This window comes from Hypanus sabinus, chromosome 11 (assembly GCF_030144855.1).
Source record: "Hypanus sabinus isolate sHypSab1 chromosome 11, sHypSab1.hap1, whole genome shotgun sequence".
NCBI classification, from domain to species: Eukaryota; Metazoa; Chordata; class Chondrichthyes; order Myliobatiformes; family Dasyatidae; genus Hypanus; species Hypanus sabinus.
The window spans coordinates 56,140,440-56,262,335 of record NC_082716.1 but is presented as its reverse complement, the minus strand read 5'-3'; the positions used below and the strand labels follow the sequence as shown (position 1 = coordinate 56,262,335).

General features: G+C 39.7%; 1 protein-coding gene across 1 annotated transcript; it reads right to left on the bottom strand.

Moving 5' to 3' along the window:
- Positions 1-13,667: 13,667 nt before the first annotated feature.
- Positions 13,668-64,668, bottom strand: slc35d1a (solute carrier family 35 member D1a). The gene is made up of 12 exons (XM_059984371.1): positions 64,437-64,668; positions 63,662-63,695; positions 63,460-63,546; positions 60,703-60,770; positions 60,546-60,617; positions 51,614-51,682; positions 50,644-50,746; positions 37,793-37,885; positions 26,242-26,309; positions 23,889-23,967; positions 17,871-17,953; positions 13,668-17,070 (listed from the first exon to the last, which is right to left on the bottom strand). The coding sequence occupies exons 1-12, from the start codon at positions 64,640-64,642 to the stop codon at positions 16,962-16,964; spliced, it is 1,071 nt and encodes a 356-aa protein (XP_059840354.1). The 5' UTR covers positions 64,643-64,668; the 3' UTR covers positions 13,668-16,961.
- Between the last annotated feature and the right edge of the window lie 57,228 nt (positions 64,669-121,896).

The following is a 121,896-nucleotide window of genomic DNA, read 5'->3' as shown; positions in this document are numbered from 1 at the left end:
TGTCATTACCATTGTTTATGTGCTGTTTTCACTCCAGAATTTAGTGTGCATCCAGAACTTGAAGCATGATCATGCAGTATCCAGCTTTGCGATTACAGCACAAGAACTCGAACTTTGACTCTGACGTAAAGGCACAAAGTATGACGTGATGTACAGGAGGTGGCCAGCTCGGTTAAAATGATGGGTGAGCTCTGCTATCGAGGATGAAGTAATGAGGTGTCTCAGTTGCTCCTCTATGGGAGGTGAACAGCTCGACTTCCAGCCTGTTCTGATATGCAACCAGCATGCCATTGTCATCAACAATATGCCAATCCTGAAAGCTGCATTTGTGGCCAGAAATAACACTTCCAATTCCATTTTGTTTCTAAATAAAAATCTTGTTAAAGTCTAGTCGACATGTTACCCAAGACTATAGGATATCCATATCATTTATTCTGCATCACAGACCTAGAAAGTCATTTGGTTGAATATTTTACTGAAAGTGTGTACATTGCATTTGAGTGCTCTGTAATTTTAAAGGCTTAGATAAGATCATTGTGATTTTCCTTTTCAGGTAGATTGGTTTTTATTCTAGATTTCTAATGTTTGGAAAAAATTGTAAAATATTAACATTTAAAGATAAATTTATTATAGAGGTTATTACATGGGTACTTTCCAACTAAAGTTTAATTTTCCCAAGTGCTCTAGAAATGAACAATGGGCATTTCTGCAGCTAAAAATAACATGGTTTATGAAAATAGTAACAAATAATTATTTAATCACAAAGTACCCAGGATACAGTAATCTTTATTTTTGCAGTTACTCATCTTCTGATGCAAAAATACTGAAGTATTTTAATTTTTAAGGTGCCATTCCTGAATGTAGTTACACTCCCATCTTTCTGCATTCAAAATCAAGCAGATTGTGCATCATCAGATTGTGAGGGTGAAATCTGATATTTAAAAAGCACAAGAATGAGGATGAATATATACTTGAGAAAAGAATTTGTAAATGTATTATGTTTGAGGTGCAGCTGCTCACAAATGTAGGAACTCAGATTTGATCCTGGGATTTGTTGCTGCATATTCCCAGTTTCTGCTAAGTACTCCATCTTAAGTAACCAATGTCAATTGCTAAGTGCAGATAAGTGGCAGAAGTGTTAGCACATCTGATGACAATGTGAGGATAAAGCATAGGAGCACAGGAAATAAGTGGGGATGGCCTGATAGGTTGCTAATGTTTTAAAGGCTTCCATTGGTTATTTGGGTGCCAAAACAACAGCTATCCCATGAAAAAAAACATAAATGCATGGTCCTCTCCTTAATGAAAGAGTCAGAATAAGTAGTACTTCAGTTATCCTGAAGTTAGCTATAACAGGCAGAAAATAAGCTATTTAATACCCCCAACACCCATTGTATACAGAACATCTTTCTGATGCAGAATGCAAAAAGTTCAGAAGAGATGATTTGAAATGAATTGGAGCAGGATAGTTATTAGGCTACACTTCAATGTAATGTTTAGGATAACATGTAAAGATGACTAGTATAGAGTGGATGGGTTTATTTGAAGGACTGAGAGCAGGATGAAACTTGGAAAATAAACCAGACAATAATGGTAACAATAATTTAACATAAGGAATTCTAAAACTAGAAGCACTGGAGTATAAACACAAAAATAATTTATACTCCGGTGACGTGGAGTAACTGAATGACAAAAACAACACAGGAGACCAAGGCAAAGAATACAAAGAGTAAGTGTTTTAAGATTGAAAAGCAAAGAACCAAATTAACCAGAGAGAGAACAGTAAACATTCAACATACACAAAAACTAGCAATAGTAAAAAGGACCATGAAGGAATGATCAAGATAAAAATACAGGAAGAAATAATGATAAAAACCAAATAATTGTTAACCTGGGACAGTGGCAAAATGTGGTGTAGTTTATGCAGACTAAATTAAAATAGATAATTACTTGCACAATAATTCAAAAGAAGAAACATTCTCCAAATCCAGGATAAAAACCCTGGTCCAGACAGTTTGCATTTGCATATTAAAAATAAAAATGGGGAAAAAATGTTGCTTAAATTTATTAGAGCCAAAATGACGTAGATGAGGTAAAGCAATCAACTATAAACACTCAAATTACGAAGATTCAATGTAGGTACGGCAGGATTAAAACAAATTGGTAAAGGGATAGATTTTAAAAGTGCACAACTAAAGAAAACTTCTGACAATAAGTTGAATTTGAAATATTGTGTTCAAATCTGACCACATTATAAAAACTAATATAGACTCAATTAAAGTTTAAATACTGAGATAATATCAAAACCATTCAAGTATAGCTATCAAAATAATCAGATCAGATCTCTTTTCTTTTAGAATAGTTATGGCCAAGAGAGGGGCGACAATGAGATATTTAAAAATCTTTAAAGTTATGATATAAATAAATAATATAATACACATAGTTTCCTCATTAGAAAAATTTTGGTCCATCAATACAAGACAGTTATTAAATGTAGCACATTCACCTAGTTATGAGTGTGTACCACAAGTAACTGAAATCGACAGTTTAGAAACATTCAGAGGGAGAACAAAATGGATACAGCAACCAAGATTCAACTCCACCACTGTCTATAAGGTGCTTGTATGTACTCCCTGTGACTCCGGGTACTCTGGCCTCCTCCCACATTTCAAAGACATGGGTTAGTTGGGTTAATTGGTCACTGTAGTGTAACTGGGCTGTGCTGGCTTGTTGAGCTAGAGGACCTGTTACCATCCTGCATCCCCAAATAAAAAAGATAAATATATTAGATAAAGTAGCTTGAAAGAGGTTTGTGTGACTCATTCATGTAAGCAAGGACTGAATAATTATATTTTCTACATACTTCCAGATCCAAGTTCAGGTTATGAATGCCAATAGAGTAACGGTTTTCAAGACCAAATACCGTGTTGTCCCCTTTTGCTATTCAGTCACTTCAGCGCACTGTAGTGCTAAACCTCATTCACCATTCACCACAATTAGGAGAATAGCCAGTACATAATCCAGTAGTTCACTAAGACTTTCCAGGTCAGATTCTGAGAGCCGCTCACATGAAACAAGTATTATACTTGATTATTTTATTAATTAAGTCACAAATACATAGCACAATGTGAGTACTTAACAATCTACGTTCTGCCTGGATTGCTATTAAACAAGCTAACAATAGATTCCATAACTAAAATGCAGGAAATATGTGACCCGTGTTTTGCGTGCTCTGCAAGCATAATTTTATTTGAAATTATTTGAAAGCCTTCGCTAATCTTTCACAGAGTGAAAGGCATAAGCAGAGAATATTGGCCATCAACTTGTTAATGCTTTCAGTTTGGCTGGGTGTTTTGTCTGACAAATAAATAGTGTTCTGGATACAATATTTGGATATGATGTTAGCAGCAGCAGAGAAGCAAAGAAAGATGCACACAGATACAGAAACTCCATCAAATACTACTAGAAGTAGTGGAAGTGGTAGTCGACAGTGAAATTGCTTAAGTGTGATAAATCACAACGTAAAATAAAATTCTGGTACTTCTGCTTTGTAGTCAGGCAGCTTTAGAATCAAATACCAATCAAGGCTTGAGTACACACTATTACTGTAGCACAGATTGCAAGATGCGTTTGCTGAGGAATTAAAAAGAGGTCAGGTTGCTTCAGAGTCTGTGAGGAAGAGTGGGAATTACTGTGATTATCTCTGCAAACGTTTGTCTTCTGGAACGAGTAGAGAGAATTAATGCATTGCAGTCTGTTTTAAGTACGTGAAAGATTTGAGTTAGCATAGGTGGAGATAACCATCCACTCCACTTTGAAGGCCCAAGGATTGAGTTGGAAAGAAATAGGGACAGCATACCAACATAAATTAGCAACACAAATCGTATCCCAAGCAATCGCGAAAATATTTATATTTTCTGCAATTTTGGCAAAAATGCTATAAATCAAATAGGAATCCTTTCTTTGTTTTACATTCACATTTCTGAAAAATTATATAAATCTGCTGTTGAACAATTCTGCTTATCAAAATGACATTCTGAAATGTTTAGTCTCTGTACCTCCTTGAAATGCTGGAATTAAAATGATGCTCCAGCCCAAAACAAGTAAAAGTTCTTTGTATTGTGCCTTTGTGCTATCAACTTTGATAGTGTACTGCATATTCAAGGTAATTTTTAAAAGTGAGAACAGAATGATTCTACACAGTACCAGCCCTTTGCCCCACAATGTTGTAGGAGCCTTTATACCCACTCCATGATCAATCTAACCCTTCTCTCCATAGTCCATAATCCTCCAATTTTCTTTCATCCAATATTCCCGAATCTCTTAAACGCTTGTACTGTACCAGTCTCTACCACCATACCCAGTAGTGCATTCCAGACACTTGTCACTCTATATTAAAAAAAAGACCTCTAAAATCTCCCCTACACTTTTTTCTACTCTCCTTAAAAGGAAATCTTCTGGTAAAAGCCAAAGCTGTCCTGGGAAAAAGGCACTGGTTGTCAACTATCTATAACTCTTATAATATTGTACACCTCTACAAAGGGTTCTCTCATCCTTCTTCATTCCAAAGAGAAAAGCCCTGGTTCACTCAACCTATGTTTATTAATCCAGACAGCATCTTGTCTGCACTCTATCTGACCTTTCACATCCTTTCTATAATAAGATGACCAGAAATGAGCAGAAAGTACCGTGTGGTCTAATCAGAGATTTATAGTGCTACATTACCTTGGGGTTCTTGAATGGAACCCCCCACTTCACGAAAGCCAAAACTCCATGTGCCTTATTAACTGCCCTATCAACTAACGCAGCCACATTGGGAGATCTGTGGACGTGGACCCCAAAATCTTTCTTTTAGTTCACACTGCTAAGAATCCTTCCATTAAATTTGTACTCAGACTCTGAAATCACCTGGAAGAAGGTTCTATGGTCTAATGAAACCAAAGTTGAGCATTTGGCTATCAGACTAAACACTATGTTTGGCATAAACCAAATATTGCACATCATCAAAAACACATCACCCCTACCATGAAGCTGTGTCATGCTGTGGAGATGCTTCACTACAGCAGGTCCTGGAAGGCTTGTGAAACCTAGAAAATGTACAGCACAATACAGGCCCTTTGGCCCACGATTCTGTGCTGAACATGTACTTTAATATCTAGAGTTACCCATAGCCCTCTATTTTTCTAAGCTCCATGTACCTATCCAGGAGTCTCTTAAGAGACCCTATCATAACCATCTTGCATTTCATCTTTTCTCTCCTTACGGTTTTTTTAAGTTGCCTTCTATTGTTTTTTACAAGTTTCCCAATCCTCTAACTTCCCCTATTTTTTGCTATATTATATGCTTTTGCTTTTATGCTATCTTCAACTTCTCTTGTCAGTCACAGTTGCTTCATCATTCCTTTAGAATACTTTTTAGATCTTTGGGATGTATCTATCTCGTGCCTTCCCAATTGCTGCCAGAAATTCCAGTCATTACAGTTCTGCCTTCATCTCCGCTCACATCCCCTTCCAATCAACTTTGGCCACCTCCTCTCTCATGCCTCTATAATTCCTTTTATTCCATTCTAATACTGATACATCTAACTTCATCTCCTCCATCTCAAGTGTCAGTAAGAATTATATTCTGATCACTGTGTTGGGTAGAGGATAAAATTAAAAGTACAGGAAATCCTAGAGGAAAACCTGATGCAGTCTGCAAGAGAACTGGGAGAGGATTTGCTTTCCAGCAAGACAGATTTGCTTTCCAAACATAAAGCCAAAGCTATACAGGACTGGCTTAAACACAACAAAGTTAACGTGCTGGAGTAGCCAAGTTAGAGTCCAGGCCTCAATTCAATTGAGAATTTGAGCTGGACTTAAAAAGGGCCGTTCATGCACGGTCCCTATGCAATCTCACAGAGCTTGAGCAATTTTGTAAAGATGAATGGGGAAAAATTGTAGTGTCCAGATGTGCAAAGCTGATAGAGACCTATCCACAGATTCAAGGGTGTAATTGCTGCCAAAGGTGCATCTACTAAATACTGACATGAAGGGGTTGAATACTAATGAAATCAATTATTTTGTGTTTTATATTTGTAATTATTTTAGATCACTTTGTAGAGATCCGTTTTCACTTCAACACGAAAGTCTTTTTCTGCCAATCAGTTTCAAAAAAAGCCAAATTAAATCCACTATGATTTGGTGTGATAAAACAATACAACATGAAAACTTCTGGGGGAGGGGCAGGGTGGGAGAGGGATGAATGCTTTTTATAGGCACTATATATTGCATACCAAAAAGATAGGAGCAGAATTAAACCATTCAACCCATTGAGTCTGCTCTGCCATTCCATCTTGGCTGATCCTGTATCCCAATCAACCCCATGCACCTACCTTCTCACCATATCCTTTGATGTCCTGATCAATCAGGAAATGATCAACTGCCCCAAATATATGTCCGGGCTTGGCCTCCACCACGGTCAGTGGCAGAGCATTCCACAGATTGATTACTCTCTGGCTAAAATAATTCCACCTTACTTCTGTTCTAAAGGGTTGCCCCTCAGTTTTGAGGTTGTGTTCTCTAGTTCTGGATACCCGCACCACAGGAAACATCATCTCCACATCCACCCTATCTAATCCTTTCAACATTTGGTAGGCTGCAATAAGATTCCACCCCCACCCCCAGCATTCTTCTAGAATCCAGTGAGTAAAAGTCCGAAGCTACCAAACATTCCTATGTTAACCCCTTCATTCCTGGAATCATTGTGACCTCCTTGGACTCTCTCCAATCCCAAAACATCTTTTCTGAGATATGGGGCCCAAAACTGTTGACATTACTCTAAGTGCAGCCTGACTTGTGTCTTAAAAAGGCTCAGCATCGTCTTTTTGCTTTAATATTCTATTCCCCTTGAAATGAATGCCAACATTGCATCTGCCTTCTTTACCACAGACTGTGAATTAACCTTCTGAGTTTTGCACAAAGATTCACAAGTCCTTCTGCATCTCTGATATTTGAAACTCCCCTCCCCATTTAGATAATAGTCCCTACTATTGTTCTTTTTACCAAAATAGATTATCATACATTTCCCGCTGCCATATTCCATCAGCAACTTTTTGCCCATTCTTCCAATTTGTCTAATTCCTGCTGCAATTGCATTGCTTCCTCAGCACTAACTACCTCTCCACCTATCTTTGTATCATACACAAACTTTGCCTCAAAGCCATCAATTCCATTATCTAAACCATGGACAAACGACGCAAAAAGCAGCAATCCCAATACCGACCCCTGAGGAACACCACCAGACACCAGCAGCCAAACCAAAAAAGACTTCCTTTTTTCCCCACTCATTGCCTCCTGCTTGTCAGCCATTCCACTATCCATGCCTGTATCTATCCTGTAAAACCACAGGATTTAATCTTGTTAAACAGCCTCATGTGAGGCACCTTATCAAGTGCCTTCTGAAATCCAAGTAAATGACATCCACTGCCTTGACTTTGTCCACCCTGCTTGTTACTTCCTCAAAGAACCCTTAACTATCAGGCAAGATTTCCTTTACAGAATCCATGTTGACTTTGACTTAATTTATCACTAATCTGCAAGTACCTTGAAACCTCATCCTTAATAATAGACTCCAACACTTTCCCAACCACTGAGGTTAGACTAACTGGCCTATCATTACCTTCCTCCCGTCTAAAAGAGTGGACTGGCATTTTCAATCTTCCAGTTCTCTGGGACCATGCCAGAATCAAATGATTCTTGAAAGATCCTGACCAATGCACCCATTATCTCTTCAGCGACCTCTCTCAGGACTCTGGGATGTAGTCCATCTGGGCCAGGTGCCTTATCCACCTTAAGACCTTTGAGTTTGCCTAGCACTTTTTCCTTTGTAATAGTGATGGCATTTACTCCTGCTCCCTGACTCTCACAGACCTCTGGCACACAGTGTCTTCCACAGTGAAGACTGATGTAAAGTACCCATTAAGTTCATCCGCCATTTCTTTGGCTCCCATTGGTACCTCACCAGCATCATTTTCCAATGGTCCAATATCAACTCTCATCTCCCTTTTACTCTTTATACAACAGAAAATTTTTTGGTATCTTGCTTTATATTAGTGGCTGGTCTACCGTCATATTTCATCTTTTCCCTTTTTATAGCATTTTTATTTGCCTTTTGTTGGATTTCAAAAGCTTCCCGATCATCCAACTTCCTACTCACATTTGCTGCCTTTTATGCCCTTTCCTTGGCTTTTATGCAGTCCTTAACTTCACTTGTCTGCCATGTTGCCTAGCCCTGCCATTTGAGAGCAACTTCTTCTGTGGGACATATCTGTCCAGCACCTTGTGAACTCTTCTCAGAAACTTCAGCCATCTCTGCTCTGCCATCATCCCCACCAGTACCAACCTCCAATCCACCTGGGCAAGCTCCTCTCTCATGCCTCTGTAATTCCCTTTATTCCATTGTAATACTAATACATGCAACTTACACTTCTCCCTCTCTAACTGCACTACAAAGTCAGTCATATTATGATCACTGCCTCCCAAGTGTTCCTTTATATTAAATTCCCAAATAAGATTTGTGCTATTACATAACACCCAATCAAAGATACCCTTTCCCCGAGCAGGGTCAAGCACAAGCTGCTCTAAAAAGCCATATCATAGGGATTCAACAAATCCTTTCGGTTGCAATCTGACACCAACCTGATTTTCCCAACCCCCTTGTAAAATTGAAATCCCTCATTACAGTTGTGTCATTACCCTTATTACATGCCTATTTCAGCTCCCTTTGCAATCTCAACCCTACATTTTGGCTACTATTTGGAAGCCTATATGATTCCCATATGGCTTTTCTACCTTTGCAATTTCTTAACTCCACCCATAAAGATTCAACATTCTCTGACCCCTTGTCACCGATTTCTAAATATGTAATTCCTTCTTTTACCAACAGAACCATACCACCGCCTATGCCTTCCTGCCTGTCCTTTCAATATAAAGTATATCCTTTAATGTGAAGCTCCCAACTACGGCCTTCTTTCAGCCACATCTCAGTGATATCCACAATGTCATACTGACCAACCTCTATTTGCACTGAGTTAGTCCACTTTATTCTGAATACTACGCGATTAAATACAGTGCCTTTAGTCCTCCATTCTTTGCCCTTTTGAATTTTGCGTCTGTGGTACAATTTAACTCTTTGCTCATCACAGTCTCCATTTACAACTGTCAGTTGTTTTAGGGCAACATAAGACCGACCATAAGATATAGGAGCAGAAGTAGGCTATTCAATCATGGGCTGATTCATTTCTTCCAGTCATTTCCACTCACCTACCTTCTTCCCCATACCCTTTGATGCCCTGGCTAATCAAGAACCTATCCATCTCTGCCTTAAATGCAGCCAATGACTTGGCCTCCACAACCACTTGTGGCAAAAAATTCCAGATTTTCCACCCTCTGATGAAGTAATTTCTCCACATCTCTGTTCTAAATAGACATACTTCAATCCTGAGGTCATGCCCTCTTGTCCTAGAATCCCCTACCATGGGAAATAAGTTGGCCATATCTAATCTGTTCAGGCCTTTTAACGTTCAGAATGTTTCTATGAGATCCCCCCTCCCCCCCCCCCCCCCCACCACCATTCCTGAATTCCAGGGAATACAGCCCAAGAGTTGCCAGACGTTCCTCATACAGTAACCCGTTCATTCCAGGAATCATTCTTGTGAATCTTCCTTGAACCCTCTCTAATGTCAGTATATCCTTTCTAAAGTAAGGAGCTCAGAGCTGCACAAATACTCCAAGTGTGGTCTCATCACATCCCTGCTCTTATATTCTATACCTCTAGAAGGAATGCCAACATTGCATTTGCCTTCTTCACCACCAACTCAACCTGGAGGTTAACCTCTAGGGTGTCCTGCACAAGGATTCCCAAGTCCGTTTGCAGCTTTGCACTTTGAATTCTCTCCCTATCTAAATAATAGTCTGCCCATTTATTTCTTCCATCAAGGTGCATGACCATACACTTTCCAACCTTGTATTTCATTTGCCATATCTTTGCCCATTCCCCTAAACTATCTAAGTCTCTCTGCTTCAACTCTATCCGCTCCTTCACCTATCTTTATATCATCAGCAAATTTAGCCACAAATCCATTAATCCCATCGTCTAAATCATTGACATGCATCATAAAAAGCATCGATCCCAATGCCGATCCCCGTGGAATTCCACTGGTAACTGGCAGCCAGCCAGAATAGGTTCCCTTTAATTCCCACTCTGTTTTCTGCCAATCAGCCAATGCTCCACCTATGCTAGTAACTTCCTTGTAATCCATGGGCTCTTGCTATGCAGCCTCATGTGCAGCACCTTGTCAAAGGCCTTCTGAAAATCGAAGTATACCACATCTGCTGCATCTCCTTTGTCTACCCTGCTTGTATTTTCCTCAAAAAATTGCTGTAGGTTAGTCAGACAGGATTTTCCTTGTAGGAAATAATGCTGGCTTTCGCCTATCTTGTCATGTGCCTCCAGATATTCCATAATCTCATCCCCAGCAATCAATTTGAACAACTTACCAAGCACTGATGTCAGGCTAACAGGTCTACAGCTTCCTTTCTGCTGCTTCCCATGCTTCTTAAAATAGTGGAGTAACATTTGCAATTTTCCAGTCATCCAGTACAATGCTAGAATCCAGTGATTCTTATAAGATCATTGTTAATGCTTCTGCAATATCTCCAGCTACTTCCTTCAGAACCCAAGGTTGCATTCCATCAAGTCCAGGAGATTTATACACCCTTGGACCATTAAGCTTCCTGAGCACCTTCTCAGTCTTAATTTTCACTGCATACTTCACTTCCCTGACACTCTTGAATGTTGCAAAATTGTTTAAACCTGCACCATGGAAAATTAGAGCAATTCTTTCCCATCATCTGTTCTTAAAGTTGGAGTTAAAAATCAAGCACATCAATGTTTGATCTATCCAGAATCTCCAACAACCCAAAAATATCCTTTTTCCCTCAACTGCCATCTACTTTATAACACTGCCAATATCAATTATTTAAAATATACTTATTTTAGGGAAATTGAAAGAGTTTGAATGATACAAAGTACTTTATTCAGAATCACACACCTGCCTCTCACACTCAGGAATATTTGGCACTGACAGCAGTCAACTTGATGGTTGTTCTAAAAATAAGAAAGACATTTCACCAATGTAAATAATATGGTTACTGTTTTTAAACTGCAGTCTAAAAGTTAAAGGTTACAAAGGACAATGCACTTTCTTGGTAAATCATATGCTCAATTATCAGAAATTAACTGTAAACTTCAGAATTTGAGTAAAAATAACTTTTCGATGCTTTATAGGATGTTTTACCTCATTAGCAAAAGGTACAAACATAAAAGCGAAGAGATTATGCTAGAATTACACACATTACTTGCTGGGCCACAGCCAAAGTTCTGTGTCACTTCTGGTTATATTACAGAAAGTGATTGCATTAAAAAGGTTCTCTACTTTGGAAGATATGAGTCCAAGGAGAGACTTAACAGATGTATAAAATGCGATGAGAGGACTGAATTAAAAAGGAAGGACCTATTGCTCCAGCTGAGGGATCTAAAGCCAGGAGTTGTGGAATTAAAGTATTTAGAAGTTTTAGCAAGGAATTGAAGAAAATTTATTTTACTCAGTGGGTAGAAGAGTCTAAAGAGGCAGAAACTACTCACATCAAAAGCAGTACATGAACATACAGGACCAAATGTGGAAAATCCAGAATTATTTCTCAACCAGCATGGTTAAAAGGGACTAATTAGAAAGAAGGGTGCAGAAGATATATAATCCTTCTGGGTAGAGATAAACAACAAGAGTAGGAAAAAAAACCACACCCAGATGGGAGTTATATACAGGCTTCTGAACAGTAGTCAGGATGTGGAAAGCATGTAAGAAAGGCAATGTTATAATGGTCATGGGGGATTTCGATATGCAGGTAGATTGGGAAAATAAGGTTGGTGCTAGAACCAAGCAAAGAAATTTGTAGAATGCTTTGAGGTAACTTTTTAAGAGCAGCTTCTAGTTGAGCCCACTAGGAAAAATACAATTCTGGATTGGGTGTTACATAACGAAACAAATTTGATTAGGGAGCTTAAGGTAAAAGATCCCTTAGGAGGCAAAAAAACTAATATGATTGAATTCATGTTTCAATTTGAGGCGAAGTTAAAATCAGATGCATCAGTATTATTGTGAACTAAAGGGAATGACAGAAATAAGAGAGAGCTACCAAAGATGATTGGAAGGACACTAGCAGGTATGACAAGCAGAGCAGCAACAGCCGAAGTTTCTGGGAGAAATTCTGAAGGTACAGGATAGATTCCTTCTAAAAAAGTATTGTGAAGTGTGAATGGGATAACAAGGAAAATCCAAAACAGCATAAAAGCAAAAAAAAAGAGAGCATATAATATTGCAAAAATTAAAGAGAAGCTATAGGATTGGGAAGCTTCTAAAACCAATAAAAGGCCATTAAAAACCCATAAGGAAAGAAAAAGTGAAATATGAAGGTAAGCCAGCCAATAACAGCCAGACACAAAAAGCTTTTCCAGATGTATTAAAAGAAAGGCAAAAGTGGACATCAGACCACTGTAAAATGACACTGGAGAGATGAAAACATTAGGAGATGAAAAGATGGACGAACTTGAAAGGTATTTTGCACTGTGGAAGACATAAGGGCATGTCAGAATTTGGAGTGTCAGGAGGCAGAAGGGAGCGATTACTAGGGTGAAAGCGCTTGGGAAGCTGACAGGTCTGAAAGTAGATAACTGGATCAAATGGAATACACGGATCTGAAAGAGGTAGCTGGAAGGATTGTGGAGATATTAGTGATCTTTCAAGAATCACTAGATTCTGGAATAGTTCTGGAGTGTGAAAAATTGCAAATATCACTCCACTTTTTAATAAGGAGGCAAAAGACAGGAAATCATAAGCCAGTTAACCAGACTTCTGTGGTTAGGAAGATGTTGGATTCCTTAAATTGCCTGACAAATCTGTTGGAACTCTGAGGAAATAACAGCACGGATAGACAAAGGAGAGTCAGTGGACGTTGTTCAGTTGGATTTTCAGAAGGCCGTTGACAAGGTACCACACATGAGGCTACCTAACAAAGTAAGATGATATTACAGGAAAGATAGTACCATGAATAGAAGATTGGTGGACTAGCAGGAGGGAAGAGTGGGAATAAAGGAGGACTTTTCATGTTGGCTGCTGGTGACTAAAAGTGATCAACTGGGGTCAGTGTTGGGTCCACTTCTTTTCACATTACATGTCAATAATCTGGATGATGGTAGTGATGGCTTTGTGACAATATAAAGATAGGTGGAGGGACAACCAGTGTTGAGGAAGCAGGGAATCTGCAGAAGTACTTGGAGAGTTTAGAAGAGGCAAAGAGGCGGCAGATAGAATACAGTGTAGGAAAGTATACAGTCATGCATTTTGGTTGAGTGAATAAAGGTACAGACTATTTTCTAAATGCAGAGCATGAAATAAAACTCATCAGAAAATAAAATAAACATAAAAGAGCAACCTTTCCAAAATTACGGAAACTTATCAATGCAAGATCTATAAAATATTGCATTTGTGTTTCATCTGACCTCTACCTGTAAAATGTACCTTGGAGAGAATACAGAATTATAATAGACTTACAATGAAGTTAAAACAGTCAAAGCCAACAACGTTTGTATTTGTTACAAAATATATTTGTAAACCAAATTTCACTCAATGAAAATGGGTACAGTGGAATAATTGAAAATGAAGTAGAACACTTGGCATTATACATTATTGGGAATTGCAAAATCAATACCTAGAAGCTTCATTTTCTTCAATTTTGGTAGTACGTACATTTGTAAAATCTAGATTTTAATGCATCTACGTTACAATGGGTTAAATACACATATTTTCATTTAAAAATATTCATAAATTCACCTCTAATTCAGTATCTAGGCACTTCAGTGTTCACATACATTGAACAATTCTTATGTACTGACCACAAACACCAGCATACAAATTGTTTTCAGAATTAAAAGCATCTTGGAAACCAGCCACTAAACACCTGGACCAAAGCAAAATTATAAGGGAACACTTCACTGAAATGTTAGCCAATCAGACTTGGTGCTCAATAAAAGCAAAGTGCTGCCACAATTTAATAGGAAGGTCCATAGGATCAACTTGACCTGTAAATGTGCATGAATTTCAATTCATCTTGTATTCACAAAATCAAGATTGACAAATGTCACCTGATATTTTCCTAGAACATGCATCTTAGAAAATAAAAATATTAGGGAATTCTCATTAAGTATTGCACATTAGGAATTATACAGTTTACTGAAATCATGCAAACATTTTTCTCAAAAGCTTTATATTCCAAATGCTTGATATTCATGTTTTATGAAGCTGTCACAAATACACAGATCTTCAAGAAATTTGCCTGGAGTAGAGAATAATTAATCACTGAGGTATGTCTTGATTTGGAACAAGGAATTTTAAATTTGGAACATTGATTTAATTTCCTGATAAGTTAGAATTCAATGGGTCAAGAGAGAGAATGAGTTTCACCAGGTCTATCAGTATTTCTCATGTGAATCAACATTTTCTAAGCAAATTTTAAATTGTTTAGCAGATTCTGTTGAAAACACTAAAATATTTGAATGGCTTTATGTTAAACAGGTAACAATTTAAAGTACATTTAAAATTCAAGTTTAAAGTTTTAACACAACCAAATCAAACATATCCTTTGATTGATTTCTCCAATACCAATTAACTACATTGCAGAAAAAAAGGCAGTTCAGAAGTTCATTAAGCACATTTTGAAAAGAGATACAATTCTCCACTAAACCATCCAGGTGATGGCTTTATGATTGGTAGAACTGTATTAGTACGCAGTTCTTTACAAAGATATTTCCAGGCATTTCATGAGATTTGCACATGACATCTTAAAATGAGAGATTTGTCTTCACATTGTTGTTTCCCCAAAGTAATTGTCCATTATTTGAAACTTAGAAAACAATTGTTCCTTCTCAAAGTCATAAATTTATAACTAACCCATAGCGTTCTACAACAATCTTGTTTCTGTCACAATTAAAGTTTAGCTTAATTAAAAATACAGCTTCCATTTTATTCACACAGTCTGTTAATAGATCAAATTTGGAAGTTGCAATGTAGGAGGCAGCTGACTTGTACTAATGCTCCAAGAAGACATCCTCAGCTTCTCAATCCTTGAGTAAAAAATTTAAACAGATGTTGAAAACAATAGGCACTCAACTTCTTTTGCTTAGAAGTACAATCTAGGTATCTCTTCTCTGAAATGCTTGGGGCCGAAAGCGTTCCCAATTTCAGACATTTTGGGAGATTGGAATATAATTATATTTAAAACCTGGGATTACCATAATTTCTGACTGAATTTATGCACTAACGGTAAGCAGTCCTTGTCTTATACTTGTTCATTACACATCTGTATTTAACATTAAAAATTACTACAAACTATTAACATATGAAAATAAAATGAGTTAACAAATGCAGCACAGCAGCTTCAGAATAGCTGAATCAGCTGTTGAACAACAAATGACAGGCTTTCAGTCTTCACCTATGATGACGTGTTAGGATTAAAAGGTTACAGTACGCTATCTGTATTTTAACCTTTTTAAAGTTTTATGTAAGGTATAAAAACAATCAGCATTGTAGATTTGTTCTGGTGTTGGAATTTCATCAGTGATGATCTTCGCAACTTATCAATGAATTTCTCTGCTGCTTCATGATCAGGAGACACTATTTTAAAATCTAATGTCATTGCTCTTCTTAAATTTCTGCAACTAGCCAGCTGAATATTCACAATTACCTTCAACTTTCAGTTCGTCATGGTAGATCTTTGCTTGTTTCGTGATCAGCATACTGTTGAGTGACAAACATTCACCGACAAATCCATTCTTTCAATACATGATTGAGTTCTTCATTTTCACTTTATGGAGCATTTTTCTATTTTTCATTAACTTCTGTTCATTACATATGTGAAATCACTTCTCAGAACTGTCTGAAGCACAGAGATCTATGCATTGCCTGGGAACCTTCCTAGCTCCTTGTGAAATTTTCCGTCTGTGACATCATGTCAGCGCTCACAAAAATCTCAAATTTCGGAGTTTTTGGATTTTGGAATTTTGGATAAGGGGTACTCAACCAGTGTTACTAAACTTGGTAGTTATACAGTTTCATCATCATGTGCTGTGTTGAATGATGTGGGCGATTATAGTCTTTGCCCTTAATTAATCGTGGCAAATTTTTCTACAGAAATGATTTGCCATTGCCTTCTTCTGGGCAGCGTCTTTACAATTCCGGTGACCCCAGCCAGTATCAATAAGCTTCAGAGATTGTCTGCCTGGTGTCAGTGGTCACCAAACCAGAACTTGTGATATGCACAATCAACCTGCCCCCATGACTTCACATGACCTTGTCCAAGGGTGACCTACAGGCTAGCGGATGAAAGGAGCGCCTTACACCTCCTTTGGTAGAGACACATCTCCACCCCGCCACCAAATGTTTATAGTTTAGACTAGGGGTTCCCAACTTTTACTATGCCATGGACCAATACCATTAACTAAGGGGCTCATGGACTCCAAGTTGGAAACCCCTGGTTTAGACACAGAATTTATTTAAAGTGATTTTAGGCATAATATTTTCCATCTCCAAGACTACTAAACTATTGTACAAGTTAGGTACAATCAATAACTACTTTAAAACAAATGAATTAAGATCCTCAAATAGAGACATCTATTTGGAGCTTTGGAACTTGGGGAATTTGTAATGTCATAAGCTACTGTGGTAAAGCAAAAGTAGGCCATTTAATACTAGTTTTTCAATTGGTCCTTCAACATTGTAATAAAACTGAAAACTTATTGATAACTACAGATAAAAGTAATTATAAAATTAAAATGAATAAAAAAGTTCATCTGTTAAGATGCTCGTCTCATACAGCAATCTTTCCCTTGGATTCAGTGTTGCTGCTGTTTCCTGATGTCCTGGTTACCTGCTCCTCCGTGAATGTAATATAAGAATACACCAAACTCCCCGCAATGCTGTCAAAACAAAAGGCATTTGAAAGCCATGACGTCTCAATGTATTAATGATGCCAAGTTAAATAAGCAAATTTACAGAACTTGGCAGGCCAAAAAGATCACTCAAAGGCCCTCAAAGGAACTCTTATCCTATTAAACTGAATGTTATACAATGCATCTGTTACATCTTTTCTTAAACGGTGTCATAAGTCCTTCCAATAGTCTGCAAATTTCCTTCTAATGACCCAACATGAGGAGAGTCAAGCAAATATATACACATTACTCATCTATGAAAAAGATAAATCTGATAAATGCATTCTTATTTGCCCAGATTTCATTGCAACTAATGACTATTTAAACTTTGGAAACTAAAATGGTATCCAGTTACAACTGATTTGCACTAGACTAAACATCTTGTCATCTGACTCAAGACTAATTCAAATCCCAATACAAGACACAAGTATAAGACGATCTTCAAATCAATCCTATTGAAAATGATTTTAAATCAAAGGTTCTTGAGCATATTCCTTAATTACCATTGGTTAAAATATATTATTCAGTAATTTGTCTCATTCCCCTCATGCGCACCTCACAGGATGCAAATTGGCTAGCACATTTACCCATATAATTACTATGAGCATATGTTAAAAATATAGCAATTTGTCACCCAGTACTTGGTAATATTCAAAAAGATGAGATATAGCCCATTGAAGTATCAATAGATCTAGATTTTCCGAACTATGACAGCAGAAATACTTTATCAAATGCTATAATTCCCAAACTTTAGAGCAAAGTGATTAAAATACCAACTCATCACTAACCTGATATTTAATCCAATGAAGTTAGTCCACGTGAATATATAATCTCCACCAAGAAACATTCCAATGTAAGTCACCAAAATATTCTGATGGAAAATATTTTTAAAAAACTTTTTAGAATGCTAAAACGCACGCTGTGTATAAACTTGAGGAAAGTAGATCAAGCAAGCCACTGGACATGCTTGAAACAAGATGTGGCAATATGAAGAATTAAAGATCAAATTGCTTTTAAATTCAAACAGAGGAGGATTTCTAATGCAGCTTAAGCATGCATTCTGAAAGACAATTCACTTCATGTTCATGAAAGTGGAAGCTGGGTGCTGATTCCAATTTTTAGCAAGTTATTTTTGCAAACATTAAATGTTGCCAAAATGAAACTCTCATCTTTAACTTTATTTCTTCTCTATTCTCTGGCTGCTTTATGGAGGCAGCGGGAAGTACAGACAGAGTGTAGACAGTAGTCAGGAAGTTCCATCTAATATAACAAAGTTGGAGCTTCAAATTGTTGGCATATATTACAGTATATCATTTTTGTGCTATCCTTCCTATGGTTGGAAATTTCCTCAATCCTATACTGTTGCACTCATCTTTCAACTGGCTTCCAGATATTAACATAAGAACTACATTTGGCCCCTTAAGGCTGCTGCATCACTCAGCACAACCATGCCTGATCCCCTTCCTCATCAGCTTATGCCTGGTTGCTTTCCAAATATCCCTCGATGTCTTTGCAAAGGGATCATCTTATAGGGAAGATTGTACACAGAATGCAGAAGGCATAAACTTAAATAAGACAGGAAAGCAATCATATTAGGACATTTGCTAAACACTAAAAGGTATACATAAGTTAAATTAACAAATTAGTGCAAAATTCAGTAGCTCAATACATTTAAGAACTGATGGTGAATCAAATGACATCTGAGGGAAGATAGTTCTTTGACATTTTAATTCTTTGCGTCCACACACAGACAGGACTGTACCTTGATTGGTCTTTAACCAAAAACTGATATTGATTATACACACCTCAAAGTTCCCATTATTGTATAAAGATTTTTAACCAAAATATGAAGCGTTTGGGGCAGGGCAAGGAACAGCAAAAAACATTTTATAGATTTTTCAAAAGGGAGGAAGCTGCACATAGCAGTATACATCGTGCAAGGCTCAGAAAGATGAGGGTATGATTTTTATTTAAGGCTTTCAATATGGGGGAAAAAAACTTTCAGACTTGTCAGTTATTGAAAGATTAAATTCTGACTGCAGAGTAACGTTCATCATTGATCTGTTGTCAAGTATAGGGAGAGGACTGCCAGAAGGGAAAAGGGCACAATTTGCAGTTTTGCTGGCAAAATTAAAACGTTAAGTTTGTTATACTGGATAGAACAGTTTCTAACTGGCTATATTCACACCAGAAAAACTTCCATATCTGTCCCCTGTTGTGCATTTTTATTTAGCAGGAAACATTCAAAGTATTCAATGACTTTTGTAGCCTGCTTTTGGGCTTTAATGCATGGTAATTAGTTCAGCAGGATTAGGCAATTTCCTATAAAAGAACACATCTTGTGTGCACAAGTAATGCCATTTTGTTTCATAGTTCAGCAGCTTAGGGGCAAGCTCCTTAAGCCAAAGACCCAGAAATGGTACCAGAAGACTGAAGAGAGGCTAATGCTTTTGCTTTATTTACGAAGGGTTGGAAGAACAAGCAAGGGAACTGAAGACTGGTGAACCTAAAAGTCAGTGGTGGGAAAGTTACTGGAGGAGATTTTAAAAGACATGATCTATCAGTATTTGTAAAGATAAATACTAACAGGCATGGTTGTGTGGAACAGAAACCATGTCTCAAATTTGAACGAGTTTCTCTTTTGAAGAGGTGACAAATGGGAATTCATTATTGCACAATGGATTTTAACAAGTCCTTAATAAGGTCCACATGGCAGGCTAGACTGGAAATTTGGATCAAATAGATACAAAGGGACTGGTGTTGGATCCACTGTTGCTTAACAAAGCTATTGACAAGGCTAATAAGTTTGTGAGTGACACCAAATGGTGGTGTGGTGGACAGTGAAGGTTAACTAAGATTACAACAGGATTTTGATGAATTGGAGAAGTAGGCCAAATAACGGCAGATAACATTTAACTCAGCCAAGTGCAAGGTATTTCATTTTGGCAAGATAAACCAATGCAGGACATGCAGAGTAAATAATGGAGCACTGGAGAGAGAGTTGTAGAACAGAGAAAATTAGGAGACAGTATATTGTTCTCCGAAAAGGTGGAAGTCTGGCACAAAGTACACTGCACAAATCAACATGTACAAACAAGCTGGAGGAACTCAGCAGGTCGGGCAGCATCCATGGAAATGAACAGTCAATGTTTCGGACCGAGACCCTTCGTCAGGACCGAAGGAGGAGGGGGCAGGGGCCCTATAAAGAAGGTGGGGGGAGGGTGAGAAGGCTGGTAGGTGCCAGATGAAAAACCAATCAGAGGAAAGATCAAGGGGTGGGGGAGGGGAAGCAGGGAGGGGATAGGCAGGAAAGGTGAAGGAGGAATGTAAGGGGAAAGCACTATGAAGAAGACAGAATCATGAAAGAGGTGATAGGCAGCTAGAAGAGAAGGCAGAGTGAAAGTGGGATGGAGAAAAGGGAGAGGGAGGGAATTACCAGAAGTTGGAGAATTCAATGTTCATGCCAAGGGGCTGGAGACTACCCAGACGGTATATGGGGTGTTGCTCCTCCAACCTGAATTTGGCCTCATCATGGCAGTAGAGGAGGCCGTGTATGGACATATCCGAATGGGAATGTGAAGCAGAGTTGAAGTGGGTGGCAACCGGGAGATCCTGTCTGTTGTGGCAGACAGAGCGGAGGTGCTCGACAAAGCGGTCTCCCAATCTGCATCAGGTCTTGCCGATGTAGAGGAGGCTGCACCGGGAGCATAGGATGCAATAGATTACCCCAACAGACTCACAAGTGAAGTGTTGCCTCACCTGGAAGGACTGTTTGGGGCCCTGAACGGTGGTAAGAGAGGAGGTGTAGGGACAGGTGTAGCACATATGCTTGCAGGGATAAGTACCAGGTGGTATCAGAAGAGGTATCTTCCCACCCTGTCAAATGTACCTCTTCCCACCCTGCCAAATGTAAAAATGCTACTCCCTATTCCAATTCCTCTGTCTCCGCCGCATCAGCTCTCAGGATGAGGCTTTCCATTCCAGGACATCCCAAATGTCTTCTTTCTTTAAGGATCACGGTTTCCCTTCTGCCGTCATCAAAGATGCCCTCACCCACATCTCCTCCATTTCCTGCACTTCGGCCCTCACCCCATCCTCCTGTCACCCAACAGGGACTGTATTCCCCTTGTCCTCACCTACCACCCCACCAGCCTCCGGATCCAGCATATTATCCTCCGCAACTTCCGCCACCTTCAACAGGACCCCACCACTAAGCACATCTTTCCCTCTCTGCTTTCCGCAGGGATCGTTCCCTCCGCAACTGCCTGGTCCACACATCCCTCCCCACAGATCTCCTACCTGGTACTTATCCCTGCAAGCGCAAGTGCTACACCTGTCCCTACTCCTCCTCTCTTACCACCATTCAGGGCCCCAAACAGTCCTTCCAGGTGAGGCAACACTTCACTCGTGAGTCTGTTGGGGTCATCTATTGCATCTGGTGCTCCTGGTGTTGGCTTCCTCTACATCGGCAAGACCTGATGCAGACTGGGGGACCACTTCGTCGATCACATCCACTCCGTCCTCCACAACAGACAAGATCTCTCGGCTGCCACCCATTTCAACTCTGCTTCACATTCCCATTCAGATATGTCCATATGCGGCCTCCTCTACTGCCATATGAGGCCAAACTCAGGTTGGAGGAGCAACTCCTCATAGACCATCTGGGTAGTCTCCAGCCCCTTGGTACAAACATCAAATTCTCCAACTTCCGGTAATTCCCTCCCTCTCCCCTCCCCCATCCCACTTTCACTCTGCCTCCTCTTCTAGCTGCCTATCACCTCTCTCGTGATTCTGTCTTCTTCTACTACCCATAGTGCTTTCCCCTTACATTCCTTCTTCACCTTTCCTACCTATCCCCTCCCTCACCCCTTGATCTTTCCTCTGATTGGTTTTTCACCTGGCACCTACCAGCCTTTCTCTCACCCTCCCCCACCTTCTTTATAGGGCCACTGACCCCTCCTTCTTCAGTCCTGACAAAGGGTCTTGGCCCAAAATGCTGATTGCTCATTTCCATGGACGCTGCCTGACCTGCCAAATTCCTCCAGCTTGTTTGTACATGTTGAAAGTCTGGCAAACTTGGTTTCAGTCAGGACATTGAGAACAGGGATTGTGATGTCTTGTACAAATTATTGTCAAGATCACATGAAATATTGTGCATTTGTGGTTGCTCAGCTGAAAGAATGATATTAATCTGGAAAGGTTGCAGAAAACAGTCACGAGAATATTACTGGGACCAGAGGGCTTGAGCTACAAGGATAGACTTCTTTCACCTGGAGTGTAGGAGACTGAGAGTTAACCTTATAGGATACATATAAAATTATGAGGACATAAATAAGATGAATGGGCACAGCATTCTTACCAAGATAGGGGAGTCTAACACTAGAAGACATAGGTTTAAAGTGAGCGGAGAAAGATTTAACAAGGGACCCATGGGGTAACTTTTCCCAAACAGTTGATGGTGGGTATATGGAATGAGCTGCCAGAGGAACCCATAGAGCCAGGTACAATTACAATGCTTAAAAAAAATTTAGACAGTTAATGTTAAGGTTTAGATGGATACAAGGTCAAATGCTGATAGGTAGGCAACTTAGCCAACAGAGTGAAATTGGGGCCAAAGGGAAATGCTCCCATATTAAAATATGCATCGTTAGTTCTGGAATAGACTGTAGCACGTAGAAGGTCCCTGGATTATGGAAGACCTAACCTACAAAAGCTGATTTATTTTATTTAAAAAACACACATTCTTCCAGACTCTATTTGTAGGTAAGGTACTTGGAATGTTTCACCAGTAAACAATGCAGAGATAATCTATACAGAAAAAAGTGTTCCCTTCTAGTAAACATTATGAACTGCAAGTCACTTCTTGTTAACACACAACCCCTTTTGTTGAACTGCAATTAGTTCACTTGATGACTGGCAGATCACTCTGTCATTCTACCTGGGCTGCTTTCAGACAAACACAAGTCATAGTTGACTTGCTGGTAAGAACTGTAATCGTCCACATCGGATAATTACAAATCATCTTTGCAAATCAGTACACATGGCTATCAGGCTAAAGACTTCAGATAAACAATTTCCCCAAAATGGTAATTTCCAACCTATGGAAAATTCAAATTACTGACTCTCTTAGGAAATGGAACATTACATAACCCGTGGATCCCGTTAGTGGTAAACAGCAATACAATTGATCTAGGTGTAGTTATGCTAAAATATGAAAGAGAATTCACCAGAACATAAATGCCAAAAGGGAATCTTCAAAAATTATTCAGGGATTCTCAGCATAACAAGGATGGGATGCGATTCATCTGTAATTAACCTGAATCAGCCCTGACTTCAAATTATAGCTGGTATTTGAGGGCAGAACTAGGGTAGACTGCTTGCCATATACTGCAGTTTTATTTCTCCCATCCTAACCAAAGGAACTACTAAAAGAGAAGGCCTTCAGCACTACAAAGCATTCAAGCATGTTGAACAGAACTAGCTAAAAATAAAGAAAAATATGCCATTAATAAGCCTCCGTTTCAAGACTTGGATATTGCATTGGAGTATTGTGAAAGCATATGCCTGGCTTTCCATTAATGAATGCTCACACATGTCAGAAAGGATTAAATATGCCTCTGCACCTTTTAACAATACTATCGCCAAGCAAATGTAAATCAAGTATTACAGAATAACTGACAAGTTGATGTCACAGAAAAACAAAAGAAAACTGAAATCACTATGAATGCAAAATATAGCCTTTGAAAGACAAATGAAAGGGCATGCCAAATATTAAAGAAATCTTAACATATTTTGTCTCATCTTACCTTAACACAGCCAACAATTGTGGTGGTAAGAGCAGAATTATACTGTGTACACAGAACTGTAGAGTACATGAGGACAAACCTACAGAGTCAACAAAACACAATGATCCAAACTGCACACAAAATCAAAATGACAATTTAAATTTAATATTTTAAAATACTCAATATTTAAAATAAAGATTTGCTCCATACTTAAAAAAGTAGATTATAAATTCAAGGAGTCACATATCCTTGTAAGGTATTATGGAGTTTGAACGGAAAACGCACATCTTGTCCTAAAGGCATTATTTTGCTTTGTCCTATGCACTTGGTCAAGAATTTAACTGCAGTAATGTTACACTTGTTAAAACTAAGAGGTGCAAGTAGTCAGTTACTTTTGTTTTTTCCCAGGAAGATGGTCAACCTTTAATATTTGTGGCAAAATATTATTTGCCAACTTTTAGCAAGCCGTTCACCATTAAGGACTTCTCTTTTACTAGCACAGACAACATCTGAGAAATTGCAATTGGAATTAAATTCTTTACAAGCAACAATTTTCCAAATTTATCAGCCAGCAAGGTTTTGAAGAAGATTTAGAGGAATTCTTGCAGTGATATCTTCAGCTGAAAGGATTTCCTTCAATCAACACGTTGTACAAATTATTGGCTAGAGTATTATGTACAGTTCTGGTCACAACTTTTAGCAAAGATGCAGTAGCAATAGTGTGCAGAAGAAATTCATCAAAATGTTATTTGGAATGGAGAGCTATGGTTATCAAGACAAAATGGATAGACTGGGTTCATTCTCACTGGAATGTAGGAAGCTGAGGGGTGATCTTTTAGAGGTTTATAAAAATAAGCAGCACAGATCGTATTGATAGAATGATTTTCCTGGGGCAGGGGTTTTAGAACTGGATGGCACTATTTTAAGTTGAGAGGAGAATAATTTAAAGAAAATCTGAGGGGCAAGCTTTTCCACATAAAAGCTGGTGGTCATCTGGAACAAGCTTTCACAAGAGTGGTCGGAGCACGTACAATCATGTTCTGGGCAAGTACTTGGATAGGAAAGAGAAGGACAAGGTCTTAATGTGAGCAAATAGGAATAGTGTAGTTAGACATTTTGGTTAACAATGGATGAAGTGGGCCAAAGGAATATCTGTCTGTGCACTACATTTCTATGATTCTAACATCAACTATAACCATCTTTTATCACATCTGCTATGACTCCAGTGGATTCTCCCCAACTCTGTCCTCTATTTCACCGCAGATTGTACTTGATAAAAATGGCCCTTTCAGGTAAAGTGACTCACTTCTGGAGCTCGGCTGTGATGAGCCCTTGAAGTAGTAATTCTTGCAGACCCAAACCATTATATACAGTTCTTTCTCTTCATCTTACTTACAGGGTACAAGGGAGCCGCCAGTACAGATTTTAGAGAATACCCCTAATCATCTTGACAACTGGAGAAAAATCCCTTAGCACCCTGCTTTTAAACATGTAACCAGGCATTTAAGACTTTGAATGTTAATACTTTTAAAATATTACACTTACAAAATGCTATTTAAAGTAAAGAAAAATTAGCTCAAAGAAGCCAGTTAATTTTGAAGAGACGAGTGCAACATTTTAAGCACGAGGATAGGTTCAAATAAGTTAATGCAACATTGGCTTTTAACTCAAGTGATCTGGGATACAACACAGGAGGATGCATTTCAGCTATACACGTGCTTAATCAGACTCCTGTCTGAATTAGTGTTCAGTGTTGGGCACAATTTGAGAGTGACTGTAGCACAGATTCACCAGAATGACAGCAGGACTAATGTTTCAGTTATCACAACAGGCTGCTTCAAGGTGTAATGTTAGCCTGGAATGCAAGATGAGCCTATTTTCATTTTAGTTCACCAAATATGTCAAAAGGTGCCATATTAATATCTACGTTTTCCAAACACTAGTAACATCGTGCTGATCTCCATTTTTAAACTCAACTGTTCTCCAACAACTTGCCCAAACAGAAAGACTTGACATGTTAGGTTAAACAATATGCTTTGGTATTGAATCTGATTATAAATAGCATAAAAGTTTGTTTGCCCCCTCATCCAATGCTAGCATATGTAATTTTTTAATAATCAGGATACTGCATAATTTTCAGGAGTATTCCAATTCTTTATTTATTAGCCTCATACCTCTGATTAAATAAATGCTGTTATTGATACCCTATAGAGTATCACAGCGAGTGATGCAGAGGTTCACAAGCATTTATCCCTCTAACAGAATTAACTGGAAACCACTCAGTGGGAGAAGAAATGGAGTGAAATCTTGATTGTTATACAATTATAAACCTGCCAACTCCTTTAGCGGAGTTTATGTGCATGATTACACTTACCCCATTACACAGGACAGCAGATACTGTAACACAAACATTTCATTTGACCATCCTTCAAAACTGACTGCCTGGGAAATAAAACAATTTCTTACAGTGAAGCTTACAGATGAAATATGTCTCAATTACCGCTTAATGAACCACAATGTAATCCTACAAAATAATTTAACTGACAGACAGACTACAAAGTGCATCAGTGCATTGGTACACAGGAAGGAGGGATGATACCAAGAGCTATTCAAGAGCAACTCCAAAGCATCAAGTCAAACATGGGCAAGGAAACCTTATGCCTTATACCTGTCCTTTACTGATGAATCAGTGTTCCTCCATATTGGGCAACAGAAGCACTGAAGCCACAAAAGCATAGAAAGTACACACAAGGGGTGGGAGACTTCAATGGCAACCACCAAGGGTGGCTTAGTAGCACTAGCTCTGAGCTAGCCCTGAATGACCTAGCTATTATACAAGATAAGTGGTCAGTGCACTTAGCGTTCAGGATACATTCCTGGAAACAGAAATGCTACAGAATAAGGAGTCATTTTATATGGCATGGATTGGTTTTGCTGTCATTTTTCTATTATAAACAATTAATGCTAGGATATTACAATATAATTCATTAAACATACAATGAAATTTAACACTACATACAATATAAGCTGACAAAACTAACTTACGAACACAGCAACGGAGGAGGCCACAAAATGAAGAGACTATGGTCGAGTGGGTAAACCAGGTGATTACTCAACCTACTGGTGATAAAGAGCCAAATGTACAACCTCATTTTTGAAGACCAAATTAACTGTCTCTTCCTCTCATGTAGCAGACTTCTGTAAAAGGAAATGTTTTCTAAAGTTCTCTTTATATCACATGCTAACCTTTTTCTGGATACCACTGTCTTATATACTTGAACAGCCATCCTTTCAAAATAATACAAGCTGCAGCACATAAATCGTTAAAAACAATATATTACTATATTCTAATTGGCCGAGTTACAACTGCCAGGTCAATGCAAGAAGCTTGCTCCTTTGGGCATTTTGATCGATACTTTGTGGGTGAGTTAATGTAAATCCCTTAGATTCCAAATATACATTAGGGAACAAATGTTACCTCTTAAACCCGCTTCAAAATTTAATACAACTTCGCTAGTCATGCTACAAATAAAAGTACACAAAATCCTGATTCCTGATCCCTGGACACAAGAACTTTGGCTTCACTCCTCTTACTCCCCTTCTGTCCCCCAAATTCCCAACACTATTAACTGAGAATTTGTTACAGTACCTGCTAGGAACACACTCAAATAAACCACCCCTTGAGAGTGTTAAACAGAAGTTCTATTCTATACTAGTCTCCCCAGTACATTTTCCCTCTAAAAAAGGTACACAGTCATACCTTTCACAATCCAACTGGGCAGACATCATGTCTATATAATACATTCAACTACTCTATCGTGCCAAAATAGCCATAAGCTGGGGCCTCATACAATTGACCTAGTGTGCATCTGCCAAACATTAACTCATTTGTATTAAGACAGTTTTTGGGCAGAAATACAATTTAAAATATTATCCAAGCTAAATCATTTTATGAATCATCAACTTTACTTCCTTGAAACAAAAGACAAACTTAAAAAGCAAATTCCATTCCCTCCAATTCAGAGGAGTTACTTGAGTGAAAGTTTCTTTACTTTTCCTTCTCCTAGAACTCTTCATGATTCACAAAAAGTAAAATAAAATTCCTAAAAAGGTCCATACTGCCTCACAACACAGCAATTTTATTTGCAATATCCCAGGGTCAAAATCTAAAACATCCAATATCTAGAGACAACAGTGAAATAGACAGAAAGTTGAATAGTTAAATCAGTACCAAGAATGGCCATAAATTGGTCATCATCTGATTCTAAGACGTACTAAGCGATGCATCATATGGACTAAATCTGCAAATTCAACTTCTTAATTTATACAATGTGATACATTTATACATAATTTATACATAAATGTATGAGAGAATGCAACTGCAAATAGAACTTGGGTAGAAAGGTATATGGGGCATAAGGGCCAAATGAGTGGGCAATGATTCTTACTGCTGGTTGTACATTCTTCACAGGTGCTCTGGTTTCCTTCCACATTCCCAAGATGTACTGGTTTGTAGGTGAACTGGTCATGTGGGTGTAACTGGGCCAGAAAGGACTTACTGTACTGTATCTCTAAGTAAATAAAGATAAAATCTGGGAAAGAGTAAAATGCAGGAAAATATGGAAGTGTCTACTTTAGCATGAAACAAACTGTTATTCAAATGAAAGACTACAGAGTTGTGAGTTGTAAGTTGCAGAGAAATGCAGCTGTCCGAATTTGTGATTTGCAAAGTGCTAGTATCCCAGAACAGTCAGTAATTTAGAGAAAAATGATATTGTTTACTCTAAGCAGAAATGAATCGCAAAGGAGAGATTAACCTTCAGTTTTGCAGGGAATTGATGAGATCTCTCCTTTATTATCCTATCATCTGAAATGTGTGCAGCATCACTCTCTTCATTTAAGGGTCAATCTTGGTACATTTGTAATCATTTCTGAGAGGATTTACTTAATATGCGAGAGTATCCATTGGAATTTAGTAAACTGAGATAGTAATGGATATAAAAAGTCCTCACGGGATATTGACAGAAAAGTTTCCTGGTGGCAAAACCTGCAACAGCAGTGGGGGGGGGGGGGGGGAATTGTTTAACAAAGATTCAATTTAAAGGCAGATATGAGGAAATAGCTCCAAATATTCATGATCTTTTCAGTAAAGCACTCTTCCTCAAAGGGTGGATGAAGCATTCTGAAGTAAAAGGTAGCTAGTTACCTGTTAAGTGGGGCTGGATGGCAGTGGTGTCGGAAAATTATGTGGATAGGTGGGAATATGGGAATACAGAATTGACATAATAGTCAAAGCAGCTAACCGTTGTATTACTAGGTTTGATAGCTTAATTTAGGCCCAGCCATTTCTGATTTATTTTCTGTTAACATATTCTTAAAGGAGCAAGAATACGGTTAGATTCAGTTTACGTGCTCCTTCAATTGCAATTGCAAACAACAATTACCAAAGTCAACTTGCTCTTTCAAATAGTAATGTTAAAAGTTTATGTAAAAGTGTTTTAGTATAACACTAACATCAGGAACTTACTGCCATACTTTCACAAAACTGACACTAAATTAGTTATACTAGGAATAGCTTTAACATTTTAAAACCCAAAAATACAATTTAATCATGGATAATGTAGTAAACTCAAAATTTATTGCAATCACTTCGGGCTTTCTGTGGAGGGGTGTCCTTGAAATAAAAAACAACGTCACGGCCTATCTAACCATGGCAATGCCACAGCCTTCAAAATGTTTGTGTGGAGGACTTGTAGGAAAAAAAAGCAAACCCAGGGACTCCATTTTCCAACAATACCAATTAGACAAGTAGAGAATAATTCAGAAAAGAGTGACACAAATAACATACAAGTTCATGTAATTATAAAACAGCTTAAAAGTAACAACTTCCTAAAACAATCCAGAACATCAAAATTTTGACTCCATCCTACATGGTACAGATGGTTAAAAGTTTGGTCGAGTAAAAGTTTTAAGAAATGCAGCGAGGGGAGAAGAATTCTAGAAGTTTGGGGTTCAGACTTCTATTGATGGTGAATCAATACAATTCAGAGAAATTCACATCTTTAAAATTGGTGCTGTGTTAAATATTGTGGGACAGGAGACTATTTTGTTGGTAATGGGGATTGATAGCTGTAGAAGCATGGAAAAAATCTTTTTTAAAGCATTGGAGAAACTGGGAAAATAGATGAAGTCCTTGCAGGAGATAGGGTAGGAGGTCCAGCTAAGAAAGCTACAAGATTCAGTGCACTTGTAATTGGTTGCTAATCTGTCTCCTAACAGAGGTCAAGAAAAGGAAGGAGTCAGATATGGGCCACATGAAAATGACAGCAAATGGGCAGCAAAAGTACTCATCCAAACTTCATTAGATGTTGAAATCAAACCCACATTCACTACTTCTGCTGGCAGTTCATTCCACACACCCACCACCCTAAGTGATGTTGTTCCCCTTCATGATCCCCTTAAAAATGCCACCTTTCACCATTAACCCATGACCTCTAGTTCATGTCGCACCCAACCTCAGTGGAAAAAAGCCTGCTTGCATTTACCCTATCTATACCCTTCATAATTTTGTGTTTTTCTACCAAAACTCCCTTCATTCGCCTATGCTCCAGGGTTTAAAGTCCTAACCTTTCCCAATAACTGAGGTCCAAGTCCTGGTAACATCCTTGTAAATTTTCTCAGAAAATTTAATCATGTCCATCATATTGACATCTTTAATAGGGAGAAAGTAAATCTGATGTAGCAGTATTTCAGTGAAGTAAAGAAAATTACTGTAAAGTGGTATGAGCAAGGAGTTGGCCATAGTAAACTGGAAGGAGATGCTGGCAGGGATGACAGCAGCACAGCAATGGTGTGAGTTTCTGGGAAAAATGAGGAAGGTGCAGGATAGATGCATTCCAAAAGCAAACAAATACTCGAATGGCAAAACAGTACAACCATGGCTGACAAGGGAAGTCAAAGCTAATGTAGGAGCAAAAGAGAGAGCATACAAAGCAAAAATCAGTAGGAAGACATTGGATTGGGAAGCTTATAAAACCCTGCAAAGAACAAATAAAAGAATCATTAGGATGAAAAAGATGAATTATGAAAGCAAGCTAGCAAACAATATCAAAGTGGATAGTAAAAGCTTTTTCAAGTATGTAAAAAATTAGAGGAGACTGGATACAAGACCACTCAAAAATGAGGCAGGAGAAATAATAACAGAGGACAAGGAGATGGCAGGTGAACTAACTAAGTATGTTGTATCAGTCGGTTTCATTGTGGACGACATCAGCAGTGTGTCAGATGTTGAAGGGTGTGAGGGAAGAGAAATGAGTACAGTTACTATTACAAGGGAGAAGGTGCTCAAAAAGCTGAAAGACCCAAGGGTACACAAGTCACCTGGACCTGATGAACTGTAGTTTAGGGTTCTGAAAAAGGTAGCGATAGAGATTGTGAAGGCATTAGTAATGATCTTTCAAAATTACTGGACTCTGGCATGGTGCCAGAGGACTGGAAAATGTAAATGTCATTCCACTTTAAGAAAGGAGGAAAGCAGCAGGAAAGAAATTACAGACCAGTTAGCCTGACTTCAGTGGTTAGGCAGATGTTGAAGTCAATTGTTAAGGATGAGGTTATGGAGTACTTGGTGACACAGGATAGGACAGGACAAAGTCAGCACGATTTCCTTAAGGAAAAATTTTGACAAACCTGTTGGAATTCTTAGAAGAGATTACATAGGATAAAGGGAATGCAGTGGATTTTGTATATTTGGACTTTCAGAAGGTCTTTGACAAGATGCCACATGAGGCTGCTTACCAAGTTAAGAGCCCATGGTATTACAGGAAAGTTACTGACGTGGTTAGAGCATTGGCTGATTGGTTGGAGCAGGCGAGTGGGAATAAAAGGATCCTTTTCCGGTTGACCGCCAGTGACTAGTGGTGTTCTGCAGGGGTCGGTGTCAGGACCGTTCTTTTTAATCAATGATTTAGATGATCGTATAGATGGCTTTGTTGCCAAGTCTGCAGATAATACGAAGATTGGCGAAGGGGCAGGTAGTGTTGAGAAAACAGGTAGGCTGCAGAAGGACTTAGATTAGAGAATGAGCAAGAGAGTGGCAAATGAAATACAACATTGGAAAATGCATGGTCATGCATTTTGGTAGGAGAAATAAGTATGCAGACTATTTTGTTAACAAGGAGAAAAGTCCAAAAATCTGAGATGCAAAGGGACTTGGGAGTCCTTGTGCAGAACACCTTAAAGGTTAACTTGAAGGTGGAGTCAGTGGTGAGGAAGGCAAATGTAATGTTAGCATCCATTTCAAGAGGTCCAGAATCCAAGAGTAGGGATGTGGTGCTGAGGGTTTAACACACTAGTGAGGCCTCACTTCGTCTAATGTGAACAGTTTTGGGCTCCTCATCTAAGAAAAGGTGCACTGGCAATGGAGAGGGCTCAAAGGAGGTTCACAAGGATGATTCGGCAATGAAAGGGTATCATATGAGGAATCTTTGATAGTTCTGGGTCTGTACTTGCTGGAATTTAGAAGGATGATGGGGGGATCTCATTGAAACCTTTCGAATGTTGAAAGGCCTAGACAGAGTAGATGTGAAAAGGATGTTTGCCATGGTGGCGGGGTCTAGGACAAGAGGGCACAGCCTCAAGATAGAGTGGAATCCACTTAAATCAGAGATGCAGAGAAGTTTCTTTAGCCAGAGGGTGGTGAACTTGTGGAATTTATTACCACAAGAAATGGAGGATGCCAGGTAGTTGGATGTATTTAAGGCAGAGCTTGACAGGTTCTTGACTGGATTATGGCATTAAAAGTCACAGGGAGAAAGCCAGGGATTCGGTCTGAGGATGGGAAAACAATGATCAGCCATGATTGAATGGCAGAACAGACTCGATGGGCTAATTCTGCTCCAATGTGTATGGTCTTTCCTGTAGGTAGGTGACCAAAACTGCACACAATGCTCCAAATTAGGCTTGACCAACATGTATTTAACTTCAACACCCCAAGTTCAGCAAATATGCCTTAAATTCTCTCGCTACGCTATCTATCTGTAACACCACTTTCAAGCAATTATGGGTCTGTATTCCCAGATTTCTCTGTTCTACCACTTTTCTCAGTACCTTACCACTCACCATACAAGTCCTGCCTTGGTTTGTCCTCCCAGAATGCAACACCACACTCTTCTCTGCATTTCCATATGCCTGTTCTACTCAGTTTCCTGAATAGGACTTAAACGAAAACTGTCCTAAGTATCCGACAAAATGACAGGCATAACTCTGCAACACAAAATGCTGGAAGAAATGAGCAGGCCAGACAGCATCTATGGAAAAGACTACAGTTGACATTTCGTGCTGAGACCCTTCATCAGGACTGGAGAAAGAGATGTGGAGTCAGTAAGAAAGAAGGGGGGAGGGAAGGAAGAACCACAAGGTCAGAGGTGAAAATGGGAGGGGTGATGTAAAGAGCTGGGAAGTTGAATGGTGAAAGAGATACTAAAGAGATACAAGGTTGGAGAAGGTGGCTATCTGATAGTGGGAATGGTGAAGCTGGGTTGGGGGGGGGGGGGCATTACTAGAAGTTCAAGAAATTGATGTTCGTGCCATCAGGTTGGAGGCCACCCAGACGGAATACAAGGTGTTGCTCCATCAACCTGAGTGTGGTCTCATCATGACAGTAGAGGCGGTCATGGACTGAGATGTCAGAATGGGAATGGGAAATGGAATTAAAATGGGTGGCCACTGGGAGAACCTGCTTTTTGTGGTGAACAGAGCTTAGGTGCTAGGTGAAGCTGTCTCCCAATCTGTGTCTCATCTCACCGACATACAAGAGACCACACTGGGAGTACTAGATCAAGTAGATGACCCCAAAAGATTCACTGATGAAGTGTCACCTCACCTGGAAGGACAGTTTGGGGCCCTGAAAGATAATGAGGAAGGAGGTGTAGGGGAAGGTGTAGCACTTGTTCCGCTTGCAAGGATAATTACCAAGAAGGAGATCAGTGAGGAACGAACGACCAAGGGAGTCATGTAAGGTGCAATCCCTGTGGAAAGCAGAAAGCAGGGGTGTGACAAGATTTGCTTGGAGGTGAAATCTCACTGGAAATGTCAGAAGTTATGGAGAATTATGTGCTGCACGCAGAGATTGGTGGTGCAGTAGGTGAGGACAAGAGGAACCCTATCCCATCTGGGGTTGAGGGAGGATTGGGTGAGGGCAAATGTGCATGAAATGGAAGAGATGCAGTTGAGGGCAGCATTGATGGAGGAGGAAGGGAAGCCCCTTTCTTTGAAGGAAGATGACATCTCCTTAGTTCTAGAATGAAAACCCTCATCCAGAGAGTACATGCTGTGGACACGGAGGAATGGAGAGAAGGGGATGGCATTTTTGCAAGTCACAGGGTGGGAAGAAGTACACTGCAGTCCAGGTAGTTGAGAGTGTCAGTGGGTTTATAATAGACATCAGTAGATAAATTGTCTCCAGAGACAGAGACTGAGGAAGGGGAGGGAGGTATTAGAAATGGACCAGGTAAATTTGAGGGCAGGGTGGAAGTTGGAGATAAAGCTGATAAAGTCGACGAGCTCAGCATGGGCAGGAAGCAGCACCAATGCAGTTGTCGATACAGCACAAGGAAAGTGGGGAGTGATACTGGTGTATGACTACACCTTTTGTTTGGAAGAAGTGGAAGGAGTCAAAGGAGAAATTATTAAGAGCGAGGCCAAGTTCCACCAGACGGAAGAGAGTGGTAGTGGAGGGGAACTACTGGGTCTGGTGTCCATAAAGAAACAAAGAGCTTTGAGACTTCCTGGTGGGGGAAATGGAGATTTATAGGAACTGAACATCCTATTATCGAGGCTAGGGAACTTGAAGTCATTGAAAAGATCAAAAGTGTGTAAAATGTCATGGACATAGGTAGGAAGGGACTGAACCAGGGGGGGATAAAACTGAGTCAAGGTATGCAGGTACAAGATCAGTGGAGCAGGCACAAGTAGAAACAATTAGGTCTACCTGGACGGGCATACTTGTGGATCTTGGGTAGGAGATAGAAACAGGAGGTGCAGGATGAGGGAACTAGGCGGTTTGTGGCAGTGAATGAGAGATCCCCAGAGTTGACAACGTCAGTGAAAGTGTGGGAGACAGTGGCCTAGTGCTCCTTAGTGGGGTCCAGTTCAAGGTGCAAGTAAGAGATGTTGCCAGGCCTTAGCAAGGTAGACTATTACAGCATCCACATGGAAATCTGCAGATGCTGGAAATTCAAGCCACACACACAAAATGCTGGCAGAACATAGCAGGCCAGGCACCAATACATAGAATGCCGCACCAGGAGCACGGAACGCAGTATATCACATCAGCCAACTCACAGGTGAAGTGTCGCCTCACCTGGAAGGACTGAGTTTCCCACCACCAAGCACATCTTCCCCCCCCCCCCTACTTTCCGCAGGGATTGCTCCCTACATGACTCCCTTGTCTATTCATCCCCCCCATCCCTTCCCACTGATCTGCCTCCTGGCACTTATCTTTGTAAGTGGAACAAGTGTTACACCTGCCCTTACACTTCCACCCTCACCACCATTCAGGGCCCCAGACAGTCCTTCCAGGTGAGGTAACAATTCACCTGTGAGTCAGCTGGAGTGATATACTGCGTTTGGTGTGGCCTTCTATATATTGGTGAGACGCGATGCAGACTGGGAAACCATTTCGCTGAACATTTATGCTCTGTCCGCCAGAGAAAGCAGGATCTCCCAGTGGACGCACATTTTAATTCCACGTCCCATTCCCATTCTTATATGTCTATCCATGGCCTCCTCTACTGTCAAGATGAAGCCACACTCAGGTTGGAGGAACAACACCTTATATTCCATCTGGGTAGCCTTCAACCTGATGGCATCAACACTGATTTCTCTACCTTCCGTTAATGCCTCTCCTCCCCTTCTTACCCCATCCCTTATTTATTTAACCTTTCTCCCTAGGCCTCCCGTCCCATGATCCTTTCCCTTCTCCAGCTGTGTATCCCCTGTACCAATCAACTTTCAAGCTCCTGGCTTCATCCCTCCCCCTCCTGTCTTCTCCCTATCATTTCGGATTTCCCCCTCCCCCTCTCACATCTCTTACTATCTCTTCTTTCAGTTGGTCCTGACAAAGGGTCTCGGCCTGAAACGTCCACTGTACTTCTTACTACAGATGCTGCTTGCCTGCTGCGTTCTACTAGCATTTTGTGTGTGTTGCTATTACAGCATCCCCTCATCTGCGGGTTGATGGTGAGGTTAGGATTAGAGTGGAGAGTGGAGAGCTGTGTGTTTGGATTTCTGAAGATGCAGTGCAAACAGAAGACCAGAGTGGGTGTCCAGGAAGTGGGGCGGAACAAGGAGAGTACTAGGAAAACAAATTGAATAGACAGCTACTTAATGAGAACAGGGAGCACAAAAGCTACATTTCATAAAACAAGCTTGTAGAAGGGATCAGTGTGGGAGTATCTGGAGATGATTCAAGTTTGGGGATAGGGGTTGGTGGGAGAGTGAACATCCAAGTTTGATTTTGTACCATGGGAAAAGTAGCAAAGCTGCTGGCCATATGGTTTTAATCCTTAAAATTAAGATTTAAGATTAGCTTTGTGTCGAAACATATAGTGAAACAAAGAACACATGTGTTCTTTGTTTCAATGACCAACAGTCTGAATGTGTTCTGGGCTTAGTCCACGAGTGTCACCGTGCTTCCAGCACCAATGTAGCAAACCCACAATTTACTAACCCTAACCCGTACATCTTTGGAATGTGGGAGAAAACCGGAGCACTGGAATAAATCCATGTGGTCATGGGGAAAACATACAAACTCCTTATAAACTGCAGAACAAATGAACCTGGGCTGCTGGTACTGTAAGAGTTGTGCTAACCGTATGTCACCTAATGAAACTCTTGTGGCCAAAAACTTTAATTTTGTTACACTAGCTGGAGGAAAGGATTAAAAAAAGCGAGAAAAGAAGCATTTGTAATACAGGAAAGAAGCCAAGCATTATAGACTGATCCTGCAATATTGAACAACATTTGGTAAACAATGCTAATGTTCATTAATGCTTTTCAATGCCCTACAAGATCTGCAGGAGAATCCTGTTTTGAGTTTGGTTTCTCTGTAGCAGGAAGAAATCCACACCCATGTTGAGTTGCTTCAGTAGAAACATTTGAAAGCTAGACCCAACCATGTGACCATTTAAAAATATACCAACATTAGTAACATAGTATGCTAACTTAGATACAAGCTGTGACAGTACATGTAAGATGAGACAGAACTGTCCATCTTGCGTTAGGATGGGGTGATGATACAGGATTTGTATTGAGTGAGGTGATTCATGTCCAGAGATATTCTTGGTCACTTACAGCTCATTCCAATGGTTTATTTCCATCTTCCACTGCTTTCAGCTAACAATTTGTATATTTATGGACTGAGACGTCCCTTTTGGTCATTGGATAATTGATTAAGAGCACTTTTTCATTTTGGACAATTTATAACATTAAGCACTTTTCTGCTCACGTGGACATCCCAACCTGTAAACTACAATGGCTTGCTTCCAATAATGAACCACTGCACTCAGCACAAGCAATGTGTCTGTTGAGATCTTAAATTCTACCCAACAAATAGTACTCAGGAGCACACAATATAGCATTTGGGTGTCCTTGACGGGTACACTATTAATAGCAGTATCAGGTATTTTTGTGCAATGATGAGTTTTACAACAAGGTGCATAATTTTAAGTATTTGCTCTGGGAACTACAACACAGTGATGTGGCTAGCTAGTGTGGAAAGTGGGTTAAAGAGGAAGAATGCACAGGAGGTGGGGACAGACTAATGGGAAATAATGTCTATTTTGACATGTGCAGAAGGAACATTGATGAGAAATTAAACAGTAATGTTCTGAAAAATGGCATAAATAATGCAATAAAAGGCTTACCTTCTGCAGATCTCCTGTAACATATGCAATGACCACAGAAGGCAAAATCATAAAGAGGGCATTGTAATAAAGTAGTCCATACTTTCCCATTTCCTACAAAGGAATGATACGACAGTAAGAATAAACAGATCTGGGTGGTCTAGAAGGAATGCAGAACAGAAACAGATCCTTCAGCCCATAATATCCACACTGACCACAATGCCAATAACTAATCACATCTGCTTCTACCACCTTCCCTGTAAAACCATTATTTCACTGCTCCTTTATTCAAAGACAAGGATAAACCAGGAAATTCCAACCTTAATTAGTAGTAAGAAAACAGAAGACTCTTAGGGCCAGGATTTACTCAGATTCTGAAAAGCACAAACACATTACAGATAGTTGGCATGGCTTTACATTACAGACATCGAGTCTCACAAATCTGTTTGTTCTTTTTTTGAGGTGATGACGAAGATGATTATTGGGCGTACGGCAGTGGATATTGCCTATATGGACCACTAAAGCATTTGGCAAGGTGCTCATGGTAGTCTGGTCCAGAAAATTAAATCACATGGAATCTGCAATGAAATGGTAAATAGGAAATCCTGTATCTTGGTCATAATATGAGAGTTGTGGTAACTCAAGAGTGTTCAGGTGTGCAGTCAAACCCTGACAAGGGAGATCTTTGAAATAAGACTGCCAGAGCCACTCCCGCTCACTTCAGAAGAGAAAAGTGATCCAAGCACACACACCAACTAAGGGACAATTGCTTTTCAAACTTCAAAGTATCATTGGTCATCAGCTTATAGTTTCTATTGATTTTTAAACACCTCTGTTGTGAATGTCAACTGTTAGATTTAAGACAATCTGCACATGGCCGAACAATGTGTCATGCTGTTTTCCTGGTAACTGTTGTTGCAATAGGTTTTATTGTGACATTACTGTGATGCAACAGGATTCAAGCTCAGCCTGATGTGTGGGAGAAGTAAAAGTAGAGCAGGAAAATTCTACCAAAAGATGAAAAAGTAAAAGTTACGCAAGACAGCAACTCAACCCAATCTAGTCACATAGGGCAAGGTAGGAGAACTCTACATTTACAACATAGAATTGTACAGCACATTACAGGCCCTTCGGCCCACAATGTTGTGCCGACCCTCAAACCCTGCCTCCCATATAACCCTCCACCTTATATTCCTCCATATACGTGTCTAGTAGTCTCTTAAACTTCACTAGTGTATCTGCCTCCACCACTGACTCAGGCAGTCCATTCCACGCACCAACCACTCTGAGTGAAAAACCTTCCTCTAATATCCTCCTTGAACTTCCCTCCCCTTACCTTAAAGCCATGTCCTCTTGTACTGAGCAGTGGTGCCCTGGGGAAGAGGCACTGGCTGTCCACTCTGTCTATTCTTCTTAATATCTTATACACCTCTATCATGTCTCCTCTCATCATCCTCCTCTCCAAAGAGTAAAGCCCTAGCTCCCTTAATCTCTGATCATAATCCATACTCTCTAAACCAGGCAGCATCCTGGTAAATCTCCTCTGTACCCTTTTTGTTCTTGCGAGTAAGGAACTCAAACATACAGTTTGCCATTTGGTCAATATCTGTAACTGCTAGCCAATTCTGTACAAAAATTTAATGTCTCTAACAGAACTCAGAACAGTTTGGTGAAAGGGCCCATGCTGTTCTCCATGTGCAAAAGTAAAATAAAGTTTAAGTCCTAAGCGCACATGTTCTGATTCCAGTTACTTTTATTATTGGTGATGACAGATATTTAGAGGTTCCATTGAGATGGCTAAACCTTGGTTTTGTTATACGACAGAAAGGAATTCAGCCCTGGTAGCTGATCAGTCCCAAACCCAAGACCACTCATTTGTGAGAAAGGGACAGTTTGCTATTAGAATGCACATTTCCTCCTGTGAGTAGTCAGGGTACACCAAACACCTTAGTCGCCAACACAGGAAAGCTGCGGTCTTTAAAAGAAATAAAAATGGGGAGCCCTGATCGAAATTGCCCTGGACCAGGTTGGGTACTGCAGGAAGCATAGGAAAACATTATCCTGGTCTAGGTCACATTCCATGTTCTCCCCTAGCACATATTAATCCACCAAACTAGTTTTCTCCTGTATCTGTTCCCATTCCCTCCCTACCCTTGGTTCTATCAGTCCATCATCCCTTCCCTATCTGGTTTCCCCTATCACTTGCTACCCACCCACCCAACAGCAAGTTAATGGCAAAATCTTTGCTCTTCCCTTCAGTCTTGATGCAGGGTTAAACCCAAAACATTCCACATCCCTTGCCTCCGTTGATGCTGCTAAACCCATCAAAAATCTTCTAGCAATTTTTTGTTCCAGATTCCATCATCTGCATTCTCTTTTGCCTTTAAGCAGGATACTTTCAAACCAGAAAGCCATCTTTCTGTTTACTTGCAATTGCTAAACAATGGAAAGTTTCATTGACAGTAATATCAAGCAGCATTTATTCCTCAAGATCCTCAGCTCACCAATTATGGATTTGGCATTCTGCCAGGATCACTCCACTCTATTCCTTGGACCCTGATCCAAACGTCCAACAAAAAGCTGAATTCCAGCTCTGGCAAGAGTGCCACTTTTCCTTGTTCCCTCTAATTTACTTACTTTAAAACTGCAGTGTGGACCAACCATTGCACTGAGTAGTAATTTGATACATGGCCTGCATTCCCTTAAAATTTTTTTTGTAATAAGCATACTATGAATATTGAGAATTAAAATGAAAAATCACTTCTCATTTTATTTAATTGAACTGTATAATGAAATAGAACAATTTATTGTTACAATTTGTAACAGTGTTGCAACTTGAAATACTGACAATGTAAATACGTTGAAGCACAAATCTTTCCAAGATTGTATAACATTTATTATTTTAATAGTTTATGGATTCATTCATTAATGTTATTTCAGGGTATTTCACAATTATATGAATAGATTTCAAAATTATATCATACAAAAGAAAATTCCAGCTGTGCAGCAACAAAGGCTATGTCTGCGGGAGCCTTTCAGTTACTGCATGACACTCACTCATGTAGTTTACAGGGAACAGTGGCCTCCTCTCATGAAGGAAACACTTGACCAAGAGCGGCATTAAGCTCATATAAAACCGAAATTAAACGTCAAAGGAAAAATACACTCCAGATGTTTGGAATAAATTGCACCAAAGAAGATGTAATGGTGGATAGAGGTCAATTGTCCCAGCTTGAGGGCATTACTGAAGTAGTTTCTCACAGGAGTATCCTAAGCCTAACCATCTTCGGCTGCTTCATTAATCTTTCTTCCATCACAAGGTTAAAAATGGAAACGTTACTGATGACTGCACCATCTTAGTTCAACTTGCAGCACCTCAACAAATGAGCCACTCTATACTTGCATGCAGGAAAACAACATTCCAACACAGGCAGATAAATAATGATTCAGCCACATAACTGCCAGGCAATGTCCATGTCTAATTTAAATGGCCTGAACACCCACTCTGAACATCCACTCTGAACATTCAACTGTTCAGGAATCTCCAAGCCCTATTTATTAACATTGTGGGACTCCCCATTAACAAAAAACTCCAACTGGACCAGCCTCAGATTCTATAGCTACAGGCCAGACTACCACAAGTAACACGTCAGCCCAAAGCCTTTACACCATTTACAAGTCACAAATTAAGATAATAATGTTACACTTTCTAATAGGGAAATGAGTGAGCTGGATTCAAAATTAGTTTGTTGATACAAAGCAGAAGATGGTTGAAGGCAGATTTGCTAACTGGAGGCCTGTCACCAGTAGGGTGCCCCAGGGATCAGTGTTGAAACCTATATTAACCATTATATGTAAATGATTTTATATGAATGTAAATGGCATGAATAGCAAGTCTGATGATGACACTGAATTAGACATACCTTAATCATTTAGTGAAATGAAATGATAAACAGCAAATTAATTTCAACTTGGATAGTCTCGGGCATTTTTGACATTCTAATCAGGGTAGGACGTATGGTAGGGCACTGACACATGTTGAGAAACAGAGTATATGCAGAGTTCACGGAAAGCAGTTGTTCGAGAAGACAGGGTGGTGAAGGCGTTGTTCAGCATTCTGGCCTTTATCACTCAGAGCATCAAGTCTGAGTTGGGACATTATATTGCAGCTACACAAATCTTTGGTGAGGTGTCACTTGGAGTACTGTGCACAGTATTGGTCACCCGTTATTGGAAAGGCATCGTCTAACTGGAGATGATGTGGAAGAGATTTACAAGAATACTGCCTGGACCGTAGAGCCCAGTAAAAGGGAAAGGGAGATCATAATGCAGCACAGGAGCAAGGGGTGATCACATGAAGTTTACAAAACCATGCGAAATATGGATAAGGAAGATGGCCATAATTTTCCCCCAGCATTGTGGAGGCCAAAATTAGAAGACTCAGATACAAGATAAGTGGGGAGAACTTTAAAAAGGGACCGGAAGGGTAACTTCTTTACACAGCCAATAGTGAGGGCCTGGAAAGAGCTGCAAGAGTGTGTGATCAAGGTAGGTACAAATGCAACAAAAGAGGCATTTGATCAGGTACAAGGAGGGGAAGCATTTGGAAGGTTATGGCCCTGAATCAAGGCAACTGGGACTGGAAGGAAGGGTGTTGTAGTCAGCAAGGGCCACTTGGCTTGACGAGCCCGTTTCCATGCTTTGTTCTAGGATCCAGCTGAAGTAAGTAAAATAGTTAGCATAAATCTCCAGACAGAAAGTTACTGCAGCCTGGACAAGTTTGTCATAGGGCTTGCTTGAAATAAATCAATATATCAGTTAAAATATATATGAAGCAGAGAAATACAAGAATACTGGGAAAGTGCAGGACAATACTTATATGATTAATAAAAGGCACAATATACTTAAAAAGAAAATTTAACTCATTTAATTTTATGGATTCTTTCAGAAGATTACCTATTGCTCTACGTTCTCAACACACTTGTTCTTGTGACACTGGTACAACTTCTACCACATGCCTTGAAAGAAAATCAAAAACCTCCAAAAAACAAAACTCTTAGGTGGTGTCATCCATTAAAGCAACACTGTTTTTGTATTCATAATTACATTAACTAATCTACAAAATTACAGTGGGCTATGTCTGCCCTTCAAGTATCCTTCATAATAACCTAACGTTTGAAATAACTACCTTTTTTAACAGGTTAATTATACGGTGTGGGTTGATAAATAAGCATTTAAAATACAAGTTTGCCTTTTTTAAAATTCCCCACTTTGCTCAAGTTTTAATTGCATTTGGACAAGCCTTTCTGAATAACCTTTATTAGGTACTCAATTGGAAACCAAGGTATATGATTTAGTGGCCATTACAGAAACCTGGTTGCAAGGTGGAGATGACTGGGAATTAAATATCCAAGGGTATCAGGCAATACGGAAAGATAGGCAGGAAGGCAGAGGAGTTGGGGTGGCGTCCTTAATTAAGGATGAGATGAGGGCGATTGTGAGAGACGATACAAGATCTATGGAGCAGAATGCTGGGTCCATCTGGGTAGAGATTAAGAATAGTAAAGGGAAAATAAAAATCACTGGTGGAAGTTGTCTATAGGCCACCTAATAAAAATATTGCAGTGGCAGAGACAATTAATCAAGAAATAACTGACACTTGTAAGAACGGAACGGCAGTTGTCATGGGGGATTTTAACTTCCACACAGATTGGGTGAATCAGGTTGGTCAAGGAAGCCTTGAGGAGGACTTCATAGAATGCATCCGCAATGGCTTGCTTGAGCATCATGTTAGTGAACCTACAAGGGAAAATGCTATCATAGATCTAGTCCTGTGCAATGAGACAGGTAAGATTAACGATCTTGTAGTTAGGGATCCTCTTGAAAAGAGTGATCATAGTATGATTGAATTTCGCATACAGATTAAGGATGAAATAGTTAGATCTAAAACTAGTGTATTTTGCTTCAACAAAGGAGACTACAACAGGATGAGGGAGGAGTTGGCTAATGTGGATTGGGAGCACAGGTTATTTGGCAGGACTGTTGAGGAACAGTGGAATACTTCCAAAGAGAATTTTCACAGTGTTCAACAAAAGTATATTCCAGTCACAAGTAAGGACAGTAAGTGTGGGGAGAGCCAGCCTTGGATAACTATGGAAATGAAAGATAGTATCAAATTAAAAGCTCATGTGTACAAAGTCGCAAAGATTCGTGGGAGACTAGAGGATTGGAAAAACTTTAAAAAGCAACAAAGAACAACTAAACAAGAAATAAGGAAAGGGAAGATAGAGCATGAAAGGAAATGAGCACAAAATATAAAAACAGATAGCATAAGTTTTTATAAATATATAAAGCGGAAGAGGGTGGTTAAAGTCAACGTGGGTCCCTTGGAAGATGATAAGGGGAAATTTGAATTTGGGTGATAAGGAAATGGCTGAGGCATAGAACGACTATTTTGTGTCAGTCTTCACAGTGGAGGATATGTCTAATGTGCCAAAGAATAATGTTATGGACGAAATGGAAGGTGAGGACCTCAATAAAATCATTGTCACTAAAGAGATAGTGATGAGCAAACTAGAGGGCCTGAAGGTAGATAAGTCCCCTGGTCTTGATGGGCTGCATCCCAGGGTGCTGAGGGAACTGGCGGAGGTTATAGTAGATGTGATGATAATCATTTACTAAAATTCTCTAGACTCTGGGCAGGTCCCAGCAGATTGAAGACTGCAAATGTCATGCCACTTTTTAGAAAGGATGTAGGCAAAAGATAGGCAACTATAGGCCAGTTAGCTTAACATCTGTAGTCAGGAAAATGCTTGAAGCTGTCATTAAGGAAGAAATAGTGAAACATTTAAGAAGGAATGGTTCCATTAGACAGATGGAGCATGGATTCAGAAAGGGCAGGTCTTGTTTGACAAATTTACAGGAGTTCTTTGAGGACATAATGAGTGCAGTGGATAGAGGGGAACAGGTGGATGTCATAGACTGAGATTTCCAGAAGGTGTTCGATAAGGTGCTGCACAAGAGACTTACAAATAAGATACGGTTGCATGGAGTCAGAGGAAGTGTACTGGCATGGATAATGGATTGTTTAACCAATAGAAGGCAGAGAATCAGTATAAATGGGTGTTTCTCCAGTTGGCAGTCAGAGGTGAATAGGGTGCCACAGGAGTCAGTGCTGTAAATCTTGGCAAAATTTACTTATGACACTAAACTGAGTGGAAAAGCAAATTGTACAGAGGATATGGAGAGTCTGCCCAGGGATATAGATAGGTTAAGTGAGTGGGCCAAGATCTGGCAGATGGAATACGTTAGTAAATGCAATCATCCACTTTGGAAGGAATAATAGAAGAGCAGATTATTATTTAAATGGTGAAAGATTGCAGCATGCTGTTGTGCAGAGGGACTTGGGAGTGCTTGTGCATGAATCACAAAAAGCTGGCTTGGAGGTACAACAGGTTATTAAGAAGGCAAAGTGAATGTTGGCCTTCATTGCTAGGGGGATTGAATTCAAGAGCAGGGAGGTCATACTGCAACTATACAGGGTACTGGTGAGGCCACACCTAGAGTACTGTGTGCAGTTCTGGTCTCCATACTTGAGGAAGGATATACTAGCTTTGGAGGCAGTGCAGAGGATGTTCACCAGACACCAGGGATGAAGGGGTTAACTTATGAAGAGAGATTGAGTCGCCTGGGACTATACTCTCTGGAATTCAGTAGAATGAGAGGGGATCTTAAAGAAACATACAAACTTTTGAAAGAGATAGATAAGATAGAAGTACGAAAGTTGTTTCCATTAGTAGGTGAGACTAGAACTAGGGGACATTGCCTCAAGGTTCAGGGGAGAAGATTTAGGACAGAAATGAGGAGAAACTGTTTTTCCCCAGAGAGTGGTGAATCTGTAGAATTCTCCGCCCAGGGAAGCAGTTGAGGCTTCATCACTAAATATATTTAAGATACAGTTAGGTAGATTTTTACATAGTATGGAAATTAAGGGTTATGGGGAAAATGCAGGTAGATGGAGCTGATTTTACAGAAAGATCAGCCATGATCTTATTGAATGGTGGGACAGGCTCAATGGACCTACTCCTGCTCCTATTTCTTGTGTTCTTGTAAGTGTTACCACCATTTTTTGTTTATTTCAAAAAGAACGCAAAACGCTCATGACCAAAAAGGTTAATACTGTCCTGCATACATTACTTTGACTAACTACATTAAACGTCTATGCATAAAATACAATATTAACCTTAGAAAATATGGTGTAATGCATAGTATTTCAAGTCTGACTACAACTGGTAAATTCATAAACTTCAATGCAGCAAATGGAGCAGGCTAGGCATGAATTTTCTAATAAAAAACCCTTCTTTATTTTATACAAACCATTGGGTCAGAATAAGCATGGCTGAAAACTGCAGACAATAGTCAATATGACAGAGAAGCAAAACCACCATGAAGCAGCTCTTAAGAGGGAATAATACCAGTGAGAACAAGTGCAATGAGTTATTACAATGGGAATTGTGTTGTCATAGCTGTTCTTCCCTTGAAAGCTGGGGCCATTACTCAAATCAGGCTAAAATTCAAAATACAGTCAGCAAAATCATTACCAGCGGAAGAAGTCAGCTACTATGACTGAGAATATGGCCCATATTTGTGTAATCCATTACCCAAAATAAGGACAAGCACATCTCTAAACCAATGCTCAAATTTCCCATCCAATATATTCTACCTTACATGCTTCTCAATGGAACAGATGGCCAATGATAAAAGGGGAGCAATGTTTTAAAGGCAGTCGCAACATAAATGTGCAGCAAGGCGGACACCTAGTTATCATCACTGCTTCCTGTTAGCATCACTTCAAAAAAGGAGTAATGAGAGACAAGGAAGAGTTCCCATGGAGTGTTAGAATATCAGAAGAAAGCAAATAAGAGAGAAACACAGAGGTTGTCCACAACTGAGAACTCATCTACAACCCAATGAAGAAACTTAGTATCAATGTCTTTGTTTTCAACAGTATACTGGGGTTTTTATCAAAGCTACATTTCATTATCTGCATGGACTTAACTGCAGCTCCGCAGATCTTTTAAAAAGTAATTTTTTTACGTGACTGTGAACCTCAATTCACCTCAATGAGATTATTATTTTCTATATAGTCAAAGCAGTTATAACCATCAGGCTATTTAAAATATACTTTCTGAAACAATTTAAATGACGAAATCCAAGGTTAATTGCCAAGGTTATTGTGGGAGGAGAAACCGGCATGAGGGCAAGGGTTTTGTTTAAGTTTATACTTGAATATTTATATCTGAAAGGGTGGTGGCAAGTTGGTGCCTTGTTGTAGGCAGTTAAAACAAAACTTCCAAATATACTTTGTCTGAACTACTCTCAATCTGCAGTCTGTAATCTCCCTTCAACTTATTTTTTAATTGACTTAACTAGCAATTTCATGATTTTCTGAAGAACTCAGCAGACTTAACTCACAAGCATACAGGTACAGCATCTTAAAGAGAGGGAGGAAGGGCAGACTCCCAGTCAGATTAAAACAGTGAGGCGTGAAACTTCCTCTACTCAACATCTTGTTAGCAAATACACAGTCACTGGAGAAGATTAAAGATCCAAAGGCAAGATTGCTGTATCAAAGGGAAATGAGGGAGAGCTGCATTCTCTATTTCAGAGACATGGCTCACTCCGGACAAGATAGATTTGTTGGTAAGATTAAAGAGCTTCTTGATACACAGGATGGACTGGATTGTTCACTCGGAGAAGGTAAAATATGAGGGTCTGTGCTTCATGATAAACTCTTCATTGTTTTCTTGTTCCCCCAATCTGGAACACAACAATTAAGTTCCATCCGTTCTACTTCCCAAAAGGGGTCTCCTCCATGACCCTGACCACAGTTTACATACCGCCAAAAGCAGCTGTTGATCAGGCACTCGAAGTATTGATCAACAAACAATGCCTACCATGACACCTTTCAAATCATTGTAGAACTTCAATCAGGCTTTTTTGTAGAAACTTCTGCCTAATACTCCAACATATTATCTGCAGCACCAGGAAGTCCCAACACACTCAACCATTGTGATACTACAATTAGGAATGCCTACCATTCCTTGCCCAGACCACATTTCTGGAAATCTGATCATTTAGCTCCCCTCCTCCTGCCTCCATACAGGCAGAGGCTCCAGATGTAAGGACAACCGAGGTGATCAGAGGTGTGGCTATGGTATTTCTTCCAGTTGGTAGAGTGGGCCACGTTCAAGTACTCAGAGGATCTGAACAAAAACATCACAGTCATCACGGACCTTACAAAAACAGTCATAGACAGGTTTGTCGCCACAAATTCATTCAGTCTTCTCCAACGAGAAGCCTTGGATGAACACACGACCTGCAACCTGCAGACAGCCTGATCAGTGGCATTCAGGACTGGCAACCAAGTAAAATACAAGAGGTCCAGTAACAACCTCTGGAAAACCATCACTTGTGAAATGCCAATTCTGAACCAAACTTGAATCATTAAGGGATGTTCAACAGCTGTGGCAGAGTTTGAATGTGTTCACCTCCTAAAAAGTGAAACCAAGTGACAGAGACAAGGCTCAACTCCCAGATGAATTCAGTGCCTTTTTTGCTCACCTCAACCATCAAATCACGAGGCAACTTTACAAACTCCCACAGACCCTGATAACCGTGATTTCAGTCTCTGAGGCCGATGTGAGGGCATCCTAAAAGGAAGGTGAACCAATGGAAAGCATCCAGCCAGACGGGGTACCTGGCTGAGAACTAATGACTTACACTGATCAACTGGCTGGAATGTTCACTGATAGCCATAACTTCTTGTTTTGACAGTCTGAGGTATCCACCTGCTTCAAGCAGGCTTCAATCACACCTGTGCCTATGAAGTACATGATAGCCTGTCTAAACGATAATCATTCAGTAGCACCTACATCTGCGGTAACAAAGTGCTTTGACAGGTTGGTGATGAGACGTATCAACTCCTGCCCAATAAGAGACTTGCAGCTGTTCCATTTTGCCTACCCTCATAACAGGTTAACAGCAGACTATCTTATTAGTTCTTTACTCAACCCTGGAACATCTGGACAGCAAAGATGCATACATCAGGATTCTCTTTATTGACTATAGCTTGGCATTCAATACTATCATCCCCTCAAAATTGATCAATACGCTTCAAGAGCTAGGCCTCAATACATTCTTGTGCAACTGGATCCTCGATTTCTTCACTTACAGACCCCAGTAATTTCAGATTGGTAGCATCTCCTCCACAATCTCCATCAGCACAGGTGCACCACAAGGCTGTGTGCTTAGCCCCCTGCTCTACATGCTTTATACTTATGGCTGTGAGGCTATAGTACAGCTCCAATGCCATATTTCTGCTTGCTGATGATATCACTATTGTTGGCCACATCAATGGTGGTGATGAATCAGCATATAGAAGGGAGATTGAAAGTCTGGCTGCATGGGTGCCACAACAACAACCTTTCAATCAACATCAGCAACACCAAGGAGTTGATTATTGACTTTAGGAGGAGGAATCTGAATGTCCATAAGCCAGTTCTCATCAGGGGATCAGAGGTGGAAAGGAAAGAGACTTTGACTTTGTTAATCAACTAGACACCCCATAGCTTGAACATCCATTTCTAATTCAATTTAAAAGAATTCTCTAATAAACTTATGGAAAATGCGGGGCACTTGCTAAAAATATTTTTAAGGCAATGTGTCGGCAATTGTCACCATTGTCTCTGAACTGCAAAGAATTTCACCCTGGGAGGTACAAGGGAACAAGTGCAAATAAAAAGTGCATGGTTGGATGAACGCTGACTCACTGATTAGTGAGAGATTGCTAATATATCCAGCTGTGCCACTACTCCAAGCAATAATAATGCAGAAGCTTATTAGAAAAGCTGTGCAGCTAGTTCATGGAGGAAGCGAGCTTTACTTTTAACAAAGCCATTTAATTTATTGCAATTCCACAGCTAGACCTCAACAATGTGTATGGCCTGAACATCTGGTACCATCTGTTCAATGCTTTTCACCAATTTACTAGCTGTTGGTGACAGGAAGGGAACAGAAGCTCCATTTTCATATTCACTGTTACCTGACCTGCTGAAACTGGCATTTGTTGTACCAGCTTTACTGTGTAACATCCATTCTAGGTCGAGTTACAACGGAAGTTGATTGATTTCACAATACTCTCTCTCCTCCTCCCACCCCCCCCCCCCCCCCACCCACCACAGATCCCTCCTGACACACACTTCCAGGATTTGCAGTTGATGTTTTAGACCTTCAATACTCATAAGAAAGTGGCTTTCTTTTATGGTGCTTATATACCAAAACACATTGCCCAATGTCTCGCTCCCAAAAAGGCAGCTTACATCACATGAAATCAAAACTACCACCTATGATCCTTGCACAGAACCATTTCCCCCCTCACCTGATCTTAACTCTGATCTGCTTGGTCATATTATTTTGATATTGAAGAGGTGAATTAGAGGCATATTCTTTTAACTTTCCTGCTGAGAAACATACCTGCCACAACGTTAGTAGCACCAACTCCAGAAGAAATTGAAATGCATCCACTATGCAGCAGATCGCAGCACAGTGAGGGGCATGATTTATGCAATCACTATGTTTATACACACACAAAATTCTGAGATACAATCCTAAAAGACAATCTTACCATATCTGGTGAGTGGTGAGGGGGTGGGTAGACAAATCATCACAAGACCTTGAATGATTTTAACACTTTCCCATGTGAACAAGGGAGAACAAAGTCACCTGCAGCACCTCCCCATCTAAAGGTTTAACTTTTGTCTATCCAGGCTGACCCAAATGGAGTATCAGATGAGAGTTGTAACTATACTTACTTTTGACTCCAATTTCTGCTTTACATAAGCTCCATTGGCAGCTGTTAATACATCATTTGTAAGAATGTATCCATATCCAAAAGAATCAAATGCCATATCAGAACTGAAAGAAAATGCAGAGCAGTGTTTCTCTTTTCACTTTGCCCATTAAAACAAAAATATCGACCAACTATATTCCTGAAGTTCAACCATGCAAGTTCAAGAACATTGGCACATACTTCAGAATTCAAAGCTCACTTATTTCACACAATGAAATACAAAGTATCACAGGCTAAACCTATTTTTCCCCCAATATGATTAAAGTAGCTTTTAATATTCAATTCTCTCCACCATTTGGTTGTAATCAAGTATTCACCATTTTGCTACCCATGTAGTCAAGAGAAAGAGGGAAATTGGGCTTTGATTGAAAGACATGTACACACTCAAGTATGACTGACTTTAAATTGATGTAATAGCAATTTTGTCATCCTTTTCTCCTGATTTCTTCTGTTCACACCATTTGTGCACAATTCTGCAGTGATCCAGAATTTTGTGGGTCCAGATATTTGTCTGTTTTGAATATGATCAAGACACACATCACTGGGCCAGAAAGTTGAAGGTTGCCAGTCATACCATGGTTGAGGTCTACTGGCTATTGCTGCTTTTAGACAAGTTAAATATGATAGCCTTTGGCTAATTCCCAAAAAGATAGTGCAAGAGATCAAGACTAGAACTATCGTCTGTTCTTCTCATATCCACTAACCATAGAACCTAATTTTCCGTGAAGTGTTGTGGGAAAACAGCAAACATTTAAGACTTAAAATCAGCAGAGAGTTTAAAAATATTGCAGAGAAGTCAAAACTCTTTGTAATGGACTGGAACAGTGTAGTGGAAGCGGACAGGATTTGAAGAAAAATGGAAAAACCTTAAGGGCCAAATAGCCTGCTCTAATGGCATAACAAGCTACAATTTTATCAATTATAAATCTTACCTGGCAGCAATAAATGCACCAAGCAACATTGCAAATACTGTCATCTGAACAGAGCGGGAGAATTTCTTACTGTAAATAGATGGAAAATGGTTAAGTTTAGTCTTGCAAAAAATAAGGTAACGTACAAATGCCAGCTATTAAGATCACAAGGCACCACTCAACTGGCACTGGAAAAACAGAACTAGCGCAACAAAATCATAATTAAACAATGCACAATGAAAGCTGGAACCTTGAAATAAACAAAATGCTAGAAATAGATTGGCAGCAACTGTGAAGCAATTTAATCCACTGGACTACCCAGCAATAATAAATGATTTATGACAGCAACATTTCCACCTACCAAAAATTCTCCAATTATATAACAAAAATAAAAACAAGATTCTTTCAAGATTGTTTCATTGAACCCTAATCAAAGATGCAGGATTCAAGAGCATTTTGAAAGTATCATTTCAATTAACTGGTGAAGAAATGCGGTAACAGTTTTTCATGCAGTCTAAACAAGTGTTCAATGACATCATCCAAATAAATAGTTTCTTAACAACTATTGATTTTTCCATATTAATACAAGCACTTCCCCAAAGCAGTCATTCCCATTCCACTGAACTAGTTGAATCCATGTTCACTTGGCTTCATTTAATATTGCAACATCTTCTCAGAAATCAGACTGGCAAAAATATATACACTGTAACCATTGAAGACAGTTTTTTTTAAAAAGCACCCATGCAACTTGGAAATCTTTTTCAAATGGCAAGCAGCTAAAGACGGGGTTAGTGAAGTGATTTAGTCATCTAACTAAAGGAATTCTTTAAAAACTAAAAGGTTGAGTTAACATTAACTCAGGTGGCTTGATTATTATGGATTACATTACAGCTATGCAGAGCTTTGATTATACACCATTACACAGCAATTTCAGTCTTGGAGGGTGTAGCAGGTTTACCAGAATGATTTAGGAATCCCAAGTGTTAAATTACAAAGACCATATTAGATTGGCTAGGTTATAGGAGGGGCAATCTAATGACTTTATTATAGGATTTTATAACATAGAAAGTGATAAATCATTTCTTCTGGCACCACTGATCAGAATAAGGAAGCCCTCCTTACCTTAGTAAAAGAGCTAGAGTGACAAGCCTTGATTGAAAAAGTACTATTTAATACAAATGGGGAGGAGACATTTGGAACTCATTCCTTTGAATCGCTTGGGGCTAAGTGTGCAAGAAAAAAACTTTACAAAAACGATTTTTCTTCTTTTGTCTAAACACGGGGACAACAGAATAAATGCAGATGGGAAATGTTCAGGTACAAAATAGCCAGTACTTAACTGTGGCAGGATCCTGACTATAGAGCTGCTGCAATCTATACCTTTCTGCTAAAAAACAAAAACAAAACACCCTGAAAGCCCTGTGGTTCTAATGATGTAACAAGTTTGCTGATCACTATTCATTACAGCACAGAAACGAACAGGAACTTCCACAGAAGGCAGAATTAAATGTGGCACTCGGTAAATCAGGCAAAGCTCTCAGTAATTCTCTGCTCTTCTCATGGAAAACCTTTTTCTGCAAGCATGCCTGCAGGAATGTTCAGAAAGCAGTGATCAATATTTATGAGCTATTTTTGCTGTAAAATCCCAAAAACACAGATCTGCTGAATAAGCCACTGGGTTTTCAATAGAGCACCAAAACATTTTAAAAACCTGTAACAGGCCCAAACATACTGTACTGTTTATAATTCCGTGAAATCTAATACTCAAAATAAAAACAATGCCATTTCAGCATTACTATGCACTCATCCACATTCTGGTATTTCTAGTCTTTATTTCATGCTCTGTAAAACGTTCAAAATTTGCTTTTTTTTGCTTGCAGTTTGCTCTCCGAGAAATCCTCAATTCAATCTGCTTTGTGATCTCATCTTTGTTGCTGAATGCAAAGATCTACTAGAAACCAATGCTTAACTACGGCTGTGAAAAAAGGAAAGCACAAAAGGCATCAGGACACAGTGGCCAAAACTATCAAACCAGGACATCCAAGTCTACAGTGCATTTGCAAACTTAAGTGGAAGTGTATTAATATATTATGAAATTGTATCAGCAGCATCTGAGCAAAAAAAGCAGCCTATATCCATCTAAAACTTCCAAAGCTTCTAGTAGTCCACAGATAATGGAAAATAATGCTTAAACTAACATGACTACTTGGATCAAGCTAGTTCATCAAAGTTTTTGTAGGCTGTTTGCTAAACCCAAACTCCAAGAAAGTGTGTCATGACATGACCAGACATTTGACAACTTCATTGCAATTAAGATCATGTGGCAGAGATAAGAAGACTTAATAGTTTGAAAACCAGGAAGAGAACAGCAACCCAGAAATCACCACTTAATCAGCCTGCTGAGCCATCTGAAAACCTGGAAAGCTGAAACCTACTGCCTTCAATACCACCACCTTATCACCCTGATTGTTCAGAAGAATTCTAATCATCAGAACATATTCTCCAAGCTTAGACAAAAGATACTGCGAAACACCAATATCCATAGATGCAGAAAATAATTTAGAAAAGTGATCAAAAGCAAAACAATTAGTCTTGATGGACACCAGTTTTTAATTTTAGCTGAACATGTCACTTGGGAGGTGGGAGACCCAGCAAAGGTTGCACTTAGAACAAGTCTTTGGTGAGGTCGCATTTGGAGTACTTAGATTTGTTCACCCTGTTATAAGACAGACATTGTCAAGCTGGAAAGGGTGCTGAAGAGATTTAAGATGCTGCCTGAACTAGCAGCCCGAGTTGATAGGAAAAGGCTAGCCATGTTGGATCCTTATTTCCCAGAATTCAGGAGAATGAGGAGTGATCTGATGGAAGTTTATGAAGTAATGAAGGATATGAGCAAGGTGGACATTCAGTCTTTTACACAAAATTCGAGGACACAGATAAAAGATCATTCATCCGTTATGTGCTGTGTTGCATGACGCAAGCCATCATGGCACTTCCACGACTATGATCGTTTCTTCGCAATTTTTCAGTGGCTTGCCACTGCCTTCTTCTGGGTAGTGCCTTTACAAGACAGGTGACCCCAGCCATCATCAATACTTATCAGCGTATTGATGCATAACCAGGACTAGTGATACTCACCACCTGCTCCATTGGCTTCAAGTGACCCTGATCAGTGGGCTAAGTAGGCACTACACCTTGTACAGGTGACCTACAGGTTAACGGAATAAAGGAAAACCTTACACCTCCCTTGGTAGAGGTATCTCCACCCCACCACCCACAGATGCAAGATAAGGAGAGATTTAAAAGAGACTTGAATGGTATCTGAGGAAATGAGCAGGTCAAGCACAATTACAACATAAAAGGTATTTGAATAGCTACATGGAGACGAGGGGGTGTGAGGGCTTATAGGCCAAACACAGGCAAATGGAACTAGGAGGGAGGATGCAGGTGGTTTTAAGGGTCCTTTTCTGTGCTGTATTACTCTAGGACTTCATCTGCAGAGATCACAATTTTTGCCAAGTTTTCTTCTCATTGATAAGCATGACTCCGGGGCTTACTGTTCAACTAATTCTGCTGGAAAACCAGGACAAAGAACAGGAACTTGGTCAGTTTTCTAGTCTTAATAGCACAAATATCCTCAAAACCTTACCAGTGGCAACTCAAAATGTACAGAGGCACCCAAATATTATTGGAAAAATGGACATAGCGACAGCTAAACTTCAGTGGGTTGACAAAAGCAAAATTAAGATCAGCAGAAATTCCAGAGCACAATTTTCCAAGCATAACAATATCACCATCAGGTCACAAGTCAGCATTAACACCATCACCAGTTTATAAACCATGGTGGCTCAACTGCAAGGCAAATTTGGGGCAAAGTGAAACATAAGGTTAGAGTTGAGAGTTGTGAGCATGTTATGTTGGTGCTGGAAGTGTAGCAACACTTGTGGAATGGCCTGCATGGCCTTCACAGATTTTCACTGTATGTTTCGATGTACATGCAACAAATAAAGTGTCGGCACGTGGCCAAGTGGTTAAGGTGTTTGCCTAGTGATCTGAAGGTTGCTAGTTCGAGCCTTGGCTGAGGCTTCGTGTGTGTCCTTGAGCAAGGCACTTAACCACACATTGCTCTGCGACGACACTGGTGCCAAGCTGTAAGGGTCCTAATGCCCTTCCCTTGGACAACATCGTTGGCGTGGAGAGGGGAGACTTGCAGCATGGGCAGCTGCCAGAGTTCCATTAAAAAAAACCTTGCCCAGGCTTGCGCCAAATCCATGGTCTATTGAGACTAACAGAGGCCTACACACACTACACAACAAATAAAGCTAACCTTTCTTTTACAAGGTCCCAGTCACATTTAAAAAGCCTTTACTATTCTGGTATATGACTATCTGACCTGGTCTTACAGCATCAAACTTTGAGCCTGTGAAACTTTGAAAAGAATAATAAAAAAATTGCAGAATGCCTCACATACTGTATAATCCACCACATACTTGTATTTATAAGAAGAAAAAGATTTCTGAACTCTGAAAATAACAAATCTGTCATTAATGTTTTCATTAAACAGCCAGCATAATCAAAGACCCCATCCACGCCAGACATCCTCTCTTCCAAACAGCAGATGCAAAAGCCTGAAAGCACGGAGCACCAGGCTAAAGAACAGCTTCGATGCCATTATAAAATGATTAAATGTTTCCCTAATATGATAAAATGGAGTCTCAACCTCACAATCTAACTCATTATAATCTTGCTCCTAATTGTTTACCTGCACTGCACTATTCTGCATAGTTATCGTTTTACCTTGTTTTGCCTCGATACACTATGTAATGATCTGACCTGTGTCAACAATATGCAAGACAATCTTTTCACTATCTTGGTACATTTATGTGACAATAGTAAACCAATTCCAATGATTGCTGCAAGAGGAAAGGATGCAACATAATGCACGTGCATTGTTTGCAGATTGACAGCAAAAATATTCAAAACATTATCCAAGTAGTCAACAATCAATCAAAAATTGCAACTATACAACAGATGAAAACCAAGTTGTGTTTTTGGTGTTGCAAAAGCATCCCAAGGAGTTTCACCAGAATATTTTGAATAAAATATTAGAATGTTATTTTTGAAATAAGGAGGGCATGAATGGTGACTAATGGAGACTCCTTTGCTTGCAGCTCCAGAAGCAGCTCCGTTTCTAACTTTAATATCTCTATTTTTTCCCTTTCAGGGTTCTTTCAAAGACCCTGAACTGGAGTTACACACTAACTTCGGTTCTTTGCGGGAATGGGACCGTTCTCAGGGTCTCACGACTGGCCGTTATTCGATATACCAAGGACGTTGTTGGAATTTCTTGATTTTGTGTCTCTGGAAACTGATGGATTCCAGGTCAGTGCCACTGCAGGATATTGGTGCGTCGTGAGAGAAGGAAGATCATTGGCTGTGTGCTTGGAACCCCAAGCTCTTTGGGCACAGAGCTCAGAAAAAGCAATGCAACGGACTTCTGGTGTTGTAAATCAGTGAGTTGTTTATTATGTCTCTCCTCTCGCTGTGAAAAAGAGATACCTCTTTTTCCCTTGTTAGGGAGGGAGAGCGCCTGTGGTATGTCGAATTACCTGGTGAATAAGTAGTCTGGGGTAGTGCAAATCTGAATCTTTATTGATGCTTTGCTGCACGCTTGAGTGCTTGGTGGGGGGCACGGATGCTTTTTTTATTGGTGGGGAGGGGCGCTCATTGCTTTGCTGCTGTTTACTGTGGCAGGAGCAGCTGGGGGGGGCTTTGGGGTTGTAACATTTAACTGTCATTCATTCTTTGGGGCATTCCTCTATTTTCATGGATGGTTGTGCACAAAAAGAATTTTAATTTGCACATTGTATATATTTCTGACATTAAATGCACCTTTGAAACCTTTGAAGTTCAAAGATAATTCTAGACCATTCAGCCCTGGTACGTGAAAATAGTGACTGATGTTACAACAAGTACATTTAATGTGGCCAGAACTGAAGTAGTTCAATGTCAACGAGATAGGGAGTGGCAAAACAAGGATTTAAAAATAGGGATCCAGCTTTTGAAAGCCAAGGTATTACTTCAACAAAAGTTGATGTACATCAGATAGAAAAGGCAAATTGATTTGGTGCAGGTTGGGATATGGGCTGGTCAAGTTTTAGTGTATAGAGTGTGGCGTGTGAGCAAAAAGCAGTTGTAACAGTAAGACCTAAAAAATAAAAATGGCATAAAAGGTTTTAGAAGACAAGCCAGCCCAAAGCTAGAGTAACAATACTATGTAGGTGCAAATAGATAGTACTTGCAATTGCAAAGATATGCAGAAAGATTAATCTGAAACACTAACATTTCTTTCTCCACAGATGCTGCCTGGCTTGACTATGTTGAGTATTTCATATTTCTGTTGTAACCAGTCTAGTTTAGCTTCAATTGCCATGTATAGATAGTTGAGAAAATTTCTGTTCATGAGGCACATGGTGTCAGAGAAGCTGAGGTGATTCGCCAGCATATGGTAATGTATAGGAGGGTAGATCTAACTCTAAGTGTTAGGATTAAAAGCTAAAAAGCCAGTATTTGTGGGACCAGAGCATCCAGAACTACATAACAAAAGCTCAGAGATGAAAAACCATGGCACAGACTTCCCTGCCTTGAAATGAAGAATTCTGATACAATTTTAAAATTGTGCTATTGAGTTATAGAGAAACAATATTTAACCTTGAATGCAATCTCATTCCTGAATATTTACTCAACATACACCAGGTGACAAGATCTATAAACAAGCAAAATTGAACATTATACATGCATTCAATTTGAAAAGTTACAGTACCAATACATTTAAAAAATATTATCAACATGAATAAAGTCTTCTTAAGTTTCCAACCAGCCAGCCAGGTACAGATTTTAAACTGATGTTTCAATGACAAGTTCTGCCAACTTCATCAGCAATGATGACTAGGCACGTCTAGTCCAGTAGTACAGTCCACCTCTCCTGTTGAATGAGGACTAACCAAACAGGTTACTGCTGTCCCGCTTGCTAACAATCAATTCCAGTTCTTCACGCGAGACCATTGACTTTATTAAAATCATTTTCCTCTAGTTTTATTTCAATGGCTTCCTTCGCCAGGCCATCCCAAAAACCTACTGGCATGGCACAGTAGTTTTGTGCCGAAATCAATCCTATGGCAATTATGAATGCAAAACTATGTGCCACGCCAATGGGTTTTGGGACCACCTGGTGAAGGAAGTCAATGAAATTAAACTGGAGGGCAAGAATTTTAACAAAGATGAAGGTCTCACTCCAAGACCTGGAATTTGATTGTAAACAAGGTGAAACAGTAGAAACCTGATTGGATGTGGACTAACCAATCAGGAGGGAAAAATTATGGGGTATATATACACACCATCAGGCTAGACAAGCCCAGACATCATTCCTGATGAATACGACAGAGTTTGCTATCAAAGTGTTAGTAAAAATCAATACCTGTACCTGGCTGGAAGCCAGAGAAGAGTTTATTTGTTGTATATAGTGGGAGAATACAAGATCGTTTTTCATATTGCCAACATTTCAGTTTCTACTCATGTTTAAAAATTAGTTCTAAGATTGACCAACAATGTTTTTGGCGAGAAACAGAATATTGCACCATTACATAAAACTCAGAACAGCACTAACATTCTCTTCCTGTGTATCATCTATATCTCTCCATTCCATTCAATTTCACCTATCTAAAAGCCTCACTTCAAACTGCCTCATTCTGCATCTACCCCGATAATCCATTCCAGACAGCTACCACTCTACATAAATATAAAAATCAGCCCCTTGCATCACCTTCAAACTTCCAACTAACTTAAAATCACGTCATCTAGAGTTTGACATTTCTATCCTGGGTCTGCCAACCAGTGTCTACGCACAATGGAGGCCTGCTCTGGGGTTGAAGGACTATGTGCGTGGGTAGTAGGAAGAAGCTTGTCTTTACTGTTGCTGTTTGCTGCTTGTTGTGTTCTGCCAATCATTGTGGGCATGTTATGTCAGGGCTGGAAGGTGTGGAGACACTTGCAGGTGGCCCCTAGCATAATGTGTGGGTGTGTCAGATTTTAAACAGAAATAGACAATAGACAATAGGTGCAGAAGTAGACCATTTGGCCCCTCGAGTCTGCACTGCCATTCTGAGATCATGGCTGATCATTCACTATCAATACCCAGTCCCTGCCTTGTCCCCATATCCCTTGATTCCCCTATCCATCAGATATCTATCTAACTCCTTCTTGAAATGTTGCATTTCACTTTATGTTGCGATGTACTTACTACAACTTATCTTGAATTTGGCTGCACTACCTGCCTCTCAAGTTTTAAAACCTTTTTCAGGATCCCCCCCACCCCCCCCAGCCTACAACACTAACAACAAATCAAATTTGCCCAACTTTTCCTTAAAGCTCACACCCTCTAATCCAGGCAGCATTCTGGTAAACCTCTTCTGTACCCTCACCAAGTCCTTCCTATAATGGGGTGACCAGAACCAAATGCAAAACTCCAAGTTCAGCCTGATTAAAGTTTTATATAGCTGCAGCACAGCTTCCTCATTCATATATTTAATGCACCTATAAAGACAAGCCTGCCACATGCCAAATTTTATCATTTAAACCACTTTCATAGCCATTTCCAGTGAATAACTGGACCCTTGTGGTTTACACAACATAAAATCATGTAGAAGATTGTGGTAGAAGAACTATGGTTAAACTAACTGTTTGCTCTCATCAATTAGCTAATCTTACCTACAAAGCAAGACTATTTTTAAACACAGAACTGAATAAACTCAAATTTTGAGAAATAAAACCTTTCAAGGATGTAATAATGCATAGCTAATTTGCCAATTATGTATTTATTTTATAGAAGTTGTAAAGTATGAAACATTTGATTTTAACATTATTAAATAAGCAATTAAATGTTGATGTTACTTACTTGAGCAGTAAACCTTCCGCTATCATTGTAAACAGAATAGAAAACCTCCTTAGGACTGTAAACATCGGCAGACTGGGAAAATGAAATTAAATTTAGAAAAAGCTATATTTTTTAAATATAAAACAAATTTTTTTCAAAAGAATGGATTCAAACATACTTCAGTTTCTTAGTACCAAGAAGTCCTGTCAGTTGGTTTCCCAAATACAAGAGAGGTAGTGGAAATATCTAAGAGAAAGTAGTTTTAAATTTATCATTAAATAAATGCATTATATTAATAATTTTTAAAAAGATGCAAAAGAAATTACAATATAAGGTATCGTCCACTTTAACATAGATTATGCATATATTCTGGCAATATTATTTTCTCACCACTTTGGAAAATTTAAGATACTGATGTTTTGCCTGCTAAACTGTTACATTCCCATTCATTCACACGTGGTCTCTAATAGCAACAATGTTTTTCTTCCATTCTTTTCCCCCTTTGTTAGATTTGAACATGATTTGCAAGCTTTGTACAGCAACTCAGGACAGTTCACAATTGTCAAATGATACAGCGGATGTGTAGTTATTGTGGTCTCACTGTAATTTGCCATGCTTCAAAAGTTTACCACTTCTGCACAAATGCTGAGCTTGCTAAGAAAACAACTCCATCAAGTTTCTTGCTGCTCTTTGACGTTGGAATCTGGGTGGAGATGAACGGCCTAGCACAAACTTGTTAAATTCCACAGTATGTCTGGCAGCAGATTCTCTCAAGGCATTTAGAATCATGAACTCACTCAACTGAATGGAGGTTGTAGTCAAAAGGAAGAAAAGTGTTTTTGCAAAGGTTTACATGCTACAGTTGTTTAAGAATTTCTGGATATTAAAGTTTTAAATTATTTTATTTATTTTTAATAGGTAAGTATCAGACACATTTGAAAACTTTATACCTTTGGGATGTTGCAAATTCACAACCGTGAAATATAGATCTGGCTCATTCAGATGACCAGACCACACATTGCCCTGACATCACTCAGGTCACTGACAGCCTTATGCCCAGCTATCCAAATAACCTGGCCTTTTCGATAGGGAATGAAATATAGGGAGAGAGGTACTTTCAGCTAGTTTCAGGAAACATTTGCTAGTGAGCTAGCAATCTAACACCAACAAGACCAAGTTCTTATTTCAAGATCTAAGAATAACAATAATTTCAAAGTTACAAATTCCTTTTTCTTCACAATTAATAAAAAGAGTTGATAAGAAATTCATGCTGTTCAGATATATGCAGGTACAGGAATGAATGCTGATGACAAGTTCTTCAAAAATACAATCCTTACATGGCCAGGCCCACCAAAATGATTACGTAGACAATTCATTTATTTATCACTTGTACATTGAAACACAGTGAAACAACCAACTCAACCCAAGACGTGGTGAGAGCAGCCCACAAGCGTTGCCATCCATTTCAGAGCCAGTAGCATGCTCACCACATTGGCCGAATGTATGAGCAACAACAGAACAATTAGGGATGGAAAACCAAGAATGGATTTGAAAGCAATCACATCGGTGAATAAGTTCCAGGTGCAGAAAAATATAAGTTTATATTGATATTTTTCTTGTGCAGAGATCAGAAAGCTAAAATGATTCCTTCCACTATTTCTATCACGTGGACCGGGTCATTTGTTACCTCACTGTCCCCTTGCCTTATGATCACAAATCTAAGATATTTTCAATTCAGTGGTTTACTAATAAACTGGAAGCCATTTTAACTCAGAATGTGTTCACAGGAACACTAGTATAACCAGTCTAGGAAGTCACTATTGCAAGCATTACTTACAGTACTACCAATCCCTGCCCTTCCCAAGCTGGTAGAAAGCTTAGCCCTCCACTAGCGCACCTACAACAATGAAACAGCTCAAGCAAGCACATCATTCCATGGCTCAGTGAGGAGTGAGTCACCAAGGCAATGTGCAATGACTGCCCGAGGCAGACTGGTGTTATTGAGTTGAGTTTGTTATCACAAATCTCCAAGTGGTGATATCATCATCCATTACTTTCAACAGTAGGCAATGACAGAGTCCAGCATCTGGACACTGTCAACACAAAATAGATGCTGCCAGTGCCCAAAGGCCTGAGCACACCTCATCAACCAGAACACTCTCTTAAACCCGGATCTCAGGACTGTTGTGAGAGCACTGCTCAACACCAGTGGTTCACTTCACACTGAGCTACACAGCAATGTGATCTGTTTCAATTATCTAGTTATCAAGCTCTTACTGCAGTAGCATGTGGCTCATGCACCAGCACAATAGCAAAACAGCAAATTACACCAAGTGGACACCAGCACATTCTGACAAACTCAGTCAGATCTATGGAGCTTTTCTATTGCACATTTACATTAAAAGGTAAGATTTCTCAAAATTGAAGATAATCACATTTTACAAAATTGTGATGAAGGTTAAATTTATCGAGTGGTATAATTAGACACTCCGCATTTGATCCAATGACGAATGCAGTGTGGTCACAAAATTCCTTTCAACCAGCTCAACTGTACTGAATTTGTTAACAAGTTGCTTGGATTTACTTTTTCTAAAAATTCAACAGCAAAAGTCTTTATTCCAATTTCTAAGTAAAAGCTCTGCCAAACAATTAAAATTTGTTACAAAAATAGGAAATTACAAAGTACTATTGATCAGCTTTGTTGTAAACTGAGTCATTTACAAAGCTTATAATTCACATTAAAGCATCCTCTAATAATCAATATGTGGAAAACTTTCCAACTTGTCATAATGCTGAACAATGATTAGTGTAGTAACTTGTTTGATAAGCCTATTCTGCAATATTTTTCATACAAAATGTGAACTATTCAAAAGTGATATCCAAACCATATTAATTACATTTCTACATAATTAAATCAAAATTTTTTCAGACTTGCCTTTCGAGGCATACTATAATCGAAGTCAGGAAACTTTACCACTTTGCATGCCTTACCCACCCACAGTAGGGTCACTGTTGCCAACATCTGCAAATGAAAGAAAGTTTTCAGAAAGTAGGCCACATGCTGCTGTTCACGCATTTATGCAAACTGAGGCTTACAATAAAGCATTGACAAGAGAAAGTGTGAAAAAGCAACATACCTGACCAAGACCCACAAATATTATTGAAGGGAATCTATAGATGAAATTAAAAAGATGAGAATGGTTAAACTTCAGTCTTCGATACGTTTGCAAGGATAACAAATCATGAGTGGAAAGTGAGAAAGAGAGAGAAAAAGTGCGTTAACTCTCTTATTTCCTCTTTCCCGAAATTAACAAAGCGACTTGGATTGGCCTTTTACATTTTTTGCTTGTCAAATTAACAAGCAGAAATGTAAAAACAAATCCAACCACTTTAATTCAGCCCGCTAAGTTAATCGTGAAAGAGAAAATAAACACTTTCAACAGTGGTTAAATACAAAATTCTCAAATTGAAAAGTGAGTAACGCAAAGTAAACCCAAGTTTCTAACATCAATTTTAAAAGTTAATGCAAATATGAGAAATAACTTTGGCATTGGATAGATCAGCATTTCCATATATTAAGAATCTGAAACCAAATATTGCTTCCAAGGAAATAGGAGCTGCTCGTTTCCCTATAGATTTATACATTTAACAATTAAAAGGTGCCATTTGCAAAATTTCATTTCATAAATAACGCTGCAGTAAAAAAAATGCAAAGTAAGTATTTAAAATACACAGACGCAACGTATTAACATTCAAGTCATGCTGGAGTCAATATCTTTAATAGGTATTAATGCAGAGGACATAACAATTAAATCATATGCGATTTTTGTTTCAAACACTGCCAACCAAGCCGCTACCAAGACTAACGGCGCGAGTCCCCGGGGTTCACGCCCGATGCAACTGACTTTTCACCTGTGGCTGGTAAGGATGCTCTTGTTTACGACCACAATAAAAAACGAGCTTATTCCGTAAAAAGCGGCTGCGCACAGCTTCAGGAAGACGGTCATCGGCTCGGCCGACATCTCCCCGCCGCCGGCGCGGTCAGCATCTCCAGCCGCCTCGCTTCTTTCCTGGCCCGACTTAACCACAACATCATGACGTTGACGAACTTCTAACATGTCTTCACCCCCGGCTCCGCCGCCGCGCCGCGCCCCTCCCCCTCCTCGGCGTGCTTACGTCACGCCCCGCCGAGCCGCACGTCGTACGCACAGCTCACAAAGGCGAGTCGGGTTTGTGTCTTAACGATTGGGAGATGTTACGTAAATTACCTTTATACTGTCGATTAATCTCCGTTAAATCGCACTGAATTTTGAACCCGGAGATGAGAAAATAAGTTTTAACTATGTGAGCCCAGTGATAGATGTGGCGATTTCCAGACAGTGAGGCTGCCGTAACCACTGTGTCCCGTTGTATCGGGGCTTCTTCCAGCCTGCTGGAGGGGGAGACGCTTCTCGCTGGCGTTTGGGGCGAGCGGATAGAGAGGGAGAGTATGGGGGATTAAAAAGTAAGATAGAGGAAAGGAGAGGGGTTTGAAAGTTGGGATGTCGAAGCAGTACAAGAGAGTGAGGAAAAGGCGATGGACAAGATTAGTTGCTCACGTACGTGCGGTTCGAAGTGCGCAGGCTGGTTTCCTGTCGATTTGAACCTCTGCCATTGGACCAAGCAATGTTGTCAAAACTGTGGTACCTAGTGTACCACCATCACCCAAGGTTCATAAAGTGAAATAAAGATACTTCTCAAGACTGGAAAGAAAAACAAGTCATAGAGCTACGTAAAACACGGAAATAGGCCCATTCGCCCACTGTACCCATGCCGACCTTCACGCACCCTTTTAACAGCATTTGGTGTGTGGCTTTCCTTGCCTTGATCCTGAGGGAACTACCTAGTATGAATATTAGAATCATAAACGCAAGAGATTTTGGAAATCCAGCGTAATGCACACAAAATGCTGGAGGAAATCGGCAGGTCGATCCTTCACTAGGACCTGAAAGGAATGGTGAAGAAGCCAGAATAAAAAGTGGGGGAGGGCAAGAAGTACCAGCTACTAGGAGATAGTTGAAGCCACGTGAGGGGGAAGTTAGGTTGATGGGGGAAGGGTGGTGATAGGTGGAAAAGTTAAAGGGCTGAAGAAGAAGGAATCTTAGGAGAAACTGTTGGACATAGAAGTAGAATTAGGCCACTCAGTGGGTCTGCTCGGTCATTCCATCATGGCTGATTTATTATTCCTCTCAACCCTGTTCTCCTGCCTTTAACCCATAACCTTTGATGCTGTGACTAATTAATAACATAAGCAACTCTTTAACCATACTCAATGACCTAGCCTCTAAAGCCGTCTGTGGCAATGAATTCCATACATTCGCCACCCTCTGGCTAAAGAAATAACTCATCATCTCTGTTCTATATGGAGGTCCCTCTATTCTAAGCCTGTGCCCTCTGGTCCTAGACTCACCCATTCTCGGAAGCATCCACACTATCTAGGCCTTTCAATAAGATCTCCCCCACCCCCACCCCACACTCATTCTTCTAAGCCCCAGTGAGTACAGGCCCAGAGCCATCAAATGTTCCTTATATGTTAACCCTTTCATTCACAAAATCATTCTTGTAAATGACCTCTGTACCCCCTCTGTGCAGTCTGACCTCATTATCACATCCTTATATATACTAGTCCCCTTGAAGCGAGAGCTAAGGTTACATTTTCTTTCCTTACTACTGACTCAACCTGCCCCCATGCCTGAGGCTGCTTAACAGGATAAGAGGTCATGGTATTACAGGAAAGATAGAAGCATGAATAGAAGTTGGCAGGAGGACAACAGTGGAAATAAAAGGGGCCTATTCTGGTTGGTTGCTGGTGACTAGTAGTTTTCTGCAAGGATTGGTAAAGGTGTAGAAAATAGTCTGCACCTTTATTCCTTCTACCAGAGTGCATGACCATACAGTTCAGTACACTATATTCCACTTGCCACTTCTATGTCCATTCCCCTAGTCTGTCTAGGTCCTTCTACTTCCTCAACACTATCTCCAAACTTGGCCACAAAGCCATCAATTCTGTCATCCAGTTCGTTGACATACTGTATAATGTGAAAGGAAGCTGTCCCAATACTGACCCCTCCAGAACACCACTAGTCACCAGCAGCCAACCAGAATAGGCTCCTTTATTCCCACTGTTGTCCTCCTGCCAATCTTCTATCCATGCTTCTGTATTTCCTGTAATACCATGGCCCCTTGTTAAGCAACCTCAGGTATGCTACCTTGCCAAAGGCCTTCTGAGTATCCGAGTAAACAAAATCCATTGACTCTCCTTTGTCTATCCTGCCTGTTATTTCCTCAAAGAATTCTAACAGATTTATTAGGCAAGATTTCCTCTAAAGGAAACCATACTGACTTTGTCCTTCTTTATCACAAGTATCCCAAAACATCTTTCCAACCACTGAAGTCAGGTTAACGAACCTATAATTTCCTTCTAGTCATTCTTGAAAGATAATTATCAATGCCTCCACAATCTCTTCAGCTTGCTGACGACACAAAGGTTGGATAGTGTGGAGAACTGTCAGAAGTTACAGCAGGACATTGATAGGATGCAAAACTGGGCTGAGAAGTAGCAGATGGAGTTCAACCCAGATAGATGTGAAGTGGTTCATTTTGGTAGGTCAAATATGATGGCAGAATATAGTATTATAGTAAGACTCTTGACAGGGTGGAGGATCAGAGGGATCTTGGGGTCCGAGACCAAAGGACACTCAAAGCAGCTATACAGGTTGACTCTGTGGTTAAGAAGGCGTACGGTGTATTGGCCTTCAATCGTGGGATTGAATTTAGAGCTGAGAGGTAATGTTGCAGCTATATAGGACCCTGGTCAAACCCCACTTGGAGTACTGTGCTCAGTTCTGGTCGCCTCACTACAGGAAGGATATGGAAGCCGTAGAAAGGGTGCAGAGGAGATTTATAAGGATGTTGCCTGGATTGGGGAGCATGTCTTATGAGAATAGATTGAGTGAATCGGCCTTTTCTCCTTGGTGTGACAGAGAATGAGAGGTGACCTGATAAAGGTGTAGAAGTTGATGAGAGGCATTGATCATGTGGCTGAAATGGTTGCCACAGGAGGACACAGGTTTAAGGTGCTGGGGAGTAGGTACAGAGGAGATGTTAGGGGTAAGCTTTTTACTCAGAGAGTGGTAAGTGCGTGGAATGGGCTGCCGGCAATGGTGGTGAAGGCAGATACGATAGGGTCTTTTAAGAGACTTAGATAGGTACATGGAGCTTAGTAAAATAGAGGGCTATAGGTAAGCCTAGTAATTTCTAAGGTAGGAACATGTTCGGCACAACTTTGTGGGCCAAAGGGCCTGTATTGTGCTGTAGGTTTTCTATGTTTCTACCTCTTTCTGAACCCTGGGATGTAGTCCAATTGGCCCTCTTCTCATTGTTAATGTCAGGAAGGAGGTACAGAAGCCTCCAGGTGCACACTCAGTGATTCAGGAACAGCTTCTTCCCTTTTGCCATCCGATTTCGAAATGGACATTGAACCCATGAATGCTACCTCACTACTTCTTTATTTCCGTTTTATGCACTAATTTTAGCTTAACTATTTAATAGACGTATATATATACATATAAACAATATATAAACGTGTATATACAAACGTTTGTATATATAAAGTAATTCAGATTTTAAAGAATATTTATTTATAACATATTTCATTATACTACTGTAAAGATAACAAATTTCACAGTTTATAATGGTGATATTAAACCTGATTCTGATAAGCACTTCATCTCTGTAGATATGAGTGCAACTAGGTAATAGTCATTGAGGCGGTTCACCTTGTTCTTCTTGGGCATTGGTATGATTGTGGCCCTGTTAAGGCAGGTAGGAACCTCTGACTCTAGCAGTGAGAGATTGAAGATGACTTTGAACACTCCCATCAACTGGTTGGCAGACCATTACATCAGCCTGACTGACATAGGCCTGAAGTGGAGGTACACGCTACTAGGATGATGGCAGAAAACCTCCTCGGCAAATAAAATGGACAAAACTTGATCACTAGATGTTCCAGGATGGGTGAGTCAGAACTGCCAGGTCTGTATACCACAGAGTTAATCATGAAGCACATTCCACTTCCTCTACCTTTAAAAGATTCAGTTGTCCTGTCTTTTCGACAGAAGCCCTTAGGGTATAGTGCTGTGTCTGAAATGGCAGGGATGAGCCATGTTTCCGTGAAGCAAAATATACAGCAGTCCCTGATGTCCCCTTGGTACTGTAGTCTTTCTCTGAGGTCTCCAACTTTTTTTTCAGAGACTGTACATTCACCAGCAGGACTGTCTGGAGTGGAGTGTGAGGAATCTAAAGTCACTGATTTTGGATCGTACCTGTAGACCAGTCTGTTTTCCTCACTTCTTATTTCTTACAGGGGAATTACACTTGTGATATGAGTCTGCCATCTGGCATCTGCCATCTGCCAATTTTAAGGATCAAAAGATTTTTTTTAAAACATCTTAACACGATGTTTACTGAAGTATCCATGTCTATGACTGTAGATTTCTGACGTATTAGTCCCTACAGGCATTATTTGATGATTCTCATCAGAGCTGCATGCAAAGAATTGCCAATTATTGGCACCAGCTGAAAATGAGCAATAGCAAACGAATATTTAAAATACAAAATACTGGACTGATTTACTTCGCATTAAAGTCAATGACATTTCCTTAGGTTTGGAAAGATGAAAAAAAACACGTTTTAATTTACAGAGAAGGAGCAAGAGAAAAAGAGGATGCCTGTGACTGGATAGAAACAAGTAAACAGGTGACAAATCCTGTTGGTGTAACCACACAGAGGTTTTGAAAGTTTGTTAATCTTATCTGATCTTTCTCAAGGAAATGTAAATAAATGGAGATGAATGTGGGAAAAATGCTGCAACAATGAGATACAGAATGCATTAATTGTTAGAAATCAAAAAAAAATAGAATGCTGGAAGTAGTCAGGAAATCAGCTAGTATTCCTGGAGAGTGGAGAAACTAATTATCCAGTTAGATAACCTTGCATCTATACCATCTAATTCTCATAAAATAGGGCAGACTGCTTATCTAAAGAGTGACAGGTAACTAAACTCTGTCACCATTGTAGACTGAAAAGATATTCTGCAAACCAACTACCCAAACTGCATTTTTTATATATTGTGGAAGAAACCACGTTGCAGCATGGAAAGCAAGGCACTAAATTGAAAAACATGTATGTGAATTTCTACTTCACTCTGAAGGAATTACTCTATCTGAGTAGTGTGAAAGACGCAGGTGAAAATGCAAGCATTGCTTCTGCAGTTGCATGGGAAGGGAGAACCAGGAGGTTGTGGATGCTAAATAGAAGGGAAAGGAGGTTGCACCTCATTGGAGCTGATGATAATTACAGTGAGTGATTAGTGTGGAGGCTGGTGAGGAAAAGGGGACCCCACTCCTTACTCTGGGAGGTGAGGACAGAAGTATGAGAAGTGGTGAGTGTATACCCAGAATAAGCATAAGTTCTTGAGGCTGTACATTTGAGCTGGAAGAAATGGATAGAATTAAAGGAATAGTTGTTCATTGTAAATTCAGCCAGATGAAGGTGGAAGGGAACTGTTCTGACTTCTGTTGAAGAATATGAACGGTCCTCAGTTTATTCTAGTATGGACAGAGGCTTATAGAAAGCATTGCCATGCACAGCAAAACTAAGCCTGTTGGGGCTTAGAAACTAGAAACTATCAAAAATGGCAATGGGTATGAGGGTATTTTGGCATAACTGGGAAAGGCTTGGACGTGAGGAAAGAAGAGTGGTGTCAGATAGGAGAAAGTAAATTCTGTCAGACAGAAGAAGGAACAATGGGTCTGCCGGGGAAGTCCTGCTGGTTGATCTTAGGGAGGAGTTTGAAATAGGTGGTGGAGATTTGGCAATAAAGATTCAGAGGGAAGCCATCTCAAAAAAGTGAGGTCCATGACTTTCCAGAAGAGAATTGCTTGATACTCAAAGGCAGGTCATTGTCTAGAGGGAGGGTGAGGAGGTATTTGAGAGATGATGTTTGGCCTCTGCAAGACATAGGTCAGATTTCCAGACCTCAACAGCACCATCTTTGTTAGTAGGTTTGAAGGCACTGTTGGGATTGGCAGGGCACAGGTCCACCCCCACCCCCCCATTTCACTTCCAGGAATGACCAGCTTGGAAAACATTGTGTTCTGATGAAAAATTATTGCCCAGAAAATTAATTTTGTCACTCTTGTCACAGATGCAGCACGAGTTGTTGACTATCTGTAACATTTGCTTTTCTGTTTCAGATTTCCAACAACTGTGATTGTAGTTTTACCCTTCAATCGCAAATTATCAGTTTGTTTGATTCTAGTCAAATTAAAGGCTTTTGTCCATTTTGCACTCCCATCTGAAACTGCTTCTATCTCTTATCTCAGTTGTCTGATCAGGGAGCAGTATCAACCACCATGTGTGGTGATACAGTATTTCTGTCAGTCTTTACTGGCCATTCACCTCCAACATGCTTCATGCTGGGGTGATATTAATCTGGAGGATTGTTGGGAAACTGTTCAACTGCTTCTGCCTCCATTCTAGAACCAAGACCATTTCAACTTCAGGCAGGCAGCTGCAGCACTCAAAAACACTCCCATTCAATGTATCAGTATTTAATTGCTTAAGGAAAAATTATATATTTATCACTTCCTTTCTCTTTAAAATGTTCAAAGCAATTTGTACTTGGTTATTAACTAAAATACATGAATTAAAAGAGATTTACAAGATGTTGCCTGGATTGGAGAAGGTGCCTTACAAGAATAGGTTCAGTGAATTTGGTCTTTTTTCTTTGGAGTGACGGAGGATGAGAGGTGTCCTGATAGAGGTGTATAAGATAATGAGAGGTATTGATTGTGTGGATAGCTAGAAGCTTTTTCCCAGGGCTGAAATGGCTAACACGAGGGGCATAGTTTTAAGGTGCTTGGAAGTAGGTACAGAGGGGATGTCAGGGGTAAGTTTTTCACACAGAGAGTGCTGGGTGTGTGGAATGCACTGCCAGCAAAAGTGGTAGAGGCAGATATAATAGGGCCTTTTAAGAGACGTTTAGATGGGTAGATGGCGCTTAGAAAAATAAAAGGCTATGTTCGTAGAGTAATTCTAGGTAGTTTCTAGATGAGGTTACATAATCAGCACAACATTCCAGGCCGAAGGGCCTGTAATATGCTGTAGATTTATATATTCTAAACAAATTTAATAACTACAACAGCTTAATTTGTTGCATTCTCCCATAAGCAAAATAGGGAACTTTCCAATAGCAGGCCTTGACAAAACAAACATTCATACTAGTTTAATATTTTGAAGGTGCTTTTTCCAGTTCTAATTAGGGATATTTTCAGTATATAATTTGAGACTAACCACAGCAGTAGATTATTTTTGCAGTGTCCTTTTTGTGGTATACAATTTTCTTTGGTAACAGCATTAGAGAGTTTACTTTAGAATCATTACCAAAAATAATGACTGTTACAGTTGGAAAGGTGAAAGGTATCTAAAAATTTTTGAGACATTGTAATGGCTTCTTTAGTTTTTATTATTGGCTTCTGAATGAATCTGCACCAGTAACTTTTAAAGCATCTCAGTATGAGATTAATCAGGTGATTTAGAAACCCTCTTTTACCCTGTATTTCAAGGCAATCAGCAACCTAATCACATTCACTTTGTGACTGCCTTCCAAAGCTTTTGTGGGATGTTGTGAAGGCAGTGATGCAGTTTAGCACTCATGAGGGATTCAAAACTTGTGTGATTACGTTTATTTGGTTAATTTTGCAAAGAACAGCATTTCTGAATGCTGCCAAACCATTTTGTTTCTGAATTCTCTGTGGCAATTGGGTACCAAAGAGAAATTCATGGCATATTGCTCGATTTTTCTGAATATGGATCTCAGTGATTTTGAATTCAGAAAGCTTTGAAATTTCCTGTTAAAGGTTTCAAAAAGGTACAATTTGGCTTGCCCATACTCCATAGATGATTTTGTGGTTATATCCTGCCACTCACTCTACATCAGCTAATTTCTTCAGCATTTCTGACTTTGCATTAAAGCTTACAAGAAAAGCTATTGCTTTACTAATTTTAAGATTTCCATACAATGGGTCTGTTATTTGCCAAAGTTAAGGTGCCTCCTTAACTACAATTATGAATAATTGTACTTTTCAGGAATAAAAATAGAGATTGCTAGAAAATAAGTCCGAAATTCATGCAGCATCAGTGGAAATAGAAATTGTTAAAAGGTTCAAATGTGGAATTACGCCAGGCCTGTGAAAAAGAAAAAGAAATCAGTGAGGATAGCAGAAAACAAGGGACTTTGACATTAACTATTTCTCTTTGCACAAATATTGCTAGACCTACAGAGTTTTTCTATTATTTTATGCTTTGTATCATATTGGCTCTTTTTTTTTATCCTACTCATATAAATCTGGCCACTGGGTAGTTCCCACGATCTTACCCATCATAAAGACCAGAAGTTTGACTTGGCAGTAGCTGCTCCCATTAAGCCAATTTGACTCACCCTATCACAACCATTTTCTTTTTTATGTACATAGCTATCCTACCTTCTCTCCTATGAAAACTAACTTGTATCTCTCTCATTCCCAGTTACAACAAAGGACTGAAGACCAGAAATTTGACTTTTTATCTATCTACAGACACTGCCTGGCTGCTAAGCTTTTCTATGATATTCCATTTTTATTTCAGATCTCCAGCATCTACAGTTACCTTGATTTTCATTTTTTACAGTGTTTTGTATCTCATTTAGAGATTTTTCTAAGAGGATTAACAACACAGCTGAAATTACTTCACAGCAAAACTGTTTTATTTGCAGGATACTTTTCTGAAGGGTTTTTTATATGTTGATGAAATAACAGTTTCAATGTTCAATTTAAAGTCATGTTTAATACCTACAGTTTCATCGTGTCATTTTGTTATTTTCAAATTCATTTGTGATACTTTGTGTTTTGGTGTTATTTTTAGCAGATATAATTAGAAGGAAAGCATTCTGGAGGATAGAAGAGTTCTGCAAAATATTGGAGATGATGAAGAAACACATATTCAGGTACATTTTCAAACAACAAGGGAAAAGCAGGAAATTTTAGGTCTTAATTTGAATAGTTAAGCAGTTAAATCATCAAGAAGCATGCAAGAAAAGGTTTTAGAAATTTGATCCACAAATAACCATGGCAATATTTATTTAATGTATAAGGATTCCAATTTGTCTACCAGTATGTCCTTCTGCATTTCATAATTTGGTAAACTTTCAGCAGCTTTGGATATTTTGTAATGTAGACCACAAATCAACTATTTCAGCGAATTTCACAATTCCTAATAGGATTTGAACTCACAATTGCCAGTTAACTACTATTAAAACAATTACAACCACCCCTTCAAAGGTTGAAACTTGCCATGTAGAAAAACCTGTAGAGCGTAGTCAGAAGATATCTAAGTTAATAATGATTAGGAGGAAGCTCTCAGAATATTGATCAATGGACATATTGATATTCAGTCTTGATACAGTCTTTTCAGGGATGTAACTGGTTCTGAGTTCAAACTGTAGAGCAGTATCTCTGAGCCTGTGAACAGTGTCTCCACCTCTGAAAGGTGCATCTTTTAAGATCCCTTCAGTGTTGACACATAGTGAAGCCCCCAAAATGGGCTGGCAAAACTTAAAATAAATCAAAAGGTAAACATCAGTGACAATTGCTTTGTGCTGATCAATCCTCCAGTTTTCTATATAATTTAGCCTTAATGTTCCACACACAAGATAATGTATTTAAGTTTCTTAACAATTGTTTATAATGAACACTTACATTATGCCTAGATAGATTTTATAGTTAAACATGTCCATTCCCACAGACTTTTGAAGACTAAGTTGTCTACAGCTTCTAGTCCTCAGGATCACAGAATAATGAAGTAGAATCATAAAAATATTACTGCACATAAAAAGGCCAGTTGGCCCATTATGTCTATGGTCAAGAAACTGTTACTCAATATAATTCCATCATCCATCACCTGATCTGTAGTCATGTAGGTCACAGTTCTTCAAGAATGGGATGAGAATTTATACAACCCTCACCTACCTTCTGATGCTCTGTACCCTCCCCAGGCAACTCACATCTTTCCTACAATTTGATTAGCAAAATTGTTAGAACAAAGTCATAGTCAGCAGTTTTGTATATGTGCAGGAAGTGTGTCCAAATGCAGCTTCTGGCAGACCGCATTGAGCGTCTGGAGCTGCGATTGGATTCATACTGGAGCGTCCGCGATGCTGAGAAAGTTGTGAATAGCACGTTCAATGAGTTGACCACACCGCAGGTAAAGGCCACACAAGCAGAAAGGGAAGTGGTGGCCACTAGACAGCGTAGCAGTAGGCAGGTAGTGCAGGTCATCTCCCTCCTAAACAGATATACTGTTTTGGATACTGTTGGGGGGGATGTCTCATCAGGGGAAGACAGCAGCAGCCGAGTTCATTGCAACATGGGTGGCTCTGTGGCACAGGAGGGAAGGAAAAGGAGTGGCAGAGCATTAGTGATAGGGGATTCATTTGTGAGGGGAATAGATAGGTGTTTCTGCGGCCACGAACGAGACTCCAGGATGGTATGTTGCCTCCCTAGTGCAAGGGTAAAGGATATCTCTGGGCGGCTGCAGGACATTCTGGAATGGGAGGGTGAAAAGCCAGTGGTCGTGGTGCACATAGGTACCATCGATATAGGTAAAAAAATGGGACAAGGTCCTACAAGGTGAATTCAGGGAGTTAGGAGATAAACTAAAAAGTAGGACCACAAAGGTAATAATCTCTGGATTACTACCAGTGCCACATGCTAGTCAGAGTAGAAATAGGAGGATATTTCAGATGAATACGTGGCTTGAAAAATGGTGTAAGGGGGAGGGATTCAAATTTCTGGGGCATTGGAACCAGTTCTGGGGGAGGTGGGACCGGTATAAACAGGATGGTCTGCACCTAGGCTGGACTGGAACCAATGTCCTAGGGGGAGCGTTTGCTACTGCTGTTCAGGAGGCTTTAAACTAATGTGGCAGGGGGATGGGAACAAGTGCAGAAAGACAGAGGGGTGGAAAATGAGGGTGGAACCAAAAAGTAGTAAGGTGAAAAGTAAAAGTGGCAGGCAGGCAGGCAAATCCAGGGCAAAAAACAAAAAGAGCCACTTTTCAACATAATTGTATAAGGGCTAAGAGTGTTGTAAAAACAAGCCGAAGGCTTTGTGTGTCAATGGGAGGAGCATTCGTAACAAGGTGGATGAATTGAATGTGCAGATAGTTATTAATGAATATAATATAGTTGGGATCACAGAGACATGGCTCCAGGGTGATGAAGGATGGGAGCTCAACATCCAGGGATATTCAATATTCAGCAGGGATAGACAGGAAAGAAAAGGAGGTGGGGTAGCATTGCTGGTTAGAGAGGAGATTAACACAATAGAAAGGAAGGACATTAACCTGGAGATATGTGGAATCGATATGGGTAGAGCTGCATAACACTAAGGGACAGAAAACTCTGGTGGGAGTTGTGTACAGGCCACCTAACAGTAGTAGTGAAGTTGGGGATGGCATTAAACAGGATGGTCTGCATCCCAGAGTGCTTAAGGAAGTAGCCCAAGAAATAGTGGATGCACTAGTGATAATTTTTCAAAACTCCTTAGATTCTGGGTTAGTTCCTGAGGATTGGAGGGTGGCTAATGTAACCCCACTTTTTAAAAAAGGAGGGAGAGAGAAACCGGGGAATTATAGACCGGTGACTCTGACATCGGTGGTGGGGAAAATGCTAGAGTCGGAAAGAGGTGAAATCATCGGACAAAGTCAGCATGGATTTGTGAAAGGAAAATCATGTCTGACGAATTTTATAGAATTTTTTGAAAATGTAACTAGTAGTGTGCATAGGGGATAGCCAGTGGATGTGGTATATTTAGATTTTCAAAATGCTTTTGACAAGGTCTCACACAGGAGATTAGTGTGCAAACTTAAAGCACACATTATTGGGGGTATGGTATTGATGTGGATAGAGAATTGGTTGGCAGACAGGAAGCAAAGAATAGGAATAAATGGGACCTTTTCAGAATGGCAGACAGTGACTAGTGGGGTACCGCAAGGCTCAGTGCTGGGACCCTAGTTGTTTACAATATATATTAATGATTTAGACGAGGGAATTAAATGCAGCATCTCCAAGTTTGCGGATGACACGAAGCTGGGCAGCGGTATTAGCTGTGAGGAGGATGCTAAGAGGATTCAGAATGACTTGGATAGGCTAGGTGAGTGGGCAAATTCATGGCAGATGCAATTTAATGTGGAAAAATGTGAGATTATCCACATTTGGTGGCAAGAACAAGGAAACAGATTATTATCTGAACAGTGGAAAAATTAGGAAAAGGGGAGGTGCAACGAGACCTGGGTGTCATTGTACACCAGTCATTGAAGGTAGGCATGCAGGTACAGCAGGCGGTGAAAAAGGCAAATGGTATGTTGGCATTCATAGCAAAAGGATTTGAGTACAGCAGCAGGGAGGTTCTACTGCAGTTGTACAAGGCCTTGGTGAGACCGCACCTAGAATATAGTGTGCAGTTTTGGTCCCCTAATCTGAGGAAAGACATTCTTGCCATAGAGGGAGTACAGAGAAGGTTCACCAGATTGATTCCTGGGATGGCAAGACTTTCATATGAAGAAAGACTGGGTCGACTAGGCTTATACTCACTGGAATTTAGAAGATTGAGGGGGGATCTTATTGAAACGTATAAAATTCTAAAGGGATTGGACAGTCTAGATGAAGGAAGATTGTTTCTGATGTTGGGGAAATCCAGAACGAGGGGTCACAGTTTAAGGATAAAGGGGAAGCCTTTTAGGACCGAGATGAGGAAAAACTTCTTCACACAGAGAGTGGTGAATCTGTGGAATTCTCTGCCACAGGAAACAGTTGAGGCCGGTTCATTGGCTATATTTAAGAGGAAGTTAGATATGGCCCTTGTGGGCTAAAGGGATCAGGGGCTATGGAGAGAAAGCAGCTACAGGGTTCTGAGTTGGATGATCAGCCATGATCATACTGAATGGTGGTGCAGGCTTGAAGGATTAGACCACTTTGTCAACTACCTAGTCACTAGCCCAGGCAGCAGAACTAACAACTATGCCATCTATTTACTTTTCCCATGGATCTAACGATTGCCAAAGGCCAATATTTCAGCCAATAGCTTGCTTTTTTTTAAATAAGGGCGCCTCTTTTCTCCTTGCTTTCTGTCTAGGTTCTAGAATGCATCACAGTGCCCTCATGATTTGATCTGGACAAAGCTGACCCTAAAGGTTATTATAGAACGAGAGGTTCTGCAGATGCTAGAAATCCAAATTAGCACATACAAAATGCTGGAGGAATTCAACAGATCAGGCAGCATCTGTGGAAACGAATAAAGAGTTGACATTTTGAGCCAAGAACCTTCATCAGGACTGTGAAGGAAGGGGGAAAAATTGGAATAAGAAGTTGGGGGGGAGGGGATGGAGTGCAAGCTGGGAGGTGATGGCGGGAAAGGTAAAGGCTTGAATATGAAATAATTAGATAGGAGAGGAGAGTGTACCATGGGGGTAAGGGAAAGAGGAGGAGCAACAGAGGGAGTTGATAGGTAGCTGAGAAGAAGAGAAGGGTTAAGGGAGAGCCAGAATGAGAAATTTTGAGAAAGAGAAAATGGGGAGGGGGGAGAAATTACCCGATGTTAGGGAAATTAATGTACATGCTGTCAGGTTGGAAGCTACCCAGACCAAATACGAGGCATTGCTCCTCCAACATGAAAGTGACCTCACTGTAGATCTAGAGCTTATTTGCTTGCTTGCCATTTTGTAAAATAGAGGGGAAAAATGTTGATGTTCCAACCCAAATAAAGTCGAAATAGATAGATGAGTGAAAGTTGAATCAGGAATATCAATAAATGGAGAAAAGTCTTCCTCTGTAACTATGAAATCTGTATCATGGTATCTACCTGTGGATTTTGGGTTGTGCACTGTTAGACTTGCCATACCTCTAACTGTGAAACACTATTATTACAGAGTTCAAGTGGCATATACTTCAGAAGTCTGAAATACAAAGAATCCTCCTGCAATATTTACATGATATATACTGTGTGATTTTGCTGTGGTCTAGTAAATATATACACAGCAAAATATCAGATCTAGTACGAACAAAAAGGCAAAAAGAATGCTGCATTTGTTCTCCACTTCCTTAGACAATGCCAGCATACAGGGGAAATTTTTACCTCAAATTGAACAGTAATTTACTTTCAGGAAGGAAATGTATTAATAAAGTGTAAGAAATACATTAAATATAAAATGAAACTTGGTAAATTAAATTGATTTTATTCATTGGCATGCCCTTTAGGTCAAAATATTTTATAAATCATATACCTGATAAGAATTTGTCCATTTACTGTACACTAGACATGAATTTTCTATTAATTTTTACCAAGAAATTTAGAGAAATAGGTTATAGGAGAAAAGGCTGTTGTCGAACTAATGGAAAATATTGAGATGGGGGTAAATAGCATTCTCAATTGTGACTGGACACTCCAAACCCCACGTTGCCCCACCACCCCATGATTGACTCTCAAAGGTAACAGTACTTTAACGTTGGAGTTCGGAGTTCAATTCCGTTGTTGTCTGTAAGGAGTTTGCAAGTTTTCCCATGACTGTGTGAGTTTCTTCCGGGTGCTTTTGATTCCACCCACGGTCCAACGATGCACCATTAGTGGGTTAATTGATCATTATAAATTACTTTGTGATTAGGCTAAAGTTAAATAGGGAGGTTGCTGGGTAGCATGGCTCTTTGGGCCAGAAGGCCCTATTCCACACTGTATCTCTAAATGAGTAATCGTTAAATAAAAGGCTAAACCAGCCATCAAAAGCGTAGAAGTTTTTAAATGTCTCTAACTTTACAAACATTAGAATATATCAAATACTCAACATATTTTTAATTATTGTCGTAAATTATTGCTTTGATTTACTTTTTCCTTTTTATTCATCTGCTATTTACATCTCACAGATCAGCCTCATTTACTGTCATAAGCTTTTATCACAGCCTCTCAGCTGGCACCATCACTATTTAGATAGTTTAGTGTCTCTACTTCTGACCCCTTCCCTTTCTCTGCATGTTGTAACTTTATTTTCATTTCTGAGGAACTGTTAGCTACCTGAACTGTTGACTGCTTTTCCTTCAAAACTTGCTGCAGACCTTTAGAGTGTTATCAGTATTTCTGTTTCAGTTTAGTTTTTTTTTCTGTAAATTCTCTGAAATTTACAATGGATAGTGTTACTTCATTAATAATCTAGCAGAATATTGTTGAAGGAGTGGGTGTGTGTAATACAATTAATCTTCAAAATGCAGGCTTGTTCAATTGATGTTCCAGTCTATGATTCTAGGGCTTTAGTACTATATTTAAAATAAGCAATTTGGAGTGTTCGCATACACAGAAGAAGACAGTATAGAAAGATATTAAGATTATTCCAAGAATTCTGTGCCTGCCACCTTAAATACTGTAATCAATCTCATTGCTATTGCTATTCTTCCCTCTTTTTAATAACTGTTTCCCTTCTGCGTTCCTTGGGTTTACTGGTGAGAATATATGCGTGTTTCTAATCTTCTTTATAGGTTAATGTTATTTCCATCATTACTGTTTTTAGCCATACAATGAATAACTGTGAAAATAATGGAAGCTTGCAAATAAAATCCGACTCTTTGATCTAAGAAGGCTTAAATTCGGATTGGATTTTGTGCTTGCAGAAGAATGAATCATAAATTTAATCTTTTTTTGGTATAGGCATTGAATAAGGATGGGCTTTTCCTTTCCTTTATTCGTTCCCTTTACACTTCCCTGTTTATCTGTCTTTGCTGTGCAGCCTGCAGTCAGGTTTCCACATTTAATTTCTCCAATTCAAGACAGACAGAATGGCTGTGCTTGGTTAATCCTAAAAGCCAAACAAACACAGCGTGACATAATGTGACACTTATTGTTTAATCATCGGAGTACATTATTACCAAGCTAATTTAAGAGCAAAACACTAGATTTTCTGTTAATATATGTTATTAGTCATAATAGCTTGAATGTCATTTTTAATGATACTAACATTCCTGGAAAGCCAATCATTTCTGAAATACCACTAATGTAAGTACAGTTAAAAAACATCTTGGAGCTTGAGCACCCAACTATTTATTTATATTAAATACAAGTCCTCTGCCTTCCTATATTTTTATCTCGGAAATCTGTTTATTTCGGTGGAGAATATCCTGATCCATCCACTTTAATGTTGATGAATAATCCAAGAAAACTTCAGAGGATATGGTAAATCACATAGAAATTCAATTCTGTTAATTATTTCTCGATACAGTGGTTCTGGTCCACTGGACCAAGGACAGCCACTTATTTGGGACAGCTCTTAAGGAGCAAAAACAAATTGAGAAAATGGCTGGGACACCCTTAGTTTATTTGGGACACTGTCACATACTGAGGCAGAAGACTTGCTGAACTGTCTCTAATTAGTGTCAGTCATGATCATTTGTGTAGAGTGAAGAGTTTTTAAATAGTGTCAGTTGTGTTGAAAAAGCAGTAATTTTTGTCCCTGATAATTAGCAAGAAATAAGCTGAAAGACAATTCAGTCTGTATTGCTCACTACAATTTCAAGCATTCAGATTTGAAGATGCCAGAAATGGCCAGGAGTTTAAATATGAAACAATTTCACTCCTTCAGCAAATTAGGAACTATGAAGAATTTGCACGCAATGACAATCACCTTGAATGTTACAATGAAAATGAATATTTGAAGGATGCAATTGTTGATGCATTGCATGAAGCCAGTCCATTATCTGCACTAAGTGTGTCTGTGCTGATTTTGTTCGTTTACAGTCAATCAAAAGAACACGACAACATACTGTCGTTAACTATTAGCAACTAATTCACAGCACTGTAGTGGTATTAGTGGTGTTCTAATTTTCTCTGTATTTTATTTAAATATATAACTTGTTACTAATTTAAATGCTAGCTTGTCTTTTATTGTAACTTTTTAACCATTTCCATGAAACTTTTGGCTAATTGGGGCCAAAATGCACTGGTCCCGAAGTGTCCCAATTAATCAGAATCCATTGTAATTATTTACTTTTGCATACCTCCTTGATACAAAGTTACCAAAAAAAAAACTATTTCTCTATCCCAGAAATTACAAGAGGACAATGAGAAACTCTTTAGAATTTCAGGGTCTCCATTTTAACTGAAATTTGTTGTCAATCATTGATCAGCCTTGACCAGTAAATATGAATTTATGATTGCTATGCAATTCTTTTGAGAGTATCGTGATTGTGATTTAACACAGTGAGATTAACAAATTTACTATGGGAATAATCATTATCAAGGAATCTACACACATGCAGTAAAAGACAGGAATTAGATATCTTGCCAGCAAAAATATATCATATGGTATACATACTCAAATATCTAATACTGAAAAATGAAAACGGTGCAGTTTTTATTGCTATATAAAAGTAAATCACAATAAGCATCCTGCCCATGTGAACAATGGATAATAGACCAAGAACTGAAGTGTTTGAAGAGTATGCTGACCAGGTCATTTTCTAATGAGAAGCGAGAACAAGTAGAGTACCTGTAAGAAAGTTCAGTAGTGGCAGGTTAAACACTTTAGCAAAAGCCCTTTTACTTATATAGGTTAAAAAGCCTTGGTGTACTCTTTTGTGATCTATGTTCTATATCAGTTAATAGTTTACAATTTTTTTTAGGGTACATTTACCAAATCCTTCAAACCCATTCCGAGTTTAGACATTCATCACTGATTGTTAGCAGGCTGGCATTATAACTCCCTGTAGCATGCTGTTAGGAGGTACTCAGTAAAGAACAGTAATTATTAGCCTTTCAATTTCCTCTTTGCCTCTCATACAGGATTTAAGGTTGAATAAACTTAAGAGCAGGAAATAGGCCATAAGACCCTTCATGACTGCTCTGCCATTCAATATTGTTTCAAGCTGCTTTTCCAGTCAAAATTATTTCTTCCTATATAGACTGCATATTTTTCCACAGTCCGATCCCACTTGAATTTGATGTCCTCTGCACTGACAGTTTTCACTTTCCTACTCAGCTATACCATGGATGTAGAATACCTCTATACTTCCATTATACAACAGGAGGATATGAGAACTCTCAGCTTCTTCCTTGAGCAAAGTCCCAACCAATTTCCTGTCCACTAACACACTAGTTTTCTTAGCTGAGCTCCTTTTAGCTTTGAACTGGTTGTTTATCATGACTCATGTTCTCCCAAATGAAGTGTTTCTATGGGTACTTACAGGGCCCCAAGCTATGCCTGAATTTTTCTTGTGGGATAAGTCAAACAGTCCTTGTTTTGTACTATGTAAACCTGCCTCAATTCGTCTTGGACTCCTCCCTTCCTTTTCTGGAGTTCTCTGCTTCCATCTCAGGGGATAGGTTAATGTCAAATGTTCATCACAAGCATACAGATTCTGACACTAGCTCTCAGTCATAGTCGTAGACTTGAATAGAATAGAAATGGGTCTTTTGGCCCACATATCCACGCTGACCGTTTTGCGCACATACACTAATTTCATCTGCCCATATTTGGTCTGTCTCCTATGACTTGCCTATATAACAATATATTTTAAACGTACTAATTATATCTGATTCTACCACCTCTTCTGGAAATGACTTCCAATATCAACCACTCCCTTAAAAAGATCTCCCCCATCAAACCCCTATAAAACTCCAAAACACAAAGTACACTGCAGATGCTGTGGTCAAAGCAACACGTACAACAGGCTGGAGGGACTCAGCAGGTCGGGCAGCATCCGTGGAAACGAGCAGTCAACATTTCAGGCCAAGACCCTTCGTCAGGGCTGAAGAAGGAGGGGGCAGGGTGGGAAAGAGAAGGGTGGTAGGTGCCAGGTGAAAAACCAATAAGAGGAAAGATCAAGGGATGGGGGAGGGGAAGCAAGGAGGGGATAGACAGGAAAAGTGAAGAAGGAATGTAAGGGGAAACCACTATGTGTAGTAGAAGAAGACAGAATCAGTCTGAAACTGGGATGGGTGAAGGGAGAGTGAGGGAATAACCAGAAGTTGGAGAATTCAGTGTTCATGCCAAGGGGCTGGAGACTACCCAGATGGTATATGAGGTGTTGTTCCTCCAACCTGAGGTTGGCATCATCATGGCACCTCCGCTCCATCTGCCACAACTGACAGGATTCCCGGTTGCCACCCACTTCAACTCTGCTTCACGTTCCCATTTGGATATGTCCATACATGGCCTCCTCTACTGCCATGATGTGTTTTATTAACCTCTTTATGATCATCCTTCTCTCCTCATAACCAAAGTCCTCCAATTCAGGCAACATCCTAGTGAATCTCTTTTGTATTATTTCCAATGCAACCACATCTTTCCTATTGTTTTGTGCCCAGAGCTTTTCCCCTAAAATTGCAATGAAGTACTCTGGTTTTTATTCTGTGCTGCAACCTTAGAAGTCAATCATGTCATGCTTTTTTCACCATCCTATCTACCATTGTTGCCTATTTCAGGGAACAGTTAATAAGATCCTCTGTTCACCACCATAATTTACTCTCTACTATCTATGATATATATCCTTTATGAGTTTCAAAATGCATCACCGCACACTTGTCAAGATTAAATTTATCTACCAGAACTCTACCCAACTTCCCATCTGATTGATATCATGGTGTAATCTTGGACAACTTACCTCATTGACTATAATGCTGACAATTGTTGTGTCAATTGTAAAATTGACTATTTTTCCTCCTGTATTTGCATGTTTCAACAATGCTTACTCCTGCCCTATCTCCTGTAAAGATTCCAATCCATTCTCGTTACCTTATTTCTAATGTATTTGCTCAGATGACGAGTCTTACACCACAGAAGCCTCTGAGTTGTCTTCCTATCTCCTTAATAGTTGTACTTCTGTCTACCACAGTTGTAATAGCCATTGACCATGCCCCATCTATTCCCCATATGTTTGCTCTCATAACCTCTTCTCCCAAATAGAGCAAAAAGCGAGTTCCCTTGGTCAATTTCTACACCATCTTCAACAGATCATCCTTCACAGTTTCTGCCACTTTCAACAAGATTCCACCACCCAACATTGTTTCCACTCCCATTTCAGGGTTCCAATGACTGTTATTTCACTCTCATATCTCTACCAACTACACCACCTCCCTTAATACTTCCTTATGCATTCTGGGGGGATACAACTCTTTTTTCCCTTTTCAACATTCAGAGAGACAGTTCGTTCAGCAATTCATTTGTGCTTCTTCAAACCAAGTGAGCATCATTGGGTGCTCATGATGTGGGCTCTTCTGTGCGCGAAGAATATAGTGCAGAATGGGTAACTGCAATGCTAGGGCAACCTTGAACTTCCCATTGCCTCTTGTTTTAATCCCACTCCCACTCTGAATTCTTGCACAGTACTAATGGAGTTCAATGTAAACTTAGAAACGGCATCTCATATTTCCCTCTGGGGTTTTTGCAGCCTTGTGGATTTAATACTTAATTTCATAGTTACAGGAAACTCACTTTCTTAATCTGTATCAAAGCCTGTCAGTTTTGCTGAAGATTATTCACATGTATAATTGTCTCTTTCCCTACCAATATTGCCTGTTTCCTCAGCATTTCCCACAACTTTGACCTGCATTTCACTGTTTCTAAATATTATTTTGTTTTCTTACTGTCACTACTCTCATTAATTTACCAATCAGGTTTTGTTGACACCTGAGCCCCTTGGTTACCTTGGCCTTACACAGTCAGACATATCCTTTCCAATTTTCCCATTTCTAAAACAGGGACTTTGAAACGATTGGTTAATTATATGCTGTCTTACCAGCTGAATGTTTGCTGCATTTTCTGTTTTTTTTTTCAGATTTCCAGCATCTGCTGGTGTTTAATTTTCATTTATTCTATCCTAGTTAGTTCATCAACATGGAATGTTTATGGAGTGATCTTCTTTCAATCCATCCTCCACGATCTTACTGCTCATTTTGATTTTCCAATCTGTATGTAGATAAAGCTCTCCATGATGATTACATTGCTTTTGTAACACATTTCTCATTTCCTGTTTTATGCAATGCCCTATGTTACTAAGACCACTGGGAGGACCTACATTCAAATCTCAACAATGTTTTCTGTCCCTTGCTGTTTCTTAGCTCTACCTAAATTGGCTCTTCTCACTTCAGGAACTATTGAAAGTGGGGGCATACTAATAAGAAACCTTCTCCATGTTAATGCATATAGTATGAGCAACATTTCAAAGTCATCTCTGAGAACATTAGGAAAGAGTCTTAAGTAAATCTTCTGAATGACTAAAACTGTTCGGGACTCTGATGAGAACAAGGATGTAATGATTTGTGATTTTTCATGCCCATCTATCCAGTTTCCTCCAGATGGGTTGAACTTAGATAGGGGAAACACTGAAGAATTAAGATTCTGCCAGTAGTTTTCCAAAGCACACCAGATCTTAAAGCATTAAAGGAAGTTGGAGATATAGGCATAATATCAGCAGGTTGTCAAAGGGAGAAGACAACTAATCTTGATCTTAACATTATAGTATCAGCCTGCAATGGTTTTAGGCAAGCGTCTTAGGATGCTGTATTTGATTTTTATTTGTCCCACGCCTCTGGAGAATTGAAGTGTTCTTCCTAACCACAGAGAAAGGAGTGCAGCCAATTCTGTCCAGAATATGTGACCTTTCTGAATGAAGCACCTTCTGTTAAAGAAAACATTTGAAATATTTAAGGTGTCAGCCATAATCAGTGGTTAGCTCTTTTGCCTTGGAGTTTGAAGGTTTTTGGTTTATTTTCCAGCCTAGAGGATGCCACATAAAGTCTATGCTGAAATGCCAAAGCCATGTCGTTGGAAATGGCTGTTTTCAGGAGTGATATTGAACTAAGAGCTGAGAAAATTTTAACTCTACATGGCAGCAAGAAATGATTTTGAGAGTATCAGCTGCTGGTGACATGTTTGTACTGTGGAACTGAGAGGAATGTATTGTAGAACTAGTGGCTGATATCCTTACAAGTTTTGCGTGCTGTCAATGCAGGTCAACCTCATGCCCTACCCCATTCACTTATATCTGCTAACCTCAGCATGTCATCAGGTCTTTCATGGAGATTTAAGAGTCCCATGACACTATGTTAAAGCAAAACAGAGGGATTATCCCCATTGTTTTGGGTGATAATTATTCCTCATAATAATTTCAAAGTCTATCAATTAAAATATTTCTACATAAATCTCAATTGTTTTACACCTTCTTTATTCTTAGCTAAACAATACATTTCAGAAATCATTGTTACCTGCAACAGCCTTTGGTACTTTGGAAGGACCAGGTTCAGTTTGTTTTAAGAGAGACTTCTTCATAAGGCAGTATTTCTTCATCTAACTTTGGATTTACTTCTCTAGGGATGCTTATGTTATCAGTCTGTGTTGGAAATACATTGTTAACAGGAGATTGAGTGATACCAGCTGAAGTGATTGGACGTTGAAACTCCACTGCTTCCTTCATCTCCTTTTCTTCCATTGATTGTTTATTCTCTGATTTTTCCTCTAAATTCCTGATGATGAGTGAAGCTGGAGGTGACTTTAAGTCTGAAGAGACTGAAAAGTTTTCACGTTTCGGTGTAGGCATAGTTCCTGATGATTGTGTAACTGTAGGCTTTTGGGCACCTGGATCTGTGGCTATAGATTTTAGTATGTTGCCATTTGGCTTTTCCTTTGAATTTATGATTGGTGTAAGTTTATATTCTGGTTTCAATTCATGATTCTCGTGGGCTATGGAACTTAAAGCTCCCGTCTTAGAATAAGACAATGATAATGCCAATTCTGGAGCTGGAATTGAAGATTCATAATGCAATCCAAATGCAGGACCTTTCTCATTTACATTTTTTTCCTCTGAACGCTGCAATGCCTTGGCAGTGAAATGGAACAAAGGTTTTTTAGTTATTGTATTCTTGGATGGACTAGTGACACTAATATCTTCCTGCTTTAGTTTTTGCTCTCCTGCCAAGCCCTTGAAGTTTAAGGCTTCTTTCACAGTTCTGTGGCAGGGTGAAATCATGCAGGCAGTAGTAAGAGGCCTTTGTGGACATACTACATCTGCTCTAGTGATAAATTTGCTCACTCCTGGCAAAGGTCTGCTAGATGTAATGCCATTTTGCATTTTGCTGAGTTGGTCACTAATCAGTGTAATTACGTCCTTTATTGTTTGACTTTTTATGTGCTGTTTTGTCTTCAGAGGTTTGGTTGTCCCATCATCTGCCAATAAATATATTTGTTGATTGTGTGATTTTGTGACTCTTTTCACAGTTGTTACGGGCAGTCTTGGGGATTTGTCAAAGGACTTTATTGTTTCATGTGATTTTGAGCTATTTATAGAACTAAATGAATAAAGGTACCCTGAATCTGTGGTTGCTTTCACTTGTCGATTCCATGAATGGAGATTAAAAGGGCATGGTTCGCTTTCAACCTGTGTAAATAAAGGATGAACATAGGTTTCCAGCAATCATTGGAAAAAAAATTAAATCAAAAAAATTACTTTTGGATTGCAAACATTTATTTCCCTCAACCAATATTTTATTTATGTCAGCTATGCAGAATTAAGACACAGTGGCCTAGAAATGTGATGCTTTTGTGTCTTTGTTAGGCAGTAGAAAACCATCTGAACTTGTAAAGCAGGAAGGAAACATAGTAATTACATGTACTCCAACCCCACCACACTGATAAAGGCAAAAAGTATTTTCAAATCCCAAAACCAAAATATATATAGTCAAAGCAATAGGTGCCTGACTGTGGCATCATACGTTTGGGAAGGTTTTTTACACCTGGTAAGCAGAATTTTTAATTCTTCTTAGGAGCCTGTGGCCCTGGTTGTCAGAAAATGAACATTTAGGCCATATTTGCTGCTGACCTATGTGCTGAGACTATGAGCATGCTCACTGAATCTGTCCTGATGCTATGTGATGAGGCCTTCAGTGATGGCTGGTCTTGTATGTATAGGGCAAGACTACCAACACCACCCCCATGCAATATTTTGATTGCTGATTAAACTATGTCAAACTTATCTAAGGAAGCTGCATTCTAATACTAGGGTACCCAAACTGGGGTCCATGGACCCCTCAATTAATGGTATGGATCCATGGCATAAAAAGGGTTGGGAACCCCTGTTAATACAAATTGAACTTCCCATACTGAAGATATATTTTACATGCAATCCCATTTTCACAGACAAGTGTGACTGAAAATTGGGATTCAGTGTCCAACTGCAGTATCTCGTCTATTCACATTCAGCACTCAGGTGTCACATTGAAAGAGACAATATTCAGAACTTTCCAGGTCTCAGCTTGTGCAAAACAGAACATAGAATATAGAACAGTAAGTTCAGAACAGGCCCTTTGGCCCACAATGTTGTACTAGCCTTTCAACCTACTGCAAGATTAATCTAACCCATCCCTCCCACAGAGTCCTCCATTTTTGGAACATAGAACATCACGACATGGTTTAGTTAGCTATCAACACAATGTTGTGCCTTCTTTTTAATGTACTGATAAGATCAATCTAACTCTTGCCTTCTACGTAGCCCTCCATTTTTTTCTGTCATCCAAGTGCCTATCTAAGAGTTACTTAAATGCCCCTATTACATCTTCCACTACTACCATACTACAACTCACTGTGTAAGGAACTTACCTGACATTTCCTCTATACTTTCCTACAATCACTTTGAAATTATGCCAACTTTTATTTGCTATTTTTGCCCCAGGGAAAGTCTTTGGCTATTTACTTAATCTATGCCTGTTATCATCTTGTACACCTTTATCAAGCCACTTGTCAACCTCTTTCGCTCCAAAGAGAAAAGCCCTAACTCACTCAACCTATCCTCTATAAGGCATGCTCTCTAATCTGTCCTAGTAACTCTCCTGTGCATCCTCTCTGAAGTTTTCACATCCTTCCTATAATGAGGCAACCAGAATAGAACACAATACTCCAAGTGTGGTCTAACCAGGCTTTTATAAATCTGGAACATAACGTTGTGGCTGTTGAACTCAATCACTCAACTAATGAAGGCCACCACACCATATGCCTTTTTAAACCCCTTACCAACTTGCGTGGCAACTTTGAAGAATCTATGAATACGGAACCCAAGGTCCTTCTGTTCTTCGACACTGTTAAGAATTTTGCCATTCATCCTGTATTCTGCCTTCAAGTTGAATCTTCCAAAGTGAATTATTTTAACCTTTTTTTCTGGATTGAACTCCATCTGCCAATTCTCAGCCTATTTCTACATACTAACAATGTTCCTTTGTAATGTACGGCAACCTTCTGCACTATCCACAAGACCACTGACCTTTGCATTACCTAACCCATACTTTCACTTCCTCATCCAAGTCATTTATAGAAAATAACAAAGAGCAAGATGATTTGAAATCCACATGGCTAACTAAGTTTCTCTGGATCCCATTCCTCCTGACTTTTTAAATGAGTCTGCCAAGGGGAACCTTGTCAAACACCTTACTAAAATCCATATACACCATATCAACTGCTCTGCCTTCATCAATTTGTTTTGTCACTTAAAGAATTCAGTTAGGTTTGTGAGGTATGACTTGCCCCTCACAAAGCCATGCTGACTATGTTAAAGTGAACTATGCTAAAGTGAACTTCACCAAGTGCTCATAAATCACACTTCTATGAATTCTCTCCAATAGTTAGCCAACCACAGATGTAAAACTCACCAGTCTATAATCCCCAGGGTTACACCTATTATCTTTCTTGAAGAAAAGAGGGATATTTGCCAACCTCTAATTTTCCTTTGGCCAATGAGGAAGCAAAAATCATTGCAAAAGGTACAGCAGTCTCTTCCCTCACTACCTGATCTGAGATGTATCACATCCAGCCCAGGGAACTTATCTATCCTAATGTTTTTCAAACATTATAGCACATCCTCTTTCTTAACATTGACATGTTCCAGAATATCATCCTGTTCTATGTTGACCTCATGTTTGTCAAGGTCCCTTGCACTAGTAAGTACTGAAGCAAATTATTCATTAAGGACCTACATACCTCCCTCTACTCTGGGCACACGTTTCTTCTTTTATTCCTGATTGATCTTAACTTAACATTTTCTATGTTACTCTAGCCATCTTCCTGTTCTTAAAGTATGTGTACTTGCCAAGGCTCTGTCATGTCCTCTTCTAGCTCTCCTAAGTCCATTCTTAAGCTGATTCCTGGCTACCTTGTAACTCTCTGGTGCCTTCACTGAACCTTGCTTCCTATACCTTAAGCCTGCTTCTTTCATCCTCTTGACTAGATGTTCCACATCTCCTGTCAACTATGGTTCCTTTACCCTACCATCCTTTCTCTGCTTCAATGAAACAAACCTACCCAGGACCCTGTGCAATTAGTTGCTAAACAACCCCCAAATTTTTGTCACACATTTCCATGAGTACACCCCTTTCCAAGTTCATGCCTAGTAACATAATTTGCCCTCCCCTAATTAAATACTTTCCTATACCATCTGCTTTTACTCTGTCTATGGTAAAGGTCAGGGAGTTGTGGTCACTGCCATCAAAATGCTCACCAACCAAGAACCCAACCAGGTTCATTGCCTAGTGCAAATACAGTATGGCCTCTCCTCTAGTTGGCTTGTCTACATATTGTCATCATCTACACATCAAAAATCCTTCCTGGACACACTAAACAACTTCCGCCCCATCTAAACCCTTTGCCAATCAATATTAGGAAAGCTGAAGTCATCCATGACAGCAACCTTGCTCTTTTTGCACCTTTCCCAAATCTGCCTCCTGATCTGCAACTCAGTGTCTCTGTTGCTATTGGGGATTCCATAGAATACTCCCAACAGAGTGTTTAATCCATTCCTATATCTGAATTCTACCCACTCTGATTCAGTAAACAATCCCTCCATGATATCCTTTTTGGTAGATGTGATACTATCCCTGATTAGCAATGCCACTCTTCCCACCTCTTTTACCTCCCTCCCTGTCCCTTTTGAAACAATTAAACCTTGAAACATCTAGCAGCCATTCCTGCCCCCATGACAGTCAAATCTATGTAAGGACCATAACATCATAGTTCATGTATTGACCCATGATCTAAATTCATTGCCTAGTACAGGGGTGGGCAAACTTTTTGACTTGTGGGCCACAAAGGGTTCTAAAATTTGACAGGGGGGCCGGACCAGGAGCAGATGGATGGAGTGTTTTGGTAATAGACCTCATAAGAGAAAATAAAATATCATGGGATATGTAGAAAACATGTGCTTTAATTTCAATTGAAAATGAACAAATGCATTACAACAAAATATCTGTCTTTGAAGTCCCATGGTATTTAGCTATTTATTGAAATGACGTTTAAAACACTGAAAATTAAATGAATAAAATACAGCTTTTTAAAATAGTAACAGTTATTATTTTAAAGCACTGAAAATTCTGTTATCCTTCAAGATATTATCATCATCACTCTCCTCCTGCCTGTCTTTATTTCAAAAACGGTAGGAGATGCAGGTCTACTTGTCCTGCTCCTTCTTATTCAATTGTCCCCTGTGCCAAAACTCAACAACGACCAGCACAAAGACAGAACAGTGACAGCGCGCCAGTCTGCGGAGCGCGTTATTTGATCTGGAGCGCATTTTTTATTTTGAGAACGTACGTACTATTCATGTCCATCACTTAACAGAAATGACAAGTAACATGTAAGGCTTATTGAAAAAAATATTTTCAAATGCATTTTTTACATAACACAACAAAGAAACTTATTTTTAATTTCAGTGGGAACAGTGTTGTTGGTCTCCCTTTTTAGCCAGCGCATCAAAGTCTGGATTTAGTTTTGTTGTGGCGATTCTCAGGATGGATCTGAGGTGTTGGTCAGTTAACTTGGATCTGTGGCTGGCTTTGTTGATGTTCATGACGCTGAACGCCTGTTCACACAAATAGGTCGAGCCGAACAAAGAATAAAACGCAAATGTGGAGTAATACGCTGCACCTCAACAAAGGTCAATGTGTAGCGGTGTGCTACATGCAGCGCTAAAATTACGACACGGAGTCGGTAACTGCAGTCGAAGAAAAAAAACTTTATTCGAAATCTCCAGCCTCACTTTTAAGCCTCCCTTAACCTGCCCCCCCACCCCTCCCTTGGCGCAGAGGCTCCAAAGCTCTGTGCTCACAAATCCCCGCAGGCTATCTCCCTTAGCCGGAATGCTGGCTAATTGTGAGCCGGTTCGGATGTGCCTGGAAATGGGTCGCCACAAATGTATATAGAGTGTGTCATCTATTGGGAAAATGCCTGAATTGTGGGGAAAAAACGTTAACAAGGTTTATTAATATAATTTCATCAAGTTCTGCGGGCCGGATTAAAAAGCTTAATGGGCCGCATATGGCCCGCGGGCCATAGTTTGCCCATGCCTGGCCTAGTATCATCATCATTCACCCTCTTCCAAAAACCCTTTCCTGACCATGATTCCCATGCTGCCTTTCCACTCTCAGTCCACAATAGAAACCTGTATCAGAATCAGGTATATCATCACTCACATATGTCATGAAATTTGAGTTTTTTTGGAGGTAACACATAGTGCAATACATAAGATACTAAAGAATTGTGCAAAGGTTTTGGACATCCTAAGCTATAGTTGTAATGCCCTGGTTAAGATTTTTACTGCTTTTTATTTCATTTTAGCAGTTCTGAAAGAGCAGTCTATTCTGCTTTTAGCCTGTGTGGGTTTGTTGTTCAACTTAGGAATGTGTTGTCAGCTAATCAGGATGGTGGAAATGGGAGATGGTTCTGGAGAATGCTGTGCATAAAGGTTTTGTGAGGGACACTGGTGTGGGTTGAGGTCTTTTTTGGTGGGAGCAGGGAGAAGACAGGAGGGAAGATGGCTGAGGATGCCGTCTCTGTTGCTCAGGGTGGTTGGTGCAGGTGAATGGCTTTAAGGAGGAAGGACCAACACTCCCATGGGAGACCTGTCTGTTCAAGATGGATTTCAAGTGACATTCGGAAGGTGATGTGTGCTTTCACGCAGACTGAGTGTCCAGTTCCTGAGTTACAGATAAGTTTAAGTTGAACTCCAACTTAAGTGTACATTTGACAGTTTAAAAATAATGCATCTCAGGATTCTCGTTCTTGTACTAACTGTTTTGCTGGAACATATCCAATCGAGTGGTCAGTTTTACTGAATTGCATATGCTATGGCAGGGAGAATTGACTCCTACTATGACTCCTTAATCAACAACCTTAGGCTTAACATTTTATTTGTCCTCACCTACTGTTTTGTTCTTGTTGATGCAAATTATCATTGAATGCTGTGATGAGATACTGTAGCTATTACTCCATAATTATTTTGTGAACTCCTCTTCAATGCTTATATCATAAATCTTAGCATGGATTTAATATTGTTAACAATCTGTAAAAAAGTGCCCAAATATCTTATAATCTCCAATACCCTTAGTAGGAAGTGTTAAGCACCAAACTTAGGTATTACAGCACTCACCTGTGGTGGGAGTTCTTGTTGTGGAGATAGGCTGATGATCTTTATGTTAGATTGTTTCATTTGCTCCTCAATGCTGAGAGGTATGAGTGTTGATTCCAAGTCTATTTTTTCATTTTCCAATTTTTTAATGAATTCTTCACACATTTTGGACGGTTTTCTGCTGTCAATCAGTCTCTCCCTGTAAAGTAATAAACAGGTTAACAGTTTTACCAAATTTCTCAAATGGTGTTACTTTGTTGAATATGTTTGGTCCTGATCCACTAGGCTTTATGCTAAAAAGGCAAAGGCTTATTCAGTTCACATGGACCTGGAAAACATACTGGAGTAAGGAAATATGGAGAAATCAAACAAATACTTAATGTGACTTCACGTAAAAAGGGCAAAAAACCCTCCGGAAATCATGGGGATGATAGATTAAAGTGAATGAGGAGCTCAAGGAGATTAGTGTTCATAAAAAGTATTGGAAAAATTAATGGGATTGAAAAGTTTCCCAGGATCTGGTGATTTTGTAGGAATTAACTATGGAGAGAGTGAAAGCAGTGACTGTCATTTTGGTAAATTCCATGCACTCCAAAATGGTTCCCAGAGAATAGAAGGTAGCAAATATGACAACACCATTCCAGAAAGGAGGGAGAAAGGAAATAAACCACACACTAGTTAAGTTGATTGGGCACTTAGAAAATGCTGCCACGATTGGACAATACAAACATGGATTTCTGAATTCATATTTGACAAAAGACAATGTGTTGGAGAAGGTTTACATAGCTTGGCAGGGAGATGAGAACTTGAAAAGAATCAGTAGGGAGAAGAGCTAAAATGGAAATTAGAAAGGCAAGGGAAAGGCAATCATGCAGGAAATGACAGGGATAACACTAACATGAGTACATTGGGAAAGAACGAAGTGCACACATACAGTATAAGTACATATAATAGAGTACAAATTGAGGATGAGTTCATTGCATACTTCCAGGATGGTTTCCCAGATCAAGGCACTAAAGAGACAACCAGTGAGCAGGCTATTTTGTAATGAAACTCTGTTAATTGATGATCTTTTAGTAAAGGATCCCCTTGAGAAAGGTGACCATAGCATGGTAGAATTTCAAAATCAATTTGAGGGTGAGAAATTTCAGTTTAAAATGGTTGCCTGGAGCTTGAATAAAGGCAGTTACAGTGATTTAAGTACGGAAATATCCAAAGAGGACAAAAATAGAATGAAGAGTAAGATTCAAGGTTCAGGATTGTTTAATGTCATTTCCTGTATACAGGAGTAAAGGAGAACAAATTAATTGTTGCTCCAGATCCAATGCAACACAAGGAAAAAAAACACAAAAGGTAAAGAATCAGAATGTTTAATCACAACGGGGTATGTCATGAAATGTGTTAACTTTGCAGCAGCAGTATTTCATAATTCACACTACATGATAATAAAGAAAAAAACTGAATCGTAATATGTATATTAAATAGTTAAGTTTAATAAGTAGTGCAAAAACAGAAATAAAAAAGTAGTGAGGCAGTGTTCATGGGTTCAATATCCATTCAGAAATGAGATGGCAGAGGGGAAGAAGCCGTTTCTAAATTGCTGAGTCTGTGCCTTCAGGCTTCTGTACCTCCTTCTTGATGGTATCAATTAAAAGAGGGCACGTCCTGGGAGGTGGGGGTCCTTAATGATAGACACCACTTTTTTGAAGCACAATTCCTTGAAGATGTCTTGGATACTATAGAGGTCAGTGCCTAAGATGGAGCTGACCAATTTTACAACTCACTGCAGCTTCCTTTGATTCTGTGCAGTAGCCATCCCCCCCCCCCCCCCCCCCCCGCCACCATGGTATATCTGTAGAAATTTCTAAAGTCCACAATTAGCTCTTTGATCTTACTGATGTTGTGAATGCAAAGTTGTTGCTCTGACACCACTCAGCTAGCTGGTATATCTCATTCCTGTAAACCCTCTCGTCACCATCTAATATTCTGCCAACTGTGGGTGTATCATCAGCAAATTTATAGATGGCATTTGAGCTATGCCTAGCAAAGCATTCACAAGTTTAGAGAGAGTAGAGCAGAAGGCTAAGCACACATCCCTGAGGCGCACCAATGTTAATTGCCAGAGAGGTGTAGATGATATTACCAATCCGCTCAGGTTGTGGTCTTCCGGCTAGGAAGATAGGGATCCAGTTACAGACAGAGCTACAAAGGCCCAGGTTCTGTAGCTTTTCAATCAGAACTGTAGGAATGTTGGTTTTAAATGCTGAGCTATAGTCAATAAACAGTATCCTGACATAGGTATTGTATTGTCCAGGTAATCAAAGACCATGTGGAGAGCCATTGAGATCGTGTGCACCATAGACCTATTGTGGCGATAGGCAAGTAGTAGTGGATCCAGATCCTTGCTGAGGTAAAAATTGATTCTAGCCATGACCAACCTCTCAAAGCACTTCATCACCATAGATGTGAATGCTACTGGACAATGGTTGTTAAGGCAGCTCACACTACTCTTCTTGGGCACAGGTATAATTATTGACCTTTTGAAGCAGGTGGGAACTTCAGTCTCTCTTCAATGTCTTCAATCTCTCAATACAATAATAGGAACACAATAATAATAATTATAAGCACAATAAATATAAATATGTAATATAGTTATGTGTGTGTATATATATATATATATATAGATTGAGAGTATGTCCATAAAGGGACTGGATATTTTTGAATCTGTTGCTCCTGACGTGGATGCTACATAGCCTCCTATCTGATGGGAGTGGGACAAACAGTCCATAAGCGGGGTGGGCGGGATCCTTCATGACATTACTGGCCCTTTCCCTTCACTTTTCTGTCCTTGATGGTGCGTAGGCTGGTGCCAGTGATGCATTGGGCAGTTTTAGCTCCCATTGTAGAACCCTCCTGTCTGCTGCAGTGCAGCCTTGTATCAAGCAGTAACATGTGTGGATGCTCTCTACTGAGCATCTGGAGTGTGCTGTGAGTATGGATGTTATAGTCCAGCTCGCTTCAGCCTCCTCAGAAAGCAGAGGAATTGATGAGCGCGCCTGACTGATCAGCTGTGACAGGCATTTCATAAATTCCAGCAAAGGTATATTCTGGTGAGAATAGCTAATTGAGAAGGATGAACTATCAGATGATATCAAACTGAAAGAGAAAAACTAAAATTAATGGAAACAGAGAGGGTAGATAAAGCAAACATTGGTCCTTTAAAGACTGCGACTGAGGAATTAATAATGAGAAATGGCAGTGATTCTAAAATATTACTTTCAATATCACAAAACATCCCAACAACAATAGACATGAAGGGATTAGAGGGAAGGAGGGATTTAAAGCAATCCTTTTCATCAAACTGCAGTGAGCAAAGTAATAGAGCTAAAGGCTGAGAATTCCCTGCATTTGATGGCCTATGACTTATAGTTTTAAAAGAAATGGCTGTAGGGACGGTGGTGATATTGGTGCCAAGTTAAATTCTAGAGAGGTCTAGATAATTAGAATGGCCCATGTATACCATTATTCAGAAGGGGAGATGGAAAACAGGAAGTTATAATGAATCTTTGGAATTCTCCACCTAAGAGAAAGAAGAGAATTCTGGGTGCTTAGTCACTGAATTTATTCAAAACAGAGATCAATCAATAGTTTTTTTAAGTTATTAGGCAACCCTGCGTTTAATTCAGCAAGGTGACATCAAAATAAAAAAAAAATTACGCAGTCATGAGTGACTGGCTAGCCTACTCCTCTCTCTATTTCTTATTTCTCCATCTGTTAATTAATCATTATACTTGTGTATAGGCATGTTTACATCCCATATCCACACCTTCCTTCACAACATCCTTCTTTTCTAGATTGCGGTTAGCTACATACTCATGGCAGGCGGCCAAGGAGTGAAGAAAGGTTTTATCATATTAAACAACATGATATTAAAATGACAAGACACAGGAGGCAAATCTGAGGATGCAATAACTGGGCTTAGAATCACCTAATGTAATGACTCCTCTAGAAACTCTGCAGTAGAATGTAGAGGGAAAAATAGGAACAGTTTGACAGGAAGAATGTTAGGTGAAGCAAAACATTTGGGAGAGCACATTGTAAGTAAATGTAAACAGAAATCTGCCCTACCTCCAGCATTGCTTACGTGGTGTTCAGCAGTAGAAGTTCAAAATCATTACTTGGACAGTTAATATAAGAGAACTACTTCATATGTATCCATGCTAAGCATTGTCTGTTCCAACAAAATAGGTGATATAGAGCAAAAGTGGAAGCAGCAGGTAGTTGACTTTTAAGACCATAAGACATAGGAGCAGAATTAGGCCATTCAGCCCATTGTGTCTGCTTCACCATTCCATCATGGATGACTTATTATTGCTTTCAACCCCATTATCTGCCTTCTCCTTGTAACATTTCACACCTTTACTAATCAAGAACCTATCAACCTCCGTTTTAAACATACCTAGTGACGTGGCCCCCAGAACCATTTGTGGCAATGAATTCCACAGATTCACCACACTCATTATCCTAACATTCTGTATAATCCTGGAAGGCAGTTCATGTTGAAACGTCATCTGACTATTCAACCATAAAGTAAAATACCAAGAACTATTGATCACATTAATTAATGTTAATCTTAACCTACCCTCCGTACTCCAGCTGAGTGGTTTCTGTTGACTGATGACCATTTATCCCAACCCTGATTTTATTTGGATTTTGAAGCTGCTGTGCAACTAGTTTTCCAACTTCACCATGAATGCAGTACTTACTGTCCTGGGTATCACCTTAGAAAAAGAATAAAGCAACACATTCACCTTCTACACAGGATATCTTTTGTCTTTGGTCAATCAAAAGTAATGCTCTTTGCTTCATAGAATGAAAAGGGAGTTCACAATGACAGTGCTCATTTCCTTAGTGGTCTTACAACAAGGGAATGTTCGATATTACAATTACTGTGGATTTTGCCAGTGCCCTTATCCCATGTTTCAATGGGCTGGTTGTGGCATTTAAGTTTTTGTAGTCTTGTGTATTTTCCTTTGGGACTGAGGTTCAAGGGTTAAATTGTAAGTCAAAAGTCAAAGTGAAAAAATACTACCATTCCTCTGACATTAGAGTTACTGTATACTAGATCTGTCTTGAGGCAATTTATATGGAACTTATTGTGTTCCATCTGTGATCCAATAGACTTCATTAAAAAGCCTGGGCAGCTCTCCACAGCAGAAAATTTGATCTTTACTGACATAAAGTCAAATTGTAATCCAGTAGAAGGAATGGGGCAGACGTCACCAATCCAGGAATCATATAGACATATTCACTTGCCAGCAAGTCTACTTCCTACCTAGAAATAGCAATAGATTAAAATGGTAGAATGTATTCAGCCTTGGGGTTATTTGCATTATTCTGTCCTGAACCTTGTCTTCCAGTTTCATCTATTGTGTAATTGCTTCCTGCATGGACATGCAGTTTTTGAGCACAGCACAAATGTTGGCATTTTGCACTCATTAACCCACCCTGATAGTTTTCCCTCATCATGCCCATCAGCTGCACTACTTACCTCCTACAGAAGATGGCAGCAAAACCACACGTTTGTCTGTATCAGTGAAATGTTAAATTGTCTTACGCCTACATGCAATAGAGATTAAAAACTGATCTGCTGGCAGTCTTCTTTCTACTTACCAATGAAGGCACTTATAGGTGTTTGTTCTTTGCAGGAATTGATCCCTGTGATAGAGTACCAATGTGACTTGTTCTCATATATTTGAGAAGCATGAGCGATAGCTTTGTTGTCATGTAGGAGCATTTGCAGATGAGGAACTGTCTCAACCTTTGAGCAAAATAGATATTACACTATTCACTATTTCTGAAACTATCAGAATATTAAAGACAGGAGACAATTTATGCCTGAAAATATATATGAAAGATTTTTAATTGTCCAATGACAACTCAGTGTAAGCTATCAAGGCTGAGTTTTTATTATTCCTCAAATCGTATACATACAGCCATAATATAACAGAAATCATATAAATCATTACAGAAAAAAATGGAGACACCAGAAACTGCAGATACTGGAATCTGGAGCAACACATAATTTGCAGGAGGAACTCAACAGGTTGACCAAAACCGGTGGGAGAAAGAAATTATTGATGGTTCGGGTTGAATGTTTCAGGACTGAGAGTGGAGGGACAAGATGGCCAGCATGAAGAGGAGAAAGAGGACTGCAAGAAAGGATTATAAAGTGATTGTTGTACTGAGTAGGGGTTTAAGATGGTAGGTAGTGAGGAGAGGTATGCAAGGTGGCAGGTGAATGGTGGAGACAAACAGAGGGAGAGTTTTAAAATACAACAGATGGAACAAAATTGGTGGAGCTGAGTCTGAAGATGGGAGACAGCTGCTAGAGGGAGATAAAATGGAACACAAAACGCTATCAGAGTTGGGTTTGGATAAGTAAAGGAGGTGACTGTTCAAAATGAAGAGAGAAGTTTGAACAAGGTGGGGGGTGGGAGGACATGTGTGTGAAGTGAGTGGATGAAGCCAGGATGGGGAAGGGGGATAAACATAACAGGACCAAAGGATCGGAAGGAGGAAGGAAGGAGAAAAGGGTTGGGGGGGGGGGTGAGAAGGGTTAAAAAAAGGAAGGAGGTAGCTAAATTTGGAAAACACAGCATTCATAATGTTGGGTAGTAGATTACCCAGGTGGAATATGAGATGGGCTACATCCTGGCACTAGAGAAGGCCAAGGATGGGAAGGTCAGTGTGGGAATAGAGTGGGATGCTGAAATGGTCTGCAACTGGGATCTCAGGATGACCATTGCAAACTAAGTGCAGGTGTTCTGTGAAATGGTTGCTGAGTCTGCACTTGGTCTCACCATTGTAGAGGAGGTCACATTGGGAGCTCTAAGTGCAGTAGACACGGCAGGAGAAGATGCATATGAACCTTTTTCTCACCTGTAGGAACTATTAAGGTCCCTGGATAGTGGTGAGGGGGGAGTTGTAAAAACAAGCATTCCATCTACTGTCAAGTTGGGGAAAATGTCAGGGGTAAGGGAGGGATGGGTTGTGGAGCGATGAGTGGAACAGGAGTCATGGATAAAGGGGTGGGGAGGAGGAGTCATGGTGGATTGAGTTGCAGCTGGCGGAGTTGCAAGCTGGATGTGGAAGCTCATCGAGTGAAACTGGTATACCAGGGGTATATCTCTGTTCGCTCTGGGACGAGGTGTGTTGACTGTTGTATGAAAAACAAAGGAGATGCTCCTCCAAACACAGTAGAAGGCTGTGCTTCCTGAGAAAGGAGAACATTTCAGATGTCCTGGAAGAGAAAGCCTCATCTTGAGAAGAGATGAAGCGGAGATGGAGAATCTGGGAAAATTACATCCTTGCAGGAACAGGATGGAAGATGTGTAATCTAAGTGGCTGAGGGAGTCAGTGGGTTTATGATGAACCTAGATGGATAGTTTATCTCCTCAGATGGAGATAGTGAAATCTGGAAAAAAGAGAGAATTGTCAGAAATTGTTCACGTGAAATTGAGAGCAGAGTGGAAGTTGGCGAAGGTGATTAAATTGATGAGTTCTTCATGGATGCAAGAGGCAGCGCCAATGCAGTCATCAGTTTAATGAAGAAAGAGTTGGGGAGTGGTATGGAGAAGGTTTGAAACAAGAAATTTTCCACACAAAAAAAAAAATACAGGGAAAGATAGGGTCCATGTCTAATCCTTTAATTTGTAAAAAGAGATTGGAATCAAAAGAGAAGTTCTTTATGGTAAGAATATGTTCAGCCAGGTGGATGAGAATATTAATGGGGTGAACTGGTTTTATCCTTTTTTGTAGCAAGAAGTTTCTAGACCTTCCTGATTTGGAGTGGGGGAGAGCGTAGGGAGAAGTGTATAAAGACTGGACCTCCATAGTGAAGATGACGCATTGGGAGCCAGGAATCTGGGAGTTGTCCAAGTGGTGGAGGGCATGCGAGGTGGGTCCTTGATGTAGCTGGAAAGGGACTGCACAAAGGGAGACAGAATGGAGTTCAGGTATGAAGAGCAGATAGAAAAAATAAATTTGTGGATCTTGGGTAACAGATAGAAGCAGGAAGTGTGATATTGAGGCACTATCAGATTACAGGGTGCAGAGGGGATTTCTCCCGATTTAATAAGATCCATAACAGTGTGGAGATGATGACGTGGCGTTTATTGGTAAAGTCATCATTCATGGATTGGTAAGAGGAGGTATCAAGAGTTGTTACTCGGCTTCTCCAAAGTAAACATCAGTCTGCCTGATGACAGTGCTGCCACCCCTTGTCAGCAGGTTTTTTTAACTAGGGTGCGCAATAAGGACTGTGAATAGGTCAGTATTGGAATAGGAAGAGAGTTGAAATGGTCTGCAACTGGGAACTAAGGTTTGCCATTGCGGACCACAAGTAGGTGTTCTGTGAAATCGTCTTGCCGATGCAGGGAAGTTTACATCAGGAGCATAGAAGGAAGGATTGGAGGTGAGTGTTTGCCTCACCTGGAAGGACTATTTAGGTCCCTGGATGATGGTGAGGGAGGCGGTGTAAGGACAAGTGTTAGATCTGTCCTTAATTCAGTCAGTAGCACCTCACTCTCCTCATGCTCAGTCAGATCTCTCTTCCTTTCCTCATCTCTGTCTCACCACAGCACCTCATCTTCTGACCTCATATCTCACCTTTAGTACCACACTAAACTTAATACTTCCCCCTCTCTTCATTCAGTGATCTTTCCTCCTCTCACCTCAGCTCCTCCTGTTATCTCACTTTCCCCTCCCATTACCCTCATCCTCCTCATCTTTGCTCAACTCCAACCGCTAGTGGTTTTTCACTATGCCCCTGATCTCTTCCTCTCTGATACCACGCATTCTGGCACCAATATAGCATACCCACGGAGTTCAACAAAACAAAACAAGCATCAGCAACAACAACAAAACAATCTCCTTTCCTACCCTACTCCCACACACAGACAGATCCCCAACCCCATGACAGGCCACCTGCGAGCCTGCAGTCCTTGGCTTCAGACTCTGAAACTCACAACCATTTAGCCTCTGACCTCTGGACAAGCTGACCAGGGCTTTGAACCAGGCCTCCACCTCCATACTTGTTGACTTCTGCCTTTGACCTTCTACTTCTGGACTCCCCGTGCTCTGGACTTTGACCCTTGGCTTTGCCCTCCAGACTTGGCTGACCTCTGGGTACTGACTTGCTGATCATGGGTTTGACTTTCAGGCTTCAATGCCAGGACTTGTCAATCATAGGCCTGGACTTCCATGCTCACATAAACCTCTAACGCTAGTGACCTGGGAAGCCACCAACCTCGTGACGCCATATGGACCTCTGACCTGGGGGTCATTGACATACTATTGTGGAGTTTTCCTACTTGGATTCCGAACACAGGCTCCTGATCCTGACTCCTCATTTACTGCCCATGACCCCTAACTCACTCTTCTGTCCCCTAAATCATCACTACATACCTACAAAACAGCTTAGTTTGAGCCATGACATCGGTACATGGCCAATATGATTTTTTAGAACACGTTGTTAAAGATGCCTCTATCCTTCCACCCTTCCATCATCGCTGCTGAGCTCCCTCTACTGTTTCTCTCCTCCACCCCACCTGCGTCATCTCTAACTCAATAGTCATTGGAACTGTATCAATATTTTAGGATGTTAGATCTACAACTGTCAGATATAAATCTTACACTGGCATACAAACATCTCTGAGTAACAGATTCTACAACATTTGGCATCCTCAGATTCTTGCCATCTACTTGGACAAGTTAAAAATACAAAGCATAATGAATGAAAGTAATATGCTAATTCACCTCTTTGATCCAATTAGTTCGTTTACATATTGCTTGAGGTTGTACTCTTGTTTTATCTCTGTGGTTAAAGCCAGCAGCCATAGTTTGGACCCGCCCTGTAGCAAAATTTAAATAACATAAGCCTTCCAGAACATAATAGACATATGTAGCTATAAACAGAAAATCTGCCTTTTGGGTAAATTGTTATATCAAGCTGTCCCAAGTGAATAAATAAAGATCCCATGGCGCTCTGTGAATAAGAACATAATAATTCTTCATGCCTTCCATTACAGCTAATGGAGGATTTCTGAATGCAAATCAGCTTATGTCTTCTCCATTACACCAGTGTCTATACTTGACTACTACTTCAATGATTGTACAACATTAAGTAATTTGTGTCTTTCAGTATAAAAACAAGTTGTTTTCATTTGAAAAGTAAGCAAATGATCTTTTGCAGTAGCATTTTGGGCTAATGAAGCCTGGCCCCAAGTAACAGAATACATTTTTTTTCCCAGACAGCTCCAGTCAATATCAAGTATTCTCAGTCATCAAGAGTACACTACTTAAAAAATCACACAAAATGCCGGAGGAACTCAGCAGTCCTGATGAAGGGTCTCAGCCCAAAACGTCAACTGTACTCTTTTCCATGGGTGCTGCCTGGCCTGCAGAGTTCCTCCCATACTTTGTGTGTGTTGTTTATATTTCCAGCATCTGCAGACTTCCCCTTGTTTCTAATTAAAAACTGCCTTGACCCATATGTAAATTATAATCCAACATGGTTTTGTTTGGTAGACAAGTCAGTTCAGACAAACCAGATTTATTTTAAATTAGCAACACAGTTGTGAATGGTGGAATTTAGATTCAAGATTGCTAAATGTAATTTCCTGTACACAAGCGTAAGAAGAATGATAAATATTAGGAATGTGGTGGGGATAATTTTAACTTAAGTCAAACTGTAAGAATTTGAGAAGACTCATGATTAATGCACTGGTCAAAAATTTGGTCTATTCTCCCTAGTTCTTCACCCCATTTAATTTCAGCTTTCCTTCCTACAGATTCCCATTTGTCCCATCCTTAAAATTACATTTCTCTTCAAACACTTCACCAACACTCTTACCTCGTGCTCTTTGAGATTGTTTTCTCCATTAAATGTATCTCCTGCTCTCTATTACCACTAATTATCTGAGCATCCAAATTCACTGGATATTGTAAATAGTATTCTTATCACATATAGTAAGTATACCATTTTCTTTTCATTCACCGCTGCAACACATTCTTTACCTTTGACAGACGTTTCCTAATGAACAAATGCACCATTTCCTATGTTTTGCATCTGAACTGGAGAGGGACTCATATCTTAGCAGGAAGGCCTGTTAATGCTGCACGATGGGCATTATGGCTGGGAGCTTAATGTGTAAGGGTACACATTGTATCAAAAGGATAGGCAGGAAGGCAGAGGTGTGGCATTGCTCTGTTGTAAAAAAAAGTGACATCAAATCATTAGAAAGAGGTGACATAGGGTCAGAAGGTGTTGAACCATTGTGGATACATCTAAGGAACTGCAAGGGTAAAAAGACCCTGATGGGAGTTGCATACAGACCCCCAAACTGTAGTAAGGATGTGACCTACAAATTACAATGGGAGATTTAAAAAGATGCCTGCCAAAAGGACTAAGTTACAATAGTCATGGGGGACTTCAATATGGGATTGGGAAACTCATGTTGGTGCTGGAATTCGGGGGGGATTTTCTAGAGATCTGACGAAATGGCTTTTTAGAGCAGCTCACTGGCAGTGATGATGGTAGAACAGCAGTAGCTGGAATTTCTTGAAGTAATTCAGAAGGCACAAGCTACATACATCCCAAAGAGGAGATGTTCTAAAGGAAAGTTGACAGAACCATGGCTAACAAGAGGAGTCAAAGCCAGCATAAAAGCCTAAGAGAGGGCATATAATAGAGCAAAGATTAGTTGGAAGTTAGAGGATTGGGAAGCTTTTAAAAACCAACAGAATGCAACTAAAAAATTAAGAAGGTAAAGATGGAATACAAAGGTAAGCTAGCCAATAATATTAAAGAGGAAACCAAAAGTTTTTTTCAGTTACATAAGGTGTAAAAGAGGCGAGAGTGGATACTGGACTGCTGGAAAATGACGCTGGAGAGGTAGTAATGGGGGACAGTGAAATATCTGATGAACTGAATAAATATTTTGTATCAGTCTTCACTGTGGAGGACACTAGCAGTGTGCTGGAAGTTCCAGGTGTCAGAGAGCATGAAATCTCTCTGCATGAAATTACCATAACTAGAGAGGAGGTTCTGGGGAAACTGAAAGGTCTGAAGGTAGATAAGTCACCTGAACCAGATGGTGTACACCCCAGAGTTCTGAAAGAGGAGGCTGAAGGCATTCATACTGATCTTTCAAGAACCACTAGGTTCTGAAAGACTGGAAAATTGCAAATGTCATTCCACTCTACAAGAAGGGAGAGAATTGAACAAGTATCAGAAAAAAATTATAAAAATTGCATTGGCAGTAGCCAAAAAAGTTATCGTAGTTAGTTGGAAATCTGATTTATATTTAACTATGGATCTTTGGAATAATGAAATACACAGTTGTATTCCATTTGAAAAAAATTACGTATAATTTAAAAAATGAATATGATATATTTTTGAAAATTTGGCTCCCATACTTACAAAAGATAGGATTAAATACATAGGTCCTTTGAAGATAAAATTATAGTAATTGGGGAAAGTAAAAAATAAATATCAAAATTATTTTGAACTCCATGGAGCATGTGGGGATCCTCCGATATCCAGGCAATCCTTCTCTTCTTTCCTTTTTTTTTCTCTTTAGATAAGGGTTAAGGGGGGAGGGTTAAGGGGAGGGGGGAGGGTTAGTATTATCTTTCTTACTTTTTTAGTATTACATTTATTCTTTGTAATTTCTAAAATCTAATAAATAAATAAATAGATAGATAGATAGATAGATAAATAAATAAGAAGGGAGAGAAGCAGAAGAAAGGAAATTATAAGACAGTTAATCTGACCTCAATGGCTGGGAAGATGTTGGAGCCGATTATTAAGGATGAGGTCTTGGTACTTGGAAGCACATGATAAAATAGATTGTAGTCAGCATGGTTCCATCAAGGGAAAATCTTGCCTGACAAATCTGTCAGAGTTTATTGAAGAAGTAGCAAGCAGTATAAGACGAAGGAGAATCGATTGATTTTGTGTACTAGGAATTTCAGAAGGTCTTTGACAAGGTGCCACACATGAGGCTGCTTAACAAGCTATGAGCCCATGGTATTACAGGAAAGATTCTAGCATATAAAGCAGTTGCCTGATGACAGGAGGCAAAGAGTAGAAATAAAGGGAGCCCCTTCTGGCTGACTTCCGGTGGCAAGTGGTGTTCCACTGTGGTCTGTGTTGGGACCAATTCTTTTTATGTTATATGTCAATTATTGGGATGATGGAATTGATGGTTTTGTTGCAAAGTTTGCAGACGATGTGAAGGTAGGTGATAGGTGGAGGTGCAGGTCGTTTTGAAGTAGAGAGGCTAGAGAAGGAATTAGAATGATTAGGAGTATGGGCAAAGAAATGGTAGATGGACTACAGTGTCAGGGAGTGTATGGTCGTGCACTCTGGGGGAAGAAAGGAAAAAGTTGACTATTTTCTAAATGAAGAGAAAATACAAAGGGGCTTGGGAGTCATTGTGCAGGATTCCCTAAAGGTTAATTTTCAGGTTAGGTCTGTAGCGAGAAAGGCAAATGCAATGTTAGCATTCATTTCAAGAGGGTTTGAATATAATGTTGAAAATTTATAAAGCTCTGGTGGGGCCTCTCTTAGAGTATTGTGAGCAGGATTTGGCCCCCTATCTTAGAAAGGATGTGTTGAAGCTGGAAAGGGTTCAAAAGAGGTTCACGAAAATGATTCCAGAATTGAGTGGCTTGTCATATGAAGAGCATCTGATGGCTCTGGGCCTCTATTCACTATTCAGAAGAATGATGGGTGACCTCATTGAAACCTATTGAATGGTGAAAGGCCTTGATACAGTGGATGTCAAGAGGATGTTTCCTATGGTGGGAGAGTCTAAAACCAGACTACACAGCCTCAGAATAGAGGGGTATCTTTTTAGAATGCAACTGAGGAGGAATTTCTTTAGCCAGAGAGTGGTGAATCTTTGGAATTCTTTGCCACAGGCAGCTGTGGATGCAAAGTCTTTGTGAATATTTAAGGCAGAGTTGACAGATTCTTGATTGGTCATGGTATGAAGGGATTGGGGGAAAAGGCAGGAAACTGGGGCTGAGAGTAAAATTGAATCAGTCATGATGAAATGGCGGAGCAGACTCGATGGGCCAAATGGCCAAATTCAGCTCCTATATTTTATGGTCGTATGGTCTCGAGTTCTTTCTCTGTTTGATTCACAACCATACCAGGCAATGCACCAAAAGTTAATGACTGGGCTGATTTTCTTTAATTATTGACATAAGCAGATCAACATTTATTTAATTAATTAATTATTTATTTCTATTTATTTATTTTAAGTTTGCTTATGTAGAGTCATACGACATTGATCATTTTTGTGTAACTTTTGGAAAATTATGTCAAAATGTAATGGTCATGTAATTTTCTTTGGAAAATACATTAATACTGAACTGTTTTCAGAGACTAAACATACGTTGGTTCTACAATTATTGCCTTAACTACCTACTTTGCAATAAAAAGGTATAAACATAGATTGGTATTTCTGCTGAAGTTACCCAGTGTTGGAATTTCCAACCACAATGTCGTGAGAGTGAAGAATAGAAAAACAAGGAATTTTAATATTTATGTTGTCCTTTCAATTTACATCACATTTGATGTGGGTGGTTTAAATCAGTCTGAAAATTTCCATAGATAAAAACAATATGGAAGCCTAATAGAAGTAAATTTTCTTCCAAACATCTGACCAAGAAAGTTGAAAAGCATCATCAAAAGTTTTAAAAATGCTCTAAATGACATTTTATTTATTAGATTGTTAAAATGGAAAAAATACAATGAGCTACTTTTGGATAACGTACTATAGAACATAAAGTGAATTAGAATATGGTATTATTTATGCAGTGTAAATGCTGAAGACAAATTACGGCTGAAATAAAGGAGCAATTACAAATTTGAATTTGGGATGTGGTTCTCAACCTGCAGTAAAGTTGTTGAGCATTTTTTTGAAGTGTTATTTTTCACCTGTTACAAAACATTTGTGATCACTAACTTATCTGAAGTAGGAATTTGTGCATCATATTCTGCACTGTTTATGTTGTGCCAGACTGATAAGAAGCATGACGTCTGCACTTAAAGCAGTTCCTGTTGCAAAGTGGTTAAAATTGTGGATGCTTTCATCGCAATATCAATGCAATGTATTCAGGTAATGCAAGCTTATTGAAGAAATATGTAGGTTTAATATTTTTGAAGAAATGAGGTGTTTGTTGATGCTTCAATTTGATAAATACATTGGCTGTTGTAGATCTTGAGTTTGTGAATCTACTCAGTCATGTTAAATGTAGGGATACTACATTCAACATCAGCTTTGGAGAGGAAGTATTACTGACTAGTTCTGCTCCTTGTCACTATCTGATGATTCCTGCTGGAAAATTCTTCACGTGAAAACATTGAATAGAAATGTTAAGTTGTTGCAGCTCGCACACGCGGGACTCGAACTGCCATCAGGAGCCGTGGGCAGACACGCGGTAGCGCATTTGGGACTACCCACTCAGGGCAGACCTTGCGGGGACAGCCTGACATCACGTCTGCCCTGCGGGTCGCAGGGGCCATGGGAGGGGAAATTTAAGTGCGCGAATTTTGAATCATTAAAGGCATTCTGAGTTCAGCTCTCTCTGCCTCCGTGTCTTTCTTTAGTAGCGTGTTGCGCGCAACTACATTGGTGACCCCGACGTTCCAGACGACATCCGGAGCCGGCGACTCAGCGACCAGCCATGAGTTCGAGCAACTCGCACAGTGTGGTCTCTCTGAAGCTCCCGACTTTCTGGGCCACTCAACTCCACGTTTGGTTCAAGCAGGCTGAGGCCCAGTTCAATATCAGAGACATTACAGCCAACGCCTCGTGATACTACTACGTGGTCAGCACGCTCAACAAGGAGATAGCAGGTCAGATCATCGACTTCCTATGCCAGCCACCAATGGAGGACAGGTACACTAAGCTTAAGGCGCTCCTGATCTGTACCTTCGGACTCTCCCGCGCGCGACTCCTTCACATGGACGGCCTGGGTGACCGCACGCCATCTGAGCTCATGGACGATGTGCTGGTGCTCATGGACGGCCATAAGCTATGCCTTTTATTTGAACAGTTGTTCCATGAGCAAATGCCAGAAGGCATTTGCCTCCTCCTCGCACGTGAGGATTTCCTTTTTTTGTAATTTATTTTTTTATTGAAGTTCATTATCAAACAAACATTTCCATAAGATGTATTTCAGACATTGTACATATATATCATATAATCATATATACCACAAATCTTCAGTATTTATCTGAGGTATACACTTATAGAAAAGAGTGGAAAGAAAAAACAAGCAAAAGGAAAGAACTATGTACAAGTAGGGAGTGATCTTTTTTTATAACAGATTCATTGAGTTGTGAGAATAAAATCAGGCCTATGAGGCATTATGTAGTTAAACCATTTTTTCCAGTATGAATCAAATTGTTCCAGCTTATGGTTAACAGATGCTGTTACCTTCTCCATTTTGTAAATGTTCAATGTAATTTGCATCCATGTATTTAAAGTTGGGCTCTCCTGTGATAACCATTTCCTAGTAAGAGTCTTTTTACCAGCCACCAACAGTATATTCATTAAATGTTTATCTCTTTTCAACCATTCTTGAGGTATATATCCAAAATATATAGTCTTACTCTCTAAGGGTATTTCACATTTAAAGATGTCTTGTAGGGCATTGTGTATCCCCCTCCAATGGTCTTTGATAACAGGGCAGTCCCAAAAAATATGATAATGATTTGCATGTTGATTTCCACAATTACTCCAGCAAACAGGGAGGTTACTATCATAATGGGATCTCTGAGAAAGTGTAATAAAATATCTTATCAAGTTTTTCCAACCAAACTCCCTCCATTTGTATGAACTGGTAAACTTCCATTGATATCTCCATATTGTTGTCCATTCTTCCTCAGATATAATTATCCCTCCTTCCTTCTCCCATTTTGTTTTAATGTATGAAGTCGAATGTGTTTTAAGATTTGACAACCCCTTATACATGCTTGAAATGATTCTACTACCATTATCTGAATTATATGCTTTTCTAAAGAGCTCTATCAAGCATGTATTTGCCTTGGTTACATTTTTAAGCATCTTATTAACATATTGTTGCATCTGTAAATACCGATAAAAATCTTGTTTTTCTAATAAGTGTTTCTCTTTAAGCATTTCAAAACTGAACAGTGTTCCTTCTTTCATTATGTTGCAAAGAACTGTTATTCCTTTAGCTGTCCAGTCCTTAAATCTAGCATCCAATTTATTTAGTGTAAAATCTGAGTCAGATGCACACCATTTAAGAATTGCAATATCTCCCTCTAGATTATATTCTTTTATAGTAGTTTTCCATATTTGAAGAGTCAATTTCACCCATGGGTTATCAATAGTATTTATGTACCTTTGCAGGTTGTTATCAGCCAAAATTGCTTGTATGGGGATGGGAAGTACCCGCTCCTCGATGTTTTTCCATTGAGCGTCATTTGATGGGTTACACCGACACATCACAGCTCTCAACTGTGCTGCAAAATAATAATCTCTAAGAGACGGTAGGCCCCATCCCCCCTTTTCCTTTTCTAATTGCAAAGTTTTGAGATGAACTGCAGGCCTTTTACCCTGCCAAATATACCTTGATAGCATCTTGTTCCATTCATTGAATTGATTTTGATTAATCTCTATTGGTAGGGTCTGAAAGTGATATAACAGTCTGGGCAGTATATTCATTTTAACAGACTCAATCCTTGAACTGAGACTGAAAAAAGGAATCAGGCTCCATCTTGCCATATCTTCCTTAATTTTTTTATTTAAAGGCTGCTAATTACATTCTGATAAATTTGCCAAATCTTTTGGCATAATGATGCTCAAATATTTGAAAGACTCTGTGTGCCATGCCCAGGGGTATCGACTTTCAATTTCTCTTGGTGGGCTATAGTAATATGAAAGTAATTGGGTTTTATCTTTGTTGACCATATTGTTCAATTGCATCAATTTAGGTAACGAGTACATTGATTGCCCTAGATAGATCAAAATGTCATCTGCATAACAAGTCAATTTATGCTCTGTCCCTTAAATAGCAATTCCCCTGATATCTTCATTTTGTCTGATGTATTGAGCTAATGGTTCCAGATATAACGTGAAGAGTAGCGGTGACTATGTACAACCCTGTCTCGTGCCCCTTTCTAGGGTAAGACTTTTGATGACTATCCATTTATTTTAATCCTAGCAGTAGGATTGTCATATAGTGTCTGTATACTTTTAATAATTGTGTCTTGGAAACCAAATCTATGTAAAACTCTGTAAAGAAAATTTCAATTAACCGAATCAAATGCTTTTTCAGCATCCACGCATATCACTATTGCTTTGATTTTATTTTTTTGTATATGATCCATAATGTGACGTGTCCTTCATATATTGTCTTGAGTCTGGCGTTGTCGTATAAAACCTGTCTGATCATTATGTATCAGTATGGGTAGAAACTCCTCTGATCGTTTGGCCATGATGGAGGTAAATAACCTATAATCTACATTAAGAACGGGTATTGGTCTAAATGACCTGCATTCCATTTTATCTTTGCCTTCTTTCGGTATAGCTGAGATTATCGCTTCCTTCCAACTGGGTGGTATTTGTGCCTTTTTTAGAGCCAAGTTCAGTGCGGGGAGTAAAACAGGAATTAACTCATTTTTAAATTCTTTGTACCACTCTGCCGTATACCCATCTGATCCTGGTGACTTGCTTAATTTAAGCTTACTAATTGCAGCTTTTAATTCAACTTCAGTTATGTCAGCAGTCATCCTTCTATTTTATTCTTTGCTTAAAGTGGGTAACTCTAAAGAATTCAAGAAGGTGTCAATTTGGGTTATGCTTCCCCCTGGAACTTTGGAATATAGCGTTTTGTAAAACACTTCAAAAGCTTCTTGAATTTCACTCAGCTTATTTTTTTATCATTTTTGTTCTTGGGTCCCTAATTCTATGAATTGTATTTTCTGCTATCTTTTTTTTTCAGTTTCCACACCGGTATTTTCATAGATTTTGACCCACTTTCATAATGTCTCTGTTTCAGAAACATTAAGTTTTTCTTTATTTCTTGCATAGCCAAGTTATTTATTTCATTCCTAATTCTTTTTATTTCCCCTAATATATCCTGTGCCAAATTCAATTTATGTTTTTTCTCTAGTTCCTTCAGCCTATTTTGTAATTCCTCTAATGTTTTATTCCTTATTTATTTCTTATATGAAGATATCGCTATAATTTTCCCTCTTAGTATCTTAGTAGCCTTCAGAGTATCCCAAAAAAAGGAGGTGAAACCTCTCCCTTATCATTAAATTCTAAGTAGAGACCAATTTCTTTTTTAATTTGTTCCTTAAAGTACAGATCATTGAGTAGACTTGAATTTAGTTTCCAAATAGTATTCTTTGGTTGTAGATCAAAATCAACAGATAAATATATAGGTGCATGGTCACTTACATCTATTGTCCCAATTCCACAGGTGTTTATTTTGTCTTTGCCTTTTCCAAATGTTATGAAATAGTCTATTCTTGTATATACAGAATGGGGAGCAGAATAATGAGTGTAATCCCTTCTGTCAGGGAAAAGGTCCCTCCATATATCAATTAAACCAACATCCTCAAAAAGTGTATTAACTTTCTCATGTAAAGATGTTGTTTCATAGGTTTTTCTATTGGAAGAGTCTAAGTCTGGTTGTCATTGTAAATTTAAGTCTCCCCCACATATCAGGAGACCTTCTGTTTCCATTACCATAATATTAGTAATTTTCTGAAAGAAACCAGTATCACTTCCCAGGGGTGCGTATATATTCAATAGAGTAACTGAATTGCCGTCTATATTCCCCCTTACCAGAATATATCTGCCCTCTTGATCTCCCATTTTGAATACTTTTTCAAAGTTTAGCTTACTTGAGATAAGAATAGCAACTCCTCTCCTATGTCTTGATTTATATGAGGAGAAAAACAGATTAGTGAAGCCCATTCTCTTTAGTTTTTTATGCTCATTATCACTTAAATGAGTTTCCTGTAAATATACTACATGGGCTTGTTCTTTTTCCATTTTGGATAAAATTCTCTTACATTTGATTGGATTTAATAGCCCATTTACATTAAAAGAAATGAATCTTACCTTGTCCTTAGCCATCTGTATTTATCTGTCAATGTATTATTATTGAAATTAGAATTAAACTTAATCAATCTACTCCCTGAAGAAATAAGAACCAAGAAACGCAAATAATAACAAAAATGGCAACGAACGTGTGATTCCAAGGCTGAGGTCTCTAGTAGATGACCCTGCATTCAGCAAGAGGAAATGTCTAGCTGTGGGGGATAACCCCTCCTACTTGTGAGTTGAGGGCCCCTATTGCAGTATTCATAAAAGTCAGTGAACAAATCACAAGTGAGAATTTCAGCGACCCACACAGGGTCACGGCTAAAGCAGACATCCCTTGGCAGAGCAAGCAATGTAGAGCAGCCTCCATTGGCCTAGCCACAATTGCACGCCCCAAAGCCCAGGCCCGGCAACCGAAGCCATCAAGACCCACGGGGAGAAAGAAAAAGTTCGGAACAATGGTGTTTCTATTACCAAAAATGGGGCTCAGGCGCGCGCCTCTGCTGTCCACCATGTGTGCTTTTCCAGGAAATGCCGGGGCTAGCCCTCGCTAATGGCTATGATGACTGGCCACCAAGACAACCTCCTGCACCTCTAGGACCGACACTCCAGGCAGCGCTTCCTGGTAGACACCGGAGCTGAAGTCAGTGTACTCTCCCCCCCCCCCCCCCCCCCCCGATCATGGACACTCGTAATGCAGTCCCAGGCCCTGAACTCACTGTTGCAAATGGTACCAGTGTTCATACGTACGGCCTGCGAACTATCTCACTGCATTTCGGGTCCAGCCATTTTACTTGGACTTTCACGTTGGCAGCGGTGTCACAGCCACTACTAGGGGCAGATTTCCTACGAGCCAACTGCCTCCTGGTCAACCTAAAAGGCCAGCGTTTGGTCCATGACGAGACATTCCAGACTTTCCAGCTCGGAGAAGCCAAGCTACTGGCCCTCCACCTGGATTCTGTGACCCTCTCGGGTAACGAATTCACCAGGGTGTTGGCAGAATTCCCCTCCATAGTCACCCCGCAGTTCTCCATGGCCGACTCCAAGCACGGCGTGCAGCACCACATCCCCACACAAGGACTGCCGCTGCACGCCCGAGCTCGCAGGCTCCCACCTGACCAGCTCCACCTCGCCAAGGAGGAGTTCCATAAGATGGAAGAGATGGGAATCGTACGCCGCTCAGACAGCCCGTGGGCATCCCCGCTGCACATGGTGCCAAGTCCGCAGGAGGATGGAGGCTCTGCGGAGACTACAGAAGGCTCAACGACACCACAACTGCCGACAGATACCCGGTACCCCACATCCAGGACTTCACCGTGAACCTGCATGGAGTGACCATCTTCTCGAAAATCGACCTGGTCAGGGAATACCATCAGATCCCAGTGCATCCCGACGACGTGCCCAAGACAGCCCTCATCACCATGTTCAGCTTGTTGGAATTCCTGAGGATGCTTTTCAGTCTCAAGTCCAGCGACATGTGAAGGCTCCCCTCCTGCAGTTCCATCTGACGCACAGGAGGTTCCAACACATCCACATGGACATCGTTGGCCCCCTGCCAGTCACCCAGGGTGTCAGGTATATCTTTACCATGGTAGACAGGTTCACCAGATGGCCGGAAGCCGTACCACTCGCAGACTCGTCCAATGAGTCCTGTGCCAGGACACTCATTGCAAACTGGATGGCCAGGTTTGGCCTCCGAACAGACATCACCTCCGACAGAGGGGTACAGTTCACGTCTGGTTTGTGGACATCACTGGCACAACTCCTGGGCACCCAGCTGCATCACACCACAGCGTACCATCCCCAGTTCCACAGTTTAGTAGAGCGATTCCACCAGCATCTCAAGTCGGCCCTAATGGCACGCCTTAGGGTTCCCCAACTGGACAGATGAACTTCCCTGGATCCTACTGGGCATCCACACAGCCCCCAAGGAGGACCCGGGCACCTCCTTGGCAGAATTGGTCTATGGCGCCCCCCCTGAAGGTAACAGGCAAGTTTGTACCAGAGGCCCAAGGTTCGGAAGAAACTCCAGCAACAGTGCTAACGAGGCTGCGGGACCCTGACACCAGTCCTGACCTCCAGGCATGGTCCCACGCCATCCTTCACCCCTAAAGACCTCCGAGACTGTGAGTATGTTTTTATTCGCAGGGGCACGCACAGGTCACCTCTACAGTCGTACGAGGGACCCTTCAAGGTGATCTGGCACAATGGAACCATGTGTGTGGTGGAGGTGGGTGGCCAGGAAGAGACTTTTACAGTGGACCGCCTCAAACCGGCGCAATTGGACATTGAGCAACCAGTGAGGGACCCACACCACGCCGGTGAGGCCAGCCACCCAGGCAAGCCACACAGACTGGGGGCTCCACTCCCCCGATGGACGTTTCTGAGTGGGGGGTTTGGCGGCCCGCACACGCAGGACTCGAACCGCCATCGGGAGCCGCGGGCAGACATGCAGCAGCGCGTTTGGAACTACCCACTCGGGGTGGACCTCCCGGGGACAGTCTGATGTCACATCCACCCCGCGGGTCGCAGGGGCCCATGGGAGGGGAGATTGAAGTGCTCGATTTTCAATCAGTAAAGGCATTCTGAGTTCAGCTTTCTCTGCCTCCGTGTGTTTCTTTAGTAGTGCGTTGTGCATGACTACAAAGTATTACATTTTGTAACAAATATAATTTGGCAAAATGGGAACAAGCAGGTCTTGGATCTCTTCTTTGCAAATAGAAAGGTTATGTTTGCAAACTTCTGTTTCAGACCTACATCTCGGATCTCTCTTTTGATGCCTGTGTCAGTACATCACGTGTCACAGTTCTGGCTCAGAAACTACATGAAAAAGACGGTGGTCAAACAGAGTGTGTTAGCAAAACCAAGGGTTATTGACTTCAGGAGGAGGAAACCAGAGGTCCATGAGTCAGTCCTCATTGGGGTCTAGACGTGGAGAGGGTCAGCATCTCCAAGTACTTTGCTGTAATCATTTGAAATTTATTGGTCCAGCACGTAAGTGCCATTACAAAGACAGCATTGCAGCACCTCTCCTTTCTTTGAAGATAGTGTAGATTTGGCATGTCATCCGAAACTTAGACAAGCTTTTACAAATGCATAGTAGAGGTACAGTATATTGACTGGTTGCATCACAACCTGGTAAGTAAACACCGATGCCCTTGATAAGCCTATGAAAGATAGTGAATACAGCCCAGTCCATCACAGGTAAAACCCTCCCTACCATTGAGCACATCTACATGGGGTACTGTCATAGGAAATGCAGCATCCATCATCAAGGACCCCCACCATCCAGGCTATGGTCTTTTCTCGCTGCTACCATCAGAAAGAAGGTACAGGAGCCTTAGGTTCAGGAACATTTATTACCCCTCAGACATCAGGCTCTTATATCAGAGGGGATAACCATTTACCTTCAGTCACTCCATTACTGAACTGTTCCCACAACCCATGGAATCACTCTCAAACATTCATCATCTCATATTCTTGATGCTTATTGCTTATTTATTATTACTGTTATTGTTGTTTCTTTTTTTATTTGCAGAGTTTGTTGTCTTTTGCACATTAGTTGTTCGTATTTATTTACTGGATGTAGTCTAACATTGATTCTATTGTATTTATTTGTATTTACTGTGAATTGTCTGCAAGAAAATGAATCTCAGGGTCGTATATAGTGACATGTATATGTTATATATCTGATAATAAATTTACTTTCAACTATGAAGTTCCTGCACTCATTTACATAAAATGAGTGCAAAGCCAGTCGAACTATAGGCCAAGACCACCACACCATTAGAATTCAGGAACAATGCCTGCAAGAAAATGAATCCAAAGGTATTACATGATAACATATATGTACTTACCGGTAGATATTAAATGTACTTTCAACTTTGAAGAACATCTTATTATATTATGTTCTTCTTTACTTCTTGTTTCCATTAAAAAAATTCATTCATAAATACATGTAATTATCTGTATACCCATCAGTTCTTTCTGGTAAATGGACTACCATTATCTGAGTGTATGAGTTTAACCTCACTGGTCAGCTAACAGTTGCACTATCCCTTTCCTTTTCCCTTTTTCTGTGTGCAGTGTAATACGTAGCATTGAATTATAGAAACTTTTCTGTGCAGAAAGAGGCTATTTGTTCTGTTCGGGGTCTCTGAAGTCTATAATGCTGCTGGTTATCAAGATTTATAACAGAGGTAATGGTGTAAGCAAAACATCCTTTATTTAATGCAGTCAATTTTATCTAATGGGAGCAACTAGTATAACTGATCAATTGACAGTCATATACATGGTGCTCAGATTTGTAACGCTAATCCTCAAACATACTCTAAAATGCAGTAAGCTGATACAAGTTATTTGCTAATTCCATACATAAATCCAACTACATATACCTTTACTCAAACTTTGAGTCTTTACACTCACAAACATTTCATTCACGAACCACATGTAACATTTCGGAGTTATCCAGTTCAGACACAAATTATTTAGTGGATCACCTCTCCAAATAATTATCACCTATTTTTTGATCTCACATCTTGCACTACAATTGTCACCTCACATGCTTGTCTTCATAAATATATTGAATAACAATAAATACATTTTTTCCAACATTACCTGTTAATATTAAACTTAACATAAGCCAGCAATACCGTGCATACATGCACTTGTGCATATGACAATAAACTCAATTCGACTTGATCTCCAGCTGTTCAGCAGACCCAATTTGAGCATCCACATGACTTATTATGTAGAAGGTCGCATTACCTTTACTGTGAACATATTCTCTGCCTACATCACAAAATTGTGCCTTGAGTGAAAACCCTTCATATTTTTGTACAGGTAGATATTTTAAACACTCAAATGTTAAGTCTAAAGCCTTTGAATAGTTCTGCTTGAAATTTGTTAGTCTGCACAACTATGTAATCTCGCAAGCCCAATTTCAAATGTCTGGAAACTTCTTATCAGTGTCTCTAGGTGATTCTCAATCTGTGCCTGGTTAGATAAGACTGGATCTAGGTGAGTACACTTCTACCTGGTTAATCAAGGGAGAAATGTTGAAGGAGGGGGACGATCTGATCAATCAAACAAAAAAATGCAAGTTGGACAAGGAGGGGTTGTTTACTGTATTCATATTCACACAACACATCACTTTTGATCTTCATAAGAGAAGTTTCAGAACTTTTGTGGGTGAGAAAAATCAGATTTGAGCTTGAAGTTCTGGGAAAATTTGATACCAATTTTTGAGTTGACAGTGCATTCCAGAACTTTGCAGAGAAAAAGGTTAGGGCTGGGGTAGTTGTATACAAGGATAACTAATTGAAGGATATGGTGAGAACAGATTTGAAGGGCAGAGAAACAAGACCCAGCTGATGAGAAATATCGATCAAAATTGTTGACTTGAGACCACAGAGGAAGTTGAGTGGTCAGCAGTTTGGTGAGTATGTGGTTAAGAAAATAGGTTTCTTCATTACCCCACCCATTTCCTCAAACTGGGGAGAAATAAGAAAGAAACTAGAGTAAAATTGCAAGTACAGAGCTGAATAAGGTAGAGGATGAGAGATTTGTCTTTGTGGTCTAGAAAAATACAGAAATGTCCAAGACCTTTTTCCCCTTATGAGAGTGGTGAAGGTGGTGGGGAGAGGTTTTGGATGGTAGTTTGTAGTGAAAGCAACCAAGCCAACTTTTCGTGGAGAATTTAAGAATTTGGCAGGATTCAATAGTGGTCTGTGTGATCTACTAATTGTGTTAATGATAGGTTGAAAAAGCTGATCATCATTAAGGTGATCACTCAGGTGTGAATATTCTTTACTGATTTTTCTTACCCAGGTGATCATTTGTGCACTTAATGTGGCTTAGATAGAGAACCAAGTATAGCAGAAAGCTAACTTTTAATATCTCTGTTTTATAATACATCATCTAAATGTCATCATGGGGCCATATATGACATCAAACTTACATGCAGTCTGCTTCAGTATCAGATAAAAATAAATTTCAGGCTATTCAAGCATAATTTTCTCAAACCAAGTAAAATATAGTTCCAAGTTTACTGAAAAAGTTTTATGTGCATGAGCAGACAACTTGTCAGTACTGCAACTCTGTATATTTCTATTTAGTGATTCTGAACCCATGGCATTAAATTCTTAATACATAAATGGGAATAACTTAATCCATATGTTTCAGCAGTAGACAATCACCTGGATTCTGAAGGAATTTCTGAAATTCTGAAAGATATGTTTTCTTCTGGGAAGTTTGATTTCCTGGTTTAAATTCCTTTGTGTGTTTTCTTCTGGAACTGTACAAGATCCAGTTCAAACATAATCTCTCTTCTATGCTTAATCATCAGCTGTATGTATCCTTGGCAAATTCCTCACTGGTTCTTTCTACAAATACAGAATATGTACAAAAGCTATGAATTATCAAATTTAAGGGTTTTCTTTGCTTTGATTTAGTTTTTGTTCCTCTTCTATTTTCACAAGAAGACAACAGTAGCATAAAACACGATGGTGCTGTTCACACTACCCTCAACAAAATCATATACATCTCCCCATGTTAAGTTTTACTTTGTGCACACTGATACAATGCCTGGGAAAGCAAGTACATTAACTAAATACATACAATTTAGTTAAAATTGTCTTGGGATGTGCCACATTCTGTTCTGGCTTTTGATTAAATTATTACCTTTATCAAGGTGGTGACTGGAGTAACTCCAATGATTTATTTTTCCCAGACAGGTTAAGGCAAAATTAATCAGTGACCATTCACACTTGATTAGTCAAATTTTCCTCTTTGAAAATAAGCCAAGGCAGGTTGGGATTCACATTACTTGTCCAACTTCAATGGTTAAAAACATAAAAAAATCTAGACAAAAAATATTGACGAACTATTCAAAGTTTTTATCATGTTTGTCTTAGTTCTTTCAATTTCATCTGGTATCAATTAGTTGCCCTACCTTGGAATGTTTAGCCAAAATCTCCACAGAATTAATATCCAAAATTTCTATCAGTCTCTCAAATTTCTGTTGGAACAGATACAAATGAATCATAATCAAAATTACATTTATTAATAACATTATTTTTCATTAAAATCATTTTTTTCCAAATTAACATGTAACAAAATACACAATACTTCAGGCTCAGTCTCAGCAAGACCCTGTACAAATGCAATCGGACTTCTTTACTCCTGTAATCAAACCCTTTTGTAATAAAGGCCAACATACCATTTGTCACCCCAAGTGGATTTGGCCTTCAGTAAATAGCATACCTTAGTCCCTTTGAATGTTAATGTTGCTGATTTTCCTTCTTCTTCTTCTTCTTCCTTGAGTTTTTACGACAGTTGGCATCCACACTGTTGCATGACTGCCGTCTTTAGGATTTACTGTCCTTCATTGTCCATTCACTTGACTGTCTAAAGTAGTCTTTCCAGTCCCTTCGCCCTTAAAAAAACTAAGCAACCATTTCCTCCCCGATCACTCTCCCCACATTCCAATAAACATTTAACACTGTTCTCTACCAGTCCTATTTTGCGTAATTGTAGCATTTGTTGCCTTTCCTGTGCAAATTTCCTGCATGAGATAAGGATATGCTGTACTGTTTCAGTCTCCTGACATAGATCGCAAAAAACTTGATGGATGTTTATTTATGATGGCCAGAGTACCATT

What these genes read in the sequence shown, in the direction of transcription:
- slc35d1a (XM_059984371.1), bottom strand. Translation starts at nt 64,642, where the DNA reads ATGTTAGAAGTTCGTCAACGTCATGATGTTGTGGTTAAGTCGGGCCAG. An exon ending in TTACAGGAGATCTGCAGAAG is followed by an intron (nt 26,310 to 37,792) that starts GTAAGCCTTTTA and finishes TTTATTTCCCAG; the next exon opens with GCAGTCAGTTTTGAAGGATG. An exon ending in CTGCTGTCCTGTGTAATGGG is followed by an intron (nt 23,968 to 26,241) that starts GTAAGTGTAATC and finishes TTGACTCTGTAG; the next exon opens with GTTTGTCCTCATGTACTCTA.